This window comes from Citrus clementina, unplaced genomic scaffold, assembly GCF_000493195.1.
Source record: "Citrus clementina cultivar Clemenules unplaced genomic scaffold, Citrus_clementina_v1.0 scaffold_2, whole genome shotgun sequence".
Lineage (NCBI taxonomy): Eukaryota > Viridiplantae > Streptophyta > Magnoliopsida > Sapindales > Rutaceae > Citrus > Citrus x clementina.
In genome coordinates, this window is record NW_006262688.1 from 32,169,587 (window position 1) to 32,294,521 (window position 124,935).

The following is a 124,935-nucleotide window of genomic DNA, read 5'->3' on the forward strand; positions in this document are numbered from 1 at the left end:
TTATTTTTATTATGGATCCCTTGTGCATAATGTGGTGATTATACCAAGTATTAGATGTGGGAACCTGACTATGATTTTTGTTAGAGCATGTGATATCAGATCATGTATCTTGATTTCCAACTACATCTTACACCTTAAAATTTTTATATGTTTTCGCAGTCTGGTCGCGGAACAGGTAAAGTATCTGGGTTTCAATCTGAGCCAAATCAAAATCTAGGTTCTCGTTATCCTCAGGAAAGCTGGAATTTGCCACATCCCTTCTCTCGATCATCACACCCTCCTAATGGCAGGGGACGAGGGAGAGATTCCCATATTCCCTTTCCGGGCAGTGGTGTACCTTCCTTGGGTGTTGATAAAGCGGCTCCTTATATTGACAAGTTTGTGGGTGCTGATGCACTATTTGTTAGGCCTCCAGCAGTTGTGTCTAGAATAGGTTCTTCTGGTCCTGACTTGCTTAGTACTGGGGCTATACAGTCATCAACTGGGGCTTGGGCCCCAATGAACTTGCATAAACCTCACCTGCCTCCTGGACAACCTGTTTATCCACAGCAGAAGCAGACAAGGACTCAGTTTGATTCAATAAATGCCGCTGGTAGCATTTTGAATCAGGGACTAAGTAAATCATTGTATAATTCCGAAAGCAAGGAACTGAGTTTGATGAAGCCACAACTGCACGATCAACATGCTACTCCAAATCAACAAAACCAGGGCCGGGCACAATTTCTTTCTCAGGAGGCTACAAATAAATTTCTCCCCTCCATTGCAGCATCGATGCCACCTCACCTACTGGCACCACCCTTGAGTCATGGGTACACCCAACGAGGGCACAATGCTGTCATGGGTATGGTTCCATCAAATCCAGTGCCTGCTGGACAACAACCTTTACATGTCCAGAGTATTCAGAATAGCTCCTTGCATTTACAGGGGAGGCCGTCGCCACCACTTCCTCCTGGTCCCCCTCCTGCTTCTTCTCAAATGATACCTGGGTCTCAAAGTGCAGGGCTAGTTGTCCCCAGTCAACAACCAGGCCATGCATTTTCTGGTTTGATTAGTTCCCTCATGGCACAAGGTTTGATCTCATTAACAACGCAAACCCCTGTGCAGGTATTTATTTGAATTGTTAGTATCCTGTATAGTTTTTTTTTTTTTTGGGTCATTGGGTCAATGGTGTTACTTATGCAGTGTAAGATTATATTTCAACCTAGTAATTGATTTGTAGGATTCTGTGGGACTTGAGTTTAATGCCGATCTTCATAAGTTGCGCCATGAGTCGGCAATAAGTTCCCTTTATGCTAATCTTCCGCGACAGTGCACCACATGCGGCCTACGTTTTAAGTGTCAAGAAGAGCACAGCAGTCATATGGATTGGCATGTGACTAAGAACCGGATGTCCAAGAACCGTAAGCAGAAGCCTTCTCGTAAATGGTTTGTAAGTGCTAGCATGTGGCTTAGTGGTACAGAGGCATTGGGAACTGATGCAATTCCTGGGTTTTTACCTGCTGAGCCCATTTTGGAAAAGAAAGATGATGAAGAAATGGCTGTCCCTGCTGATGAAGACCAGAATGTATGCGCATTATGTGGAGAACCCTTTGATGATTTTTACAGTGATGAGACCGAGGAATGGATGTATAAAGGAGCTGTCTACATGAATGCACCAAATGGGTCAACAGAAGGCATGGATAGATCTCAGTTAGGTCCTATAGTGCATGCTAAATGCAGGTCTGAGTCTACTGTGATTCCCTCTGACGATTTTAAACGTGATGAAGGGGTATGCTTCTACATTTTATTGCTTTACCATTTTAGCATTTGTTTTCTTTTAGCAACTGCTGTTGTCTTCTATGGAACATGATTATCCTGCTGTATGCTGTTTCCATCTAAAGTTGTCTGAACCAGAAGATGTTATTTTTGACACATCCTCAGTCCAATAGTCTGTACTCTGCTAGCTAATGACATTTGGTTGGTGAATACTTTCTATCGTCTTCATCTTCAGAAGGAAAAATTTTGATTTGGCGCTGAGTTTCAAAGCCCAAAGATCAGATAGACACTTGAATATTAATGAGAATGTTTAAGCCATTTAGTTCAGGATGAGTACTTCTTGCATTGTGTAAATTGATTTTCCATGAAATTGAATTTTAGAACTAGAAGTTTACGGATGCATTCCTGGTTGAGGATAAATAGGGGTGTAGCCTTGGGATCTGCAAGCTTTGTTTGAAAATCTACCCCTGCAAATGGCTAGATCTAGGCATGTCCACAAATATTTACAACGGAGTAAATAGGACCGACTTGCCCTTGTTTGGATTAGACTCTGGTAGGCCACTGATTGTAGTATTAGTACATTTTAATATAATTTCGAGAAAAGAGTGGGGGGGAAAGATAAACTAGGCATTAGCCAAAAACTTTTGCCAGTAAACTTAGATTATTGATTGACAAATCCACACAAACTGAGAGCACTTTGATGAAACAATGGTTCTAACTGGTGTTGGGCCTGTCTTATTTTCAGAAAGGCGGGGGGGTGTAATATCCAATGCATTGATGTTTTAAGGTGTATGTATAGATGGTTGTAGTCGGAGAAACTTACATCTTATTCTGACAATTTTTTTTTTTAATTTCCGACTTGCCCCGGGGGGGGGTTGAATTGGTGTAATATCCAATGCATTGATGTTTGAAGGTGTATGTATAGATGGTTGTACTCGGAGAAACTTACATCTTATTCTGACAATTTTTTTTTTTTAATTTCCGACTTGCAGGGAAGTAGTGAAGAGGGTAATCAAAGAAAAAAATTGCGGAGTTAACTTTAATAGATTGCTTCTTGAGTGTTTTGTAACTTGAGATACTACTTTTAGCGGTACGCCCCTTACTTACTTTTACAGTAGCACTGGAGATTGCAGTTCCTTGGTTTTTTGCCAAAATCATGTACATGTATAGTTCGATTTGTATCATGCCCATTATCTTGCAGTATAAGATTATAATTTCTCTGGCAGACTTTTCTTTTCAAGCATGTTTGTCCCTTATGTCAACTCGTAAAGAAATTATTTAGTTATTTTCAACAACAGTACAATTGTGACAAGTGGAACACTTGTGGTCGGTTCATTTTCATTCTTGTCCCTTTTCTCCTACTGAGTACTGACCTTCTTTGGTGTAAGCAGTGCAGGTGGGCTCTCTAGACTCTCCTACTGTTGTTTTAATGGAATAGAGTTATATCTTATCAGAATAAATGTGGTTGCTCTCTGGGTTAATGAAATTCTACTTTTATGGTAAATTTTGTCCCTATTTTTTTGGTTTGTTTTTTGCAGTTGTGATCCGCCAGTTGCAATGTGTGCTCTTTGTTGACCACCAGTTGCTTATTATAAAGTCATTTTTCCCCCTACTTTCTGCTTTTCTTCTTTCTTACTAAATTGAGATGGTGAAAATTTTGGCGACTCCTACCAGTAAAGCCAATGAACCAGACATTTTCATGATTTTGATGGTTGCTTGTGTTGCTTGACACAGGCTGAGACTGTGGTCTTCATAATCACATGCCAACGTTTGATAAAAAGTTTTACGTCATCTTGTCCATGGGAGAACTGCAAGTGCAGTCGATTTCAAATCCCCTCTTTGTACATTTTTTTTTTTTTTGGTGTTATAATCGTATAATTTTATCATAAAAATGGACTTCGTATTTAATTTTGAAAGGTCGGGAGAAATTTCCCACTGTATAGTTATATAATTTAATAATTTAAGAACAATTTTTAGTACGGACGTCTTTATTTTTAAAGTGTATCGATTTTAATATATATATATATATATGTTCGTTTATTGTAGAAGAGTAATTGTGACTTCAATATACAAATTGATTAGCCAACAATTAATGGGACTTTGGCAGGATAGGAGAACACTTGCTAATATTCTTATTTAATTATAAAATAATTGTAAATTAGTTTTAGTAATTCTCAGTAACAAGCTCATGTATTTTTCTGCTAATCATTAAGTACTAGAGATAAAATGAAGTGTTTTTGTGATAGTTAAATATTGTTACAAAGAAAAAAAAATTGATTATTAAAAAAAAGTTCCTTGAAATAATAAAATAATTTCGTTATGTGAAATTAAAATATTATGAGTACAATTTTAAATCAAGTTAAAATTTAGTTGCAGGAGGTGAAGGATTTTTCTTGAGAAAGAAGAAAACTAGAAGAGGTTACCGTGGAGAAAGGATATTTGTTTTTTAAGGAAACTCGTACGATAATAAAATCCTACGGGAATTCATAAGCGATTGTTATTGGGGAAGTCGTTTCATTGTAGGCAAGGATTGCAAGGGTGTTGCATTAGCATTCTGCAGCGTTAGCCTCCGTATCTAACTCATATTCATATATTCCATTTGACTCCAGAAACGAAATCACGATCAGTTTGTTGACAATCCTCAACCTCAGTCAAGCGTCAGACTCACCGTCAGTTCCTGCCACCGATGACTACAGTTTCAATGCCATTCAGTACTGGTACTACTCCATACTATCAGAATCAGATAAATATTGCTTTTTGTGCAAGACCAACCCAACCAATCAACAAAAGCCCAAACCAATAGCCTCAGTCTGCGTGTTTGATGATTAACAATATCCTTTTGCCTTCACAGGCTACAGGCCAGCCAACAACTAGTACACCTACAGCTGCCGAACCAACAACAAATCCCTGCGGGAGGAATCCGTTTCTATGGGACTTGAGTTTTATCGTGCCAAGCTTAAAGTGCGACATGAATCTGATATAAGGGCAATGTATTCTGATCTCTCAAGACAATGAAAAACCTGTGTGATGAGGTTTGTGTCTCAAGTAATGCAACACCACCTCTAAGACGAAGCGAAATCTCTCTCGACGCCGTAGCTACTTTCCAAGCACAATATTCTTGGGCCAATGGAAACCCTCCAGCACATGCATTTTTTGTTGTGAGAAAAATAAGAACCAGGATTATGAATTATTTGCTGTTCCTGCCCACGAAGATCAGAATGAACGTCCTCTCCGTACGCAGCCTTTTGATGTCTGCATGAGTGATGATACCAACGACTGGATGTGTATAGGAACTGTGTATTAGAGCGAGGCCAAGGCATCATCAAGGAAATTCTACAAGTCTCTGTTATGTCCCGTTGTGAATGCTAAATGCATCAATTCATCGCCTTAATTAATTTTCACAGTACTGTTTTATACTATACCTATGTGTTTTATTTCAATTTCAATTTCCACTTTTGAAATCTTTGTACCTTTATGTATATTAATAAATAATTGAACGAGAACAATCATCTTTGGATATATCAATCGTACCGTTCGTATTTCTATATAGTCTTAACCCTTCTATGGCTGTGAGTGTTCAGTGGGAAACTGTTTGGTTATATTGATCAATTTGGCTGCCCTTAAGACGTGTGATCTCGTAGACTTTAGTTTATGCATGAATTTCACTTCTTTTACGAAGTTTCTTTCAATTTCAATCACTCTCAAGTCTTTACGACTTTTTCAATGTGGTTATTAGCTAAGAATCCAGATCTTCCGATTTTCACTAAGAGCAGATAAGAGGATGCCGGAGATGCCTATGTAACTATTAATAGAGCACTCCAAAGCAAGTTTAGAGCGAAGCTGTCAGCCCAGTCCAGCGGCTGCTCATATCTTTATCCCAAATTTAAAAATACAGATTTTATTAAATTATTAATTTTCCTATCTTTTAGTTTGACCTAATTTTACTACTATTAAGATTCCTGATTGGAAAATTAAGTACACGGAAAATGCTATTTCAACCAAGTAAAATCTTGACACTTTAAAATGCACTGTTTTACCGAAGAAAAATGAAAAAAAAATGTTATTTATCTTTTAGATTGTGATGTTTATAAATAGAACTCTCTTCAAATTGAGTAACTTTTTATAAATGCACATATCTCATACTCTTATCATTTTCCTTTTTACAAGATCTCCGCATTATTGGAAACCTCTCCTATTTACCATTAGTTTTGTAATATTCAAACATTTCATCAGAATTATTAAAACACATTCCAACCTTAGGCACAATAACTTTTTCCTCCAATTTCTCATTATTTTCTTCAAAATCATCATTCTTTAATTCCTCCACTTCATCAACTTAGGGCCAGTTTGGAATTGTGGAGGTTGATGAAATAAGATGCTTGTGTTGTATAGATGAAATAAGCTGCCGATTAAAAAAGAAACTCGATGTTTGGCAAACTGTGTTGTTGCGATTGCTGTGAGTTTGAAAAGTAGAGTATATGCGTTTAGTAAATCTTATTACGAAAGTGTCGTTTTATTATATAATGACCAAAATAGACATACGTTTTAGTTGCTTTTTATTTTATGTTTAATAAATTGTTTAGACATATTTTTTTCTTAAATATATAAAATTACATTAAAAAAACTCAATTAAGAAAAATCTGAAGAATTTCATAATCTATTAGATAAAATATGATAAAAATTTATACTTTTACATAATCTAAATAAAATGAAAAGTAATATGTATTACATTCACAATAAATTTTTTGCAATAAAATTTTTCAAATTTTCCATTTCTTGGGATCCAGAGCCATTAATATTGTGATACTTTTCTTGACTGTTATTGTCTCTTTCTATTCCTTCATCAAAGATTGAAGTAAGATAATTTTCAATGTTATCAAAATGAAGATCACGTTGCGCATGTCTCCTTATATAATTGTGCAATGCCATGGTTGTAATGACTATTTTCACTTGTTTGGCAAATGGAGAGGTGGGCATATCTCTTAGAATCTTCCATCTTTTCGTCCATAGTCTAAATGTGCGTTCAATAACACTTCTAAGCGATGAGTGAGCATGATTAAACAATTCTTGATAACCTGTGAGTTTATCACTTTGATAAAACTTTGGAAGGTGGTATCTTTCGCTTTTATATGGATTAAAAAAACCACTGATTTTGGGGTATCATGCATCCACTAAATAATATTTTATTGTTGAACAAAAAACATGTGAATTTGTATCATAATATTTTAAAAGATTAAGTTATAATTCGACTTAAATACTTTGTAAAGGAAAAAATTAAAGAACATACTTGGTTATGGCAGTAATTAAATTGTGACGGTAAAATAATATCTAATGATTTATATATTAGGGTTTATAAATAAGTAAGATATAATTGTCTTTTTATTAAAATACTACTAGGCATTTTTAAAAAGCGTAGTAGCTTATTAAATAAGTTGCTTATGAAAAGTAATCTTATACCTAATTTTAAAAGTTGTTGACAAAATGAAAAAAATTATAAAATAAATAGTTTATTAAATTTTAACCTCAATCCTAAACGGGACCTTAATCCACTTGTTTCAAATTTTTCATTACTATGCAAAGTAACATATCCAAAAATATTATTAATTAATTATACCAAAATCATTAAATGTACAGTAGGCTATAACCCAGTTAGGTTTGCATACACTGCAAAATCATTTGTAAATGTTTTCATAATCCTATTAGTCTATAATAAATTCAATCATTAAATTCTAAAAAATGGATTTTTGTGGTGCTGAAGGTGAAGGAGCAGCATGGGGATGCGTGGCTTGGCTCGGGTTGTGGCTTGGCTGGTGGCTGGTTGCTCGACACCTGTAAAGGACACATCACAGCGGAGGGCCCGAGGCTGCTTCTACAAACGATCCATGACAACATATGAACATGCTTGAATCATGTTGCCTGGCTGGCGGCTGGTTGCTATGCTTCTGCTTTTGCTTTTTTGTTTTTATCTGAGCTAAATTGCGTAAGCCAAAAGGAAATAAAGGGAGTATGTGGTTGGGAAGAAGGGAGAGGTAAAAAAAAAAAGTTAAAATTAAAAAACTTAGGATTAATCAAGGTGGTATGGTCATTGGTAATGCTTGGCATTTGATTAGAGGTAAACATATATTCCAATTCAGGATCCTGAATTTGTTAAAATTCGGAAAAGTTATTAAATTATATAGTTTAATAATTTTTTCTAAAAGTTATTAAATTATATAGTTTAATAATTTTTTCTAACTTTAATAAAAATCTAAGATTTTAGATAAGATTCTACTATCAATCAATCAATCTATATATGTATATATAATAATTTTTGAGTAAGGACATTCTCATTTTAATAAAGTGAGGATGTCATAAAAAAATATAAATTTTAATATATCAATAGATTAAAAAATATAATTTCTAATACTTTGAAATATGTGTCAATTTTTATTTTAATAATATCATTATTTTATTAAAAGCGAGGATGTCCTCTTTAAAAATGGCTATATATATGAGCCAACCTATTCAGGATTCTCATATTATAATTCAATTTAGCTTTTATAATACTATAAAGAACTAAATCTATATTTTAAAAAATATTGATGCCCGCGTTAGAGGAAAATCTCCATCCCCAGCTTCACTTGACGTCTCTTTGTTATCAAATGGCTTGAAGCATAGCTCTTGGAACAACCACCACCGTTGATCATCGTACCATTCTTAGTACTTGGAGCTATCCTTGACGAATTTGCTGCAGTAGTAGTTTTTATGTGTGTTTGTATATGCAGCCATACTTCAAGTTGCTTGCATATGTATGCGAATTTCTAGTTAATTAAAGAAGGGCAATCAAGACATTTACAATTGAAAGATCAATTGTTTATATGTCATATTGCATATTGTTCACATGGGTTTTTAATTTTGAATAATTGAATGAAACCTAATAGCCTGCATATTATTCACATGGGTTTTTAATGTTGAATAATTGAATGGAACCTAGTAGCCTTTGTTTTCCACCAATATTGATCAGTAGTTAATGGCTTGCTTACATGAGTTTTGCTGATATAAGGAAGTTGAGTGTTGAAAGGGAACTCATAAAGCTCATTGAATCAAAGACCATACAATTAAATTACGTTACGAGTAATGATACAGCCACAAACTCTTGTACAAACTGACGTGACATTAATTCATTGGTTGAATGAAAATATAAATTAATAAAAATAAATCATGTGGGCCAAGTGATATTTAATTCAACCAATCTTATCAAGCCACATCAGTTTGTACAAAATAAGTTTGTACAAGAGTTTGTGGCTGTATCATTACTCATTAAATTACATACTCCTTTGGTTCATATGTCTTTTGAGCTTTTATATATAGATAAGTTGCTTGCATATCTATGGAAATTTCCAATTAATTAAAGAAGGGCAATCAAAGCATTTACAATTGAAAGAACAATTGAATTTTGCTACCTTACGTTTAACGTAAGGTACATCCACTCACACAATTTATCTGTGGGCTCCACTAGTGAGAGGGATGTACCTTACGTTAAACGTAAGGTAGCAGCTCCCTTGTTTATATATCATATTGCATATTGTTCACATGGGTTTTTAATTTTGAATAATTGAATGGAACCTAATAGCCTACATATTGTTCACATGGGTTTTTAATTTTGAATAATTGAATGGAACCTAATAGCCTTTGTTTTCCTCCAATCTTGACCAGTAGTTGATGGCTTGCTTACATGAGTTTTGCTGATATAAGGAAGTTGAGTGTTGAAAGGGCACTCAGAAAGCTCATTGAATCAAAGACCATACAATAAAAATACATCTTTGGTTCATATGTCTTGTAAGCTTTTATATATAGAGATAACAATAATCCAACTTCAATAATCATCTTAAAATTATTTTTATTTAGTTTAATTATGTATTTTCATGCCTCGGGTCACATTCTTTCACTTTCAAATTCAACCACTTGGGGTATCCTTTACTTTTTAAATATGTGAAAGAGACATATTTGAGAGAGACATGCCGTATGCAGCCACTCCATCTTTGCTGGGCTTCCATGAGATTTGGCTAATCATATTTCCAATGTTCAACTTTAATCATTACATGCATTTTAAAACATAGATTTCATTATACTATAAGTAGCGGCGAACTCAAGAATTTATATTACCCGGGTTAAATTAAAAAATTTATATTTTGAAGTGATCATAAAAATTCATAAGTCGGAAGAAGTACATCAAAGAAGAGGAACATAAAAACCCTTATTCTTATAAATACGTATCCGAAATAAAAATATTTATAAAAAAAAGTAGAAAACAAAAGGTAATTCAAATATAAAAAATCCTATTTTTCAATTATGGATCCACATTGCAACCTTTAATAAAATATAATTATATAAGGATTAATAAATCAATTAATGTTTTTAAGCTAAAATTAAATCAATACATGTAATTACAATCAATTAAAACTCGCAAGTAAAACTTTAGTATTTGAAGTCAAGTATTTAACTAATAGGCTTAAATAAATTAAACAACTAAAAACTTTATTCATCTTTTAAAATTATAAATATATTGTTAGTCAAAAGTTTCAATAATAAATTAAACTTATCTAATAAAAATGTATTTGAATGTCGTTGTTTCTTTGGTAGGTGCTCTGACTCTCTTTGAAAAATCATATGCTGATGATTCTTTTATCAAAAGCTCCTCAAAATGCTCAAATTTTATTTTCTAACTTACTATTCAATGAAATCTCAAAATTCACATAAAACATTTATGAAAATGTTGATAATTGCTATTACATGTTGTGTTTTGTAAGTACTTTTAATATTAGTAAAAATTTTATATTAGATTGACATAATTTTTTCAATTAGAATTTTTTAAAATAAAGCAGCAGCAACATTTTAGCCCCTAATGTTTTTAATATATTCAATAAATGTATAATTTAATCATTTTATAAATAAGTAACTAAGGACATATTTGAAAATAAAATAAAAACTCTACTATAATATAAAATTGATGAAAATATAAGGGATATAAATGATTTTTTTCCTAATCTACACCAGGCTATGGCCCGGTGTAGCCCACTTGTAGATCCGCCACTGACTATAAGGTACAATGTATTGCATTAAAATTTTTATATATATTTTTATCTTCTAACTTTTTTATCTTTAATATGATTAGGGACCCTTGATAAAAAAACTATATATATATAAGCTAAAAAATAAAAAAAATATAGATTTCAATATACCACTGGATGTAGTGCGAAAGTGATACTAGATGTCGTTCTAGCATACATTAACTATGAAGAATAGCACTTAAAAATAGAAAATGTTGAGTTAACCACAAAGATAAACCCAACATAAAATAATCTAAAATGTTATTAATGAAATGTATGATAATAAACTAAGATAATAAGTCTATTTATACCAATAACTATTAAATTCTAATCCTTCTCAAATAAGAGAAATAATCAAACATCCTAGCTAAACTAGAATTATAAATGTGACTCAAAAAAACTTAATAAAATAAGATAAATCATAATAAAGTAATAAATACCAAATTGACTTAAAGTTTAAAATTCTTAATTTATTCTACCCTTTATACTTCCTATATCATTTTAGGATAAAATAAATTGCATTGAAATTTGTCATTTTTTATCTTGTAGTTTATCTCCAACTTTAATATGGTTATATATATATAAAGCGTTATGACCAAGCAACTATGAGCAGAAATGTGCTCTCCTCGGTCAAAAACAACCTCTTCTAGAAATTCATCATCGAGGAGCAGTCCATGGTCACTCTGATATAGCTGGTCAGGGGGATATGAGGAGAGACCCTGGTTGAGTTGGATCAAGGACTCAGTCACAATAGTTATCAGTGCGTGGGTCACCTATAGAGAATTCGGGCACGAAACCCACTCAACGATGGTTGTTACACCCATTCATCCACGAAAGTGCAACTGACTCAAGAGTGATCGTGGGGAAGAGGAAGCCGAATATTCAAGCTAGGTATAAAAGGATTGGACATAAAAAATATTGAATTGATCTAAATTTGATTTCTCTTGGCTGACAGTTTCTATTTCTGAATCTTCCTTTTATTTTCAAAAAGCCATTTCTTTAGACTTAAACAAAAATGAAAAATTGTGATAATTAAGCCACAAGATTGGTGGTATAGATTTTTCCAAGTAAGCCTATAGTGCTGAATTGAGCATCAGAAGGTTTACGCCGGAGGTTCTCCGACATCCTCTGACTGGTTGATTGTGAGTGCAGGAGTCTTTAAGGACAGAGTTGCTGGTCTCAAGGTCTTGCTCGTAAGGAAAGGAAGCAGCTTAAAATCGTCCCCTGTCAATTACAAATTTAAGTGTTAAAGTGGTTCCTTGGTCCTTATCTAGCTTGAACAAAATCGTGCATATATATATATATATAGGACAGTGATCCAATCTGGGACTCCTGGATTGAATCATTGTTCGGAAATCCACCAGGGACCGTTGGATTGAAATCCAATGGTCGCTGGTGGCTTCTTTTTTTTTTAATTTGTGGGCTGCACATGGTGGGATCCACTATGTGCAGCCACTAGTTTTTGTCCCAGAAACTGTTCCAATTCGGGAGTCCCGGATTGGAACAGTACCCTATATATATATATATATATATACATATATTAAAATATGTATTTTTTTTGTTTTTTGGTTTGTCCTTCACTATATTAAAGTAAAGAAATCCGTACTAAATAATGAGTGTGTGTGTATATAAAACTATTTTATTTTGATTTATCAAAATAATTAAATAACCGCTAGCAAGCACAATAGGCCACCGTCTACCATTGTTGAAAATTATAGACTTTCTTAGTTGAGGTTAAATTTAATAGTATTGGAAATCCTCTTTGAGCTCTATACAATGGTACTAATAACATCGCTAATGAAGTTGTCGTTTTTCATATATATACGTTTAAAGTTTTGAAATTTAAAATCTCAACTGTAAATTTACTGTGAACTGAAACTTCGTTGCCAATCACATTAGTACCATTGTGTAGAGCTCGAATTCAAATTCTAATGGCGATGAATTTGATGTGAAAAGATGCTGGAAAAATTTTAACGACAGCAGACGATGGTGGTTGGTGGTGCAAATTGTCGGCAGTGACAATTAGTTACTGATAATAATTTAATAAACTTATTAAATAAAAACTGTTAAAATACATGTTGGGGAAAAATTAGGTTTTTGAATTTTTATAAAACCTTTTGAAGATCGCTCTCAAATAATATATAAGAATTTGTATTCTAGAAATCGTACCTTGAAAATCTGAGTTGGCTTTTTCCTCTGAAGTGATTTAGGCTCCTAGATCACGATCCACCACCACCACTCCTGTTAGATCACGATCCGTCACTACCACGCTTGTAGATCACGAACTGTCTCTAATGATCTTATAGGTTATGACTCAGGTTCGATCTGCACTTGACGTGTGGGCGCCTTTATCACTACCAAAGCAACTAGCACGAGAAAATTTTTCTCTCAACAATGAAGAGAAAAATCTTTTTCTCTGATCTGTATAAAGTGGCTTCTCTTTTTCTTTTGCGAAAATAAGCCTTATATATCTCCCTTTAGTGAAAACCCTAGGCTCCAAATAATGCCCTAAATAAAACTCACGTTATTTTCTTTTTCAATAGGGGACCCACCTTGTAAAATAACATAAGGCCCCTTATACAAAAGCTAATTAAATGGAGCCTCCCACTAAATGATATATTTAGGCTTTTGACCCAAATAGCTAGTTATCTTACTTATTAGTCTAGTAGTGGTGCAGTCAATTAAATGAGCTAACCCGGGGATCATTTGGGAACATACAATAGTGGCTACAATAATTAGGCTTGTAATTAAACTAGCCCAATTATTTAATTCCAAATCTACTCCACTAAAAGATTGGAACCGACTTCCATAATTGTACGCTCGAATAATAATTCGTCCCAAGCCACATTGATTTCTTTACTGCACAATCCTTTGTAACACATCGTTAATTAAATTGATATCTCAACTGTTCAATCAATTTAATAATATCTTATTCCTTGATCCTTACTGGTTTTCTCTAATGATCATTTTCAACATACTAAATATGTTGACACACTCTGGCCAGAGAATTCTATGATCAAGTGCTGAAAACCCATCAAGAGATGTGTTGTACAAATTCTATATTGTTAATTCATAACTTCAATACTCATAATTGCTCCCACCAAGATACCGTGTAATCTTGACTACAAGGATGTGTCGTGCCCATTGGTAACTCAAATGGAATAACAATTACAATCATGAAATCATAATTAACTCAAGATTAAGATTACAGTAAAATCAACGCCTATGAAATTTAATAAGTCTAACAGTTATTACAAAGTTAATTAAATTTCATATGTGATCATGTTCAATGTAGTCGCACTACATCAATAAATTCATACATGATTAAGACAAATCATTCAATGAATTTATTACAGTCTATACCTAAATAAAGTGCCCAACTTTATTTATCAACTGCGAACTAAATTTATTTAATCATAAGATAACTTGTATTTATGTCTTCTGTGAATCCACATGGTGATCACATAAATACATATAATATGATTAAATGGACTTTAATACAAATATTAATGCAATTAAGATATTTGAATAAAATACCTCATTTATTTTATTAATCAGAAAAATTGTTTATTACAATTAAATAAACACATATGCTTTTAAAGAGCATATTTTCCCAACAATACATTTAATGAATAGTTTAGAAATTGAAAAAAGAAAGAAGAATACATACCATGTGAGACCCGGAGAGAGCTGGTCCCCTTTTTCGGCTCCAAACCTTTATCAAGACCATTGTGTTCATGTTAAAATAATCCTAATCCAATGTTTGGTGTTAATTAAAAAATAAGTTTGGAAAAAATTATGATCGTTTCATCATTTAGTCTTCAATAGCGTGAAAATTTTATCATAGGGGGACCTTGGGGTTACTTTTTTTAAAGCCAAAAATGTTATCCTAACTATTCAGAGAAAATGAATTATTAATTAGATATTTATTGTTTTAAATTAATTAATTATTTTATTTAACTAAACATTTTTCAAATTAAATTGTGATATTATTTTAAACTTTTATAAATATTAAATAATAATATAATCTTAATTTTCATATATAAATTTATTATTAAGTTAATATTTAAAATATTTTATTAGTTTAATAAAAAAATTAGTTTTTAAATTGTAATTATAATATTAATATTGTAAATCAAAAAAATTTAGGTGCTATATTTATAATTAAATTGATTTTATTTTCCCCATTTTATGAGTTTTTATTTTATAATTGATATTAGTTTAATTAAATTATAATTAATAAATAAATAATTTTTATTTATTGTAATATAATTTTGATAATAAAATTATTGTTCAAATTCAATCAAATCATGAACTACCAAATAAGATACTAAATATAATCCAACACAATCTTATTCTATCATATCTTATCATGGTCCATCGTCCTCTACTATTTGTGTAATATGTGTAACAAATAGATCTTATAATTGCATTTTCTATCAAATCAAATATCAACAAGTGCAATAATAGCTTTGGCGATTGTGGCTCGGATTGGATCGAAAAATTTAGACATTAAATTAAAATATGCACAAAAGTGAGGAAAATAGGTCTTAAATAGATTTCTCGGGTTGGTGCTAAATTGACTGGAACCCGTAAATATTGTGGTCACCACTTCTTCGATCCATTACAATTTCTACGTCGATTATTATTGATTGTATCTGTAATTGACGACCGTGTCGACGTCCTTATCCCCACCTCCACTACAGTTGACAACAACTTTTGCACCATTAGGTAAAGTAGGGCAAAGTTTCTCTAGAAATGCCAATGCATGAGATGCCTCAAGGGCCGGAAATATGCCTTCTAATCTGCACAGCCGTTGATACGCTGCCAAAAGACACCAAATCGAAATAAACCATCAATTTTGATTACTAATTAATGTCTAATTAATAAAAAAGTAGTAACATTTGAATCACAGGCTGGAGTACCTTGGACAGCTTCTTGGTCAGTCGCAGTGTAGAACTCCGCACGCCCAGTGTCCTTAAGAAAGCTTATCTCCGGGCCAACTCCTGGATACTCTAGCCTGTGTGCATTGAATTTCCAATTAGCCTTAAATCATTTATGAATAACAATATAATATTAGCTAAGCATAAATATAATGATTGAAAGATCTTAATTAATGTTATATTTGTTTTGTATTATGGTCGGATAACTATAACTTAAAAGATATATCACGAAAATATTTAGTAAACGTTGTATCTGTTGTGATTTAAAAATAAAATTAATTTTATCTTATGAAAAATTTATAATATCTTTACCATTTTTGTTAAAAATATTATATAAAAGTAATTTTTACCGTCTAATATTAATATTTATTTCATAATTGTAATTTTTTTAAAAGTCATATCATCTTAATACCAAACAAATCCTTAATTATAATGATTAGCTCCCGTCCCCAACTAGTACTGCGAGAAACTTAAAGCATAGAAAATGCAAGACGCTCAAGACACTTACCCCACCCCGACAGAATGAGTCCCCAAGATGTGGCCTTCTTCATCTTGCAACAAGTAGCTCATGGCTCCATGATAAACGCCCACTTCCCCTTTAGCCAGAGTTGCAGCGTGTTTGCCGCTGTCCAAGCCAAATCCAGCAGCCTCCACTCCAATCAATCTCACATCTTTATCGTTTATGAATTCATGAAACAAACCCAACGCATTTGATCCACTGCCCACACAAGCCAGCAATACATCAGGCTTGCCTCCCCATTTTTCCATTGCTTGTTTTCTCGTTTCTTTGCCTATGATTGATTGAAATTCTCGTACCATTATCGGACACGGGTGAGGCCCCACCACCGTACCCGTTAAATAATAGCTTTTTTCTAAGTTCCCCACCCAATTTCTGATAGCCTCTGAGCTTGCTTCTTTGAAACTTCCATCCACAGCTTTAACCTAATTAAGTCAAATTAACATTTAACAAATTTATTGACCAATTAACTTATAATTAATTATAAAGATTAATTAATCAAAAAAGTAATCGAAAGGTACGTACCTGAGCTCCTAGTAGCTTCATTAGGAGCACTTTAGAGGATTGTTTCTCCATATCAGCGGTGCCCATGAACACAGTACAGTCCAAAGACAGTTTTGCGCATGCAGCAGCTGTAGCGACGCCATGCTGTCCAGCACCGGTGGCCGCCACAACACTTTTCCGGCCCATGCGCTTGGCTATCATTGCCTGTGCTATGGCGTTGTTGATCTTGTGTGCACCCACATGGTTGAGATCTTCTCTTTTCAGATAAATCTCTGGCCCTTCTCCCTTTTCGTTCCTGTAATGATCTGTCAGCCTCTCAGCAAAATAAAGAGGCGTCTCCCGTCCTACATAGTCTCTTAATGCAGTCGACAGCTCCTCCTATTTTATAGATATATATCACAAAACAAATTGAAATAATAATTAAAATTAAACAATTAATTTAATTAATGATCTTGCAAGCTAGCAAGCTAGCTAGCTAGCTAGCTATATGTATACAATAATTTAACATGCATATATATTCATGTCAAATTAATCAATCATTAATTATATAGTAAGTAAAACAAAGATGACACTACCTGAAACTTAGTATCCTGCAAAACAAAGTTGAATTCAGCTTCAAGTAGGCTCAAACAAGTGATTAGTGTCTCAGGCACAAACTTTCCTCCAAATCTCCCAAATTTTCCTGGATTGAGTTTCCGGTACTCACGATGATCATGATCAGTTTTAGGTAATAAGCTCTTTATCAAAGGCTTTCTCATAATGAGACTCGAGGTCGAGTACTTTTGTAAAGAGCAGTATGTGAATCGCGTTCGTGTAATAGATAATTTGTGAGGAAGCTGAAAACTTATGTTGTTGCAAACAATATCCATGTTAGTGGGCGCAAAAACACTTCTCTGTATGCAGTATGTGTGGCGATTAAGAGACGATTTTGGCTTGTGATATCTTTAAACACTCACACACCTATACATATACATAAAAACGTTATGCTGTTTTGCTGTGGCTGTTTAATTTAATCACGGAGTCTTTGTGATTTATATATCCTTGAGTGAGATATCGAAAGAGAACGAGAAGGAAAAAAAGAAAAAGAAAAAAAGAAACGTGTTTCACGTGTATATTATGCCACTAATTTAATATAAATAGTAATATAAAAATATCATATTGCAATATAATCCATGCTACAATAAACATATACTATCGAAAGAGAACGAGAAGGAAAAAGAAAAAAAAAAAGAAACGTGTTTCATGTGTATATTATGCCACTAATTTAATATAAATAGTAATATAAAAATATCATATTGCAATATAATCCGTTCTACAATAAACATATACTATCAGTCTAATTCAGCACAAAAGTACCAAATGCCCTAACCCCTTATTTCTCAGCAAAGAATGAAAGAAAAATGACCAGTGTTCCTTGGTTATCTGAGACTTCCCATCTGAAGATGCTAAACTAACACAAGTCTTCTTTAGAAATAAGTAAGATTTGAATTTCAATCTCAATATATTTTGATATTACGGATCTTGTTAATTGAAAAATAAATTAACACTCACATTTCTTTCATTTTAGATATATTAAGTTTGAGTAATTTTATAAAGTAATAGACAAGATAAAAGATAAAAACAATATAAATTTTAATACACTACATGACAAAATACAATATTTGTCTCTTATCTTATTAGAGTAAGAAACTCATTTATTGTAAATTACTATATTAACTTTTACCTTGATTTTTTTTTCCTACTTTAAAGTTTAGTATGGAAAAAATGATAAAAACCCTATGTTATTTTAGTAACTAATTTTCGAAAGCTAAATTTTGATTGTTAGGGTCAGCACGTGAACAATACAAGCCATCATAAGAGAGAACATAATTATCTTTTTCCTGGCTAAGGATAAGGAGCCAATAAAAAGAGAGATTCTCTAGCCATGCAATGAGAAAAGACCACATCAGCTGTCCTTTTCTACTCCCTAAAAACCAATAGGATTACAAGGTTGAAATGATGCCACGTGCCTAGCTATAGAGGCACAAAAAGCTCTTAAAGGAGGCCAATCATTAAATGAATGTCGTGTCTAAAACTACCAAAATATCCTTAGTGCACACTCTATAATAGCTTAAAATTTTCTCTTAAAAGTGGGAGTTCCTTGATTATTCAAGTACGAGGATCATCTTTTTCTTCCCAAGAGCTTGAACACCATTGCAAAAGTTTCAAAGTCCCTTAGACCTTGAGGCCACCACCCTATCATCCAAAATCTTACTTTAAATCTCTAGCTCTATCTAACCTTAGACCTTTTTTTTAAGACTTGATTTCTTGAAATACTATTTTATCTTCTTCTCCCTCCATTTTTATACCTTTATGGAAGATCTTGGCCACCTCATCTCTCAAATAAGCTCATCTATTACTCTTCTTTTAGAAAACTCTCTAATCTTTATAAGACCCACATTTCCCTCATGTTATTGTCTACCATAAACAACCTTTAATAAGTTTTTTTTGATATTGTAAAATAAATCATGTAATACTCCGCATACATAGTGGATTGGAAATTATTACTCCGGTAGATGTAGGCCAAAAGGCCGAATCACATATAATATTGTGTGTTCTTTATTCTTATACTTATGTTCTTCATATTATGATGATTTTGATACCCATAACACATTTCATATATGAGCTCACCTAAGTTATCTTGCAAGCTCTATTAAGGTCCTTGAATAAGCTCTCTATAGCTATCATTGAATTCGTTAGAGCTCTCCATGTCAACTCTCTAAATTAACTCCACAAAACTCTTCATATTACTCCAAAATCAAAACACCTCAGTTCATCACTCAAATCACCTCAGCTCACCTCCCAAATCACTTCAACTATACCTCCCACCCTAAACTCAAAACAATACGTCTAAACTCAAACATAACACAATCTCCCCTCAAATATAAAGTTATTTGTTTAAATTGAATTTGAACTGGATCCGATGAAAACAACCACTTAATGGCTCAAATGGGATCTTAGAAAAAATTTGGTTAAAACAATCTCTTTTTTAAATAAGCAATAAAAAATTGGTAATTCAATAATTGCCTTTAGGTAAAAGATCGTTTATTCCTTATATTATGATATTAGTGTTTGTTTAGCCCTTATATTTTTTAAAATAGCTCAAAACATCCTTCTCATAAAACTATTGTAACCCTTGTCATTGCTTTTAGCTTCTTTTGACTTGCTTTTACAATATTATCCTCTTACAATAATGTTTCTTTTTTTTCTTTGGACATTAATAAAGAAAAAAATAAATTGCCAATTTAACCCCAAAAATAAAATTAAAACAAAAAATATATATTAATTTTTTTGGAAGCTCATGTATGTCCAAAAAATTAATATTGTAAAAAAATTAAATTATTAATCCTCAGCATAGTGTATTACAAAGATTAAAATATATTCTATTTATTTCTATTTTATTTTGGGGGTTAAATTCGTGATTTAATTTTCTCTTTATTAAGTCCAAAAAAATTATTATAAAAATGTAATATTATAAAAGGAAGTAAAAACAAAAAACAAAAAGTAACAGTAGAGTGTCAACAATATTAATGGCAGGGATGTTTGAGCTTTTACTCATCTCCTTCTTACCATAATGTGGTCACGTGATCTAGTCTTTTCAATCTATTAGTAATCAAGATCTTTACTCTGGACACAAACATGATTTGTGTATAGCCTAATCTTCTTCCCTTTTTTTCCCCCTCATTTTGTTGCGAAAGAAATTTGAACTTCAAAGTTTAAACGTCTTGTACCACTTTAAAATCTTATTACTAGTAAAATCAACTAAATAGTAGGAATATTTGCTTTATCTTTTTAAGTCGATGATGATTTCAAAATTTTGCATGCTTATTCATTTTTTTTTTATTTTGCAATTAATTGTTACTCATATTCTCTTGATTATATTAATGGTTCATTTACTAATTGGTAACCAGAATTGACTGAAATCAGAATGTGTTAGATTGAGAATAAGGAATGAAAATCAGAATAAGATGTTTACTTGAGTTGAAGGAATTGGAATTGGAATGGATTCGATTATCATTTATGTGTTTATTTTGTCTTGGTATCAAAATGTATTGTTACAAGTTATTTAAAAAGAAAAAAGAAAAAAAAGAATAATAAAACAATAATGACAACAATAGTATTAATAATAATAGCCATCATCATCAATGATTGGCAACAGCGGCGATGGAATCAATGGGCTTTTGTTGTTCCTGGTTTGTTTGTGACGGCATTGATAATTGCTGCTATTCGTTCGACGTTTTTGGCGCGATCAACAAGCGGTTGAAGATCTATTACTATTGCTAGTGATGGCCAAGGACGGCGATATGATTCTGGTAGGTGCTACATGATATCAACGATTGTTGATGGTGAATCGGTTTGGGAATTTGGGTTTTCTTATTTTTAATTTTTGTTAGATTTAAATTTGATGACAAAATTAACAATTTTCAAAACTGCTTGGGGTATAACAGTTTGTACAAAGAATGAAAAGCTTGATTCCTACCCTCAAATCAAGTTTCTATTTTTTAATCCTGAAAATATTTGAATCTCATATGTTCCATTCTCATTATCATTTCTATTTACTAATATATACCATCCATTATTTTCATTCTAAGTTTGATAAGAGAACATGATTAGGAGCTCCTAATGACAATATAGGTAGTGTTTACACTTTGGATTAGAGTGAGAATCACGAGGAGTGGAAATCCTGAGATTGAGAATGTGGAGTGGGAGTGAGAGTGAGAGTGAGAGTATGTTGTTTACTTACACTAGAAGGAGAGTATGAAATTAGAATAAGAATCAGAATCCAATTTATGTGTTTACTTTGTCTTGAATTTGAAGTAAATGGTTTCAAATTATAATTTTACTTTTATTTAAACAATTGTAGTTTCTAATTACAAAATTAATAAAAAAATTGAAAAATAAAATATTATATTTGTAAATTGATAATAATTATTAATATTCTTAATTATGTAAATCATAATTTTTTATTAGTTTTAGTTTTAATTATGTATATTAAAAACTATTGATAAGAGTAACACAAATGAAACATTATTATTAATAATATAGTACAAAATTAATATTTTCTTAGGATAAATTATTTATTACTATTAATTATTAATATTAAATAAATACAACACTATTATTTTTAAATAAATATAAGAATATTATATCTTCAAATAAAGATAGTATATAATAATATTATTAATTCTCTATCAATATAACAATATAATTTTTAAGTAATTTTAACTTAAAATCATTATTATTTTTAATTAAATATAATAATATTATATTTAAATAATTTAAATATTATTATATTATTATTATTAAAAACAATAATATTACTTAAATAAATATGATATAATTTATTTTATTTTATTAAATATAATTATATTAAATTAAAAAAAAATAATTAAAAAAAAAGAAATAAGAGTGAGACTCCATGAAAATGAGAATTCTATTTTCCTATTTAAAAACATCTACCATCACTATCACATATTATCTTCAGGGAGGGCCTAAGTTACGTTACGTAACTTATCGTCTACCTTATCTTCAACAACAAAACTTTGAACGTTTTAGTTGGAATTCGTACATACATTTAATGTAACATCGTATTCTGTTATCAGCAATGCCTTTCACGTGATTAACTTTTTTGAGAAATTAGATGTCATCAATCAACTTTTTTGTTGTTAAATTCGGAGCTGGCTAAGTTATAGATTCTGTAACATACAGATCCAACTTAGCCAGCTCCTGATTGGTTAGCTAGCTACCAAACAAAAACAATTGCATACTTTTTCTCTATATGGAGGACAGGTGTGGTGCATGCATTGGGTGCGTATTTTACAGAATCTGTAGACAGGTCCGTTAAATTCTCATGGAAGTTTCATTTGTTGCAATGTGACAACAGTACGCACTATAGCTAGATGCTGAATGTCAACGTAGCAAGAACAAAATACAACACGTGTTTGTCAGAAAGACAAAGTAATTTGTAAAGTTTCAACACGTTTTTTCTTTTTCTTTTTTTTGAAATCTCGTACATGTGAATGATATTTTTTCTTCTTCTTATCACTATCATTATCATTTTTTTTGGTCCACAATTTTTGTGGTCTTTATTCACTTTTAGCAAGAATCCGTTTGTTCTGATTTCACGCGGGGTGGAGGGTGTGACCACTCGGCCTATCGGCCGGGTGGGCCGCTGGCGTTGGGTGTTGCTCTCACAGTGTTTCCCCGCCCCTTTGTAATGATCACTCCTAAGGAAGACTTAATATCTCCTGCCCCAATTATATAATTAGGTTTGGGTGTAGTGGAGCAATTTGAAAAGAATATAAAACTATTAAAATCTCAACCGTATATTACTATAAATACACATATGACAGAAGACAACAAAGAGTTGAGCATAACTCAGCTCAACATTAAATCTAAATCCATACATTTACGTTGTATCTTATAAATTTTATTTAAGAAAGTCTTAATAGATGTCTGATTATAAATATTAGGGATTCTTAATTATAATATATCAATATTTAAAAAGAGAGAGAGAGAGAGAAAGCAAGTATCTTTTGACTTGTTAGGTATGTATAAAAATTAAGATCTTTTGTGATCTAGAGAGAAAGCAAGTATCTTTTGGCTTGCTAGGTATGTATAAAAATTAAGATCTTTTGTGATCTAGAGAGAAAGTAAATATCTTTTGGCTTGCTAGGTATGTATAAAAATTAAGATCTTTTGTGATATGAGTTTCTACATGCATTAATTATTCAAATAACAAAGTTTACAATTTTTTTAGCCAATTGAATATGAATATTACATTTTAAAGTAGAATTATTCATCCGTCAAAATTTCAAGTTATGAAATTACTTATCGATAGCATAATGACATCTTAAAAATAAAAATGATAGAATGATATGAAGGAAAAAGTGCCTAATTAATCGAATTTAGCCATCCAGGAGTCAATTCGATGGCAGCGATCTTTGTTACAATAGATTTGAAATTTCCGTGATATTTTATTTGTAAACAACCTTTACAACAATGTGGAAACATATTGGCCTTTGATCATACTCATAGAAGCGTCGGGACCGAGTCTAAAATGTCCAATGACACAAAAGAAGATGAGATTTATTCCCAAAAAATTTCAAAATGTTTAAATATGATAGACTTTTAATTGTCAATATTAAAAAGGAAAAAAGAAAAAGGCTAAAAGTCAGCCTGTTAAGATTCGATGTTGGGCTTTGAGGACCGTGTTTCGACATCAATAGTCTTCGGGCTTCAACCCACTTGTTTGCGATCCCCAACAACAAATAGAATTGTGGATGTTAGAGAAATATTTTCATTAAAATGCTCAATGCCTTAGGATCTATGCAGCAGCAGCTGCTGTGAAATTGTTACGGCTTTTGGTAGACAACCTGTAAAAGCATAAACATAAATATGAATATATATAGGCTCATTACAGTCTTTTTGCTCACCTATTTAGTATACTATAATCAGCAGTATAGAATGGTATTGTACTGTATGCTATCGCTGCCGGACACAAAATTATAACACGTACATTGTTTTTCTTCTTTGCATTTCTTCCCGATATATTTATAAAATTCTGGCTGCTATTTGTTTCAATTATTAATGAGTCATTGCAGTATTGGACCTTCCATTTTAATGGACTTTGTAAATCGTGACTGCTGCAGCTGAGTTACATTATGAGAATTTACTTGGTTGTTTGGTGCAGTGGCATATAATTATGTAAATAAATGTCTCTCTATCGTACTGCAGGTAGCACAGGTCAGTTTTGCATCATCTACATTCTACAATGACGATGAGGCAATGGCCTCAGTCAAACTTTTCGCAAGAGTTGTTGCGGTTAAGAGGATTTGACATCGGCTGGTGTAGCTATGATCGTTTTGGTGGTTCCACTTAACACTACTTGTATAGTTATCAATATGTTGAAATTGATCTGGCAACTGCTTGATTTCAAGTAGTTTGATATTAGAATCCACTGCTACAAACTTCCCATTTTTGTATGCAATGCCTGCAGTTAAAAAGTTGTCTCAATGCATCAAAATCCCTTGAGCAAGAGTGAACAAAAACAATGGCATTGATTACAGATAATGCCGATAGCATGGATGGCAATTTTTGTACCCAATCCTAAAAGATTGCAAATTTATACAAGCGCTAAGCAGAGCTTTGTCATCATGAACTTTTGATCCCTATATTCAAAGTAGTTTTCCAATTATTATAGGTTTTCCACATGTTACATGCTTCAAAATTATAGGTACAGTTCAATCAGATTGGTTATACTAGAAGTAATTGATACTAGCATAAAAACACTGCATAACATTTCTCACAAGATTTGCCTTTATACGCTGAATATTCAATTGCTTGTCATAGAGGATGATTATGGCATTCCGTTGTGTGCTTTTAAGCTTCGTAATCATCGGGGGTCAATGAGGCATGTGTTGCAATCAGAAATTTTAAGTATATACTTAAGCCTAGGGCCTAGGGCTGTAAATGAGCTTCTAAACTGATTTGAAAACCAAATGAAGTCACCAAGTAGGGCACACAACCAGAACTAATCACTGCATATCTACCCAAAAAAACATATTCCAATAATTTTCATTGGTGTGAGCTTCAACATTCAAAGCTCTGTCCAATTACAGCTCACTAAGGACTCATACGCTTGAAACAAAAGAAACGATTAGACAATTAGACGATAGTTCCTACTAGATCATTGGCACTACTCTAATTAGCACTAAACAAAAGAAGAAAAGGTGAAATGTGGAGTTATTCTAACATACATATATATCAAGGTCATAGTTCACTTTCATCTTTGTTTGGCGAAGTCAATGCCCGAACCCTTTACCCTTGCAAGGTGAGGTGCCTTTTGATTGCTGCTCTGGCCGAAAGAAACATCACAAAGCAAGGATTATGTAAGGTGCGTTCTTGACTTCTTCTCTTCCTAACAATTTTGAAGCGAACACCATATTACTGCCAGTTTCTTCTCTTCCTGCTGCAATACACTGGATAGGAAACAAAAAGCTGATCAATTGTCAATTCTAGCAATTAGAGCCTGCCTAATTTATTAAAAATACTTATCAACGATTGTTCATGCCGTTATTAATTAATATTTCCTCAACATATTTAAAGTCAAACATTCTACTAATTAAAAAGACATGCAATGACATATTGATGGATCGGTTTGTGGGATTCACTCACCGCATGTCAGATTATCTGCATGATGCATTATCTGTCATAACTGCAGCCTTGATCCTTTCAACAGTACACTTGATTAGACTGTTCACAGTTGCCACAGATCCAAGAGAGAGTTTTGCCGTTGGAACTGAGTCAACTAGGATCTGAAATGCAACGGTAAGCAGAGAACCACCGGAACCAACCTCAAGAATTCCTCCTCCATTAAGTCCTGGGCCATCAGGAAGTATGGCAAAACCCGACGGCAGAAGTGCAACATAATCTGGGTCACCCCCACTCAAGACCATATTCATTGCCACTATATCAACAGGAGCATAAATCACATATGAGCCAGTGGAATCAGTGCAGCTCTCTTGTAGAACCAGCATGTTGCTCTGGCTTGAATTTGCGCTCTGATGTCATTTTGACAATTCAAAATTTGTGTTAGAATTAGTGAGATAGAGTTCATTTTTTATGTTCATGAGCTATGTCTAAGGAAAAACAATCCGCTGCTACTTACATTAACACGCAACAAAGAAACACAATTTCCTGGATCACGTCCATTTGCAATGTGAGCCATTTCTTGAACTAGGCCACCATTGGATAGGATATCCCACTGGGAATTGGGAACAAAAAGGGGATAGGTGTTAGTCGGACACTCGGACATGATCGAATGAGATCATTTAACCCATTTATTTATTGCAAATTGAATGCTCGTGATTAAACAGTTGAAACTGAGAACAAGTAATTAAGGATTAATGAATTAATATATGTATATACCTCACTTCGAGAGTTCTCATCCCGAAGGAAATCGAAAATCCTCCTGGGTGGAACTGGAATCCAGAAGGAAGTTGCAGCACTTAGCACAATGCCAGGAGGCCTCCCTGGATCATCCATACTCTTTCTGGTCATGACCCTCACATCATCAGAACCAGTTGCTGATAATGTCGTCCAAGCGTGAGCGGTTGAAGCACCAACACCAGTACAAAAGCTAGTCACCATCCTTTCTGCCAACTTCAGCATACTCTTCCTTCCTTCTGGGCTTGTTATCACTGTTTGACAAAATTCAAAACCCCAATGAACTATACTCTTTATTCAGCTTTTTTAAATAAGTTTACTAACACATAGAGAAGAATATATCTGTGTGCTAGCGTGTTTGTGTATTAATTACCACAAAGATCTCCGGCTGGAATGTTATTGGCCATTGAACTTGCCAGTCGTTCACATTGTCTATCTAATGTAGCCACCCAACGCTTTGCACCGAATGCTAGCCCAGAATTAACTAGAGGCTTGTAGATATTGTGGACAGATCTATCATCCACCTCTACATGTTCCACCCATATAACCTGACGAGCCATGAAATTATGGCACAATTAAGATAATTGATCTCCTGTATAATGAGATTTATAATATCCAGAAAATAACTCGGTATTCAAGTAAAAATAGACACCTTGGAGTAGCCATTTGGCAGTTCTTGGATTAAACAACCCGATGGTCTTCTTCTACATTTTGATATCGGGCTAGGGCGTAAGTTGTCTAAGGAAACATCAACAACTGCCCAAGTACCATCAGAGTGTTGTTTACAGTACCTCACAAAATAATTTTCCCGAGTAGGGACAAGAGGAGATGGGACCTGGAACTCAGCTGTCATCTACAAAAGAAATATGAAATGTTAGGTATGACAAGTTAATTGAACCAATCACTGCATAAAATTGAAAACTTTATAAGTACTTAATTGTTACCACTTGCAAGGCTCCATTGTAGTTTCCTGCTACTCCAGTTGATAGGACCTCTATGGTCATAGCTCTTGAAACAATACCGCAAAACACACTTGACCATTGATTCTGAAAGAACATTCAATAAATCATATATATATATATATATATATATATATATATATATAGCTTGATGATCTAATATTTGGGCAAAGTAAAAACAAACTTAAGGAGAAGAGAATTAATAAACTTGCCACATCCATGAGAATCTCAACAAGGTTAACATGATTCATAATGACAACAGTGGATTCCCTTGAAGCTTCAGATCTTAACGCCAAAGGCCCGATTCCCCTAGGGAAAGTTCTCAAGTATTCATCTTCGTTTAGCACCTGATCAGTCCACAAAGGGTCACCAGCTTGAGCCATCCTCAAAAATTCCTCCATTGCTGCGACTGCAAGCTCAACAATCATAGGCTTATCAGCTTCACTAGGTCCAGAAATTGACCTAATAAGATCACAACCTCCATACATCTCTCCCACAAAGCCCGATTGTGTCCCGAGATTGGTAAACCCGAGATCAAGAGAACGGGGAGTTAAATGAGGAAAAGAAGACAAGGGCTTGCCAACATATTTGGCAGCAATTCCTGATATCCTATCAATCTCTTCTCTTAAACGAGCATTCTCGATTCTCAAATGTTGCTCATCAAAGGACATTTCACCAAGAGCTGCTGGGCCTCCGCAGTTGGGGCAAGTGGCATTGCCAAGGGCTTCTTTGTATCTGTTATTCTCGGCTCGAAGTTTTTCATTCTCAGCCTTCAATATTTGATTCTCGTGGCGCTCATGTTGAGCCTGTATTGGGGGACCAAAATAATAATAGTAATAAAAAAATAACCAGATGAAATAATCACATATGTATATGCCAAAAACACTAGCATAATATATATCAATAGTTGAAAGTCAATGGAGAGATGTTTTAGAGTTTTTGAACATGGAAATCTTTTAGGAAATGATTTCTTTCTTGAAAGAGTTATGATAGATGTACAAAATGTTATTAAAGCATTGAATATTTTCACATGAATGCTATTTATATGTGGATAGCCATATAGGAGCGTTACCTTCATCTGGGTGCGCTTGTTTTGGAACCAAAATTTGACCTGTAAAGGCTCTAACCCTAACTCACGGCTCAGCTCCTTTCTTTGCTTATCATCTGGGTGAGGACACTCCTTGAAGAAACTGAGAAAACAAATAAAGCAGCGCATAAGAAATAAAACAAACAATCACAATAACAAGCAAGAGAAACGAATGAAAAGTCAGACGAGACTGCAGCTTACGCTTCCATTTCCTGGATTTGACGCTGAGTGTGGCGGTGGTAACGCTTCCTTTTGGGGTGTTGGCTAGGATCTTGATCATCACCAGAAGGAGCTTCCATTTCAGTGGTTTCAGTGCCGGATTTTGTTTCGTAGTCATCCTCTTTGAGCTTTCCCAAATCACTCTCAGAGCTTCTCCTTGTCATATCGAACATATGATGACTCTCAAACGTGTTTGGCTGAAACATTTTGACTAATCCCTATACTGTATATTTATTGCTGCAAAGTTATTGATCTGCCAACAAAATACAAGAAGACTAAGCATACATAAATATATTTGTTAAGTCCAGTGAATTGAAGGACATATATATATAGAGAGAGAGAGAGAGAGTACAGTAGTAAGGAAGAACAAGGAAAATCTGTGCATTTAAACAAACTATATATATGTAGGGCAAGAGATGATTTTTGTGTTCAAGTACAAAGAAGGCTCATGTACAGCTCTCTTTCTCTCTCCTCTATCGAAATAAATAAATATCGAAGGAATCCTATTTTATCGACAAGGATTTTGCTTGTAGTAACTTTTAGTACATATGCTTAACCCAAGTATACCATTCTAATTGATCCCAATTACATGAAAATAAAGACATTTATGTGGATCCAAAACCAAAAAGAAACAGAAATGTATAAATGTATGCATCCTGTTGTTTATCATTAATTCGCCCAAACTTTTCAACTAAAGATATATAACAATCTAAGGGGCATGATTGCTGAAAGAGTTATTATTTGTTATATGGAGAGGTGCAGCAAAAAAAAAAATATTTTTAAACAAAGGAAAATGAAGAAAACATACCTATTGAGTTGTGGAGAGACCTAATTCTTCACTCTTCGAGCGGCGGTTGGCGAATTTCCAGAAGCATTTTTCATAACTAAACTTGAAGCCCTAACCAGCAGTACTAGTAGCATACATCTCTATCACTTTATCTTCTTGTTAAGATTTTGAGATTGGTTTCTTAAGATTGTCGCTAGTGAGGCGCAGCTCTCTGGTCTTCACTGAGCAAGCTGACGAGATTTTACCAAGTTTCAAAGTAGCGAAAAAGACTGTTGTTTTGGTCTTTATAAAAAAAAAGCCTTCAGTCTTTGCTCATCTACGTGCCAAGAGAAGATACTAGATATAGCCGGAAAAATACAAGAAAGAGTTGACACACTATTAGAAGAATCTCTTTGACACTCCGATATCATACAACCCAAAAAAAAAAAAATGAAGAAGAAGAAGAAGAAAAAGATTTATAACGCTCCACTTTGATATATAATCTCGCTGTATCCCACTTCTCCCTTTCTCTCTCTGCAAATTTATAACGGATACTACACTAGCTAAAATTAATAGATATGAAGGAAATAAATATATCAATGAATCTTATACTATAATACATGTTAACAACAAGATATTACAAAACAAAAAAGGGTTTAAATATATTCTGTTGGTGTAATGACTTACCGGAAGACCACTTATGAGTTAGCTGTAGTGATAGTGAGCTTGTCAAAGAGAAGAGGAATACAAAGAGAAGAGGAAAAAGGGCACACAAGAAGAGAGAAACGGACGAGAAAAAAGAGGAGATTAAAAAAATATTCAAACAAAAGAGTGTGTGTGAACAAGGGAAATGGAAAGGAACAGGTGTAGAGTGGAGGACGTAATGGCAGCAAAGGAGTTATTGCAGAGCGTATAGAGATGGTGTAATAGCATTTATGGCTGGTGAGAAGAGTTATTGCGTTAAGGAGAAGAGAAACCATCTCCTTTCTTTTGTATAAATTTTCATTTCTAGTTGTTGCCTATTGGCAAGGCTAAGATGAGATGAATTTTAAATTACAGTTTCAATATTATATACTACTAATAACTTATTTACGAATATGAATCTAATATTAAGCTGAGTTAGATGTTAAATTTTTTAATTAAGATTTTTACACTTTATGAAAATATAAAAAAATTATTATTCCATCTAATATAATAATGTAATGTTATTATTCTATTAAACCATATCAAAAAAAATATTTATTCCACTGCTATACCTCACCGCCAGCCTGTTCATAATTAATTAATACCTTATGGTTGATATAGAATTTGCGTCGTCTTTGGTGATGCTAGTAGATGCTAGTAGAGTAGAGAAGGTAACAACAAAGGAGTTATTGCAATTCGTGTGGAGGTGTAGCAATTGCATTTATGGCTGGTGAAAGAGGTGTTATTGCAAGAGAGAGACAGAGAGAGAGAGGGTTGAGAGATTAATCGTCCATATATCTTTTCAAATTTGTTCTAAATTGCTTAAAACATAATTTAACAATTCACTGTTACATTGTCAGAATTTTGGTAGTTATTATGATTACATTTATACATGAACCCATTAATACATGTATATACATTTTCGTACGTGATAATTATAAGCCGAATCCATTGCTTCGCCATATAGCATGCATAGGTTATCTTCAAAGGTCGGAGGAGTAATGACGTCTAAAATTTGCAGTCTGGCCACGTAGTCAAGGATTGAAAAGGATTTTTCAGCATTTATATATATTATCACGTTTCTATATAAAAAGATAGCCAAAAAAAAATATATTGGAAGAAGATGCTCAATATTTTAGGCATGGAACGTCAATATTTTTGAGAATTCAATGTCAATCGCTTCTCAATAATTTCATTAATTAATAAGACATGATGTTCTTATTGATTAACAAATTTAAATAGGTCCTTAAGAAAAATAAATGACAAATATTTTGCTCGACTAATTTCCTTTTTTTTATGGACATAAAACTGAAATTTCAGTAACTAAAAACTATCACTAATAGAAAATTATCAATTTTATAATTAAATATAAAATGAAGTGAATTGATGAACGTGGCTATAAAAAATTCAAAACTGTAAGAATTCCTTTTTATTTTTTTATTTTTTTTGTTTCACAATTCAGTGATCTGTGTGTGTATTCTGTAATTGGTTTCTCTTGGACAGGAGATCAAGAAGAAACACCTCTTGATTAAGAGACAAAAACTTTATAGAATAGAGGAAATACAACCAGAATACTACAGTCTATGGCATGTATAATTTTATTTAATATAACTACAACCTAATACATACATGATGCTCCACAAAACTCAGTTGTTTTCCACTTTCTTATAGTTCCAAATAAATTTCAACCAAAAAGCAGGCCATGAGATTGTTACAATTTTCAAGAGTCTGGTTTCAAAAGCCAAACGCTACATTTAATTTCTAGGAAGGTATCCATAATTCTTCATACAAACCAGGGAATGGGTAGTGATTAATGGCCCGAAAGGCTTTTGACTTTTGAGTCATTTTGTTGGACCGACCAATGATTATAGTTTCGTTTTATTTAATTTTGTTCTTTTCTCTAATGGCGCATTTGGTGCTCCGATCACCGTTGGGCACATGGGATTATGGTTTTAATGTATTTTCCAAATTAGTTATTGATCGGAATCAATATCATTTATTTTGTTGGGCTTTTGGTTTGGTTTTAATAAAATTAGTTGAAAGAAACGATGAACGCAATAGTACATTTAGGTAAAGAGTAAATATATCAACTTTAATTTCACAGGAACTTTTGTTTATGAGTACGTACTTTCGGGATATTAATCTTTTGCTCCTTATTTCCATTTTAGCGCGGTCATCAGTAATCACAATGATGCATCCTTATCATTATGTACAATTCTATTACACGCTTTCTTTTAAGAAAGCTTCTAATTCCATCTTTCATTCGTTAGTTAACCCCCCTAAAAGTGCTTGTAGTAAATCCGGGGTTATACTACTTAGAATGGCTTTCTCATATTGTGCAATTTTTTCCAGTGGCATTCGATCACAGAACCCATTAACAGCTGCATAAATGACTAGAATTTGTTTTTCAATTGGAAGCGGCGCATATTGCGGCTGTTTCAGTACTTCTGTAAGCCTTGCACCTCTATTGAGTAATGCCTGAGTCGCAGCATCAAGGTCTGACCCAAATTGAGCAAAGGCGGCCACTTCGCGATATTGTGCCAACTCCAGTTTTAAACTACCGCAGACTTTTTTCCTAGCTTTCAACTGAGCGGCAGCTCATGTAAATAAAAATGAAATTATCTTGCAATGCAGCAGCGTTTATAGCAAGGTCATATGTAAGTAGTACAGTCATTTTCATAATCTTGCATACCAAAGTCCTTGGATTCCCGCCTTAGTCGATTCGAATCATATATATATATATATTTATCACTCGTATCTCCATAAAGTCGATCGCATAATGTGTAAGAGTCTGACTCGTGCATAATTGCCCTGAATTTGCATCTGCAGGCTGTCTTGGACCAGGCACGTGAGGGAATTACCTGTTTGTATACACACTTGCATGCCGGACTGCATATATTACTAAAATTGGGTAGAGGTACAACTGTTCCAAATTTTATTCTTACTTTATATGAACCTCCCAAGCGATAGACTGATAAACCATACAATTTAAAATTAACTTTAGGTGAATTAACACTCTATTAGTGAAATAAAAGTTGATAATATTTAATAAATAAAGTAACAAATTTGAACAAAGTAGTAAGGATATGACTTAGGTTTTTGATCAAATAAATATGAAGCAAACTTACCTTAATTTTTATTTAATTGATATGAGTTCCATATCATTTAATTTATTGGTTCCACTAACAGGATCCATTACACCTACTTAATGCAAGGTTCCTCAATATGCTAAGATGGTATACCCACCCTACACAATTCTTTTTCTATCTAGATGATGAAGATCATAAGGCAATATATACATCAGATGGGACCAAGACAACAAAATAAATGGTCACAGTTTTACACTTCCAGATCGATTACTGTTATCATCATCAAAGATTATGTTGCGTGTATGCAGAGTCAATTGATCTGTCTTATAATGTGAGCATGCAGGGCATTAATTATGAATTTATTAGAAATTTCATAATAAGGAGAAATTATGTACTACATCAGAAATATCATATTAACAATACAACAAGTAAATGATTTTATGACATATGTGTATTTATTTTTAAAAACTTTTATAGCTAATTTTATTAAATTCAATTACAATGTCATAAGGGTCTCCACTTTTAGCTAACTGCATCCGTATGTCCGTAATAGGAAGACTAAGAATCTCAATTTGGTTCCATTTGTTGCTAGTCTGCTTTATTAATGACATTTAAAAACAATTTCAATTTTGTTCATGATTAGGATCGATTTGTCTTCTGTACTGGCTTTGCAATTGCTTGGTTGCACTTAGCCCTTTTTTTTTTTCTTTTTTAATGATAATAAGGAATGTAGATAGAGTACTTAATTTATACATTAATGATATGTGATGCCATGTAATCAGTTATAAGAAAAGCTTATTTTAGTGGACCAAGGGGTATTTTTTAGAGGATATATACAGAATATGATATAAATACTCATTGAGTGATTGAATTTGCAATTGAAAATAAATAGCTCTGCTATATAAGAATATATAGTCTAAATCACATATATAATATAAGTAACCCATTGTGAAGGGAAAAAGAACGCTAATTCTAAATTTATTTTAAAACTGAAATTTATTATAGTGGTGAATAGAGTTGGTGAGAAGATCCTATGGTATTAAAAACAACGTAAGAATGTATTCATGTCTCCCACCCACCGAAATAGTATCAATTATTTATTTTGTGTTGTCATATTGAAGCATAGCTTTTCTTTCTATATTTATATAGAAAATTCTATAATGCCGTAGTGAAAATTACCGCAGTAATACCGTGATAGACATAAATATTGTAAATTACATATAAAATTAGTAAATATAAGATAAACCAGTAAATTCAGACAAGATTATTAATTATTTAAAAAATTAACATTGTTTCTATAGAATTTTAGTGAAAAATATTTTATTCATTTACAAAAAATATTTTCTTTAAGTAAACAAAAAAAATTCTCATTAATTAAACAAAAAAGTTATACTAAAAAAAAGTGGAATAAGTTTTATTGAATTGGTTACCATAAATTCTATATTTATTTTAGGACATTTGTATATTTTTTTCCGATTTTCTATAATGATATCTATTTATTACACATGTTAATTAAGCGCAATTATTTATCTTGATGTGGATCAAGTAAAAACAAAATAAAAAAAATATTCTTATATTACTAGATACATAAATGATATATCAATAAAATTTTTTAGTATTATGCATACTTTATATATATAGTTTCAAAATTTTTACTTCTATTTGGAGACCATTTAAAGTTGTTATTGAGGAAGTACAAAAAGATGAAAAATAACTTCACCTTACAACAATTATGAAAGATATTAAAATAATATTTTTTTAAAATCCAATTTTGAGCATAAATTTCATCATTAATAAAAGCATCACATGTATACATAAATGCAAAACTAACATTATTCAATTTAAAATTCAATAAATATAAAAGGTAATAAATATTATAACGAGTTTTAATTTTACAATTGTGAATTTTTTTTACAGTAACAATTAATTTACTTATTTTATCTTTTATTCATAAGTTTTAGGTATAATCTACAATTTTTTATGTTTTATTTTCCATTTAATGTTGATATACTTACTTTTTGTTATATTTATAAGTTTTTATTTTATTTACCAGTAATACATTAATTTACCAGTTTTATAGTAATTTACTTATTTTATCTTCCTTTTACAAGTCATATGTTTCATTTCCAAAATTTACATTTTATTTTGCAGTTATTGTTGATTTACTAATTTTATGTTATATTTGCAAGTTGTTGTTTTGTTTACTAGTAATACATTAATTTACTAGTTTATATTAATTTATTTGTTTTACATTCCTCTTACAAGTCTTATGTTCCATTTCCAAAATTTATGTTTTATTTTGCACTTAATGTTGATTTACTTGTTTTATGTTATATTTATAAGTTTTCATTTTATTTACCAATAATACATCAGTTTACTAGTTTTATAATAATTTACTTATTTTGCCTTCCTTTTACAAGTCTTATGTTTCATTTCCAAAATTTATATTTTATTTTATAGTTGGTGTTGATTTACTAGTTTTATGTTATATTTGTAAGTTTTTGTTTTGTTTACTAGTAATACATTAATTTACTAGTTTATATTAATGTACTTGTTTTACCTTCCATTTACAAGTCTTATGTTCAATTTCTAAAATTTATGTTGTATTTTGTGTTTAATGTTGTCTAGTTTTATGTTATATTTGTAAATTTTTGTTTTATTTACTAGTAATACATTAATTTATTAGTTTTATAGTAATTTACTTGTTTTACATTCTATTTACAAGTCTTTTGTTTCATTTTCAAAATTTATGTTTTATTTTATAGTTAATGTTAATTTACTAGTTTTAAGTTATATTTGCAAGCTTTAGTAAACAATACATCAATTTACTAGTTTTATATTAATTTTCTTGTTTTATTTCCTATTTACAAATCTTATGTTTAATTTCTAAACTTTATGTTTTATTTTGCACTTAATGTTGATTTATGAGTTTTATGTTATATTTGTAAGTTTTTGTTTTATTTACTAATAATAAATTAATTTACTATTTTTATATTAATTTACTCATTTTTCTTTACATTTACAAGTCTTATGTTTAATTTCTAAAATTTAAGTTTTATTTTACAGTTAATGTGAAGTTTGAGAAGATTTTGATTTATCTATAATGAGCTGTTTTTATTTTATTATATATATATAACTTCATTATATCTTTTGTTCAGCCATTTAGTATGATATCATTTTAATATTAAATTTAATTAGGATAAAAAAAATTGAGATATCTACCATTACTCAATCAAAGTATAAAAGAATGAAAAAAATTAATACCAAAAAAAATAATTATATAACTCTTAATTTTCAATCAATTTACAATTCGAAGAGACCCAAAGTGAATCTAATGTTGTGCTTAAATTCTAAACAGAAGAAAAATTAACTGGGGAATGCGAACATTTGATCATGGATTTAGGTGTAAAATGATTCACACTCCTTGTTAATACTCTCGAACAATTAAAAGTTGTATACAAAAACTTGCCAAAGATATGAAAAATTATTTGGATGGTAATATATATACAACAATTTTCTTATCTTTAAAAATAATCTTGGAATTTGGGACGACAAAAAAATATTATCGAAACGTGATATTTATCGTTACACCCCATACTTGCTAAACGTTTCAATTTATTGTCTGACTCACGGTACCATGAATAACGTAGGAGCCTTGGTTAAAAGCCTTATGTACTTGAAGAAATTTCGTAATAATATTGTTGGATGTTGATGCATCACACTAGCTTTTCAATGTTCAAATTTTAAGGATATTATTATATTGAAGCTGCTGTTACCAATATTTGGTAAAAGAAAATCTAAATGGGCCACTTGATACCTCTTCCGAAGTTGAACGGTTGTTGTTCAAATAAATGTTCACCTTACTTTCTCTGACTCAATAGCTTATATTAATTAAAAAAAAAAATTGAAAGCGAGACACCAACTTCTTTTATTACAAAGACAAATATTTTAATGAACCAACAACTATAAGCTTCTAATAGTAATTCATACGGAATAAATCTACGTAGTATATATGTACCAACTATATAAGAAAATTCAATGTTATAATTATAACTCAACTTTTGATTCGCAAACTGAATCAATAATTTGGCTTTGGATGACGATAGAGATGTCACAGGAACTAGAGCTGGTTGCTTTCTGTTTGAAATATTTTAGCACGATTACTTCTCCATGCAAGGTTGTTGTTGAACTAAAATTCATAACTCCACTTAAAATATCACCCAAAAAGTTGGAATTCGATATCAACTTATCTGCGAAAATAGTAAGTGATGAGCTTATGTTTTGCTTCCCTCGTGCTGGAATTCTGCCATCTTCAACTGGTGCTTCGGCTACCACAACGCCACGGTAGCTAACATAAGCTGTACCGTTTTGATACTTGAAGCCTCCATAGTTTCGATTATCAACTGTGACAACTACCCCCAGTGTCACATTTAGCTGTATCGTAGGAAAAAATAGCAGATTGATTTTTTCTAGGTCTACGGGTTTGGCTGTAATCTTGGGTTCTTTAGGCTTAAAGAGTGTGAAAAACAAGATGGTTAACACAATTAAGACTATGATTAAGAGTATTGAAGTGATTCCACAGCAACACTTTAGGCATTTACTAGACCTTTTTCCGCATACCATGATTTCCTTTTTCCCTCAACTGGGAGTCCGAGAATTTGGAGATTGAAAGCATGTGGGTGTTAGCTTTTTTGTAGTTGAAACAATAATAGAGACACAGAAGTGTTTTAGTTTGGCTGGAATTACATTAGAATCTCAGAAGTCAGAACCTGTCCTTGTCAAATCGTGGCAACAATTAGAAAGCGGTTATTGCTGGCCTTAGATTAGAATATCAGAAATATCTTTATCAGATTGGAGAACAAGTTGAACATGGGGATTATTTCAAGATGGAGATGAAAGCAATGGTAGGGTAGTTTTGAAATGTAGTTGTGGAAATTCAATTTAATTGAGTTGTCAGGCTGTACCAAATTAAAAATTTACTGCCTAGCTAGATAGCTATTTTCTGCTGCTGGAATTTAACTGATTCATCAATTTTACATTTATTTGTTTGTTTGATATATTTTCACTCTAAAATATATATGGTGAAATAACATCTGCATACCTGATTTTCTGAAAAAAAAAAATTAGTACATAGTTTTTATGTTTTCCAATAGGTCATTACAATCATAAAAATAATAATTTTGTTGCTCGAATTGCAAATATATTCTTTAGTTGTCTACTCTTTCTTTCCCACTCATCTACATCACAGTACTGTCTCTAGACTTTTCACCACTCTTTGTTGTAATCCAAAATGTAATAGTAAGAGTATCAATTAAGTCTCCCTTAAATCAATGATATAAAAGAATCACAAACATTTGACTTAAACTTAATAATATCCATCACTAAGATGAACTGATTCAGTATTATTAACAATAGTCCTTTCTAATATCTCTTGAAATGTCTTATAAGCCTATGCACAAGAATAATAAAACATGCAATGAATTTTGACATATGGATATAAATAGATCACTTATGGACTTTTGATGGATTAGAAAGAATCCTTGGATATAGAATCATAGGTTAGTGGATGGTGACAAAATGGAAAAAGAGAAATTTTCCCTTCAACCTTGATTAATATTTTATGACCGAAAGGAGCTATATGAAGTGATTTTGCAAACTATGCACTTTTTTGCTGTTTCGCCAAAATGCAGGCCCGGATGTCGTAATAGCTGAGCCGTGGAAACGGGGAAGTGGGCTGATGCTATTGGCTATTTTGATATTTTATACTGGACTGAAGCCCAAGGGCAGACATCCCCAATAACTTTAGTTCTCAGTCAGAACGGTGGATTGGAAAACTTTAATCACAGGCCAGCTGGATCTTCCTATGCCAAATTTAGTCCATTCCTAACCAAATAGTCCAAAAACTGAAAATGAATTTTCGGCTCCTTTTCCAGAAAGAAAGCAAAAAATCACTATTTTGTACGTTGAAAAGGAAGCCTAAGTTTTTATGTTCAAACATAAAAATTGGACAGCTTGGCAAACTCGGGAGCTTGAATCATTTCCATCTACTAATGCGCATGTACAAAAACCTGACTCAGAGAAAAGGAAAAACCAACCTTATTTGATGAGCAAAAAAATGACATAGTGTGAGGACAAAAACTTGCACCATATTTACATGCAATCGATTTCCTTCTGCAATTGGAAGTCTTTTAGGAAGTGCACATTCTTCCCCATTAAAAAGAACTTTGGAAGGGAACCCATCTCCTCCTGGTACATTGATGTTTGGTGTTTTTGACTTGGTGAAAGTTAAAACAGACTGTTGCTTTCCCGGGACCTTCATAGCTGTTGCTGTTTCATTTGTTTCTCCAAGCAAATAATTTGCCCCCGCTAAGCCCTGAAAGAATATCGTGTTGTTCAATTGACGAAGAAATGTGCCATTGAATGAGTAAAACTTTTCATATCCAAGTGCAGCTTTCTTCAGCTGAATTGCAGTGAACCAATTCTCAAAGTTCATTCTTTCCCAATTGAATAACGTCACTCTAGCTGACCATCCACCTTTGTAGTCTGTTGAAACGTGCCAATTTATGCTAACCCCACAGTTGTCCCCGCACGGCAGTGGTCTCGGAACATGAAATTTTTTCATGCCTGCCCATGCTTTTGCTTTTATCGTTCTATTTTCGAAAGGAACAAGAATCGCTTCTGCTGGCAGAAGCAACGCTGGTGCTTCAGGATTGCATTTTTTCGTGTCAGGACAGCCACAAGCACAGGTGTTGCAAGGGATAACAGATTCGTTGTAGTAAGCAGAGAAGGAAACACAGCATCTTGATTTCCCTTTTGTTGGCTTTGTGATATTGCAAACGATTTGCCAGCTTGCTAGCGCTGATTTTGTAGCTTGAAGTCCACTAGGGTCAGGAGTTTTTGTTGGATCAACCCTTATGGGCTGGCCACATTTATAATCTGGATTAAGAGTACCAACTATTTTCCATTTTTCAGGAGGGTAAAAGGCTGTTCTGTTCAGATCCGGTGGAAGTTTGAACACTTGCACTAGAAACACCGACTTTGATTGACTCGGATCCATGATTGTTGGCAACAGGCTGCCGTTTCTGCAACAATATGGTATCTTTCCAACTTCTGTGTCATTTGCTCTCTCTCGAGGCAAGTCAGAAATTGTTGGCCTCTTTTCGCAGTTCATGACTTTAGAAAAATCCATGTCTGCATAATATGTTCCAGCAGGACCATAGAGGCAACCTGAGTAGTCTATGTTTCTAGTGTAAGCTCCTTTCATTGTGTATATGAATTCGCCTCTCATCCATTCCCAAGTTAAGTTCCAATGATCGAGACGTCCTAGAGGACTTTTGTTCTCTAATGTTACTTGAGCAAGATAATTATTTGCATAGGACTGCGTTACATCATAGGAGATTGAAAGATCACCATTTTGCCGCGGCAAGAACTTTGTTTTAACCTCTTTGGCCTTAAGCTTGGGATTCTTTTTGCAACATATGTGCATTGAGGTCTCTGTGGACGAAATTAAATTAAAACCGATAAACTTGGAGTGCAAGAAAAAGAGCAAATAGAAATTAAAGTACGATTGGTGATCGTATTTCATATGCAAGAAAAGAAAGAAATATGGATAGTTGTGTGTACTCACTCTTACGAGTTGGTGCTGGACATTGGTATCCATCATTAACAAGCTTTATAGTTTTAGGCATTGGAACCGCAGGTGGCTTGACGCCAAACTGAGTGCCACTTAAGTCAATTTTCGCTTGCATTTGAGTAAAATCTCCTGCTGTATCAATAGATGTCCTCAAATCTGCTTGAGGATTGCCAGAGAGGTAAGTCCCATTCCCAACAGCTGCAGGGAAGGATTCACCGTCCAATGAAACTGCTCCACTTGCAGAAACAAGAATCTCTTTGTGCTGAAATCCTATGAATATCTTCCATGCTTTGAGTTCATCTGCACCAGTGTTCACTACAGTTGCCGTAGCATGGAAGGTCCAAGATTGAGCTGTGGTATTCTTCACACGTGGATATCCTTTCGTTCGCGAAAGAAATTCATAGGACACATAGATTCCATTGCATTCCTCTACTTCTGGGGGTGGGGAAGCTGGTTCCTCCTCTTTAGGTTCATCGTAGTCTTGAGCAACACTTGCACGAATTTTTAGATAAATCAAAAGTAAGATGAACCTCAGCACTTTCCGTGACAATTTCATGACTTATTACTGAGATGAATCTGAAGATGTTAATGAATGAAAAAACATGGGGAATTTTCTATTGGTAAAAATTATTGAATTTTGAAGAAACTTGGTTTCGTTGAACAATTTGGATTTTACAGAGACACTGGAGAAAGAGAAAAATGTTTCAGAAAATTGTAATAGAGAAGCAAGTGATGGAGAAAAAGTCAGCTGAAACCTCAACCACTAAGTTGGCGAAGTATTTGGCTAGGGCTTGCAGCAATTAACGGTATTTTAAATATTTGAAAAACAGTTGTGATAAAAAGAATGACAACAATGTCCTCACCTCACTGTTTCAGATACTTCTCTTCAATCCTGGAGAGGCTGAGCCTCTGTTATCTCATTCTGGTCTGCATAAGCAATAGTTTCCTGGTGTTTATTTTTGGGTCCCATTTATTTTGGATCAATCAACTTCATTTTGTGAGGCTGACGATAAACTTGTCACATTTATCTTATCAACCTCAAAAATAAAAATAAATAAAGAAAGAAAAGTTTTGAAACATCGAATTTGAAGGGCAAACGGCCGACCTATAAGTTACTTTATATATGCTGATTTCTATGTGTCCATGGAGATTGAGCTTGAGAATGGATCTATACATGACCGCCAATATGTGGTTTAATCATTCAAGCTCATCTAAAAAGTAAAATCTACAGAATAATGAGTAATGCTATTTGAACCATAAGTTATTTCAAATGATGTGACGTTTCAAAAATTAATAAACAATTCTATTCAAAATCTCAAGTCCTCAAAAATAATAAGTTGACATGTGAAATGTCATTTACCGAACAAATAACAAATGCTTGTAAGTTTCAAATTTTTTATTATATCATCTTACCATCCACATAATGAACGTCAAATTACCTGAAATGAAAATTATGCATAATTTTTGGGGTAAATAATAATACACAAATGATTTTTGAGATGATATACTACAAATGACTTTTAAGATTCACCACAAGGAGATCTTTTAAAAACTATGTGAATTTTAAGCACCATATGTAGTTCTTCTTTATCATGTGCATAATTGTTAAGAATTCCCCTCGAATCAAAGATCATATTTCTTGATTAATCTTAAAATGAAGCTAACAATGGAACAGTTTATAATGTGGTCTGGTCAAGCCTACAACAGCAGGATAAAGTGATCTCAGGCTTCACTATTTCACCGAAGAAAGAGTAATAATTAGACACCAAGTTACAGAGGATAAGTGGCATCAAAATCACCCAGCTGTCACCGAGAAATCACAAGTTACAGGCTGCTAAAAACCCTCTCCAAGTTGCAGCTTAAGAACTCAGCATCTTGAACACGTGGCAGCATGTTAACACCCATTTTAACTGAATTTTGGACAGCGATCGGACTACAGCATATTCATAGATTAAAACACCCATTTTAACTGAATTTTGGACAGCGATCGGACTACAGCATATTCATAGATTAAGATAAACTTCTAAAACTATTTGTAGGGTCTGCACCAGATGATGTATCTGTTCTAGCAACTAAAGTAGAGCTGATAATGCTACCTTATAAAAAACAAGGAAAGAAAATTTCGAGAATTTCATCAGACAACATAGAACCCAAGATGTTGCTCCAGATATGCGATTCGAGAGACGCTAGTATATGTTCAAGAATTTGAAACTGCAAATTATATAGAATCTGCACATTCTAGAATTACAAATAAATTTTGAAGGCTGTCAACAATCATTCTAAATCAGCAATAATTCATAACCGCTGAACACACATTTCCTGGTGTTCTTGTTCAATTCAACAAATTGAATTAGCAAAACTTTCCACCAGCACAACAATCCACATTTCTGGAAGAACAAAAAGTTGCATCTACCTAAATTAGCGTCACTTTGAAACATTGTATCATTCTTTTCCTCCTTGACATCTGCTTGCTTTCCCCAATTTTTCACTTCCTCATCTAAATTTACACAAGTTTTATTCATAATTCAACATCTTATGTACTGAAGGGGGCCTCTTGTGGTTCCTGCTATGCACATTGGTAATTCACTAGATTTCCGTGACGAAAACCTTAAAATCTTACACCAATTCTACATTTGTATGTTTGATTTTTCCATTTCACTGTATGTAGCCTTCGTCTTTGCTGCTCGTGAGGATCTTGAGGATGAAGATGAAGACTTGGGCGAGTTATTTGATGACTTCTTTTTCCGTTTTTGTTTCTTTGGAATTTTTGGAAGATCTGTAGGCAGAATGTCTTTAAACAACTCTGATGCAGGCTGTTGTCCCATTTGTTGTTCGAAATCTGCTAGAACAAAGCAAAAGACTGTCAATATACCACAAAAGAATGAAGTGGACGCTGCTATATTGTCCTCTTTTTATTAGACTTGTTAGCGGCAATCACTAAAACATCCCACCAAGGGTTTCAAAAATTATGGATTCCTTGTCCAGTTCAGAATAAGGACATTTTTTTTAACCACTAAAATGGATGCCATGTTAAGATAAAAAGGATTTAATTCACGCAAACCTTGCATCACTTGGCAATCTGATTATAATTTGATTTAATATGGGTGAAATTTCAATTGATACGCTCAACAACACTCTCAATCACATTCTCCCACACATATTTCTTGAATGGACCACCAAAGATGTCTATAGTTAAAGTCCATAAGCCTCATAGATTCCCTCTTGTGATATTAAAATGTTGTCTCGTGACAGAACAGCCAAACTCTGCCTGTTCTTGGAGAAAAGAATCTTTAGTTCTTTATTCTACATTGCCGGTATAGCTTCATCAAACTATACGAAGACAATAATACAACACCCTCGCTCTCTAACCCATGAAGAAAGTCCCCATTCACGTGGTATCAGACAATTGTTTATGCAAACATAATTAAGATTTGTTTTCAAACCGGCCCTTGGCGTTATCTACCCTATTCATCATCTCATATAGACAACTTCATATGCATAACATATATGTTCCATCAGCTGTGATACTTCATAAAGAAAGAGAGGGAGGGAGAGCAAAACCAAGAACATGCCTTGGGAGGACCATGGGGAGGAATCCACTGGGTTGCCAATCGAAGATGTGAAATCAGGGGCTGCCTTAAATTCATTCATCTGCAATTAGCAGCATTACCAGCCCGAACAAACAATTGATTAAACAACACAAGATCAATTTATGCATAAATGGACATCTGGAGACACATCTATTATATACAAACTAACACACATATTGAAACAAAAATCTGGACTACAAATACATACCCAACTGGGTGCAGAACCAGATTGGCCGTCCCAGCCAATGTGTGCCACGTGTTTGACATCTGTTGGATACCCAATTTCCATCTCTCTCTCCTTCACAACTGCAACAAATATTGACAATTTCGCACGCTAATCAGTCCAAAACAACCAGTCACAATTTGTAGATTAACAGAGTACAGACACAGAGGCAGGCGCTAGGCTTAATTAATTGGTTTGCTTACCAAAGATTTGAGAGATGTATTTGAAACTTTTGTAAATGCCTTTCATTTTGGTCGCCATGCGGGGAGTCCGAATCACAACGCGATGGAGAAAGAAAGAAGCAAAGGCCAAGAAAACAGCAACGAAAATGTACAGAGATGGATCTTGTTTTGCCTGATACAACGTACAAGAGAGAAATAAGACAACTTTGTGCTTGGATGGTATTTTTCACCATCAATGATAACTGGGGGGAAAAAAAAAAGACAAAAGATTTCCTGCGTGTCATATAAGGCTAGTTACACGTGATTCAGGAAATTATTTTACCCGTGAAACAAGATTGGTATCTTTATCTACTCTGGATTAAAAATAAAAACAAAATATATATCGCATTAATGAGAAAAAGATATTTATCCAAAATTCGTTGATCATAATTATGCATGAGAAACCATATGCTGTAGCGTTAAAAGTATTTACACCCGGACCTGGTGATGGTACAAAGATTCAAGCGAGAAGCAACTTCTCTTCCAGCTTATCCCAGCACTACTTTTGCATGGCTCTTTTATCCATCTCTCTTCAACCAAACTTGATGAACAATTTGACATGCAAATCCTTTTTTCTTTTTTTCTTTTTTTTTCCCCTTTTAGCAGAATAAATGATAACCCATTGAAGCTAAAATGGGATAAAGCAAAAAAAAAAAATGGATAAAAGAAAGTGATGAGAAATATGGAGTGATGAATAATGTAATATCTGTCAAGCTTAATAGATTAGAAAAAAGAATAATTGGAGCCAAAAACAAAAAGAGAGTGGGGAGCCATGAAATGGAAATATGAGAGGCTCCCAAACCCAAAGCAGGGGCAATGAGAGAGAAGACAAGGCAATAGACATTATATTGTAATTTTAGCTGTTGACCTGTCGTTGTTACTGATGATGTCGTTGGCTCGGCAAATTGTGACAAAATATGTACACTTTTGAGAGCGAGTAAAGCGCGGGGTTCTGGCCTTTTTATGTGTAATTATCGTTAACGCTTAGGGGCTCCTCTCTAAATAAAAATTCAATCTTTCACTTAAAAAGCGGTAAAAATTTTAAAAATCAGATGAGAGAGAAAAAGGAAATCGAAGAGCGTTATTATGCTAATTATGTTTTTGCAGTAGCTACCTGTGATTAATAAATTATTCCTCGAAGCTTGTTTTTATCCCTTAATTGTGTCTGCTCTTGTAATAATTTTTTTTTTAAGTTTTAACTTAATGATATTAGTACTAAGAATTTACATTTTCATTTTATTCTGTTGGGAGTTGGACATAGAATTTTTAAATATTCAATTTAAAAAGATTGGTTCATTGTATAATGGGTAGAGAGATCTATTCTAAGCACAAATCTAAGTAATTCTCTCTTATTAGTTAATATAAGACACAATTTAACACTGTTTATCGTAATATATTTGGATTACCTTAGAAAAGAACAAAATTTTATAGAATGTCACATAATTTAAAATGAAAATTATGAAATAAAATTTAGATTATGCAATATTACTCAAAACTTTTAGGCAATTCATTGTTCACAATATATTACATTTCATAAATTAAAAATTAAAAATTCTCTATTGCACGTTAGATATTTTATTAATAATAAGAAATCTTTTTTATATTAAATCCTTGAACGGTGAGAGTTAAAAAGTATGTTTTTTACGATCGATGTCTTAAACTGTTTTCGATCCTACATCATTTTATTAATATATGAGTTAGAAAGTATTAAGTTACTCATTGGATTATGATTATTGATACTTAACTTTTTAGCCTTATTATTTATATTTTCTGAGTATAATTTGTTTTTATTTATGTACTCTCTTTCTCATGTAAATATTTAATATATGTGCTTTAAATAGGCTACATCAAACAAGTTACGTCAGGCATATGATACTACTATCTGTAGACTTGTAATGTAATAATAAGAAAATAATAAATCTGATGTTATTTTATTTTAATTCACTGAGTTTGGCTTTGTAGAGATTATGGTTAAATATTAATTTTTTTTAATGGAAACCATGGTCAAATAAAGTTAATTCTTATCACTTGTATGAAAAATGCAATATTAATTGTATAGATAATAAATTTTATGATGGTTAACAATATTTGTTAGTGCAACTTGTTAAGCCATCAGTTTTTTGGTTACTTGGCCAGCGTTAATTTATTGTTTTGCAGGTTGTCCCGTTAATTCTAACATTTTGTTGGCAATTTTAGAAAGTCCTTTAATACCTTTTTAACAATGACAAAAAAAAAAATTAAAACATTTTTTAAGTCAAAACCCAGAAGACAAGTCAGCAAGTTGTTCATTTTATTTGATCAAATAACAGAAAGTATCTTCATATCTAACTGTCAGACATTGTATAGTTGCCATTTTGTCTTCAATCATTTCGTGCCATCCACATGCATGATCATATCTCTGATTATTTCTGATCAGATGATATGAATTAGTAATATTTGTATTTAATTAATTTAGTTCCTTCGGTTAAAAAATCCTTTCAAAACTAATTCATATGCTTCTCACTTCTCAGGCAAGTCTCAAAATATGCTTTTAGATTTTTGTTTGTTGGAGCCACGTCCTTGGGCAGCTGTTTCTTGGAATGAAACACAAAATTATTATTTTTTTTAATTTCTAGCAACAACCAAATTCAGAATTGTGCTGATCTCATTGAGACATTTTAGGATTTCGTAGCCCACTGAACTTTGGATTGCATAGCATTATTATTCGGAAGTTGCAAATGATTAAAATGCAAGGCAACATAGTTATTTGATAGAGATGTCATTGCTGAAGAATGAAAAGAGATTTTTTTTTTTTTTCCAACTCGAAGAAAGTCAATGGTGTGCTGTTTGATATTAAAATATTAAATAAAGCAAATTTTGATCAGCTGTAATCGTTAGACAAAATAGAGAGACTTAATAGGACATCCAATCCAAAAAGTTAGATTTCAACTTACATTACACATTTGGATGTCGTTGCTATGAAGGGGAAAAAAAATGGTTCCAATGTGAATCAGCAGTTTCATGGGACACCGCATGATTAAGTTTAGACATGTATATAACTGTGGACAAGCTAATTAATTGTCCAATCCATGAATTTAATTTCACTAGCAAGTTAATGCTTCTATTTTCACCATTTAGTAATCTTAGCTGAATTGAAGAAAATGATAAACAAGTACCTAAAAAATTGGATAGAACGTAACATAAGCATTATTGCATTAACCTAAAACATTTATGAAACTAGTACAGCACGTTACTCGGATTCATTCATTATTCAACTGATAGAAAGCAGTGGCAAATACAAGCTTAAAAGGTATATGCTGAGCTGACATCACAGCCCCTCAGTATAAGCAACTCCAGTTGATTTCAACCACGACCCTCCTCCGATAAGCTCAGCTACTGTAAATTTTTTTGCTTCTCCTGGGTCTGTAATAACGTGATAGCCAGGCCATTTCACTCTTTTGCTAGTCCCAGCACCTGGCCCTCTATTCAGATACTCCCCATAATACAGTGTCTTCAATGCAAAATCTCCACTCCATTCTGACCATCCAGCTGGATCGATATGACCCCCGATGTGTGACTGCATTACAACTGTTCTCGAGTATTCTTTCCAAGGCCGGCCCAAGTACGAACGGATCGAGCCCTTTACGGGCTCCAGATCTGAGCTTGCTATGACTTCACATTTTTGGATCGACGTCCCTGTGTTTTGATTTGGGTCAGTCCGTCCTTGGGCCGTGACCATGTTGGATTGCTTGCTCATGGGCTTTCTGGCCGCGATTTTGCAGTTCTGTAAGACAACCGCTGCATTGCCAAATATGAAATCAACCGTGCCAGTGATGTAGCAATCTCTGTAGAATTGGCGATTCGTGTGGGCGTAGAGCGTGTCTTGGTAGGCGTCAATGCGGCAGCGGTTGATGACCGACTGATCAGCGCTGACCCGTAGTGCCACGGCTTGATGTTTCTCTGGCCCGGCTGTGTTTTGGATCCACAAATCTTGGGCTATAAATCCATCACCACCAACAGCTGCATTTTTACGCATATATCATAAATTAAATTTCTACTATAGCTTTAGATTAAAATGGCTCTGGAGGTCACAATTAGTGATCTCCCTTGAAATTCTATAGCTGTTCATAGCACTCATGATAAGAAATATGTCTCTATTTCTTTTAAGTCACGCGGATCCGCTAGTTAAGCCTAGCTAATTTACGTGATGAAAGAAATTAATTAAAACACAGGATCTTTAATTACTACGTAAGTACCTATCGTTGCTGATTTGAAGGTTGTAGATCCGTCAACGACGTTAAGGCTGCCGGTGATGATGGTCAAATCCATGCCATCACCAACAATCATAAGATTTTTCTTTTTCTTGCCCACCTCGACATTTTCTTTGTACGTTCCTTTCTTCACATAAATAACGTACCTTGTCTTGCTGTTGTCCGGTGCTGATGCCACGGCCTCTTTCACAGTCTTATAGTTTCCACTTCCATCCTTAGCCACCACAACGTTGGCCTTAGCTGCTTCAGCCTGAGAAGGCCGTAAAAGCAACCGGTCCCTGCTTGTCACCCACGACGGAAATTGAATTTCTTTTCTCAAGTAATATTGCTGGATGACGTTGGTGTTGTATGGGGAAATTGCCACTAAAATGGCTAGAGAATTTGCAGCTCTTGCCATCAACTCAACGAGCCTTGGCTCCATCAACTTCGTAGCTGAGCCATCTAGGCCGTCCAAGCACGTGACGTGGTTAGTAAGAACGCCACTTAGCCATGCATGCGCATCTTCGTTGGAACTGGTCCTCCTTTTTTTAAGAGCCGCCATGGAATCTGTAATTCTATCGACGGATAACTCCAACAACTCCACACAATCAGTCAAAGCCGCTTGTCCTCTAGGGCTGTTGATCCGATGCTTGACGTGATTGGCCACCTCGATAGTTTCTTGTATGTATGATGTGGACTTGTTTAAGAAGATAAGTAACAGATCAACCTCGTTCATTTTTGTGGTTGCATTAATTGAGGTTGTTTCTGAAACCATGGCCATGCACGATGACTGGTCCCGGGCGTTAGCACAAATTTGATGCAGTGACCAATGATTATTTGAGTTGATAGCTTTGATACAGTGTATGGCAACAAATGTAGCCGAGCACATCACGGAAACCACGGAAAGAATTAGAAGGAGAATTTTACGTTTAGAGGCTTTTGGCGTGTGTAACTTTAGCAGCAGAGGCCGGTCGATTGTAGCCATGATTATTGTGAAGTGTTGCTCTCTGATCAGTGCTACCTATGTATTTTGCTCCGGCGCTCTTTTTTTTTTGTTTAAACCACCCGATTTCCGGCGACCGCATTGGGCCCCGACTAATTCGGATTCGGGGTGTAGTCACAGTTAAGGCTCTTTACCCCTCCCAAATGATGTGTTTAGTGGGGATCGAACCCGAGAGCTCTTCCCACTTACCCAGCCTGCGTTGACAACTGAGCCACAACCGTTTGGTCCGGCGCTCTTTAAATAGACTGGCAATGTGGCTTTTGTCAACTATGAAATTGAAGATAATGTGCCATGATGGTTGCTTTAGCTGTGCTGACTTATTATACAGCACGCAGCCACTGGAATACGCTAATGGAAATAATAATTGCCACTGACGGCCATTTCAAACAAATGGCAGTATTTTCAGTGTCAGGGGGACATTTTGAGCTAAAAAGTGATGATACACGACATCTCAATATTTTTATTTCAAATGAAGTGGTATGTGACTTGTCACATGTTGAATAATTGATAAATTTTTAATTATTTTTAAATGAAATGATGGAATTTTGAGATGAATTTTTGAGATTTGTAGTACTGCTCTTTGTCAAACTGGCCATGTGTATTCAAATTAAATTTAAAATATGGAACAAGTCTTCCGGGATGAGGGAACAAACAAAGTAGGTTTGACACTATATTGTCTGATTGGAAAATCGTAATTACACCGAAGGGTAAACTGAACTAGTCCGCCACTTGTTCCAAAAAAGAAAAAAAGAAAAAAAATCATTTTTTAATTTTTTTTTAATTTCTTTCCACTTGGTTGAATCGGGGTCCGTTGAGTGAGTATATCAGCACTCTTTATGATTACATCTTTAAATGAAAAGTAATGCCTACAATATTATTTAATTATCATGAATTATCTGGTATTAGCATAATCTGTGCTTAATTAATTTAAATATACAAAAGGGGTTTCATAAGTCATAATCCTGGGTCTCCTTTTTGATTTGGGACTAAAGTGAGGCATATGTTGTAATTTAAAAATAATAATAATAAAGGTTGTTATATAATGATGCATGGTACTTTCATATATAATGTCAGGGTAAAATTATGATACCACAGTGATATCATATCACAAGTAGATCCAGCCCACAGTAGTCTCCATAATTAGATTAAATAGCTGGATCCAGTTGTAATATGGTACTACTATAATATTATAACTGGACCTATAATGTCATATTATTTATGAATTCAGTTATAGTGTAACTATGATACCACATCACAGTTGTTTTCATCCGTTAAATAAGTGTAGTGTGGTACCACATTTACACTATAATTAAGTCTATTATTTATGAATCCGCTATGGTACAACACAGTTGCTTTCAGCTCCGACCACCGCACATTGTCTTTTGGCCCTGGTGCAACAAAAAAGAGAAAAACGCACTAACTCATGACCTGTCAGTCACTTGATACAATGATTGTACTAAATTCAACTCGAATATCAAGGTTGACGTAATCTGAACAGCCATTTGACGCCAAAAATAAAGTAATGGCTAGATTATATCATTGATAAAATATGAATAGTTTTGTGGGACCTGGGAAGAGATTCAATTTTTATCATTGATAAAATATGGAGTTTTTTTGTTTTGTTTTACTATTATTTATTGGAGTAGAATCTTCAGCGAATTTCCGGACCTCATTCATTGCCGTTGTAAATAATGTTAAAAATTGATCCAACTGGTTATACAGTGCTGATCAAGATTGGCTTGACTGATATTGTAATAGCTGTAGAGCGTGGAAGTGCAATGTAATATTAAAAAATAAATCCTTTATAAAAATACTAAAAATAGATTGCAATTGCATCCATCACAATCGTAGAACCAAGGCCGACTGCTGATCCCAATAGATATTGTAATATCAGTTGAATTTTAACGTAAAATTTCAAACATGAACAGCAGTCGTCGATGTTGTACTGATCAAGATTGGCATTGATCTAGGCAATTCGTCGTGTAATATTGAAAAATAGAATGCACATTATTGGGGTGCTTGTTAGGATGGATCCTGACGGAGATTGCAATGGCAATTAATAGAATTGTAATAAATACTGAAAAAGGGACAACAGACGAAAAATACTATCGAATCCACGTGAAAATAAAAACATATGAACGCTATCTGTCGAGATTAAGATTAAAATAGAAGCCGGGTTAACGTGTTTTTGAAAATGAAGACTTGGTGAATCCACAACAGTTAAAGCTAACATCAAAACTGTTTTTGATAAGACTAGAAAATGATCAAAACCGTGCAGTAAAAATTGACACGACAAAAATGGCGGGCTATGCATACGCTTTTTGTGTTTTTGACCACGGAGACATGATGTTGCTGTGGTAATAAAAGTCCCCAATTCCCGATCCTTTGCATGCTTTTCTTTTCTCCCTAAAATGTGAAAACGTCTCCTGGTGAGGAATTCTTTTAGTGAAAGCGGAGACAAATCCGGGGACTGCGAAATACGATGTAAGGCAGATCCATTATTTAAAAAGGCTTAAATACATTAACCATCTACATGTTTAATCTTGAAATAACGACCACATATGACATGATTGCTGACGATCAGTCCCTCCTTAGTTCCACGGCATTGTCTAATTAAGGGAAGTAAGTTTATTTGATTTCTCAAAGACTTCACGGAATTACAAATAATAAAACTGCAAACTTTTATATAAAATTTTGTTATAAAAAACTAACACAGTATGTTTAAAATAATTGAATTAAATATTTTTTGGCCCACACAATTTATTTTTACGATAAAATCTCTTCATAATCATAATATTTGGACCAAATTATTATTTTTATTTATTATTTATTATGAGAAAGTTATAACTTGATAGAGTTGTGGTTATAAAAATTATTGAAAAAATGTAAAGTTATCTGAAAAGCTAAATGTTTGCATTCTCTCTAATGCTTTTATCTTAATATAACTACTATAAATATTATACAATTTTTTGGTAACAACTTTGAAGAATAAATTGTTATCCCTAACAACTTTAGAAAAATACTTGATGATGTCTTGAACCTTTTATATAACATAATATATGAGTGTGTGTTTTGCAATGTATGAATAACAATTCTTATGTGAAAGCAAGTTTCTAAAAATATGATTTTGAAAAACTATAACTTATTTCAAAACCTAAATTGGGATCATAATTTTTTAATGACAATATAGAGGTTATTCCGATATAAAATATTACTATAGAAAGATTTTATTATATTATTTTATATTTTTATCCAACTAATAAAATTATGCTATGTCAATTTCTCCATGTACATTATGTCAAGTATTGTAATGATGAATTGCATAACATTATTAGCCCAATTATTTTTTAACAAGCAGAGGCAAAGCTAAAGGTGGCCTAACGCAGGTTGGTGAAAAAAAAAAAAGTTAACTACAAACTTACCTCTATAGTATAAAAAAAAAAAGCTAAACCTAATTCGTTTAGGATTAAGTAAATAATATATTCATCCAAATTTCTAAAGTTTCTCTTTCATTATATTTAAACATTAGTAAGCGAATAAAAAAAGGCATGTGGAGAAGAAACACGGAGGATGCAGAGAAATACAAAAGGAGAGAGAGCTGTTTCTTCATTCATTTTTTAAATTCCTAACAGTTTGACTTGTATTATATCTATTTTATCAGCGAGGTGACATAGTTGAAAGAGTAATTGCATTAACAGAACAATGGTCTTCAGAATGTGATACGAATTGACCAGAAACGACCCGGCTGAGAGAAAATGCCGGTTGGGTTGGTTTCGGAAGTGTCAGGATGTCACTTGCTAACATAACAGCCACAGAAGACATAGTAGGTCTGTCTATCGGATCTTCCTGAACGCACAACAATCCAATATGAATATATTTCAATAATTCAGCCTGATCGCATGACTGTTTTACTACTGAATCCATCGACTCTGCTGCATGTCCTTCACACCATAGTTTCCATATCTGAAATTGATGTAAACAAAGATGATATGAGGATGAGAGGGTATCAATCATATGATATGAGAGTAAGAGAGTATCAACCGTTGGCAGTTATTTATTTTTCCAGAAAAAAAGAAAGAAAGAGAAAATTACATACATAAGCAAGGAGACTTGGCCCATGTTCTGAGTGATAAAATCCACTGCTCTTTTTCCCACTGATAATCTCCAGCAGGACAACTCCAAAACTGAAAACATCTGATTTCACTGAAAATATCCCTTCCATAGCGTACTCCGGGGCCATGTATCCACTGTTTTGAAAATAAAATAATAATGATGTCATAATAAATGCCTTAGAGAAAAACTAGTGGCATATATTACGACCCTAGTTTAAAGTCATAATTAGCTAAAACCATACACAATACAATATGGGTTGGCTATGTTAAAGCCTTGAAAACAAAGAAATCACACACAGAAAGGAATGGAGTGTACTTACTATGTTCCAACGACTCTATTGGTATTAGCTTCACTTTGGTTTCCACCAAATATTCTCGCCATTCCAAAATCAGATATCTTTGGGTTCATCTCATGGTCGAGTAAAATATTACTAGTTTTCAGATCCCGATGAATAATTTTGAGTCGAGAATCCTCATGTAAATATAAAAGACCTCGTGCAATTCCCTTAATGATGCTTATGCGTCTTTTCCAGTCCAATTGTAAATTTCTCATTGAATCTAACAATTAGTTGGAAAAATTAAACATTTAGCATGATTAGAAGAATGCCTTGTGGCTTAACGAGAAAAGTAAAACAAACGGAGGAAAAAGAAAGACGCGGTACAGTTGTTGTTATGCTAGTAGTTAATTACGTTCCACAAGCAGAGCAAACAGCACCACTTCCGACTTGGAAGGCCTAGTACAAACCAGAATAAAGCTGAAATATCCCACATTATGCTTCTACTTATACAACTTAAAAATCAGCAATCACCAAGCAATAAATGAAATGCAACTTCTCATGTGTACATTAGCTAATATTAGAAAGGGTCAGTGACAAACCAAAGAGGAAAACATCTAGGCTTTTATTAGGCATATACTCATAGATGAGCAGCGATTCGTTTTCCTCCAAGCAGCATCCCAAGAGCCTCACGAGATTTCTGTGTTGCAATTTGGCAATAACTGTCACTTCATTCTTGAACTCTTGTAAGCCCTGGCCAGATGTTCTTGAGAGCCTCTTCACTGCAATTTCCTTGCCATCCCCTAATACACCCTGCAATTAAATTTTCTTTTCATATGCATGGATTAATGTTGCGATTTATAGCTGCATTGGCATCACTTCATAGTTACCTTGTAGACGGGGCCGAATCCACCTTCTCCAAGCTTATTTTCTTGAGAGAAATCCTGAGTAGCCTTGACTATGTCGATGAGATCCAATGGAAACAGAGGAAACGCTTGAGATTCCTCCTGCTTCTCTCCATGTAGAAGAACATCAAATGAGTAGTCGTTGCTAATTCTGCCATCTCCTGCCCCTAGATTAAGCAATTGAAACTTTTGATGACTCTTTGCTTTCTCTTCTGCAAGACAAATGAATTAACTTTACTTTCTAATTGAAAAAGAAAGGGAGGCGGGTGGAGTTGAAACTGCAGGAGCCGTTACCTCGGACTCTTTTATTTCTTCTCCTGATTATACACCAAAGAAAAGAAGTAGACAGCAAAAATACTATGATTGCTGATGCAGCTTCCGCAATCGTAATCCATCTTTTACGAGTTTTGTTAGGTGCAGTGGCGGTAACTGTTGGGGTGTCGACGAGGAAACGGTACAGCTCGTACCTTATAGAACAACTAGGGCAGAAAATTCTAGCCCCAAGCTTTCCCTTGCTGCAGGTTGGAATTTGAGCGACAGCCGAGTTCAGGCAAACAGTGCAGTCCGATTTTGACAAATCTGGTATGCAATGCGCAGTAGTTTGAAGTGTATCAAAGCTAGAGATATTAACCGTTTGGGCTGCGTTCTTGGAATCACTTGAGGTTGCATTTCGAATTACATCATTGAACGTCTGATTCAAAATCTGAGTAAACTTATCAGGTTCTTTGGTGTAGCTTTCGTTTTGCACGCACAAGAATGGAGATGTCTCCAGAGTAGTGGCGAAAAAATTGTTAGAATATCGGACCATACAAATGTCATACCAAATGGTTGCTTCCTTGGTGCCGTTACAGGATTCCACTAGGATATCGATTGCATCAAATATGCAATTTTGGCAGACCTGGTGAGAAACGTCAAATCGACAAAGAAAAAGACCGTAAACTTTGTCAGGATTATCTTGTTGGGGAAAAATCAGGTTTTTAAAATTTTTATAAAACCTTTTAAGGACCGCTCTCAAATAATATATAGGAATACGTAATTCAGAAATCGTACCTTGAAAATCTGAGTTGGCTTTTTCCGCTAAAGTGATTTAGGCTCCTAGATCACGATCCACCACCACCACTCCTGTTAGATCACGATCCGTCACCACCACGCTTGTTAGATCACGAACTGTCTCCAATGATCTTCCAGGTTATGACTCAGGTTCGATCTGCACTTGACGTGTGGGCGCCTTTATCACTACCAAAGCAACTAGCACGAGAAAATTTTTCTCTCAACAATAGAGAGAAAAATCTTATTCTCTGATCTGTATAAAGTGGCTTCCCTCTCTTTCTTTAGGGAAAAATAAGCCTTATATATCTCCCTTTAGTGAAAACCCTAGGCTCCAAATAATGCCCTAAATAAAACTTACGTTTATTTACTTTTTCAATAGGGGACCCACCTTGTAAAATAACATAAGGCCCCTTATACAAAAGCTAATTAAATGGAACCTCCCACTAAATGATATATTTAGGCTTTTGACCAAAATCGCTAGTTATCTTACTTATTAGTCCAGTAGTGGTGCAGTCAATTAAATGAGCTAACCCGGGGATCATTTGGGAACATACAATAGTGGCTACAATAATTAGGCCTGTAATTAAACTAGCCCAATTATTTAATTCCAAATCTACTCCACTAAAAGATTGGAACTGACTTCCATAATTGTATGCTCGAATAATAATTCGTCCCAAGCCACATTGATTTCTTTACTGCACAATCCTTTGTACCACATCGTTAATTAAATTGATATCTCAACTGTCCAATCAATTTAATAACATCTTATTCCTTGATCCTTACTGGTTTTCTCTAATGATCATTTTCAACATACTAAATATGTTGACACACTCTGGCCAGAGAATTCTATGATCAAGTGCCGAAAACCCATCAAGAGATGTGTTGTACAAATTCTATATTGTTAATCCTTAATTCCAATACTCATAATTGCTCCCACCAAGATACCGGGTAATCTTGACCACAAGAATGTGTCGTGCCCATTGGTAACTCAAATGGAATAACAATTACAATCATGAAATCATAATTAACTCAAGATTAAGATTACAGTAAAATCAACGCCTATGAGATTTAATAAGTCCGACAGTTATTACAAAGTTAATTAAATCTCATATGTGATCATGTTCAATGTAGTCGTACTACATTAATAAATTCATACATGATTAAGACAAATCATTCAATGAATTTATTACAGTCTATACCTAAATAAAGTGCCCAACTTTATTTATCAACTGCGAACTAAATTTATTTAATCATAAGATAACTTGTATTTATGTCTTCTGTGAATCCACATGGTGATCACATAAATACATATAATATGATTAAATGGACTTTAATACAAATATTAATGCAATTAAGATATTTGAATAAAATACCTCATTTATTTTATTAATCAGAAAAATTATTTATTACAATTAAATAAACACATATGCTTTTAAAGAGCATATTTTCCCAACATATCTCCCACGCTTGCATTGCGGTAGAGTGAGTTGCCACCTTCTTCGTGAAGCTTCCGGTTGAAGAGTTTACTGAGATTGTATACGTAGATGATGGAAGCAGTATTATTAGTGCCGCGTGGGCAGAATTTGTACTGATAGTCCGCGGGGTTGGCGACTTCAGCTTCAGCGTCCCATGAGCTCCGTAACATAAGCATAGCTAAGCAAAGAAAGGAAACAAGGTGAAGCAACCGAATTATGATCGGCATATTTATTAGTTATTCAATATATAAAGCAGATTTACTGGAAAAGCAAAGCCTTAGCCAACATTATATATCGATCGATGTCTAGCAAACCAGTGTAGACTATTGATTAAATTAATTAATTCCCTGTAAATTTCCAGGCATTTTCACATTGGAGGTTGTAGTCATATTCTCTAAGTTGAAAGTCCACGCAAATTCAAACGTGTTTATTGAGTGAGCACTGTGAGCGACTAGACTTTTATTATAAAGAAAAAGCAGAAATTTTGAAATTTTGCAAATCTTGTATGATTTGAAATTTTGAAACATCCCTGTAAAATTGAACAGAAAAACATCAATTTAATCTAATAAGTAGCTAGGTTTAATCGAATAAATGTCACTTTTAATAACTTTTGTAAATATATGCTGCTGTTTCGGTTTTAATACGATAATAAATGCAGTAACCATTTTCCCAATTAAATATTACTTGACAATCACAACCATCTCTTACTAAATTTGTGCTTCTCATAATCTTCCAAGACCAGGACGTTCAGATGGTTATTGACTATTGCAGCAAATGCTAATTTTCTTTCACAAAAATTAGCATATGCACCTTGTTCAAATCTGAGAAACAGCCTCGAGGGAAAGTACCACGTGTGGCACGTTCATTCTTGATGTTAATAGAAACCGCGTCAAGAATATCCGATTTGCCTCTGCGGAACCCCACGCGGTGAAAATCTGTGAAACCCCACGAATATTCACTTCTCATTCCTTTATTAGAACACGTGAGCCTTTTTTTTTAATGATTTATTGACACGACCGGCCCCAGCCTATATATCAATCTGAGGCGGATCATGCGGTTTAATAACTAAAATTCACGTTACAAACTTAATACAAGAATATATAAAAATAATTTTTACTATAAACACATAACAACCTCTGTACCTCATACGAAAATATGTATTCAAAGTTTGTATAGTTCTTATCTCACTATACATACTTATATTACAAATATATACATAAAAAACATAGGCAACATAAACATACACAAAATGCAAATCATTTAGCAATGTATCTCGTGGCTCAATCTCAATTAACTAAAATTGATCTACACGAAATCCTGTAGAATTTTGGGAGAAAAAAGATAAATAGGAAAAAAATGAGATTGTGGCTAGTGAGTGGATATAGTATACATATATAAAAATAAAGTAGCCACACCAAGTTGTATTTGATTTAGAACACACGAGTCACAGTAACCTGATTAACTAAAGATTCAAGCCATCAAAATCTGGGATGGAAAAATCTGTGATGCCACACTCTCACACACAAGAAAACTGCAAAAGTCCCAACAAGAAAGACTCAACTACAAATATTAGTATTAATCTTTCAAATACGGACCTTATAGTAAATACAAGCAGGTGACCTGATCAATCCAATTTCCCAGACAGAAAGGGATTGAAGTAAAATTTCTCATGACCAGAAATATTGTATTCATCACCATCATCTAATGTTTGGTTAGAGTTCACAAATATCTGTATGTCAAAACCATTGCATCTAAGACACCATGTAGGTATCAAGGACAACGTAATTTCAAAAGTAGATTGAGTAACCTAGAACAAGCAAACATGTGTGTTCATAGGAAAAAATTTCATCCAAAACAATCAAGGCTGAGGGACACATTGTCGGTCCAGAAAAATATTACGAACCCCTGCCAATACTGAAACCCCCCCCCCCCCGAACCACACCAAAAAAAAATGCATGATATGGAAACAACAGAAATCTCTAAGACTTTAGTCGCAATCCAGTCATAGATAATCTCAGCCAAGTTCCTTAACCTCCTCAAGATTTAGCAATGTCTTCTACTTCTAGCTCAATGGCCGAACTTGGGATAGCAATAGTAGAAGATCACAAGTATAAGCTAAGCATAAAAGTGTGGAAACGGAATTACCAGAATTTTGAAAGATTATCATGGTCAGGTATTAAAAATCTATAGGTGTAGAAGTTAAACAAGACAGCCGAAGCAGAAGTTATAATGGAAAATCATATGCTCAAAATGTGAAAAAAATATATATATATCCTGACTACATTCAATTCTTTATCTGAATTCCAGCTGGAAGGCCAGAAACCATGAACTCCATATCCAGTCTTCCAATTATCCAGGTAAATGGCCTTATTCTCTGCCCAAAAGGAAATTAACAACGAGACAATTATACATAACCCATCTCTGTGTTGACACACTCTTTACCCTAACAAGAACATGCGTCATCAGAGCCAATAAAATCCCCACAATAGTTAATCTTGGAATAACGACCACATATGACATGATTGCTTACGATCAGTCCCTCCATAGTTCCATGGCTTTGTTTGACTTAAGGAAATTAATTTAATTAAGGGAAGTAAGTTTATTTGTTTTTTCAAGACTCACGGAATTAAAAATAATAAAACTACGAATTTTTATATAAATTTTGTTATACAAAACTAACATTGTATATTTAAAATAGTTGAATTAAATATCTTTTAGCTTACACGATTTGTTTTTACAATAAAATCTCTTTATAATCACAATATTTGGACCAAATTATTTTCTTATTTTTTATTTATTATGAGAAGGTTATAACTTGATAGAGTTGTGATTATAAATTTTTTTTGAAAATATGTAAAGTCATCTAAAACGTCTAAGTATTTGCATTCTCTTCAATGTTTTTCTTTTAATGTAACTACTATAAATATTATTTAATGATTTGATAACAACTTTAAATAATAAAACATTATCCCTATCAACTTTAGAAAAATACTTTATGATGTCTTAAACCTTTGATATATGTGTGTGTGTTTTGCAATATACAAATAACTATTATTATGTGAAAGCAAGTTTCTAAAAATATGATTTAGAAAACCTAAAACTTATTTCAATACCTAAATTGGGATCATAATTTTTTTATGACAATATAAAAGTTATTCCGATATAAAATATTACTATAGAAAGATTTTATTATATTATTTTATATTTCTAACCAACTAATAAATTTATGCTAAAATCAATTTCCCTACGTGCATTATGTCAAGTATTATAATGATGAATTGCAAACATTATTAGCCCAATTAGTTTTTAACAAGCAGAGGCAAAGCTAAAGGTGGCCTAACCCAGGTTGGTAAAAAAAAAAAAAAAAAAAAAAAGAGTTAACTACAAACTTACCTCTATGGTAAAAAAAAATTAAAAGAAATAGGTAAAGCTGTTTCGTTTAGTATTAAGTAAATAATATATTTATCCAAGTTCTAAGGGCATGTTTGGTTGACAGGAGAGGAGGTGGGAAAGGAAGTGAATTTAAAATCTTGAATAATTTCTTTTGTTTGGTTGGCATAAACTAATAGGAATTTAATTTCAACAGAAATTTAATATCTGGTATAATAAGGAATTCGAATTCTTCTTTGAAATGTAGGAATTCTAATTCCTTGACTTAAAAATAATTGAATTGTCCTTTGTAACCTTAAAACATTTCCAAATTTTCAATTTTGCCCTTAGTTTAAAATTTAGAAGATCAAACCCTAAAATCACTTTATCTCTCGATTTCTCTCTATCTAGCAGCCCCCTCTATGATTTTCATCCATTTTCCCAGCCACTGCCATCGATTCAAATCAGTTGCTGCCGTCGATTCAAATCAGTTGCTGCCATGGATTCATCTTAAAATAAGAAGAACAAGACGAAAACCGATGTAAATTTTTATGATTTTATAGATTTATTAAGTTGTTTTAATGTTAATTTTTTTGATTTGTTGAGTTTATGATTCTGTTTGGTTGCTGAGAAAATTATGGCTAATTTATTTTTGTTTTGTGTGTTTATTGAACTAGACTTGATTATTTTCTCTTTCATTATATTTAAACATTAGTAAGTGAATAAAAAAATGCATATGGAGCATGAATTAAACAAATAAAGAGAGAAGAAACATAGAGGATGCAGAGAATTACGAAACGAGAGAGAGCTATTTATTCATTTATTTTTTCCACTCCGAACAGTTTTATCAGCGAGGTGACATAGTTGAAAGAGTAATCGCATTAACAGAGCAATGGTCTTCAGAATGTGATACGAATTGACCAGAAGCGACTCGGCTGACGGAAAATGCCGGTTGGGTTGGTTTCGGAAGTGTCAAGATGTCACTTCCTAACATAACAGCCACAGAAGACATAGTAGGTCTGTCTATTGGATCTTCCTGAACGCACAACAATCCAATATGAATATATTTCAATAATTCAGCCTGATCGCATGACTGTTTTACTACTGAATCCATCAACTCTGCTGCATGTCCTTCACACCATAGTTTCCATATCTGAAATTGATGTAAACAAAGATGATATGAGGGTGAGAGGGTATCAATCATATGATATGAGGGTGAGAGGGTATCAATCATATGATATGAGAGTAAGAGAATATCAACCATTGGCAGTTATTTATTTTTCCAGAAAGAAAGAAAGAAAGAAAGAGAAAATTACATACATAAGCAAGGAGACTTGGACCATGTTCTAAATGAAAAAATCCACTGCTCTTTTTCCCACTGATAATCTCCAGCAGAACAACTCCAAAACTGAAAACATCTGATTTCACTGAAAATATCCCTTCCATAGCGTACTCCGGGGCCATGTATCCACTGTTTTGAAAATAAAACAATAATGATATCATAATTAGCTAAAACCATACACAATACAATATGGGTTGGCTATGTTAAAGCCTTGAAAACAAAGAAATCATACACAGAAAGGAATGGAATGTACTTACTATGTTCCAACGACTCTATTGGTATTAGCTTCACTTTGGTTTCCACCAAAAATTCTCGCCATTCCAAAATCAGATATCTTTGGGTTCATCTCATGGTCGAGTAAAACATTACTAGCTTTGAGATCCCGATGAATTATTTTGAGTCGAGAATCCTCATGTAAATACAAAAGACCTCGTGCAATTCCCTTAATGATGTTTATGCGTCTTTTCCAATCCAATTGTAAACTTCTCATTGAATCTAACAATTAGTTGGAAAAATTAAACATTTAGCATGATTAGAAGAATGCCTTGTGGCTTAACGAGAAAAGTAAAACAAACGGAGGAAAAAGAAAGACGCGGTACAGTTGTTGTTATGCTAGTAGTTAATTACGTTCCACAAGCAGAGCAAACAGCACCACTTCCGACTTGGAAGGCCTAGTACAAACCAGAATAAAGCTGAAATATCCCACATTATGCTTCTACTTATACAACTTAAAAATCAGCAATCACCAAGCAATAAATGAAATGCAACTTCTCATGTGTACATTAGCTAATATTAGAAAGGGTCAGTGACAAACCAAAGAGGAAAACATCTAGGCTTTTATTAGGCATATACTCATAGATGAGCAGCGATTCGTTTTCCTCCAAGCAGCATCCCAAGAGCCTCACGAGATTTCTGTGTTGCAATTTGGCAATAACTGTCACTTCATTCTTGAACTCTTGTAAGCCCTGGCCAGATGTTCTTGAGAGCCTCTTCACTGCAATTTCCTTGCCATCCCCTAATACACCCTGCAATTAAATTTTCTTTTCATATGCATGGATTAATGTTGCGATTTATAGCTGCATTGGCATCACTTCATAGTTACCTTGTAGACGGGGCCGAATCCACCTTCTCCAAGCTTATTTTCTTGAGAGAAATCCTGAGTAGCCTTGACTATGTCGATGAGATCCAATGGAAACAGAGGAAACGCTTGAGATTCCTCCTGCTTCTCTCCATGTAGAAGAACATCAAATGAGTAGTCGTTGCTAATTCTGCCATCTCCTGCCCCTAGATTAAGCAATTGAAACTTTTGATGACTCTTTGCTTTCTCTTCTGCAAGACAAATGAATTAACTTTACTTTCTAATTGAAAAAGAAAGGGAGGCGGGTGGAGTTGAAACTGCAGGAGCCGTTACCTCGGACTCTTTTATTTCTTCTCCTGATTATACACCAAAGAAAAGAAGTAGACAGCAAAAATACTATGATTGCTGATGCAGCTTCCGCAATCGTAATCCATCTTTTACGAGTTTTGTTAGGTGCAGTGACGGTAACTGTTGGGGTGTCGACGAGGAAACGGTACAGCTCGTACCTTATAGAACAACTTGGGCAGAAAATTCTAGCCCCAAGCTTTCCCTTGCTGCAGGTTGGAATTTGAGCGACAGCCGAGTTCAGGCAAACATTGCAGTCCGATTTTGACAAATCTGGTATGCAATGCACAGTAGTTTGAAGTGTATCAAAGCTAGAGATATTAATCGTTTGGGCTGCGTACTTGGAATCGCTAGAGGCTGCATTTCGAATTTCATCATTGAACGTCTGATTCAAAATCTGAGCAAGCTTATCAGGTTCGGTGGTGTAGTTTTCGTTTTTCACGCACAAGAATGGAGATGTATCCAGAGTAGTGGCGAAAAATTTGTTAGAATATCGGACCATACAAATGTCATACCAAATGGTTGCTTCCTTGGTGCCGTTACAGGATTCCACTAGGATATCGATTGCATCAAATATGCAATTTTGGCAGACCTGGTGAGAAACGTCAAATCGACAAAGAAAAAGACCGTAAACTTTGTCGGGATTATCTCCCACGCTTGCATTGCGGTAGAGTGAGTTGCCACCTTCTTCGTGAAGCTTCCGGTTGAAGAGTTTACTGAGATTGTATATGTAGATGATGGAAGCAGTATTATTAGTGCCGCGTGGGCAGAATTTGTACTGATAGTCCACGGGGTTGGTGGCTTCAGCTTCAGCGTCCCATGAACTTCGTAACATAAGCATAGCTAAGCAAAGAAAGGAAACAAGGTGAAGCAACCGAATTATGATCCGCATATTTGTTAGTTAATCAATATAGCACATTTACTGGAAAAGCAACACTTAGCCACGACTATATATCGATCGATGTCAAGCAAGCCAGTGTAGACTATTGATTAAATTTATTAGTTACCAGTTAATTTCCAGGGATCTTCACATTGGATATATACTTACAAGTTGAAAGTCCATACAAATCCAAATGAGTTTACTGACTGAGCACTGTTCATGATGCACGAACGACTTGACTTTTATTATTAGGAAAAAGAAGTGTTCTTAGTTTAGCCGGCAGAATTCTAGATTAACATGAATGTTACAAGCCGACGTTAGGTATAGAATGAGATGGCATTAATACATTGGTCGATACGCAGTCATAATGTATTAAATAACTAGGAAAAAAAATTGTATAATATTAAACAACTAGGAAAAAAAAATTGTATAATCTATATTCTCTAATGTTTCAATTGAGTATTAGGTATTAGAAAGTCTTGGATCACATGTGTCATAATTTTCTACAAAAGTTTAGAAAAACATTTATTAGAAGAGGATTCAAAACTAGAGTATGGGAATGTGAGATTGATCTACAATTTAATTTCATCATTTTTTTTAGTAGTTACGAACTACATATATATTATAATCATAGATCCATTGAAATTCTAAATACATATATTTATGGTAAAAAGATTGTATTAGAAAGCATAACACTTTAACTGAGTGCATCAATTTTAATTATAATGATATATACATTTAAATATAACATTCCCTATAACACCATAATTATGGTTTCATTTTACTTTGAAAAGTTTTTGCATGTAAGCGCCATTTGTTGTAATTGTAGGCTAGATTTTATATACAAATCTCAAAACTAGATCGAGTCCTTTATTTTTGACAAGGCAGCTACAAGCCAGAAATTTGTATATTTTTTAATCTAAATTTGTAGCCATGATCGATTGCTAATAAGATGAGAAAGAGAAAGAATAAGAAGAGATGAACAAGAAAGAAAATCGCTCGAGATAGAGAAGAAATTATAGATCATTAAACATTAAACAGAAGACAGAGGACAGAGAAAAAATTTATGATTAATTAGTATCATCAAATCTTGATCCTTCATTGTTCTTTATAATCCAAGGACCTAAATTTTTTGCCAAAATTTGTGTTTAAACTTATGGATATTGAACCTACCCCTTATAATGGAAGATTACTTGTTAATCGATAAGCATTAGGATTGTTATTTCACTTAGAATTTATTCCAACCGTCTTGGATTATCTTATTCTATTTAATTTCTAATTACTTCCGCAAACTAAAGATAGCAAGTATACGATGAGAAAGAACGATCAAGAAATTGTTTTTTGAAAATAAAATGAGCAAATTAATTGGTTCATAATATGGCCCAGCCCGGCCCGGGGGATTACAATAACAGTATGTGTTGATGGAACACATTACGCAGCACCAGGACTGTTGACAATCTGAATTAAGGAGAAGTAAATAAATATTCAACCATAATTAAGGCGAAATATGTCATTCTGAACAGCGAAGCTTCCCCGCGGCGTTGGAATCAGGTGGAACATCTGCAAATTAAACACTTCAATATCAATGTTTAGTTTTATGTCACTGTAAAGTACAGTAAATGTGACTTGACATATACAGGTAATATATATCGAGAACCACAATTGGTGATGTGAAGTGAAGTGAAATTCATAACCTGGCTGAATCTCAAGTGGTGGTCCTCTCCGGCCAACTGAAGGCTGCCGCTGACAAAGATGAGTAAGCCGCCGGTGGATGGACAGGGCTGGGAATCAATGGTGCTGATCATGTGTCGGCATTGATCGAACGGTAGCTGGTTAAACTTGGTAGAGATATCATCAACTCCAAAAATTTTTTGGCCTTCAAATGTGAGCATGGAAGTTGGTTGATAGAGAGAAGAAAGGGAAGCTCTATCGTTGTCAAAGAGGTGGTAGTAATGACCCACAAATGTCTTTCCTACCAATTCAGTCTGATCTTCCATTCTGTCTTTTCTTTCCAACTCCTCTTCTTCGGTAGTCTCCACCAGCCCCTCAAATAACGTAGGGGAAAGGGTGCATGTGACCAATTAATTAATTAAATTAGTGCATTTCAGATGGGTGGGCAGTGGGATAAAGCACTAACAAAATTAAAGTAGTAGTGGACGGTGACATGTGACGTGAGGGTAATTGAAGGGTAATGCTGAGGAGAATCGATATAATGCTGCCTTTGTACGCAAAGTTGGAAAGGGTGATAGAAATAGTATAATGCACTTTTGTTTTGAAAAATCTAATGGCATCAACCTTTGAACCTTGTGTTGGTTTTTTTATAGCCTCTTGACCGTCCAAATGCACTTTTTAAATCAGCTTCTGTGATTGTTAGAATATTTACTCTCAAGGACAGGAGGAGTGAAGAAATGGAAGTGAGATTTACAGAGAGTTACTAAAAGATTACAACTCAGAGCGTGATGGCTACACTGCTCTTTTCAGTGTTTATTGGGTCTTTTGCTCAAAGCCGAAAGTATGGAATAATTACCTTTTCTGAATTGAATGATCATTCATTCTTTCCGAGTCCGATCCGTAACTTCCTCTTGGGAAAAGTCGGCAGGAGTTTCTTTAGGAAAACCCATTTCTTCATTTAGCGGGCTAGAACTAGTCCTACAAGATCAGATCGTTGGAATCAAGATGCGTGCCCAGAAAGTTCCAGACTAATTTCTTCCCTATTGCAGATTTTGCGTGTTATACTCAACATAAATTTATGCTTGTCCATGATAAACATTTCAATATTGTACAACCTAAAACTAAAAGATTGAAAGCAAAATTCCACAAGCGGAATGAAAGAAAGAAACTCTGGAAGGATCGATCATTTGGTGGCTCCCAACAAACTCTCAAACTGGAACAATGGGTCAGAAATGAAGAAGGTTGATTGAATTTGGCATTGCAATCCGTTTTGGCATCAGATGCTAGACTCACACTAAATGTGCAAAGCACATTCTTCAACTGGTTCAATGGGCAATTTTGGGAGCAACAGCAGAGAACCCTTGCTTTTGCCCCTTAAAACGCTAGACCTTGGACGTGGCCCAGCCCAATTTGAGTTAAGATTGTGGGTTGGGGTAAGCAATTAGCGTCATGAAATATCATATTCGCTATGCTGCTTGAAAATCACTTTTTAGTCTCTAATATGGCATAATCTTTGATCACCCAAGGACCAGGACAGCAAGACGGGGCACCTAACTAGCTTCACGTTTAGAATACAGAAAGGGAAGAAGGAAAAACTGAGCATCTGCCTCATCTGCTTAATCCACGATGCCTATGCTAAATAAGCTTTGAGGTTTCCATATGGTATAAAAGCAGCCCTTCACTCTGCTCTGTGGCTGAGCAGAGTGATAAAACAGAGGGAAAAACCTTGGAAAGAGCAAAAGTGTCCTACAGAAACAGAACAAATGGTGTATCATGTATAAGAGCTTCAATTGTGTTCATCAAGGAAAAGCAGGTTCCAAATGAAACAATACATGGAGGACAGTCATGACTATTGATCCTAACACAATATAAAACTTATAATTGCGTTGGTTCAGATCTTAAATAACAATTTAGTGTACTAAGGTATATATAAAAATGTGGTATGCGAATCTCTAGAGGTATTGATATTATCAAAACCATAACTTATCACGATAAACTTCTCAGCCAACCAGTTCAACCAACATAATCTATAAATGTAATTGCAATCAGCAGCTAGAAACAAGAAAGCAGCAACTTAAAACTTCCCTTTGTTTCCTGCGCCATTCATTCAACAAATTATAGGCTGCATCAAAATAAACATGGAAGTTATTCTGCTGTTTCGCATGTAAAAACATGGACGACAGTGATGAGGCTAGACATGGAAAAAGAAAATAAGCAAAAAGTAAATAAAGTCACCACAACATTTCCTCTTGATAGAAAAATGGAAATAGTACCAACTAAGAGATACTCCCTTGTTGGATGAAAGGGTTTTCAGTGTTACCATTTGATAGAACAATAGTATAATCCAATGGACAAATAAATGCTGCCTACAGTAGCATCCAAATGGAAAGCCCAACTCTGACCACTATATGATACCAGACCAAGCTGTATTTGATTTAGAACTCACAAGTTACAACAACCTGATTAACTAAAGTTTCAAGCCATCAAAATCTGGGATGGAAAAATCTGTGATGCCACACTCTCACACACAAGAAAACTGCAAAAGTCCCAACAAGAAAGACTCAACTACAAATATTAGTATTAATCTTTCAAATACGGACCTTATGGTAAATACAAGCAGGTGACCTGATCAATCCAATTTCCCAGACAGAAAGGGATTGAAGTAAAATTTCTCATAACCAGAAATATTGTATTCATCACCATCATCTCATGTTTGGTTAGAGTTCACAACTATCTGTATGTCAAAACCATTGCACCTATGACACCCTACAGGAATCAAGGACAACGTAATTTCAAAGTAGATTGAGTTACCTAGACAGCAACATGTGTGTCACAGAAAAATCATCGAACATCAGAAAAGGGGGGGGGGGCCTTTTATATACGACCCCTGCATACTGAACCCCCGGCAAAATTGGACCCCCCCCCCCCCCCCCCCCCCCCCCCAAAAAAAAAAAGAAAGGCATGATATTGAAACAACAGGAACCTCTAAGACTTTAGTTGCAATCCAGTCATAGATAAATTCAGCCAAGTTCCTTAACCTCCTCAAGATTTAGCAATGTCTTCTACTTCTAGCTCAATGGCTGAACTTGGGATAGCAATAGTAGAAGATCACAAGTATAAGCTAAACATAAAAGTGTGGAAAGGCATTACCAGAATTTTGAAAGATTGTCATGGTCAGGTATTAAAAATATATAGGCGTACAAGTAAAACAAGACAGTCGAAGCAGAAGTTATAATGGAAAATCATATGCTCAAAATGTGAAAAAAAAAAATCCTGACCACATTCAATTCTTTATCTCAGTTCCAGCTGGAAGGCCAGAAACCATGAACTCCATATCCAGTCTTCCAATTGTCCAGGTAAATGACCTTATTCACCGCCCAAAAGGAAATCAGCAACGAGACAATCATAACCCATCTCTGTATTGACACACTCTTCACTCTAACAAGACCATGCGTCATCAGAGCCAATAAAAGCCCCACAATAGTGTACAAAAACCCCACAGCAAAACCCTCCGCTCCCAACTGCATCCCAGACCCCTGGTAAAAGAACACCAGCTTGTTCGGATCGTTTCTGTCAGCTAAAAACATGGGCATTTTACGAATTATATTGTGCATTGCACCGGACACACTAAAAAAGTAAACAAAGACGGAACCAAGCAGCCAAATCTTGCGGTCGTGCAGTAAAGTCTCGCCGGCGAATATCTTCTTAGCCATAAACGGTATCCAGATTAAAATTACGACTACGATGAGTCCGATTTGTTTCTTGGAGAGAAGCGGGGGACGTTGGATGGGTCCCACGGTGAGTTTGGTACGTGATTGGACGAAATCGGCCATTGACTCGGCCATCCGTGCGAAGTCACCCTGCTCCATCTGAACCGAATCGTCTTTGAGGGATTTGGCGTCGGGGCCCACAAGGCGTATGTGAGGGAGAGAGTTGACTGCGAAAAGAGCGAATGAGGATTGGGATTCTTTGAATTCGAGGTAGCAGAAGAAGAGTTTTCCACGAGAAGAAGGATTGTCGACGTTGTTGGCGATGAATGAGGAGGCGACGAGGGAGAACTCGTTGCGGAGTTCTTGGAGGTGGAGCTCCGGCTTGTTGTGGAGCTGATGAGCGTCGAAGAATATTAGGATAGAGTATGACCGTGGGGTTTTTGTGGAGGTTAAGAAACGGGAGACTAGTTGGTCGTTTAGGTGGATGACGCCGGCTTCTGATTGGGATTGCAGGTTTAGCAGCTCCGATACCAAATCCGAGTTCGAATCCGACGTGGATAATGAGACCAATAGTGTCATAATGGCTGCGAAGTAGAGGATCAAATGGTTCATTTTTGGGGAGATCGCCATTGTTCGACACTGGCGTTTGGAGTTCTGTTTTAGCCTTCTAGGTTTTCGATCTGGGAGTCCGAGGAGATGACCAAACGAACTGGAAGACTTTCAGACGACTTTCAGCCTGCGTCAATACGACGACGGTTTTGCGTTGTTTTACTATTATCTAAACTAAACGGTCAAATATTATTTACTTTTACACACGATGGAATACGACATGTCGTTCTATTTAGCTGCTCGTTGAAAATTTTAGGGTCTCTCGACACAGAACGATATCATAAACGCCGCAACAAAAGCAACTACAAAATAATCAGAACGAATACAAGATTGCGGCAACATTTACATGATGGTGGCAGATTATCTCTACTGGGAGAAAAGAGAAAAGTCAAATTGTGAATGTGAAATTGGATCATAAAGCTTCTGTGACTCAATTCAGCTCAATGCCGTTTAAGTTTCAAAACCTTCAGCATAAACATAAATTAATCATCAAAGGGTGGATCCAGTTTGAATTTGATCATGATATACACGTGCAGTTAAGTCTATCACATGAATCCAGAAATCACTTGTTTATATGTTGCTTCATCAGGTTTGTGTCCCATCTTCAACATTTCATCATGAATTTTCATGGCTTTTCTCAGTTCCTTGAGGTGACAAAGCCTGCTAACCACAATCACAAAGCTTGAGCTGCTCACAACTTTAAGTTCCTTCATGTAATCAAATATCTGGACTGCTTCTTCCATTCTTCCATCTTTGAACAGTCCGTCAAGAAGTACATCATATGTTGCTACATCCAAGCTGCCTTTCAATTTCTCTATCTTAATATGCAAGGCAATAGCTTTATCAATCTGTCTGTTGGAGCAGTAGTACTCCATTAAGGATGAACAACAAAAGGAATCAAGCAATAAACCTTGATCTAAAACAGCACTCAACAATTCCTCCACTTCTTTCCATTTACCTTTACCGCATTGTGATGCTACAAATCTAGACAACTCCATTGCACAAGGAATGTATCCTCTTTCTACGACATCCCTTAACAATCCACATACCTCCTCAGGCTGATGTTCTTTGCACAGGACATTTACAAATGCATAATAATCACTATCCTTCACCGTGATACCCCTTTCAGATATCAAGTGGTAAATTTGGATAACTTCCTTTACTCTTCCTTCTTTAGACAATGCCTTTAACATACACCCATATGTATCATCCTGTAATTCAATCTTCTCATCACAAGCTCTCTTGAAAATCATCTCCGCTGCATATGTCTTCCCCATATCAGAAAGCTTTTGAATGACAGAATCATTTCCAGATAGAAAATTTTTTGGAAGCAACTTTTTCTCTACCATTAAACCCACTATCCTATCACTCACTTCAGTTTTTTCATATCTACAACCCCCATCAAGTATCGAACTATAAGTACTAAAACCAGGAGTTAAATTTCTACCATTACACATCTCATTTAATCTATCAAACGCAGCTCCAAAATCCCCTTTTTTGCTATAAAAGTCAATAACAAGATTATACATAACAGAGCTGTAAATTCCCGAATCCAACAGTCCTAAAACAACCTCAAATTTTCCACTTCTACAAAGAATCTGAGCAACCAATGACCAAGTAAACTTATTTGGCGACACTCCATCCCGAATCATGGCACCATATAAACACGAAGCTAGTCTAATCTCATTTTGTCTGTACAAAGCATCAAGCAACGCATTACAGGCACTAACTGCAGGTACAAAACCGTAAACCCTCATCATTCTATACACCTCTAAACCGTCCATAAACAAACCCTTATGTGAATAGCAATCAAGAACTAAACTTAAAGCATCAGACTGAGAATCTCTACCTTCACAAGATTGAATCATGGAATGAGTAAGCACAGTGGCAGTGTGCGTCTGGATTAAAGAATCCAAAATGGGATTGATGCGCTCGGTTTGACCCGACCCGAGAAGTAATCGGATGATGTGGCACTGGGATATGAGGTCAGGTTCGAAGTGTAAACTGGTTTTAATCCAATAGAAGAAGTTGAGAGAGACTTGTGGGTTGTGTTTGGTTTTGTGGAGGATTTGAAGGAAGAGAGAAGGGGTTAGTTTGGAGGAAAGGTGGAGGTTTTGCAGAAGAGAGGGCCAGTTGTGTCTTTGTAAGAGAGTGGATGAGATTTGATGGACTAGCTGGGTTCGTTTGATTTGGGTTCTCCAATTGATAGAAGTTTTTTTCGCTTTTGTTGTTGAAGTTGAGAATACTTTGATGAATTGGCAAATTCTGTTGTTGGGAAGCATTTCACTTTCTTTGAAGACAGAGATCAACTCTGTATTGTTTGCTTGTATGACAATGTAGACAACATAACGGGCATGGCAAAAATATCCGCCCGGCCCGGATTTGGCGATTTCGGGCCGAGTTACATCAGGTCGAAGATGAGGTTGGACCGGTCCTAATCCAAGCTTCTCTTAGGGTCCGTGTGGCATCCCACATATTACATATATTTAAAATTTTAAACATTTTAAATTCATATTTTCAACTCAATTTCATCAAAACAAATTTATAAAATAAATTAAAAATATACATATATAATATTATAAAATATAAAATTCAGATTTTTTAATTTGGTCGAGTGTTCAAAAAACATGTCTAGACTAAATTTGGACATTGCTATAAATTGGCTTGAGTTTTTGTCATTCCTACAAACACACAATTGATAAGGGTAAATTGATGTTGTTTGTTTAGGTAGTTTGAGAATTAATGGACTCTTCTCACTTTAATCATGGTCATTGGATAAACTTTACACAAAGTTTAATTCTTAGTCTAATCCAATATTAAATTTATTAAAAAATCCTCCTTAAGAAGTTACATACCATCAATAAAAATGTTATAACCACAAACTCAAATATAGTTTAATTAATACAATTTTTAAATTATTAAAAACTATTATTGTGTTGATGTAAGTTATGTCATTGTATAACTTAACAATACATTTATGAGAATCACTTAAAAATCTCGTCTAAAACTTAGATTTTTTTTAATGTCATTGTTAAATCAATTTTAGTGAGACAAACTCTTTTTTTCTTCTTTTTTTTTTTTTTTTGTTTCTCTTTTCTTTTGGAACATTCATTCAGTTTGGATTCGTAATCATATCTTGGTTCAATTGGAAGAAATTATAGCAATAATTTTCTTATAGGATCTAAATGCCACCGCCTGTGAGTCGCTGACTTATTCTTCAATAGCTCTCCCGGAGATAGAGCCCTCCCCGAGCTTACAGTTTTATGTACCGAGTATTACGGAACTCGGAAGGCTATGTAAACATTTGCTTTTATTTTTTATTTTCTATTTCAACATAAAAGCAGCATTGCCGTGCTTTTTTTTTTAGCTGTTGAATTCATTAATTTGGAACTCAACAAAAATCGAAGAAAAATTACACCAAATTTAGTGGCCGATCGTAGTTACAATTTTTATTTTTTTTGGGTTTATTGTTGATTTTGAATTCTCATCAAAATGTACATAATTCTCAGATTTTATAATTTTTAAGCATCAACAATCTCGCTGTTCTCAGTGGCAGCAAGGATAAACTCTGGCTGTACTTCCGTAACTTCACTGAATGTCCCATCTATCGCATTCGGCTGCCCCAATGCCTTCAACGCCAAGTGGGCTGCCTTCTGCCCTGAAATCATCATGGCCCCGAATGTAGGTCCCTGCAGGATCATCAGATTTAAATTAAATCAACAAAATCCCCCATTTAATCGTATAATTAAAAACAGAACAGACGTACACAAAATTTAATAAAAATAATTAATTCTCACCATTCTAGGGGCACCGTCGATCTCTGCGACTTCCATGCCCGTGACAATCATGCCAGGCACGATCTCCCTGGTAAGCCTAACGATAGCATCCTCTGCAGTGTTCATATCGAGAGCTTTCATTCCGGGGACGGAGTCAATCATGCCAATACTCTTAAGCCTCTTAACACCGGTAGCCCCAAAAGGGCCGTCATGGCCACACGAGCTGACCACAATCTTGGCCTCCATCACATTGGGGTCCATGCAAGACTGTGTGTCGTGATTCATAGACACCAAGGCCCAGTTTGTGACGACGCCACCTACTCTCCCTCCCTTGACGATCAAATCCTCAGCTGCAACAGCGTTGAACAACTTCACGTTAGGCCTCGCCAACAGCTTGCTCATGATTGTTGAAGTGAACAACGCGGCGTGCTTGATCACGACGTAGTTGTCTTGCTCGTCGTACTCCACGCCGAGCTCGTCTAGGAATATCTGAGCTGGCTTGCGCACGACCATCGCCGAAAAGAGCTGGCCACCGAGCCATGCGCCACCACCAGGGCTTACTGATTGCTCGATTATGGCGACACGGATTGAGGGGTTCTTGCTGATCTCGTAAGCGCAGGAGAGACCGGCGGAGCCAGCACCGACGACGATGACGTCAGTGTCGGCGTAGGTGACCATGTCAGTCATGTAACGGCGGGTCATTTCACGAGAAACGATTGATTCTTTGATGGGGTCGAATGTGAATGAGTTGAAGTCGTACTGTGGAGTCAAGGACATGGAAATGGTGTGGGTTTGTGATTGTGAGGAGGATCTGATGGGAGTGACACGAGAAGTGATGATTGGGCTGCCATGGAAAGATGACTTGTGGTCTAAGAAAGAAGATTTAGGGCTTGAAGAGAGTGAGGAAGTGAGGGTTGTAGACATGGCTGCCATTATGTTAATTTGTTTGGACACTTGCGTAGGGTTGAAGTTTGTAATGGAATTTTTGAGAAGGGTGACCGTGGAAGTGGGTATTTAAGCACTTGTCAGGCGGTGAGAGTGATGAAAAATATCGTGTGAAAATATCTAGAAAGTGCAATTAGAAGGAGAGGAAGATAGAATTTGAACGGTCCGTATCTTATCTGGAAATTTGGCTATCTACTTGGGATTTCTGATATTTTTTCTCATTTTCCTGTGGAAAAGGAAACAACCAGCACGGCTTTCGGTTCTGTCATTTTCATTTTTTCTCTCTAAATGTATTTCACGAGCCTACCAAAATTTCTCCAATCACCTTTTACTAATTAAGGCTCTTTTTTTTTTTCTCATCCAAAAAAAAAAAAAAATTAAAATTTTTTTTCCTTATATATAATCTTAGGGCATCTCTAATATAACACTAAATCTAACACCAAATCACTTTTTACACCATTTTTAGTATAAAATACTTCTCCAATGTAATACTAAAATGGTGTATGTTAATAAAAAATAAGAATATGGAGGCAAAGAACAAAGAATAATTTCTTAGGATTTGAGACGTGTTTGGACACTTTCCTTTAAGGTTTTATTTGCCCTCTCCAATCTTAGTTTGCTATAGAGTATTAATGGCAAATTATCCCCAAGATATATCAAATCCTGAATACAATCTCTAGCAAATAAGATTGTATTTCCAGAATATATATGAAACCTGCAAAATCTGATAATACTTTCCAAAATATGTATATTTCTTTTATGAAGAAGATGTTAATTCAAAAGAATGCAACCATTCGAAATCGTAATTCTTCAAAAAAAACTCTTTTGGTTTGAATGTGCAACGATTAACACTTGAAATTTTCAAGTTTGTCAACCGTTTTTAGTTGACGCCTTTCTGGAAATAAACGGTTAACCGTTTTCTCAATAAACGGTGAGCCGTTTTATTCCAGAATGTCAAATACGTTGCTCTCTGTACATAAACGGTTAACCGTTTTCTCAACCATAAAACATGCTCTCTGGAGTTAAACGGTTAGCCGTTTTCTCCATAAACGGTTAGCCGTTTTCTCCATAAACGGTGAGCCGTTTTCTCTAGACCATAAAACATGCTCTCTGGAGTTAAACGGTTAGCCGTTTTCTCCATAAACGGCGAACCGTTTTTGTCCAGAATATCAAACCAAAGATTAAAAATGTTACAATCTCTCTTACAGTGTAATGAATAGTATTGTATGGTGCAACACTATTTATTACACCAAATTTGATACTAGAGAAAAAAGTCTCAAATATCCTTATTACTTTATCTTATTTACATATATGTCCTATTTATATAATATTTTAAGTTATTATTATTATTTTTGTTACTTTTTTAATTTCATTTTTTTTAATTTTTGAATATTATACTAATATTTTAAATAAAAAATATTCATCACAAAAATTAATAATAAAAATAAAATACCAATAACATTAATTACTAGATTACATATTATAAAATTAAATTAACACAAATTAAAAAAGCTACTACTACTAGCATAAATTAGAACAATTATTTAGTAATGTGGGAGATCATTATTAGATCCTCCAATATTATCAAAATATTGGCCAATATTATTTCGAATAACTAGAGTATTATTGTTATTGTATTGTATTTTTCTATATTATTGTTGTTATTTATTGTTATTGTTATTTCTATATTAATGTGATGTTTAATTTTCATAATGTACTAATTTAGTTAATTAAATGCAAATTTAGTAATTTTCTACATTTTTTTGTTAATTGATATAAAATTACTTATTACTTAATTATCTATATTAATAGTAATATTTATTGTGTTAATTGAATTAATTCTTGAGAATTAAAGGAATAAAAAGAAGGATATTCTTTTTGATGTAAAATTTGGTGTAAATGAGTTAAAGATGAAATAATAATTTGGTGTGAAAAAAATATATTTTTTGTGTTGATATTACACCAAAATAGTATTATGCATTGGAGATGGCCTTACCACTATCTTCCCCTATTAAAAATTATAATATTAATAGTCTGACAGCTGTGGGATTTGAACCCACGCCCTTTCGGACCAGAGCCTAAATCTGGCGCCTTAGACCACTCGGCCAAACTGTCGCGATGGGTGTGATTTAAACTTTTTTTTATATTTAAAGGGTTTTTGTTGTCACTAATTAATGCCAAATTAGCGTTGAGGAGCTTTCAAATTTTGAAGACGGCACTTTCGTTATAGATATCCAGGTCCGACTACGCAATCTTTTTACCGACATTTATAACAGCCCCTGAGAGGTTTATTTTATTTTATTTTTTTATATTTTCTTTTGCTCGCACGTGACTTGTTCACATGCTACACGTGAGTGCTCGATAGACCACAAATTAATTTCCTTTTTTTTTAAGAAAAAAATACACTATCCATACTAAAGTCTAACTTCCTTGTCCGTTTCGAAAATAGATGTACAGTTAAATAAGTCGGCCACCAATCATATATAGTGTTAGCCACTATTTAATATTGGGGTTTTGTAATTTAAAAATTATAACTATTATAAAAAATATATAATTACGAAATAAAAGTTATTAGATATGTGGTAAATTTGATATTTAAAATAAAATTTTGAAAAAAAAATATAAAATTTTCGTTATACAAGTGATGAATTAAATCAATTGATGAATTAAATCAATTTAACTTCTAAAGTATCGCGGTTAGTATTTATCGAATATTTTAGTGCTGTAACTTAAAAATAACAACTGTCTAACCTCAATATCAAATAAAGTTTATAGTTTAGACATTTTAACTTCATTTTTCGTTTGTGCAAATGAAAAATAAAAATAATCTCAAACTATTTTGCTTATCATGATTCTAAAACTTAATTGTAAGACAATGGCGAATGTCAAATGAATGAATAAGTTGGCCTAATCCAATTATTACTTGTCAGAAAAGTCTTTTTGCAAATTCCGATAGTTACAAAATTATTTACTGAAGAATATTGCAAGTATGGTATATGAGAACGTAATATCTGCTGAAGCTAATGGTTTAAAAATTTCGATAATAAAATTCAAACCTCAAAAAATCCAAACGTATAGAACTCTATGCATGTAGAAGTTTGAAAATAATAATTAAAATTATAATAAATTGTGTAGAGAAGACATTTCGAGTTTTCGATAGTGAGGTGGCTCCATTCAAGTTGCAAAAACAGAGCCAGAGTACTCCGAAAGAGACGCTTGAAAAGTGAACAAGCCTACAAATCATCAGCTACCATTCATATGTAATAGAAACAAGCAGATAAACCAAGAGTGAAAAAGCGTACGCGTCTACGCATAAACTAATTAATGGTAAGAGTTCAGTGATGAAATTCTCTGCTCTCCGTGAAGGCGAACTCAAAAGTTTTTATAATGTACGGTCATTAACACCGGAGAAGAACTCTTATGACCTTCCTGGCATGTCACGTGACGTGACACCCTTCTTCAATTCTTAGTCAATCATTCATCATTGACCTTACGAAACGGCTGTGATTCCATCTTACTCTGACAACACTTTAACAAGATTGCTGTACCGCAGCAACACATATATAATATATCCACCATTAACTCTTGGTTACAGGGTTAGCATGTTGGTCATATTTGCCCCCCAGCAAAAGTAAGCTAGCTCTGTTAAAACTTAAAAAGTTTTTGTTAATTAAATACAAATTTAAGAATGATCGATTTTGCTGCGTGCATGAAAAGTGGAGCTACCGCCTAGCATAATCAAACAGAGAAAGCCCGAGTTATTGCAGGAAAGATTGTGTTGTTTTAATCCTTTTGACTAAAGCTAAATGTGATTCTTCTTTAGTTTAAACCCTGTTCAAATTTTATTTAACCGACCGCAAAATCCAGTTGTCAATTCCAAGAACGTTCTGATTATTGAAAAACTAATCAAAATCATTCACGTTCATAGCAGCAACACATGGTCCCTACCTCCATTTTTGTTCTGCTAAAACCCATTGGATGTCAGCCTGGCTCAATCTTTTTTTTATTTATCCAAAATGAATTTATGCACTTCTCCATGCATCATGTTTCCCGCATTCCCAAAATGCCCATCTCGGTTTTGTAGCTGCATTATCGATCTTGATGCAACAATTCAATTTAGTAAAACCAAAAGAATCTTTATTTATATATATAAAGAAGAAAACACACACACACACTAGATTACTATAAATCTACCTTTCATTAAAGTATAGATTCACCGAAAACAAGAAAAATCAACTTGACCCTCGTTCATTTAACTGATGAATTATTGAATCGCTCATGTGGGCAAGACTGTACTTGTGAAATAATAAATCAGACAATAATATAGCAACTTGTCTTCCATGAAGAGTCATTTTTCAAGTATTAATATTTAATGCACATCATCTTCTCAAAGATCCAGCTGGGGAGGCGAAACAAGGCTCATTCTTTGCTTTCCAAAGTCCTTCACTGGGCACTCAAGATTGGAGAGAATGATCTCTTCAATGGTCACTCCTGTCTTCATTGCAGCTCTAATGGCTGCCACTTATTATGCTTCCGAAGCAGCAGCTACATCAAAGGGATCTTTTGAAGATAACTTCAGCATAATGTGGTCCGAGAATCATTTTACAACCTCTGAAGATGGACAGATCTGGTTCCTCTCTCTAGACAAAGAAACAGGTAATAATTAAACTTACACATTCTTCGATATTTGCTTGATGATTTCATTGTTACCAACTCCCCCATTGATGCTGACAGAGTCATTAATGCTTCAGATTCCATTGCATTTATTCCTTTAAAGTTTAATCATCTTGCTTCATATTGAAGATATAATTTCCATTGATTTAGGTTGTGGGTTTCAAACGAAGCAGAGATACAGATTTGGTTGGTTTAGCATGAAACTGAAGCTGGTTGGAGGGGACTCAGCCGGTGTTGTTACGGCTTACTATGTAAAAGCTCTGTCTTGCGGTTGTGCTATCTACATTTCTTGAATTACCTTAAGCATAGCATCGTATTCTAAAAAAAATGAAATTGTTGCAGATGTGTACAGAGAATGGGGCAGGGCCAACAAGAGATGAATTGGATTTTGAGTTCCTGGGGAATAGAACAGGGCAGCCATATCTTATACAAACGAATATTTATAAGAATGGGACTGGTAACAGAGAGATGAGGCACATGCTTTGGTTTGACCCAACTCAAGATTACCATACTTATTCCATTTTATGGAACAACCACCAGATTGTGTAAGTACTTTTTTAAAATCAACATGTGCCTGTGGGTGTGGGTGTATATATGTGTATGCATAACACTGCTCTGCTTGTAGGCATGCACTGACATACAATTGAATTGCAGGTTTTTTGTTGACAGGGTTCCAATAAGAGTGTTCAAAAACAATGGGAAAGCAAACGATTTCTTCCCGAATGAGAAGCCAATGTACTTATTTTCCAGCATATGGAATGCGGATGAATGGGCAACGCGAGGGGGCCTGGAAAAGACTGACTGGAAGAAGGCTCCGTTTGTTTCATCTTACAAGGATTTCAGTGTTGATGGATGCCAATGGGAAGATCCCTACCCTGAATGCGTATCAACAACCACTAAGAATTGGTGGGATCAATACGATGCCTGGCATCTCTCTGATTCTCAGAAACTGGACCATGCTTGGGTTCTGAGAAACCTTGTTATTTATGATTATTGCAAGGATACTGAAAGATTTCCAACCTTGCCCGTCGAGTGTTCATTGAGTCCATGGGATTGACAGATGACCCACCCCTGGCGAAAGGCGATTCATCTTCATTTTATTTTTTTTTAATTTCCTCTTCTTCATTTTAAATTTCGGGATCGCGAGTATGAAAATGTGAATTAATTCTTTTGTCACTGTTATTCTATTTGATTGGTTATTGGATATCTATTTAATTTTATTCCATTATCATCTTCCATATTCCATTTATAAAAAAAGAAAAAATGTGTCTTATAGTTTTACTTGTTACTTCTTCATTGCGACCAAATGTAAAAATTAAAATATATTGTTATACTTTTTTAAATGATATCTTAATTTAAGTAAATATTTTTTACAGATGATTGTAACTTACTCCTCAAGCAAAAATCATATGGAACAGTAACATAACAGTAGGGACCACATAATTTGTGTGAAGAGTAAATTACAATCGGTTGTTTTATATAATTTTTGTGTGAGAAGTAAGTTACAGCTAGCTGTAACTTAGCTCTCATAATTTATAAAAATTCTTGGAATGTGAAATAGATATCATTTGGCTAGCATATTACATAACATATATTTTTTAAATTAAAATAGTTAATATAGTGATCTAACGTTTAAACATAATAACAATAATGATGTTAGAGATTCCTACACTAGAGGTTATTTGGTTTTAAATTACTAATTCAAATAAACCAATAAAAATAAGGTAACTGACAGTCATTCGCGAACGCCGTCTTAGCTCAGTGGTAGAGCGCGTGGCTTTTAACCACGTGGTCGTGGGTTCGATCCCCACAGACGGCGAAATAATTTTAACTTTTTTAAGGGTTCGTCTTCGAACGTCTATTAAACGAATTCCGAATTTTCTTTTTAATCAAATTCAGAATTTTTTTTTAATCATATAAATTTATAATCTCTGGTTGAGGGTATTTGAGTCAATTCGGTAATTACCCCAAGGGTCGGAGAAGAGGATTCAATTCGTTCGAGGTCTATAAACAAATTCAGATTAGGGCTTCGACGAATTTGCAGAAGAGAAAAGCTATAATGGTGTGCGAAAAGTGTAAGTTTCCTAATCTTCTTCCTCAATTCAGTCATATTAATTATCAAAATCGTAGATGAATTAATTAAATTTAGCAGTGGGTGATTAGCTGTTGATTGAATTGTGCAGGTGAAAAGAAGCTATCGAAAGTAATAGTGCCAGATAAGTGGAAGGAAGGTGCCAGCAACACCACTGAAGCGGGCGGCCGTAAAGTCAATGAAAACAAACTCCTCTCCAAGAAGAAACGGTTATTATATTTTCCCATATTTTCATTTTTAACTGTTCAGATTAATTAATTGTTATAATTGAAGCTTTTGGGCATAAATTTCCGTTCTGGAAAGGGCTTAGATTTTGTTATACTGCAGTATCAGAATCTCATTCTTGGGTTGAGTTTGAGATTGCTTTTGTAGAAGGCACTTTAATTTTTGTAGTTCACGTCGTACCTAGCATGTTCTCTTCTGACTCAAAAGCACTCTTCATGGAAGCACACATCAATTGCTTCTTTCATATGCAGCTCAAGTACTTTCTTGATAGCTTAGCACTTTAGAATAAATAGAAAAGGATAAAAAGGCTTTGGGTGGTTTTTAAGCACTCCCAAAAAGATCGTGAATCTGATGATAGTGTGAATTATGAGAAGAACTCAATAGGAATGTGATACTTTTTATTGTATTTAATGGAGTTTTGATGATAATTTTACAATTTCTGATGTGGGTTCATGTCGCATATTACCAGTATACATCAATTCAAAGAATATGAGACGCTCTGGTTGCTGTTCTAGTACTATTTTGTGCAGATATGGGTTTAGGCTTCTTCTCTGCTAGTTTTTGACTTGTGTCATGGTTCAGTTGGTTATTTTTATTTTATTTTAATTTTTTGGTACTTGGTCTATATACACCTGTGGTCCTCGATCTGTGATTTTTGCTAGATATTTACTTTGAATTTTGTTGTTGCAGATGGACTCCTTATGGAAATACCAAGTGCATCATTTGCAAGCAGCAAGTACACCAAGATGCCAAATATTGTCATACTTGTGCATACAGCAAAGGTGCTATTACTTGCCATTTCTTATCATGCTATTTTAATATTTTTTATGATTTTTTTAATTTTTAATTTTTATGTAATTATTCCTGAAGTGGTATTATTGCTATTTACCGTGCAGGAGTCTGTGCGATGTGCGGTAAGCAAGTGTTAGACACCAAGTTCTATAAACAAAGCAATGTATAACACAGACCAGATACTACTTGGTGTTAATTGTTAGATGCCATTATTTTCTCTTTTGCTGAGAACTCAACTCGCACAAGTTTATTTTTGAGGCCTCAATTATGTTATGTGAAAAATATCTCAATTGAGGATGTTATAAACTATTGCATGGTGTCAGTACAGTATGTTGGACTTGAAAGTTGTAATATTCAGTTATACCAGTATTTTTGTGTAGTATTGCCTTCTCTATTTTAAGTTATGACTTTCCGAACATATTTTCTTATATTAAGTCTCCAAAGACTGTTATTTGGTTTCTTACTCTTTTCTGTGTCTTTGTATGGAGGTTTCAAGTGGAAGCCATTTAGTCCAAGTTCATAGTAAGCCTTCAAACAGGACTTGATCCCGAATAAGAGCTCACCTGTAAAGGTTGGCTAAGACTTGCCATTGAGAATAAATTATTGGAAGCTGGAACAAGACTCTCAACAAAGCCAGAGCCCTGAACAAAAGGAAAATAAAGAACAAGAATTAACCTTTCAGCAACTAGATTATACATCCTTCTAATAAGTGTTTCCTCATCTTCTGAGAATTCCAGTTTTGATAGATTACTTGTATCTGCTATTGAAAACAACTAACTGAGCTAGGTCAATATCGGTCTGGAAGATCGATGATTAATGTCTTAGAAAACAAAATGGTCAATATATGCAAGCATGTGAAATGTGTACCTCGAGAATCCATGGCATTATTATCGGTGTCAGCCGTATTGAGGTGGAGGAGACTGAGACTAGGGTCTCAAAATCTCAGCCAATTAATATTGGAGGTTGCTTTTGGCGACTGGATATGCTTAAGTAATGGTTCTATTGGAACACCAGAAAAAAAGGGGCATCCTTCAGAGAGTGAATAAAAATGGTCATGAAGAAGCAAAGAATGATAGTTGAATTTGAATATCAGCATTCAGCAACTTGGATGGTAGTTGAGACTAGCTTTGAGATATTTTGGAAACTCCAACAGACTGTGTGGGTTGGCTTCTTTCTAATCTATATTATTGGATTTACCGAATTTTATAACTAGAGCTTAAATGAATAGCAAAAAAAATTGATTAATAAACATCTTAATTCGTCGTTCTTCGTATTTACAAGGGATGTGCATATTTTGTGTTGTATCCAAATAAGCAGCCAGCCCACAGTTAGCATCCAACCTCTATAAGATGAACTCGAATTAAGCCATCACCTCTTTGCTTCTGGTAATTAATGATATCCTATTCAGCCAACAATAACAATGGGTGATCGGCTGTGTACATCCATCAAGAAAGCAGCATGGAAGGAATGCACATAACCCTATCTTTGATTCTAATTCTAAGCACAGTGAATGTATGTCATAATCACACCCAAAAAAAAAAAAAAAGAAAAAAGAAAAAGAAAAATCTAGCGTTCAAGAACGATGATGAATGTATACAATCTAAGATATTCTAGCGTCTACACACGTACTTAACAGATTAAAATGTCGAGAGGAAAAAGAAGAAATAGGACGTAGCTATTAGGATCCCCCGGTAACACTGCCGTTGAAAATCTCAATGGTATCACCTTGTCCAACATGGTGCCAGCGAAAGGAGCGATCATCGTCCATGACATTCTGTTTGTAAATAAAGAAATAGCCGTCTTGTGGCAGATGAAAATGGTATCTTTGGTGCAACTTTTGCAGCTCTTTCCTCAGCTCGCTCACATTATCCGATGCATTCACCTCCACTGGAATCCTTTTATTCCCGCATTGGGTCAACACCAACAGCTTCAGCTTTCTTGATCCCATTCCCGATGAGGTAGTACTGGTAGCCGTAGGCGACGGTCTGACGTGTACATCAATCTCAGCATTGTCCATCAACTCACAGTCACGTAAAGATCGATGATCTTGCAATTCCGCACCACTTGACTGAACTAACAACCGGTTGACCGGAATGGATTCCATCTCGTGAATCTTTTCTTTTAAACGCAAAACAGTGTCGTTGACGTCCATATCGAGAGGGAGGTGGTGATGATGATGATGAGTCTTGGAATTAGATGGTATGTTGATCTTGAGATGAATCTTTTTGGACGGCGAGGATTGTTCGGTCTTGACTTGAGGCTTGTTATCGGATGCGACGAGCAGCTGAATGCGGGAGTTCTGGAGGATTTCACAATGCTCTACGTCCCGATCGTCTTGTAAAACTTGCCCATTAAACACTAGGGTTTGTTTAGGCACTGGAATCCCTTGGTATTTCTCAATCTTTTCTTTGATTTCCAGCACTGTATCGAAGAAGCCCACTTCTATGGTGAATGCCTTGCCTCTTTGGGGTTCAAAGATGACGTCCATGTCGAAGCAGTCAATCTTGTTAGTATACTATAATTCTTTCAAGAATCTGAGAAGGCTTCTAATTTGTGATTCTCGCTCGATAATATTTGGTGAAAAGACGACTCGTGCACTTGCCACTCTTAAGTGAGCGAGCGAGTGGAGTGACTATTTACACACACGCGCGCGTACTGTACGTGTAATGTGTAAATGTGTAATGTTAGTACCGTGTGTTTTATGGGAAAGGAACGTGTGCCGTTTAACAGTTTCCGGTATCTTCTAACTGCGAAGCGAGACGCATGGTGATGCGCGTCATTACTTTTCACTTGATTTGAGTTTTTGAAGATAAGATATTATTTAATTGGTTGCCTTGCAATTTTCGGATTTTGGCTTCAGAACCAATAACAAATCGTTAGATTGTTTTACACGTAATCCCGCCGTCGGATTTTCGGTTATGCTTATCATTGATTGTTTGTTATAAACTTATAGTCACCGCGTGTTGACCACTTGGACTTGCTTCTTCCTTTCCTATTTGCTTTTGTGGTTTCGTTATTTTTTTCACGATTTATTCAACAATTTCTTGCCCGGGTTCCCATCAAGGACACAATTTTTGTAACTTGAATAATTTCGATTCAGTTTAAAATTTTCTCCCCTTGAATTCCAGTGTAATTAGTTAGAATTTTTATTTTTGATGTGTATTTTTGTTATATTTGATAGAAACTATTCTGAAAATCAATGGATTAGAGTGAATTTGAATCTATCTAAAAGTCTTAGTGGATCAAATTTTCATATTACTGGATTGATTTAAACTTCCCTACAAGACTCAGTTGCATTTATGTAATTGAATTTAATTTAATGTCGCAAGATTCAGTAATTTCTAACCAACAAAAGCCAAGATAAATATTTCACTCCGCAAGGTACGGTTGGTATCTTGCAGATTTCCATTTGATTTTCAGTCAAGAGATTGATAATACCACAAGCTCAGATCAACAGGTCAGAAATCATGCAATAATTCTTCGGGAAGTGGGGTGTCTTCAAACCATGGAATTTAGGCTACTTCAGCATTCAGATGTATTAACAAATGAGAAGAAGAATCTAACTATACAGAATCCTAAACCTAGATATTACAGTTCAATAAATCAGGAATCTTGGAAAGCATACAGTTGAACATGTCGTGGCCAAACTTGACCATAAACATCCTTCTTGGTATATCGCTTATCCCAGGACCAAGGAACATCTGCGAATGCAACAAAAGGAGTCAGATCAATGTCAAAATGTAAGAGATGCAGCAATGTACCAGATAATAGCAGATGACCTTCAGACGAGTATCGTTGAGGAGGCAATTCGTAAGGCACAGGCAGATAAACTACTTCAGAAGAGGCACCCGCATCAGAGCTCCCATGCCAAGTCAAAGTCACTAGCTTAGTTTTCTGTATCTCAGAAGTTTCTGTTGATCCACTTTTAATCTGAAAACCATGCAACAATTAGATTGGCTTTTAGTTTTCTTCTACCAAGAAATTATTCTACTAGTGGGTATGGATGTAATGACCAGGACATAGTCATTACCTCAGATGGAACAATATTGCTGGTACAAGAAAATCCACAACCATGTCGTTTGGCAGATGGCAAAAATAGCACTCCAAGCTGAAATGATTCATGAAGAACCAACATCCAAAATGTTAATGGAAGAAACTGTTAATAATGGAAGAAAACAACTGATGCATTACATCCTCTAGGTTCTCACAGAATGGGGACATGCAATGACTCCACATACAAAGCTCATCATATATATCAATTTAACATAATTCAAACCAGTAAAAGTTTTCAGTAGACATACCTCATAAGAACGGATCATCAACTGAGAATTATTCTTCTGGAGTGCTCCCCAGGCAGCTTTGCTAAGATTTGCTGAAGTTAGCAAGAACCAACTGCATTCACAGTTAAAACTGAAAATGCTGCTGCGGCACAGAAATGAAAGATAGTCAAACCTAAAAGATGTGAAATCTGATAGGAAACTTACGCCAGTTTCTGACCATTGTAGCGTGCAAATGTCTTAATATGCGGCATTGCACGACTGAAACATTGAAAAAGCAAGGTAGTAAATAACCAATCTGAAGGTATCAGCAGAAACATGCAAAATAAAAATAAAATACCGACAGAGTCAGGGGGAAAAAAAATGGAAAGATGCTATGCTATAAGCATGTAGTCAAAAGCTTAAGCAATGGACTCAAAATTAAATTGAACCACTGAAATTCCACTTATACAGAAGGACATGTGTGTTGTTTAAGTATTTAATTAAATTTGAGAAGTTCATTAAAGTGCAACTATAACTTATTTACTCTAAATGGTAACATTTGAAGCATTGGAATAGACAGTTGAAGATAATTCTAAAAAGAAAGGATTGCCCAGTTGGTTTGACTCTTGCAGTGAAAGCAAGAGTTCAGGGGCTCAAGTCCAAGGGGTACATTTAATTATGGTGAGGATAGGTGGGGCGCAATGTAACTAACAAAAGAGGCTGTCAACAGCAGCTCTCTTTTTTGGTATCTCTGTCACTCTTCAGAAGTCTGATGATTGTCATCTCAAATTACTTAATTTCCAAAAGAAATTTCAGTTGCTGAAGGTGTAAGAGATGAGTTTCTGAAGAGAATGAACAGCTAAAAAGTCTTCCCACCCATTGACTCAACAAACTGAATAACAATTTCAACATCTGCTTGTGATAATTAATGCTTCTGACTTTTGTAAGATGGGAACAGAAGTATGACAGAGTCAGTGAGAATGTGAAATACTGTGGTATAAATCAAGAATCTTCTTAGCTGCTTATTATTTACTTGATTATAGGGGCAGTCAGTTGTTGGTACCAAACCACTAATTAGCAATCTCCAGTCCAAACTTTTCAATATGAAGGAGGCAAGTATAAATCAACATTGTACCTGCGGCCTGTGTGGCTTGCCTTCCATTTAGCCCAATACTTCTTCAAGAAATCTTTATCCACATTCTTCTGTGGGCTAGGAATAGCATTCCCAGCTGCATAACCCTAGAGAAAATAGTAGACAAATAAATGCAATGCAAACTTCAATTAATAGGCATAGAAATGGAAGTGCAAATTTGAAGAATCAGAATGGGATGCAAACCGATAAGAGAAATGCAATTAAACTCCATTCTACATTCACTATTACAATCCAGATTTGCCAAAGGATCCAGAAAAAAATCTTTGTAGTAAATAGTATTGCAAAGCGCCATCCAGGCTCTAAGTACAGTGGATGCCATATGATTCACTTGAATGAAAATTTTAAGTGATAAACTAGCGTAGACAAAGATTTCTTGCAATTTGGCAAGATCGGATTATTGTACAATTCCAAGAAGTAATGAATGATCACGAGTAACCTACTTGAGAGTACCTCTAAAGAGCATCTGACATCTTCGACAGTGGGCCATACTATTAGTGGCTCTCCAATACCTAGCGGTGTCTTGTCTTCTGAGAAACCTGATGACATCGAGGATGACAGTTCGGCCATCCACTTCTCATCCAAAGAACCAAGGGAAGAGAACTGCAACAATACATCCAAAAATTAATTAGAAAATGCTCCTTCCAGTGAAACAAAATTTATGCAACCATCATTCCATAAAAAAGCTCAAATGATTGCCTCCATAGTGGTATTGACATATAGCAGATGACTTGACACATAACATCATTAGGTGAAAAGGTCAAATGAAATAACCGGGCCCAAAACCCAACAAAACATAGAGAAATCAAACGTGTGAGAGAATCTCTTTCAAAAAGATATAAAAATAAATAAAGAAGAAAGGAAATAGGAAGAGGAAAATCAATTAATTTGTTGTAGATCATCTAGAAAAGTAGTCAAAGCGCACCTGATAAACAAGAGGAGATTTCTTAAACCCTTTTTCAAAGGTGCACTCCTGGAGAACAGTACGTAGCTTCATATGCCCCCACTTCTTCAAATTGGAACCAGTGTGATACCCAGGGACTGATGCAATCAATCGGACCTGAAAATTTTTACATAGCATTATATGTCCCCATACAGTAACATGCTGCAGTCAATGAATACTCTGTGTGCCATCATATCCTCCACGCAAAGATGAAGTATTATTTGAGGAAGGAACCAAAATTAAAGCAATTGGAAAGAATACCGCTGCACTGCTAAAATCGAACTTCTTAAAAAAGGATGGATTTATTTTGAAGTTTCCATGGGCTGGTAAATTAGCACTGAATTCAGGCCACTGCACATATTCAAGACAAAACGTCAACATTGTTATGCTGCTGAATGATTAACATTGATCTAAGCTATCTATGAAATCTCATGCATAAGAAGTCCCCATAACATGGAACTAATATTAGTACCTTTAGTGTATTGAGATAGTCAATCAAATCATTTTCAAATCCACACTCTTCACTCAGATTATTTTGATCTTTCAAGGGGAAATCTTGCATCCACAAACCTTGACTTTTGTTGTTCCAGTCAACATGTATCAGGTTTGCAGTATGGACAATTATTCTCACACCCCGAGGATAGATAAGAAGCATGGCCTTGGAATGGTGTGTCCCGAATGATATGGGTAAGGGGGGTTTGTGCAAAATCCAATTTGCAGGCTTATTCCTCTGTAGTTTAAACAGAGCAAAAAGAATTAAGGTCCATGTTTTCAAATAACTTTCAAATGCTTAGAAGAAAATAGGAGAGTCAAAACAAACCTTCATATGTTCCAGTGTACCATCACTCTCCCCGTGAATAACCAATACATGGGGAATTTTAGCAAGGACCGGACAGGCTACAATTTGGAAAGCAGTGTAAAATATCCCATGAAAGTGCCACAATGACAAGAATGGTCTAAATGCAGAAATTTAAAACATTGCATATGTGTGCCAGAAACCCATCCAAGCACAAATAAAACTAAACTGGATTATAGTTTTTGCACACATGATATAAAAGAACAACTTCTCAGTGTTAAAACTCACAACAGAAAGGAAAACAGAGTAAAAGCTAAAAGAAATCACCTGGCAACAACCAATCAATGTCCACCATGTAGTTTGATAGAATAGCAACAAGAATATCCCCCTATGAAACAAATAAAAAATCAACTTAAACTTTCTACTTCCTTCTGCACTGAGTTTACATGACTCATCTTCTATGGATAAATTACTATGTCAAATCCGGCTAGATACGCATGTAACACCAAAAGGGAACTTAAAAAATGTTCTCATAACAACTAAAGATAATATCATCACCTGAATTACATCTCTTATAGAAACACAAGAAGTATTTGCCCATGCTGGCAGCCCTTGCACGCGCAACAGCCGAAAAGTTGATGGCAACTTATCATGAGACACATGAAAATTACATAGAGCCTCCTCACTGTTTTTGCCATTTTCATTATCCTGTTCATCCTACGCATTTGTACATAAAAACGCAAATTTGGTAAAACAAATGGAGACAAGCAACAAATTTAACTCATAAAAACTTGTGCATACTTGCTGTCGCATTTTCTTTGAACTAAGTTCTCCATTTGTAGCTCCATCATTGGAAACTCTCTTTTGAGATCGAGACAAAGTTACATACTTGAAAAAGTGATGTCCAGGGATCAACTCTATGATATCACCATCAGCGATTGACACGTGCTCATTAGAACTCAGCTTCTTTCTTTGATCACCGGATTTAACAACTACTGGATTAGTTCCATCCTATAATTTTAACTCAAAAAAAAAAAATAATAGTAATAATAAGACGAGAACATAAATAAATAAATAAATAAATAAAAAGAGAAATAGTATGGTGAAAATTAAGAATTTAGTTGATAATTACCACGACTAAACTTGCAGAGCCATCAGCGGAGGCGGTTAAAGTGATGTGTTTCCGGCTGAGTCGCTTGTCAGAAACAGGAATATTGGTGCGGCCAATCACATTGGGGCCCTGAGAGAGTGGCAATTTTGGGAGTGAATTGTCTTCTCTTAAGTTGTTATCAAGTGGAACCAAGTATCCAATCTTCGTTGCAGACATTTATGAATGTACTCCTATACCGTTGCTTCAAAATGGAAGTGTCTGAGAGATTCTGTTAGCGAAAGGGAGACGCGAAGATTTAACAAGGCGTTAACCTTCGGCACCGGACAAAACGCACCGTTTTTTAGCTCTTTCTTTTGTAGGTCTTTTTAAATTTAGCGTTCTTCTGTTTAATTTTATTTCTTGCAAAACGCACGGCTTCGCTTCGTCATATTAAAAAAATTAAAATATAAGAAAAAAAGGGACGGCAGATCCTTCCCCTGTGACGAAATTATAAGAAGAATCGATCGTACAGGATTACAAGTACAATTTAATTGGATGCAAAAGAAAAGAATCATCACTGGACCAAATGAAATAGCATGTACAAAGGTCTATAAATTTAAAATCTCAGTGTTGTCGACAAGAATATGACCTGCCCTGCAAAACAAACAAATTCCATAACTCGGCCTATTTAGGTATAACATAAGCGTTCTCTTTGTATGTTGATTAACTTCTATGGAAAAAACGAAAGGGGCAAAAAGAAAAAGAAAAAAAAAAAAAAGCCATAGCAACAAACAAAATTTGCTATCTTCTGCGCTTCGATTCTTTACGCATTTCTGCCAAGTAGCTCTCCAAATTTGATTTCTCCCATAAACATCTCTTGACGAGATCTTCCTTCCTCGATTCATCTGACAAATACACACACAGCATTGATCAGTAAAATCCTATAATATGAGTATTATGTATGGATAATGCATAGTAGAAGCAATGTATGCATATGATCTGGACACCTGACTCCAGGCTCCAGCTTTTCCCTTGCCCACAGCAAAAGATTTTTGGTTCACGACATATCATTCAAGAAAAAAAAATGTGCACTTATTATTTTTTTGCTCTGTTCACCGGACAGTACACCCCCCATCGTCCTCAAAATTTTATGATGTTCTATGTGGGTAAAAATAAAAAATGCAGGAATTTTGATGAAGTTACCAATGTTCATCCAAGCGTCATGAGGCACTCTAAGGGATTTTTGTGTCAGGTACGAAGCATCTTCCCAAGCATATGAAGCTTTTTTCACATTGTATCTCCAGTACCAACGGCCCCACCATAGTAGTAGCTGGGTGGAAAAATTTTCAGTAACCCCATTTAGTCAGTTAAGTTAAGATCAGATTCCAAGTAAAGCATCACTTGAATACAACAATAAACACAAATGAAACAATCAACCATAACTATTTTCGCTTCTTTGAATTCATTAACATTGTGGCTACTCTCAACCAAAGAAGTTGGGTTTTCCTAACCTTGCCAATAGTGTAAGGTAGGAGAATTAAACGGACACCAATAAGCTCCCAGACAGAAGGTTTTTCAGCTCCCTTTATCTGAAGATCAAGTTCTTTGCTGAGGTCTTCCCCTGTTTTCCTGCCATAAAGAATGTCTCCTTAGTTCTTTCATAATTTGAAAGTTCCCTATAAGGACTTACCGGTGTTAGAAAAAACTGATGCACCAAAATCAAATCCATTCACAATTTTCCTAATAAAAACTCAGTACATACTTGTCCATTTGCTTGTTACTCTTCTTCTTATTCGGAATTCCCCCACTACGTTCAAGTTCCAATGCCCGGAGTTTGTTTCTATAAGCTGGTGTTTTTTTCACCATCGCTACAGCCTGCATCAATAATCACAGTGATATTATAGAATGAAACAACTTTTCAAGCTTGCTACATGATATAGAATTAGTATGAATTTGAAAAGTTCATAAAGATATTTAACATCTTATAATGTATTCAGCAGTTCAGACAGTGAATTTTCAATGCAGAACCTAATATATGCTCAAGACACTGATTTATTGCATACATGTGCAAGTCAGTGCAAAAGTGATTTCCAAATGGAAAAATGAAAGAATAAGAAAAATAAAGGAGTTGCGTGCAAGTTTCGAAATGGTGAACTAGTGCCAAGAGCCCAAGACTCTCTGATTCTCCATTGTTCTAACAAAAAGTATTATTATTACTGGTAGAAAGTTCTAACCATGCAAGCCTAACATTCAGCCACATCAATGAAACACAAGCACACCAAGATTCAAATGCTGTCATGTACTTGATTTATCTCAGTACCTGATTATACCTAGTCCATTGGTTTAGATACTGAAATCCAGAGAAAATCAGAAGAAGACCAACCAAGACAGCACGAGGATCCTGAAGAGATTAGAAGTTTATGGTTAGAAGTAAATGAAGGAAATACTTAGTCTATTTTCTCTCCCTTCTATAGAATCGCAGCCTAATCTAATTGTTGCAAAATTACCACTTCATTAAACTTGAAATAATACAAAAATCTCACCGTTTTGTGACCATAATATGCATGATAGTAACGTGCAGCATTGTAAAAGACCTAATAAGAAAAAATAGAATCAGCAAATATTAGGCTTTCTTCTTTCTCGAATCTTCAAGCAAGCTGATAAACTCTCAGCATTTGATCGGATCGAACAAGCAAAACTCATGGAAAATAACAGTATTCTTTCCAATACAAAACCACAATCAGTGATATCATGATACAAGACATGAAACTACATATTTTATTATATAATAATCTACAAAGTCTTCGACAATGATCAATATTTTGTCATACAAAGCTCTAATATACCTCCTCTGGATGGGCAATTGCATAATCATACTGCTCCCTTGTGGCTTCATCTTTCAGAATCTGTGACCAGATTTCAATATAAAACAAGTTAAAGAGGATATTAATTTACTATGAACCAATTTTCGATTTAATAATTAGAGGACAAATTATGACATTACCTCATAAGCATTAGCAATTTTCACAAACAGCTTCCTTGAGTCCGGATCCGGGTTTTTATCCGGATGACTAACCACAAAACCAAAATGGAAAATTAATAAACCAACAAATATTTTTTTTTGGACATTTAAACTAACAAACAGATGAGTTTAAAAAGAAAAGGAAGAGACTTACTATTTCAGTGAGAGCTTATAATAAGCTTTCTTGATTTCAGATGAATTTGCAGTTTGAGATACCCTACAAATTCATTCAAACAGACAAATGAAAATGAGATCTTCCAATTGGGAAATATAATGTGAGCCTGGGAACAGAGCAGAGCTGACCCTAGTAGATCGTAGCAATCGTCTTCGTCGCAGTAAATGGCAACTGACGGAGAGATGACGAGGAGGAGCACGATAGCTGATGTGATTGCGTACCACCGAATCACCGTCGGTGGCGCCATAGCCTCCGGTCTGTTTCCTTCTTTTACCTCAGCACTGATGTTTTAGAGGCGACAACTTTTCAATCGGAAAATGGCTTTTGACAACAAAAAGTCAAATGATCGGGAGCGATCAATTATGGATCCCGAATTAGGAGCCAAAAAAAAAGTGGGCTTGACTTAATGGGCTTCTGGGTCTGGGTGTTTCTACATGTCCCCAAGAATAGCCCAAACGTCAGTGGCATGTACTTTTTCAATGAATTGAGGGTGGCGATAGCAATCCGGAACCCCAATTTCTTTTTTTTTTTGGGGGTCTAGTGGCATAACGATTATTGACTACTAGAGATATTTAGCATAAATTCCTCCTAAATTAATGTTTTTTATCAATTCAATTTTTGTTATGTGTATATGAATATTTTTGTAATTGGCTGGTTGAGAAAACACGTTCAATTAAAATCAGTACAAATAGACCAAATGTGTCTGCGAAAGCAAAATCAATAATAAAAACGAAATTTGTACGGGTTGGTTTTATTTCCTATCTCATAATGTTAAGATGGTGCAATCTGTTAATTAAAATTAATCTTCTTTTTTTTTAATTACATGAGACTAATGCTCAGATTATAAATTATATGAAACTTACAACTGATATTTATAATCAGATAATTCCTGGGACTAGTTTATATTAATTCTTATATAACCCTGCCTAGATTTTACCTTCTCAAATATTCGAGAGATATCTACTTCACTCACATTTCGAAAAATAAGATATCTACTCTACTTAAATTTTGAAAAAAAAAATTACATTCACTTAATTATATACCATAATTAAGTATAAAAATAAACCTTTACATACATAGCAAGAGTTCGAACCAGTATTCTAATATTTGTGAGTGGAGAATCCTGACCACTAGGGCAAATGGTTAAAATTAGGGGTAATTTTTAAAAACCTCCCCTGAGGTTTGGGCTTGTTGCAAGTAGATGGCGAGAATTGATTTATTTGTAAAAAATCCCCTACCGTCAGTTAAGTTTAACATTGACCGTTAGTTGACTGTGCAAAGACAATATTACCCTTAACAATAGTTTGTAAACGAAAATAACTAAAAAAAAACCAAAATTATTGGTGCAAAAAGCACAAACCCTATTTTTTGACAATTTTATTCTTGTCAATTCTAAAAATTTACAATATCATAGGTAAAGATTATGACTATTTCATTTTTAAATTTTTAATTTTATCTTTCTTGTAGGAATTTTAAGGAAATATCAATAATTTAAAGAGGATTTTTTAATTTTTTAATTTTAATTTTTTATAAGAACTTTAAGAAAATATCAATAATTTAAAAAGTGTAAAATAGCTAATAATTTTAGTTTTTTTTATAATTATTTTCGTTTATAAACTATTGTTAAGGGTAATATTGTCTTTGCACGGTCAACTAACGGTCAATGTTAAACTTAACTGACGGTAGGGAATTTTTTACAAATAAATCAATTCTCGCCATCTACTTGCAACAAGCTCAAACCTCAACAAGCCCAAACCTCAGGGGAGGTTTTTAAAAATTACCCTTAAAATTAGTCATTTAGATTGATGAGATGGGTCTCACTTTTAACGGGACAGAGTAATCGTTTGAAAGAAATTTAGCGGGTCCAACAACAGAACCCACTTGACCCACTCAGATGCACTATTAAAACCGGAATATTATTTCTTTGTCATCATGCAATCAACAGATATTAATGATTCCCCTAAATTTTTAAAAAATAGATGCACATTAATGATTAATGTAATTGATGATTAGAAAGGATCTTTGAATCTAGCAGCCACCCCCTTGAACTATAAGTCAATAGAGAGACAGAAAGACCAGCAAGTTGCGACTGCGGAACTGCCACTGATAAAAAGATAACTGTAACATGATCCTGTAAATGAATGGACTGATCGCTCATTGTAGTCATTTCACCGTCAATCCTATCAGCCACAAAAGAATTAAATACGTCAGTGATCAGTAGTTAGGTTATGCAATCTGTACTTCTGTAGTACACTTTCAAAAGAAGTGCTGATGCCAGCTAGTGCTAGCTCGTTATTTGTTGCCAGCTTTACCTCGTCATCATGTAGAGCTTGGGGTTAAAAACTTAAAATTTCTAGTGATAACAGATGAAAAACAAGTTGCCGATGGTATGGTTAAATTAACACTTCCAATTTAGGAGTTGTACGTAATAATTCAAGATATTAAATGATCAAACAACACTTATTGAGCATAATTTTTTTATTAATATAAGTTACATATAATATATCTTAATACGACCCGATACTAGTAATCACAAATATACGCAAGACAGAAAATCATTGACTACTATTTCAATCGTTAAATTTTTTTTTATGAACATGACATTAATTTATGCTTATTAGTTACTTTCCAATACGTACATCAACTGACAATATTCGAGATATACACTCTTCTCAGCAAAGGCCGCAAAGTTCTCTGACAACCATCAGGTGGGAATGTGCCCTTCCCAACCACCTTGAGGACGTAAAATTAATTAATTGAAGATCAGCCCATGAGTGGGACAAAATCAAAACTAAAAACTTTATTTATATATATACATATTCACATCACATGATTCCAGCAGATGGGCATGGGCTAACTCGGCCGAGGACCAATTGCAACGTGTCAACGCATCGAACGATTCATAATCGAATTGTTAAGTCCGCATTTTGGGCCTCATAAATCAAAATGATTTAGATTTGAGAGAGCAACACGATAATGAGGTTCTCATTCTCAACAACGACATGACGTGAAAAGCCCATGCCAGCACTCTCTTTTGTAAAAATTGACCAGACAGAGGCAGTGGCAGGCTCATGACTCATTTTTACGCTCTCTGCTGCCTCCACCATCATCGCTGATTGCATTAGCTAGGCGTCCGCATTCGTCGACCTTTCACGTGGCAAGATAAGGAACAGTCAACACATCACATGACGGTCGTTTTAAGGGTGCGAATTGAATTTGAGTTATATGTGCAGGGCTTCGTTGCGTATGGTTCATGTATCTGTTGTCCTCGATTAGGGCTTGTCATAATTCTAAAGCTAGCTAGCTTTTGGTTGTGGTTTTCTAGTAACAGAGATGGTACTAGAAACATCTCTGTTACTAGAAACATAGTGCAGTTGTAGGACTTAAGCAACGTACCTTTACAGCTCAACCTTAGGCCCATTACAGCGAAAAAGTGCTGCTTCTGTTCTGTAGAGATGCATCACATGCTTCTGCAATAAATCTACCGTTCAGATTCTAGATAAGGTAGCTCATTCTACGCTCTCGCTGCTGCCAAAACATAGTCGGGAAAGCTGAGCCTCGTATCTTTAATTTGAATGGATGATTTTCTTTTTCAACGTTCATTTCTTTTTCTTTTTCCTTTTCTTGTCAAAGCAAACCTCGACCCACGAGGCCAAATTAAAATCATTTCATCTTATGTGTGTTTTGTAAAAACTAAAAAGTATTCTTTTAATTTTAGTTAGAATGATTGACCTGTGGCTGCTTGGTGCCCTTTGGCCAAGTAGTGATGTGAGAACATCGTTAAAACACTCTTTATCCCATTTTATGAAGATTTATATGATCAAGAAGAGTTTTAAAATATTCTTTAAATGAGATTCTTTAAATAGGATTGTTATGGTCTCTCTTGAGCATTAAAGAGAGAGAAATGTTATCTCATTTGAAGAATTTTATTTGAAAAGTCTTTTGGAGTTTCTAATTTAGTATTAAGTTATTTTTTATCTACCAACAAAGTGTTGGCTCCACTAGCAATGGAGTCCCCTCAAGTGGTTTGATTGGGTTTACTCCCTAGTTCGAGTGGCAGGAAAGTCGCTTTTGTTGGGAGAACTTGTGCCTTCCAGTTCGAGCGGGGACTTCTAGTATGGGTTGTAGTACGGGCTTAAAGGTGCCTCCCACAGTTGGAGCCCTCCCCAAGATACCTCGTGGTTAAGACAAAAAAAAAATTATCTCATTATTCTTAAAGATAAAGAAGTGTTACAATTGTTCTTATTTTGGTGGAGGAAAAAGTCTATTAAAATAATATAAATTTATTTTTATTTAAAGAGCCTTTTGGGAGAGGGCTTATTTTTTGATTCTTTTATTTATCACATATATGTGTGAGAAAATACATATTTGAAGAGTAAAATTAAAAAATTCTTTTGGTGACGCTCTCCAAGTAATAGTTCAAGTCACCCATTTGAAAATGAGGATTCAAATTTCCTTTCTCAATTAAAAAAAAAAAATTGAGTAGAGGTAACCTTCTCCTCCACAAAATGTGTTAATGTAGACTAGTCTCAGTAATTGTCTAATTGCAAATATCACTAGTCTTCTGATTGTAATATCTTGACACGTTTTTTAGAGAAACAATTTTTTAAAAGAACATTTCAGGAAATTAATATTAAACACCTTTAAAGAATATATTTTTAGTACTTTAAACAAATTATATTGAAACCTTAATCAGTCTTAGAGCATCTCTAAAAGGCTCTTCAAATCAAATTTTATTACTTATTTGAAGAGCCACATCAACATTTAATATTTCAAAAGACACTCGAATTAAAATTCTTCAAATAAGAAATGATTCTCTCTCTTCAATTTTGTAGAGTTGCTTTCTCCCTCTTCAATTCTGTAGAGTTACTTTCTCCCTCTTCAATTCTGTAGAGTTACTTTCTCCCTCTTCAATTTATATTTTATTACTTTTTATTAGAGAGAGAGAGAGAGAAAGAAAAGTGCTTTAATTACCATTTATTTTTCCTTCGAAAAAATATTTATTTGATTAAAATAATATTAACTTATTTCTATTTGAAGAGTCTTTTGGAGAATAACATACTTTTTCACTCTCTTGTTTACCACATAGGTAAGCAAATAGATATTTAAAGAGTAAAATTAATAAAATTTTTTTGGAGATGCTCTTAATAAGCCAACTCAAAAAAACCCTCTACTTTAATTACCTTTTTTTTTTTTAAAGTAAACCAAGAGAAAGCATAATAAACTTGAACATCATACATTTATTTATAGAATTTTATGGGTCTAATTTATATTATCTTAAGCTATAGACTTTGTCAAAGATTTATTCGCTAACAATGATAAAAATCAAAATGAAGATAAGAAGGACAAATTAACATAAAGATTGATCGTCTAAATCCCAGTTTAGCTTAGTTGTGTAGGAACTAGGTTGCCTAAGGCAAGCTGCTTGACGTCTAAACCAAACGGGTCTATTGCGCTTTAAAAAGCTACGATTTTTTAAAATAAATTTAATATTATTTGATTAAAACTGTTACGAATATGAAATTATTGATAAATTTTGATAATTATGCTTTCAAATATCATTAACATTTTATTCTAAAATAAGTGATTTATCAAACACTCTACAATAATCATAGTTTTCTTTTTCATAGTAGCTATAGCTTAAAAGCTATCGATATTAAACAAATATCAATGAACCTAAAAAAAAAAAAAAGAGATTAATCTTCTAAATCTTTATTATTATTTTAAAACCTGGCAGCACCAGGGAATTTCGTTGACCGAAAGAAAAAATTACACCCAGTGTACATACACATATGCAATGTGGCAGTCCGCAGCTGCAATATCTACTACAAAACTTTTTTTAAAAATGATTTAGAAATAGCATTATCGGTGACACAACGGTGACAAGAATAACTGTAAAACTTACAATATTATAATGTTCATTGGAAAATTGTGCTAAATTTTCACCTGATACTATAATACTATATAATTTTACAGTTGTTTTATCCTTATTGTATCAGATTCTTCTGTTCACATATCAGCACTCAATTTTATTTTTATTTTTTTAATGGAGAATTCGATGCGCCGTAGGCGGAACTGTTGCAAAATTTGCCCCGTTATTTTCGCATGGTGTTAGATGAGTGAGCAGTGTCCACTGGCAGCAGGGCACGTTGCCTAATTGAAATGTTTGTAGTTTTCTCAAGAGCAGAGAATCAATATTGTCTAGGAAAAGTGAGAACCTTACCTATATTAAAATACCCTATAATGCTTATGGAGATTTTTCAAATAGCCTCTTGTTCGAAGGACTTTGGGCATGAATCCTACAGTTTTGATCTTCATGTCCTGTGCACCCAAGCAATGCACATGCTTGCCCTTGTTTGTCCTTCCATAGCCCTATTTGAGCGTGTAAAATATTTCGACGTGCATGTGTTTATAGATGCCGCCACGTCTGTGCCGACATGGACTCTCGAGTCGAGAGGTTTGGTTTTACAGTTGGGTCCCATACTAATCATCATGTGCCTTGTTTCTCAGATTTCACTGAAAAGATAGGGAGAGTTTTAGTAGGTTGGATATTCAAATCAAACGACCTTCAATTAATGGTTATTGAAAATAAAACCAGTTATGTAGCTTTCAATTTTTGAGCAAGCAAATTTCATTCACAATATTTTCATTTGGTTCTCATTCATCCAAGTCTCATCCTCCCTTATCACTTTCCTAGCTTTCACTTCCTGTCGACAGTATGAAAGGGAAAAAGAAATTATTTTTGTGGATGCTTAAAAAAATTAATAATAAATAGATGATATATTATTGTACTTGATACACACATATATATACATACTTCATTAACAAATAAAAAAACACAATCTTCAATATATTGAAATTTTTTTTTTTTCATTTTACTGATTCTTTAACAAAATGAAAATATCCTCACTAGAAAAGGAAGAGAATTACTATTTTATTACATACTTCACTATTAACATTAGAAACTAACTCTAGTCTATCCGGATTAAAAATCTTTGATAGCTCTATGAGAAACGTGTACTTCTCTTAAGCATAGGCTGATAATCCTCATTAACTATTGCATTAATCATCACCACAATTATTGGTGTGTTGTTCCCTTCCCCCTATTAAATATCTGCCCCTCCATTCTTATTGGAGTACACGCATTTTAGTCTTAATTTGCTCCCTCTATGTATCTCAGCTCTCAACCCAACTTTTCCCTTGTGAGTATCCTTTTACGCTTGTTTCAGTTTTGTGCATATTTCCTCTGCAAGTTCTATCTTTGCGACTCTTAATTTATAGGTATTTGATGTTCTATAAAACGCAAGTTATAGATTGTATATGCATGTCTTAATCTTCCATTTGGTCTCATGGTTTTTGTTTTCTTTGAACAGTTGTTTTCAATAAGCATACGAATGTGCTACACATATCAGAATTATTAAAATTCATATTAAAAACATATTCTTGCTTGACTGATAACTACTTGTAGACGTAGACATTCCCGTGCATTGTCATGCAAGTAACTCTATATCTTTCTCCTTGCTTATCTTTTATCTTTTATCATTTCAATGTTTGAATTCGTGGCCTTAATTATCGATTACTGTAGAGTAAAGAAATAAATGAAAAGATTATTGAGTTGAGCTCTTTTTTTCTTTTTTTTTGTTGGTGTGGGGGGGAGTCATGAGTGATATTAGGTTGTCATTTTCAGTTTCCCTACAGCTAGACTGCAGAATTGGTTCTTACCAGCAGAAGTCTTGCAGGAAGTGATGCATCCCTCATTCAAGAAAGTACAAATGCTGGAGTCTGACAACTTCATCACAGAATTAAACCAGGTAAGTGAATGAATCTCGCATAACTTTTATTTTTGAGTCAATCGTAATGGACTAAAAATGATCATTAGAAATATTGACTTTTAAGTATTTTCTGGAACTTTACTTTTCTTTTTATGTATGGTATCTAACTTTATTTTCTTTTTATTTTTGTGAAAAAAAAGAGAGAAAAGTGAACAAAATTTGTAGTACTTGTTATGATGATATCATTTAATTATATCCTGGAGAATGATAGCTAGCTTGATCAAAAGGGCCTAGTCTAATTTGTAGTACTTTTATTTTCCTTGAATCCTTATATGAAGTCGCACAATAATTAGAAAGGGCCTAGTCTAATTCAAATCTCGATTCCATGCTAACCAAATCCCACCACACGAGACAACTCCAAGGGGCCACATGTTTTAAGACATAGCTGGACATCGTAAAATTCCAGCTTCAAATGGCCATGCACATACTGAAACTCGAAAGACAACTTTAAAGTTAGATGTCAAAACTGCCTTGTTGTAGACAAGATTTTCCTAGAACCCGTTGAAAAAGGTTATCAGTTTTTATTGTTTTTATACAGCACAAGAGAGTATTTAATGGGATGAAAAAAACTAAAATATCCAGGTAGCTAGTTGTAATGGTGATTAGAATAAATAAAATAAAATAAGTTGATCAGTTATTTTGACAAAAACTTAGGTTACAACATTTTTTAAGAAAAGAAATGAAAATCCAAAATATCTAGATAGTTAGAAGTAACTTATGGTGAAGTAAATGATGTTTTAATTTATAAGAGGTACATGTTATATTAATCTCGCTCAGTCACTCAGTCTTTGGCCGAGTGCTAAACCACACTCCTCACAAGTGTGAGGGCAGTGATTCGAGTTTTCATGAACTCAACATCCCTCAATTAAATATGATTGTGTGGAGTTAGTTTATATTTTTCTCTCTTGCGAAAAGCGAGTGAAGTAGAGACATTCATTCTCTGTGAGGGCTATTTGGTTGGATAAGTACTTCATAAATTTAATGTGATATTATAGTCTCAGTTATATTATATGCTATAATAATAGTTATATATATCTGATATAATTCAGTAGTTTAATTTGTAATCAATATTAAAAAAAAACTCACCCATAGCAATATTTTTAGGAAAAATATATGGCGTGCATGGCCGAAAAAATAATTGATGAGCAGCCTGTGTTTTAGATCAACAAGTTGTTATTAACACAGATATCAATAAATCGATGTGCATTTTTTGGTTAAAAAGTAAAAATAAAAATTCGACGGGGATGACCTCTCAAAACTAGCCAACATATTGAATAAGGTCCAACTCAAAGAGCTAATTAGTAATGTACTTTTTTCTTTTATTTTTAATTGGAGGATCCCATAAAATAATTATGTTCAATTAATTTTTCGGCTGAAGGTCCCATCACACAAAGGTGCCGTCAGGCGGTCTTATCACAAGACTTTGGATACACCCGTCCCTACTTTTCAATGTGTGTCAATTATCGTATCATAATGAAAGCTAATTATTAGAGGCAATATCGCAATAATAAATAACATAATTTATTAAATGGAATCACTGGGGAGAACATGTATTGATCCTCTCCTTCTCTTGGTATTAACATCCATAATAATTTTCCATCGGATCTTATGTTTAGAAAAAATAATTACCGAGAGAAAAGGAAAGCGAAAAGCTAGAGTGCACCATGAAAAACAAAAGCTCAGTTAAAAAAAGGTGTAAAAAGAAAGAAGAAGAAGAAGAAGAATAGACATGCAATCAACTTTTTCTCCAAGGTCCAAAACGTGGAAAAGTAACCGCCATATATGTAACCTTTTCATCTATAGACAAGGAAGGGAAACAGGATCAAACGTAGTGTCCCAGTCCCTACACTCTCTGTCTCTATCTTTTCCCACAATTAATGTGTTGCCCTTTTTTAATTTAATATTATAATTCTCCTCTCACTCGCATCCATCATCTTCTATTAGCCGCTAAACATGGCCACGGACCCACCATTTCACCAAGCTTACAAGTCCCTCATCGAAGATACCTCAAACAATATCTTTGGCAAGAAGCTTGTACTTGTTGAGGAATGTGAGCTTCCGCTGATTGATCTTAGCCGAATACTTCATAATGATAACGTCGTCGACGAATCAGAAAGAGAAGAGTGCAAGGAGGAGATAGCTAGGGCTTCTCAGCAATGGGGTTTTTTCCAAGTTACCAATCATGGGATTTCAAAAGATTTACTGGAGAAGATGAGAGAAGAGCAAGTGAAAGTTTTCAAGCAGCCTTTTGATAAGAAAAGCAAAGAAGACAAGTTCATGAATTTCCCGGCTGGCAGCTACCGTTGGGGAACACCAACGGCCACATGTCTCAACCAGTTATCGTGGTCCGAAGCTTTTCACATTCCTATGGCCGATATCTCTGCTTCTGCTACTGCTTTCACTACTCTCAGGTACCCTTTTTTTTCTTTTTTCTTTTTTATATATATTTCATAACAACCTACCGCTAACGTACCCTGGTTTATTTTATTTATTTTTCCTTTTGTTATTATTATTATTTTCATCATCATTTTATGAGTACGTATCTGCTGTCTCTTTTTCCATTTATTTCCTGAAGACTGGAGAGAGATGAAGGGAGACTAGAGAGCAGTACCACATGACGTAATTATTAAAGTATTCATTCATTCACATATACAACATATATAGGAGAACATTTAGAGTCAATCTGATTCTTAATTGACCAAATTTTTTATTAATGTAATAGCTTAATTGATGACACCTTTATTTTAATGTGGCGAGACATTTTACGGTTAACATTAATTTTCAATGAAACATGTTTCTGGATTCGCTGGGACTATTAGCTAGTAGAGAAATAGTCAAACCCATTTATATAACCCCTATTAGAGCATGTGAGCATGTGATGTCAGTCAATGGGATCCTAGTTAAATTTTTTATATAATTTAACAAGTAAATACTCTAGCCTGAATACAAAATATTATATATGTTGCCTGTACGGCAAGTGCAGCTAGCACCTGCAGTATGCATAGAGCACAGCATGCAGCATGTGATGGAAAAAATTTCATACTAAATAGAAACTATTAATCAATTAATGACTAGGAAAGGTTGTGATTAATTATATTGTAACTAAAAGAGTGTACGCTTTTAATCTACTGAGTATCCCTATTCCTAAATAACCATAATTTCCTTGTTAATTAGCTCAGATTAACGTAACCATATGTTTATATATATTTATTTTTGTTTTCTAATCTAGGATATATATATATATATATATATATATATATATATATATATGATTTAGAAACATGAGCAGAAGAATATGGGAATGTATCCGACCCGCTTAACACATCAATGACATGGCTAGTTTTGTTTCACGTTTGAATGTTACTTGTTGGGAACCACAGCTCATGTGATTAATTAATACACAGTACTCGTCTAGCTAGGCTGAAGCTCATAGAGTCATAGTAGCATGTGCGATGTTTCATCTAATTTGTGGAAGTTCGTACTCAAATTGGCTTTCCAATTAAAGAGAGAGACGATACCCAGAAAGCAACTTACCTTTTTCTTGGTGGCAGTTCGTTTTGCACTTAAACAAAACACTGCAATTCCTAATGATTCTGCAAATTTACCATATAATCAAATCAGGCACACAACTTGCTTGCATGCATGGTTAGGGGCTCGCTCTCACGTGAATATAAAAAAATCGATGCGCTGGAAGTCAGGATACATCAGTCGGACAGCTTAAGAGACCCCGAAGCGGGCCTCTAATGGGTCCACAACTTGCTGATTATTGATAGAGTCGGCCTTTTGACTCTTCACTCTTATTCACCCAACATCCGACCCATAATTCTGATCTTTCCTGGCCCATGTATAGTTATATGCATATACACGCAGCTCCTTTTGCCAGCCATGTGTTCAAGTATAACTATAATGTATTTGACTGTGTTGTTGTTATTTTCTTTTTAACTCAAGTGAGTTTCGTCTGAATGGGCATATGTACAGTTCAACTCTGGAACAGTTTGCTACGACAGTGGCGGGTCTTGCCCGAAAGTTAACTGCAATCCTGGCGGAGAAATTAGGTCGCGAGTCAACGTTTTTCCAAGAAAATTGCTTGCCAAGCACATGCTACCTTAGAATGAACCGATACCCACCATGCCCTGTCCCTTCAGCGATACACGGGCTGATGCCGCACACAGACAGTGACTTCCTCACAATATTGCACCAAGATGAGGTTGGAGGCTTGCAGTTAGTCAAAGATGGCAAATGGATTGCAGTGAAACCTAATCCAGAAGCTCTCATTGTCAACATTGGAGACTTATTCCAGGTGCGTTTTTGTACTTGCTCAGCATACATACCGTACTTACATCATTTCGAGTTGATTGTAAGAGATGTGATAATTAATTTCTAATTAATATTTGGTTGCTACATTATTTCAGGCTTGGAGCAATGACGTTTACAAGAGTGTGGAACACCGCGTCGTTACGAATCCGTCGACGGAGAGGTTTTCGATTGCGTATTTCTTCTGTCCTTCGTACGACACTGTGATTCAGAATTCAGAGCCTTCTAATTACAGGAAGTTTAGCTTCAGAGAATTCAGACTGCAGGTTCAGGAGGACGTTCAAAAGTATGGTCACAAAGTAGGGCTCCCCAGATTCCTTATAAGTCATTAAATGAATGTTTTCTACGATTAGTTTAATATTTGTACCTCATCACCGCACCGCCAAAACAGAAAACCCAAAGGAAAAAAAAAAAAAAAAAACTATTAATTTGCTAGCTCGAAAGTTGAATATAAAATATGATATAGACAGGGTTAGTTCAATTAGAAACGTGAAAGGGCGATGTAGTACTTCGAGTATCTTTATTTAGTTGCTAACTAATTTTGTGTGATTCTCTACAAGCCTACAGTATAAGATCTTTATATCTATTGTTAAGTGGGTATAATAATATATGGGTCGTGCTATTCGCACCCCTCTATTATCCTTATCAAGACACTTCTCTATTTATATATTTTTTTTTAATTTCTAAAATAATCCCCCGAACAATTAGCCTCTGATCAATTAGTAGGGCTCTTTCTCCAATTTCACAGCTAAATTAACCTCTCAAATGTGCAATTATTGGTGTTCTTACAACACAAGTAAGCTTGTATTCCTCAAAATAAATAAAGATGTAGATAACTAAAGTATGTGTATTTTTAATTTATTTCAGTATTCTATTTCAGAAAATAAAAATAAGTATAAAGTTCGTTTGTTCTGTAGCATTCTCAAAATGTTGATATTTTATGTAAACTTCACAATATTACCTTTCCTGCAAGTACAAATTGGGATAAAGTGTAGCTTCTATCAAGTTCTTACTCTTTTACAATTGACTTCTTCTTTATGTTTGTAAATTTAAAGTATTTGAAATAGAGAAAATATTCGAGTGAAAAATTGTAAATGCAAAATAAAACCAATTGCACAAGTCATAATACATGAGAGTATAAGATAATGATTTGGGTTCGTTGGAATGGACAAAGAGTGGGAGCATAATTTGATTTGAGAGTGGTACTATTGGCACCCGTCAATAATTCTCTCACAACCCCTTCTCTAGTTACACCCCATTTAATAATTGCAAAAAACTTTTCCTCTTATAACACCACCTTCAATTCCCATGATACCCTTGTTCACAATGATTGAATAATAATAATAATAATAATAATAATAATAATAATAAGATCTATATAAAGAACGGAGGTCTAATAGTTTGCCTCAATTTACATTAAAAAGAAAATGTAGGGGGGTTTGAGAAATAAGAAGACAATACAAGGAATTTTAGCAAAATATTCCATTTTTATATGCTATAAAATCATATTTTTCTAAGGAGGAGTGGTAAAACTTTAATATAATAATGAACCTTCATCTAGAAGCGAAAATGATAATATCTTTGTCGTGAGAAGATTTCTTCTTCTACTAATTTCTTATTCTAGAACGCTTGAAATAGAAAGGTTCCATGGTTATTACAATTTAATTGCATGCATCAACATCAATGAAGCATCAAATACAAAATAAATAATAATAATAATAATATAGTATACGGGGATTTAGAGAGCTTTTAAAGAGAGAGAGATGTGTTTATAAATATTGAAAATTAACTCATCAAATTTGACTAAACAATTTAGAATCTCGCCATAGGCCAAAAATTAATAGTAAAAATTTGTGAACATATATAGTCAACTGTTTATTAGTTGAGCTTTTTCTCCATTATTTTGAATGGGTGCAGAGAAGAGTAGTTTTGCATCCAAATTCCTACCGGAATTGTGCAAGCTGCATGCAAGAGTTTTGTTCGGTTTTTATTTGTCTTTTAATGTAATTTCTTGCATGGTTAAAATTGTAAAAAGTACAATGGAGTTTTAATAAGATTATTGATGAGTGCCAATAGTGCTACTCTTGGTTTGATTCGTTTCGTTTATTATTTCTCAAGACTCAAAAGCCTATTTATACAAGACTTTTAAAAGGTAAAAGGAAAATAATCAAACATTATAAATGAAATCTTCCACATTGACATGCACATAATGTTCTTGATACACTTTCTATATGCATATGACATAACGGCCTTAACTAGTGCCATATGTGAATGTCATAATGGTCTTGATTCTTACCATTTGTCTATGTCATAATGATTTTGACTGTTGCCATATGTGCTTCACATTATAGTCTTGATTCTTACCATATATTATGACCAAAAAGGAAAAGATAAAGCTTGATAAAAGATATAGAAATACATGTTTTCGAATGTCTGAAATATTATTTATAGAAAATCTAAATGACAAAATTAGGTTTTTAAGACCCTATAGTACAAATCTTAAATAATGCGAATATAACAAAATAAGTAAACCCAAATTATTGTTATAATTATGATTGTACTAATTGAAACAAGAAAAACAAAAAAAAAAACCATATTTGATATCTAAAAAAAAAGATAAAAATCCTTAAAGCAATAGAAAAAAATAAAAAATAACTAAAACTTTCAAAATGACCATGAAAGAAACAAATTCTTGATCCAACCACGTGGTTAATATGACATAACACATGGGATTAGACTTGTTTCGTCTGGAGATTCGAAACAATATATTATCATCACATTTCCTAAACGAACATCTGTAGCTTAAATTATAGTCCTAGTGAAAATACCCTATTAATCCTACATCATATTATATTTGCATCGCATGAATGCGATCTCTATTTGGGAGTGGGCGTTGAAAATATAATTTAATAATATCTTTAATAAATATGTATTTTTTAATATTTATGAAATGTATTTTTATTCTAACACGTCTTCTATAAAAATATCTTTAAATTATGTTCCATGAAAATTTGATAGTTATATAAATCAATTACTGGATGTGAAAAACAATTATTGGTATTAGCCAATTTTAAAGAGAAAAGAGGAAAATTTTGGGTTATCTCCCATAAAGTGAATATCTTTATATAACTCTTAATTTTTAAAAACTTCAGTTACTCTTATTTTAAAAAAAAGATTAAAAAAAAGGAGTGAATCAATGATTTTTTTAATAAAAAATATTAATAAATTAAAATTTTAAAAATGAGAAAATAATTTATAACGAATAATATAAAATTAACCAAAAAAAAAAAAAAACACGTTCATTTTAAAAAAAAAATCCGAAGAATTTTAATATCGCTTCCATCCATTCCTTACCACTTTTGCAGCTCAGCTTCTTTTTCCTAATATCAATGTGTATGTGCGAATGAAATCTCCCTTCAAGAAGATTAGTAATAGTGAAACAAAATGATAGCTTGTCTAAGTTCCAACCTCCCGAACCTCCACTCCACGCCAACCGCCCCCGGCCAAACCACATCCGAGCCTGACTCTAAACCCCAGGCTCAGAAACTGAAGAGCAGCCCTCAGCTGAACCGCTGGTCGAGGGCCCGCGCTGTACGATCAGGTCGTAAATTGGACCGGTTCGGCCACCGGTCCCCCCAGTCGTCTGTTAATTTTCAAGTTAGAGACAGAGATGGTGTTGATTTGGAGCCGGAAAGAATAAGCGGCGGTGAGGATAACGTAGAGGCGATGGAAGGGAAGTCCATTTACATGGTCTCTGACGGCACTGGATGGACGGCGGAGCACTCCGTTAATGCTGCGTTGGGACAGTTCGAACACTGTTTAGTAGATCGAAACTGTGCTGTAAATACCCACCTCTTCTCAGGGGTATGTTCGTCTTTTTATTTTCTCCCCCTATGTCCGATACCTTGATATTTTATTATGTTGAAGTCTGTGGCCTTGTTTGATGGGGCAAGTTTCTTCTAAAAGCACTTTTGCCAAATCACCATATCTGTTGCTTTTTCAGGAAGCACTTTTATTATGTGCTTCTCAAGGTACTTATCAAAACTAAAGGGATACCTGACCCCGCATTCCAAGTGGATGGAATAAAACAAGAGATCATTGAAGGACAAACTGTTTTGAATCAGGCCTTCTCTTTATCTTGAGATGCATAATATGTTAGAAAATGATTCCATACTTATTACTATAATCTGCATTGTTTTGCTTAATGTTGAAATCTCATTTAATTTAATCAGCTAAAATGTGAGCACTGACATATTGTAGTTGCAACAATTCTGTCAGATTGATGATGTAGAGCAGTTGATGGTGATACTAAAGCAAGCGGCCAAGGAAGGGGCAATGCTTGTTTACACCTTAGCCGATCCTTCCATGGCAGAGTCTGCTAAAAAGGCCTGCGAGCTTTGGGGTATTCTGTCCACTGACGTATTGGGACCAATTACGGAGGCAATTGCATCCCATATAGGCGTCTCACCTTCTGGCCTTCCCCGAGGTGCTCCGGGCCGAAATTTTCCTCTTGGTGAGGAGTACTTTCGTCGCATAGAGGCTATTGAATTTACCATTAAGCAAGATGATGGTGCCCTTCCACAAAATTTGCACAAAGCCGACATTATTCTATCAGGTGTTTCTCGTACTGGAAAAACACCGTTATCCATCTATTTAGCTCAGAAGGGATACAAAGTGGCAAATGTCCCAATTGTGATGGGTGTAGAATTGCCTACGAGTCTTTTTCAAGTAGACCCAGAAAAGGTTTTTGGTTTGACAATTAATCCTCTAGTCCTGCAATCTATTAGAAAAGCAAGAGCTAGGAGTTTGGGATTCCGAGATGAAATAAGGAGCAATTATTCTGAGATGGATTACGTTAGAGAGGAATTAGAATTTGCTGGCAGGATATTTGCGCAGAATCCGGTTTGGCCTGTAATTGGTGAGACAAATCAAGTTTCATTTGTTCATTTGTTTATCTACGAGTTATGTGATTACACTTTTACTTATGGTTCTTAAAACATTCAGAATTTAAGCCGTATTGAACCCTATGTTTATAGAAATAAAATTGTTGGTTGTTTGTTACTGCAGAAGTGACTGGCAAAGCTATTGAAGAAACTGCAGCAGTTGTATTGAGACTTTATCACGACCGGAAACACAAATGCTCAATGCCACGAATCTCAAAACGCTACTAGAAGAGGTAAAGTTCTTATTCTTTCATATGAAGGATGACTGATTAGATATTGATGTTCAATAATGGTGAGCCAACATCAGATCCATCATCAATTGCAAATTCTGCAAAAAATATTTGAATACAGGGTATAGCCATCACACTTTTCAGCTTTCTTATCATTGATGCAATAGATTGTTGAGTGAAGCCAGTCTGATGACGTATGGCTTTCTTATGTGTTTATCCAATGAAGAGATAAACTCCAAAGCAAATAGTCATTAATGTCAATACATGGTAACTTTTGGCAATTAAACCATATGAATAAATGAGTTGAAGGTAGATTGCCCCCGTATCATCCATCATGGTTAATTCATGAAGTATCATGATTTGCGTAACCTTTTTCAAGTCTTTTCTAACATTTATCATCCATCATGGTTTCTCTCAGAGAATGTAATCTATAAAACTAACAGGATCACTTGTCCACAGGAATCAATGGTTTAACTGGAGAAACAGAAAACAAGAGAGATTAAACCACTCTTGGAAAAAATTTGTGGTTGTTGAACATTTGTTGACAGTCTGCAGAGTGGGTTTCTATCTTTGTTGGAAGATCGCTTTTAATTATTTTACAAGAAGAAATCTCAGAGTTGTATTCATTTAGATGTAAAACAGTTAGCATACTCATTATGGTCTTGTATGCTCATTATGGTCTTGTACAAAGTTGTATTAATTTAGATGTAAAACAATTAGCATACTCGTTACAGTCTTCTACAGAAAGTCTGAAAATTTAGCCACACAAAAAGCGAATAAACCAAACTTACCCGTTGGGATGTTTATGATTGGTGAATCTATGGGGAAAGTCAATGGAGTAGGTTTGTGATATTATTAGGAGATGTCATCAGGTTCAGTAGTTGGTAATGGTGTTCTAAGAGGAAAATCTCGACATTGTATTTGTTTAGAAGAAAAATAAAACTTGTATTTTATTGTGGACGGACTAGAAGAATCAACTTGAGAAAGACAGTTAACCGATCCTTGCCCCCTTGGAAATGTGTGGTCGGTGAAGCCAAGGTTGAAAGTCCATGGATGGATTTCTACTTTCTAATTGAAGTTGCATCCAAGTTGCCCGAGTAAGTGAATTCCCTGTCTATTCAATGGTCGGCATAATAAGTTAGAAGCATTTATAGGTTTATTCATAGGTATTCCTTTATTCTTCCAGCAATCCGTATCTTACATGCATGTAAGATAGGGGGTCCTATTCTTCCAGGTAACTAGAAAAAGCTTAAAGCTGCGCATGCTTTAGCGCACACACGCGAATACTTTATTACTTGAAAGCTCTGATATGTGCTAATTCCTGGCTCACATGAGAACCACAAACCACAAAAAGAGACCACTAAGGTGATATACCAAAAAGAGCTATCAAAATACAAAATGGAAGGTATGGGAAAGGAAAATAGTTTGCTAAAAAAATGGCAAAAAGTAACTTTGCGATCTTCCATTAAGCTGAGCAGAAAAGCACTAGAAACCACAGAGGTTAAAGACATCACTTTTATTTTTCCCCCTTTTCCTGATCTCTGCAATAACATATAATTAAAGAAGATTCCTCCTCTTTGTCATAATGCAGCATGTCATTGTCTTCATTTCTAAAATCCTTATGGAGTCTTGAAAAAGTAGAGGATTGCCGAGCTTGTAGTCATGCTAATGGAACGTCGGTTAGCTTTTGCTGACGTGTAGTTTTTATCTTCTGCTGCTTTCTTTTTGTTGTGAATTTTGCAGCCTCACTTTGTTTTAAAGAAGACAGTAATTACAAAAAGAACCTCTACCATAAGCTAAGCCTGCTCATGTTTCTTTCTGTGATGCATTCAACTTCATGATGTGGTCACTGATGTACTTAGGTTTTGATACCACAGTACTTACTATCAACTTTTATAATCCAAATTATTTTCTTCAGCACTGTGCTTCAAGGATAGCGTGAAGTATATCAGCAGAATTGTTCCCAGGCTCGACCTGTCGTAAACAAACATAAGAAGATTTATTACGCGTTTCAAATTCCAGAGCTAAAGCATGTTGGTAGAAGTTAGGACTATAAACCCACAAGGTGGCAAAGAAGAGAAGAACCCTTTTAGGATCAATAGCCCATGAATGAGAAGAACGCTTCAAACTATTTCTCTTGAAACCGCTTTTGCTATCTGGGGTTGTGATGATGTTGCCGGTCGTTATAGTAATCTGGTGATGAACTTGAGGGATATCCGTGGACCCTATGGCAGCCCCCGCTGGCTTTTCAGGCGTGCCAGGCCCTGCATGAACAGTTGCACTTAGTAAATTGAGACCAAATTTGCACTTGAGAGTGTACCACTTTGCTAGCTAGCTAACATTTCACCACCAAATTCCCAATCATGTAAAGCAGCACGCAAAACAATGATATTCTTCAACCAAACTTGCACCAAACTAGTTGATAAAACAAAAAGGCCCGAGTCCCAATTTAAGTTTCATGACCCACCTGTAGTTGATCCAGCAGTTTGGTAACATTTCACTTTCTCAACCGTAGGATCACCAACTTCTTTGACCCCATACAACACTTAAATTCAGAAGACTAAGATTACAACAACCAAATTATAACAGTCCGACTAATTCATCCATGGTAGTACTAATAATAACAACAACAACAACAAGCACATGGAGGATCGGGGGACGTGGCATTAGACGATTGGGGTCACCCAGCTCAATGAGAGACCAGTACAGGTTGGAGTCTTGGAGATAAAATATTTGTAATTTAGCATATATACGACAAACATATATCATATTTGGCCAAATCTTAATTTTATTCCAAGTATTGTTTTCTAGCGATTTGCATCTCCCTGGCAAATCGGGGACCAGTAAGAGATCAAACAAACTATTCGGCAACCAGCCAAGCTAAGTTGATCAATGTAATCGAACGGTCTACGGCTAAAGTTTCTTTAACGCTCTCTTTCATACAAATTTGAAATTCCACCTTCCAGCAAAGAGTAACATTCTCTCTCTTTTGGTGAATACTCTGTTAGCCCAAATCCTTCATCGAATTATTTTCTAAGGGTTGACTTTGGTATGTCTAATTAATGAAAATGTTACCTCTGGGAGAGGATGCAGCAAGAGTGGCATCTCTGTCATTAGCATTAGAATTAGACTTCTTCTCAGCGCCGCAGCCGCCACGCTGGGATCCTTTTCTCGAAAGGCTTTTCTGCAACTTTTTCCATAATTAACGTTTACATTAAAACCAAAGCACAGCCGTCAATAATAAAACAAGACAATCAGAAGTTTATGGGGTTTCTTCTATATTTAAACATAAAGAAACGGTTTCTTTAACAAAAATTAAGAATTAAAGTAGAGAAAAAGAGAGAAGATAACAACTATGCTTGAGAAAGAGAAAGCCGTTGAATTGAATTGCCCGCAAAGCCAATAACGTGCTTTCTCGAAAATTAAAAAAAGAAAAAAAAACTTACAGTAATTCTTGAATTTGCGTTATTAGTACTATCTTTATTGATTCCATGAGAGAAGGCATCCATGTCAATAACAAAATTATCAGATTTCTTGAGTGCGTTATAGTGAAAGCCGTTGACATGATCCAAAAGAGAAATTTTTGGTGTGCTTGACGAGCTCTCTTCCATTCCACAGGCTTTGCCAGAAGATGCCATAACCTTGAGATTATTTAAAGGAGTGAGAAGAAACAACAGCAGAGTTACATACAGAACCCAATACAACAGTTATTAAGTGAAACAAACAACAAAGAGATAATAAGAGAAACCCAGAAACCAATGCTCACCAACTTAGGATCGTCCGCCGTTTCTCTGTCGTCGTCAATTTCCCGGAAAAGAAAATATAGATATGTATGTATATATATATATGTACAAAAGCTGAAGAAAGATGGAAGAACGTGTTAAAAAAGATTTGCGTACCCGATGGAGGAAAGGAAACGCTATTCACAGTCCAATTAGTGATTGGAATCAAAAACCAAAAAAATAAAAAAAAAATCTGCGCCGTTAAGTCAAAACTGGAATGTTTAGAATAAATATATATGAGTCCCTATTCCTATACATCTCGTGAATTCCGCAAGCTAAAGAATGTTGTAGAAATGCCTTGCAAGTTTTCAAGATATCGCTTACACAGCTGGAAATTCTGGATTTCCAGAAATTTTCCTTTTTTTTCCTTCCTTCCTTCTGGGTCGAAAAAAACTGTAGTAAAATTTATAATAAGTAGTACCTTATGAATAGTATTCTATCGCTATCAGGCTGGTTTCGACGAAGAGGAGTCGAAAAGAAAATTGGTCAGTCGAAAAAAAGTGTGATGAGATTGTTGGTATCTGGACATAAAAATGGAAATACAGAGGCAACTGAAGTACTCATGAAGCCAAACTGTGTTGAGGATTTTATTTTATACGATGAGTTGTTTAAATGAGCTGTTGTTGCTGTGTACTTCTGATTTATATATACATCTGTTGTGACGTATTAAAATTTAAATACATTATGTACTCCATATTTGTTTATTTATTGTTGATTCGTTTATGAGCTTCGGAGTGGTGATTAGGTAAGATTGAGACTATGGTAAGGCTCTACACCCCCGAGCACATACAATGACAAGTTGTATCTTTTACAGGTAACAAACCGGCTACTAGTTCTATAACATAATTTCTTAAAGGATTTGGATTCATTTGTGATCTGACTTTATCTTTAAAGACTGTTATTGTTGTCTATTGGAAATCTATCACCACTTAATTAAAATTTAATAGTGTATAATACTTTTTTTTTTGGATAGTGTGTATAAATTTTTTAAACGTACAATATATGCACTAAGTTTATTTTTTAAATAATGATTTTTTTTTAACTTAATAGTAACGCCGCCAACAATATTGAATATTAGTTAGTAAACATATCATGAAAATAAGAATACAGATTTAGACTGCGTTAGCCGTTATGGTAGCTATGATTTAGGTGAGTTTTGGTAGATATCTAAGTATTAATAACAATGTAGTTTGGTCCAGACCTGTGATTATAAATATATAATTGATCTATAAGACATATTATATATAAACAAGTTTAACAACAATTCGGTGTAGTAGCTTTTTGGACCCCAGCTATACGTTTTATTGCACCATCGAGGCATTTGACTATGGAGCCGAAACAGACCGGGGAACCGATTCAATGGTCCAAAAATAAGCCAAAGTCAAAAAGTAATAAATATATTTACTTTTCGATCCGAGAAAAGGAAGAACTGTTTTCGTTTCTTTTTAAAACAATAATGAATATCAACCAACAAGTCTACTTCTGTATACTTGAAGCCATCCATATATTAAATTATTTTGGAAAATTCACTGTTTCTATGTTATAGTACCAAGCCCTGCCAAGGAGATGATATAAGATCTATTCAAATACAGAAATGTTTTCAGTTCTAAAGCAAAAGCTTTCTTGCATATTGGCCCCAAAAAAATAAAAAAAGGGGTGAAATTTTAATTAAAAAACGATTCAAGAGATGTGACATTGACAACCATCAAGTCGTGAGTCGTGAATTAGGCATAGGCACCACACCAGCATGAGCTAATGGGTCTAGAATCAGAAAACAAAATGATAAGAATGATGATGGGGTGTTTGATATTAATTTGTGGAGCCAATTTTCTTTATTGATAGCGATAAGATCGCTAATTGCGTGTTCAACCTGAAATCATAGGATAACGCCCACCTGGTAAGTGTGACGATACGGCAATATTGTTGGTGACATTGACTGTGAGATTATCTATATATCCGTTTAAAACTAACATTAATTATTGATTCATTATACTTATATAAATACCATTATTACTTGCTTAATTATAAACGTAAATGGTTCTTTATCGCAATGGGAGAAAGCTGGAAGAATATTAATTAATATGATTAAATTCTAAAATTGAGAAACAAACCATCTCAAATAATCAGCAAATGATTACATTCAATTGATTTTTTTTTTTTCATGTTCTTTTCGTTGGATTCGGTATATACATGTGAAAGAGAATTCTTGGGGGAAAGTCAACGATGGTATGAAGGTAGAAAATGAAATGCTTGTAAGCTCGTAGTTGTTTCGCAATCAAGTAATTATCATCTCTCCGCCTCCTTTTCTTTTTTTTTTTTTTTAATGTTCCCAATTAGTAAATATTTCTTTCTAATGAATCCAAAAACTAAGTCTAATTTTGACCAAGTTAATACTTTCTTGAATATCTCTTAAGATTCGTAAACAAATTTATTAAAAAAAAAAAACAGGGGCTTTTTGTTACCGTAATATATATGTATATGTATATGTATATGTATGTGTGTTTGTGTGTGTGTGTATATATATTTGGTGATTGATTGATGGCATTGACAATGAGATTATATATTTATCCATTTAAAATGAACATTATTGATTCATTGTATATTTCCTTCACAACATACACATATTTGCTTTGGTGATTGATTGCTGGCATTATTATTTTATTTTTTTTTTGGTTTTCTGTGTGGTGCAGTCTAGTTTGTCCATTTGGTAATGAATATTTACAGAATTAATTAAAAATTCATGCGATGGCTTGTGATCTTAAATATAAGTGAAATAAACACGAAGGGCTTGCATTGCATGCACATGATGGGCGACAGCAAGTGCGGCGCATGTCATGGCTTGTTAATTTATTACCTCCAGTTCTTGGGTGGTAATGGCGGACCTCATATATATTTTCCACTGTGAAATAAAATAATAGCTAGGAATTGAAACGCAGCGTTAATTTGTTTAAAATTGCACATGCTTGACACCTTGTACAAAAAATGATGGCGTGAATGGTTCTTAATGTCGGACCTTTAATTACTACGACATTGCATGATCACAGTACAGGAATGGCCAATGGGACAAAGAAGTGTTTCATCTTTATTATGCTGATGTACAATCTAAAACATGCTCCTAGATTATAATTTTCTTTTTCTCCTAGGTTATAAAATAGAAATGTGAAACAATGACTACCAACGAACGAGGATTGATCTCGAAAGGGAAAGTTTAAGGTCTCGTTTGGGATTGAAGTGTGGTAACTTAAAAGTTACAACTACTGTAAAAAAATAATGTAACTATCAAATAAAAATTAATAATATGTAGTAATTATAAATTTTAAATAATAATTTTGATAAAATTATTAAAGATATAATAGATTTTTTATTATACAAGTAAAAAATTATATCAACATAATTTGTAAGTTACAGCAACTAGTGTTTATTAAATGCTTTAATGTTATAACTTTTAAACTACAGCTGTTCAACCTCAATTTCAAAAGTACCTTAAATGGACTTGTATACGTACTGAGGAATGTAAGTTTGATTATCAAACCTTACCCAGATTTAAGTTAACTAACAAGTTCAATCAACTTTTAAATTGAAAATTTATAACAAAACCTCGGGGTCTCTGTCAGTTATGATGAAGCAGCATACCCATTTCATGTTTGTCCCTTAAAAATTAATTTTCTTGGATTTTCTGCAGCAGCTGGCAACTTGAAGAGCTCCAAAGATTCTGAGAACGAAGTATAGCGGTAACATCAGATGATACAAAGAACGATTGTAACCTCCTTTTCTTTTCTTTTTACCCGTTAATTACATTTTCAATTTGGGTCCCCTCTTTTGTTGTTATTTTCATAGTTAGTTTTAAAGAAGGAATAAAGAGAAACAGACTTGTGGGAGTGGAACTGTAAATTTTACGCAAGAAAAAAATTTAATGGGAAGAGAATGTGACCGCAGTTTCCGTACCAATATCTCATTGCAGGGTAATTAAGATAAACCATTGAACTGAGTGGTTCCTGTTGAATAAGAAATATCGCAGCACCTGATCATATTTTGTGCGATCAAAATCTATTCTCTTTATACTTTCTTTTATTGACCATTATAAAAAGAAAAGAAGAGAACTCTAATATTACTAGGCCAAGTGCAGAGGAGGTGGTGTGTGTTGGGATTTCTGAAGGGTCATCAACAAATTCCCCAGTTTCTGGTCTATGTTCGTTGATCTATTGTGATTTGTGAATGATATTGGCTGATCTATTGTGATTTGTGAATGATATAATCAGTATGAGTATTGTGATTTGTGAATGATATAATCACTATGAGCTTTTGTGCCCTCTCTCACCCTTTGGTGATGCGCAATCATTAGGAAATGACCACCTCTCACTCTTGAAAATTCATTTCTATAATAAACTCAATCTTACCAAATTGATAATCATGATCAATTTTTGAAACCTGGCAGCCTAATTGAATGAAATTTGTTTAACTTACAAAGTAACTACTTATGATGGTTATGTTGCCCCACTTTGCGTTATCTGTATAATTTCTGTTGACACGTTATTGTTTCAGTAATGTGTACTTTATAACAAGCTCGACAATCTAATCACATGTAGGCCACAATTTTCTTGGATTTTCTTATAAATTGTGATGGATGAATCGATCATATATATAATTCTTCTATTTCCATTCAGCAAATGGACAATTGTGTGTATCATTCTATTTCAAGCGTGATGAAATGATGTATAGTGGCACCATCGCGGTTTTCCATTATGAAGGATCATTATCAAACTAACACCAATCAAACATACATAGATGATGGAGAAAGAGAAACCGATAGAACGCGTAATCGAGACTATTAATCATTTATGGGTTGCATTCAATTGAAAATTCAATATCTCTTATTACTCGAATTGAAAACTTGCTACATGTTCCAACCTCCACTTTGAATCTTAAATAATAAAATCATGGCCAGATAGACTACCAGGGCATGAACAATTTGATCTCTTGACATATAATTTAAATGTTGAACGCATCAATATTTCTCTCATTATGAGGGTTAAGTTCCAAGTTGAAAGGGTGAAAAAGGGAAACTAAAAGACTATAACAGCATGATTGACCACACTTGAGAGCCAATCCATGGCTAGCTTCAAACAAAACATAATCTTAAATACATCTCATTTGTATGAATTTGCGCCCACCATTCATCTTGGTAACAATTTGAATTCTCGTTTAAGGGAAAACTTGTTTGTGTATAGAACTTCAGAATCTCTGGTTTCCATTTTGGTTAAATCTTGAACCCATATAATCATAGCTTAGTCGCCCCAATAAACATACGGTGGCGGAGTTACCATTGGCGCCGACAAAGATCCTGGTATACTGTAGAGCTGCATGCACGAGAATGAATAGGACAAAGGGACTTGAGAAGCGGACAAAGTTTAACCAACTGTATTTGAATTTTCAAAGAGAGAGCCTTCAATACTGTCAGCTCAGCTGAACGAATTTCTGACGAAATTCTCTTCGAATAATTTGGTACTGATTGGAATGTTTTTGTTTAGCATGCATGTAGTATCATGTGCCCTCGTAATTTGTATCCCTTGATCAATACTATGCTAACGAATAATTGAACATAAAGATATATAGAATAAAATATTGGCATGAAATAATGCAATAGCTCCTCTATATTATACAGTACATATTAACGAATGGAAGAATATGCAGGGGGCCTTACTTATTAGATTAAGTAACTCGTATCAATTGATAATCTCTTGGATATCCCTGAAGAAACACTCTTCTCGTTTGGTAATCTTATGATATATGTGCATGTTCAGTTGTGACCGTGTCATTGATTATGGGTCTCACATAATTAACACGAACATCTACAACCATTATTATGGTGTAATCTTAAAAATTTCTTAGTTTCAATTTGTATTGATGGATAATCGATAAGTTGATAAGAAAGTCACATTTTTATAAAAGAATAAATAAAGCATGCCATGCTTATGACTATAGTATTCTATAAAAGAAAAGAAATAAGTTTGTCTTTCTCTTCCCTTAGCACATATATGTAATGTTAAGGGAGAGAAAACTGAGAGAAATAATAAAGAAAAAGGATAGAGAGAAGGTAATTTTTTTTCACTTTCTCTCATCTTTCTCTCTCCTTAGCACTACTATTTTTTTTGTTTAATCTTTTTCCTTTCTGCCTATTGGCCTATGCCTAGGCATATGGTAGCTTTTACCCAAGCCCGGTGATGCTATTGCTAGATGTGACTTCAGATTTTTCTTTAATTTACTGTATTTTGTTCCTATTCTAGATGGCATAATAATATTATTGAGTTTGAGGACTTTAGAATGTGGAGCACATTTGTGTAATCTGTTATTTTTTTTGGGCCTGGCACTGTGGGGCGTAACTTATGAATAAACCGAGCTTTGGATGTTTGCTAACCTACCCTCCCTGGAATTGCTTTGCTTGTCATTTTTGCTCTTAGGGTTCCTCTTCCTCGTGCAATTAACGATAGCTAATTTCTTGCGAGTGCCCTGTACCCATGCGCACAACTAATATGGGCTATGCTGGTATGTGGGCCTTACACGTATTCTAATGGGCATTTCTTGTGCACCCCATCCATGAATTAGGCCTATCCAAAAATAAATTATTATTTGTTTCCTAAGCAAAATGCTAAAACGAGAGATTTAATAATATTGGATTAGCTCGAAATATTCAAATAGCATGAGGATTGCATGGATATAGCAAGCAGATTGAACAAAACACAGCTTGGCATATATATATATATATAGATAACCTTGACAATACAAAGACAGTTGATATTACATTAGATATTTACACTGCTATTTCAACAGACAATTACAACTACACATACAAAGACTACAACTTTATATATATATTAAATTTTATTTTTTATGAAGCTAGAAGCACTTGCCTAGATCGTTTATTCGCATTAATATTCAAGAGTTGTCTGTTCCACTCACATTTCGCGAGGGAGAAATATTGCAATTGATTCCACTCAATTATTCTTAATTGAAGAAGTGTGTGTCCCTAAGGACTGGAACTGTTCGGTCCACCACGATCCGAGTGGCTGTACCTTGGCATATATTACTAAAAAAGGCCGGTCATATTTATTGACCCACTAATTGGTGTAATCACATCTTCACTTAATAAAAAATAATTACCATAATTTTAAAAAAATTAAATAAGGAAGTAGTTCTAGTGATTTGATAGAATCAAAATCAACTTATATTTTTTATAACCCCACGAAAGACTCAATTTGATTATATATAGACACACTAAATAGATTCTAAACTAGGAGAACCTTGTTATAATACGTTATAATGTATCATAAATTAACCTAATAGTAATATCCAATCGAACAAAATTATGTTTGAGTTCATAAAAATAGATTTTGTATTTGGTGTATCATACATTATAATATAGTTTTGCGATAGCCACTGTAGGAGATTATCGGCAAGACAGGAATAATGCACAAAAACCAAAGAAAGAACGATACTAGTGAGCATGCATGCGGGTGAAGTACAATTAGAAATAGTCAATCACATTGTTGCATCTGTTTCTTACAACCAAACAAGACAATATAAAAATAGTAATATGCAAGTGTGCTATATGAGGTCAATTTCTTACTTATACCTTACTGAAATAGTAAGTTAAACTAAAGTCAATTTTGAATGTAGCATATTTCTTGGTAAACTTTGGCGGAACAACCGTAATTGATGATCGATCAGTTCCTTCATATAATTTTGTAATAGAGGAAGTGAGTGCACTATGCATGATATGGGCTTCATAATCTAAACAACGTGAAATTTGGGACACACACACACAGTAAAGTAGCCAATAAGGTAACACGACTTTATTCTTTTCTTTCAACAAGCAAAAGTCCTAAATTCCCCTTATTTTTTCTGCCACGTATCTTTCTCACGCTACATAAATATAAACACTCCTGTTTAACTCACCATTTATCCTAATTTTCCTCCAGTCGCCATGAGAATGAACGAAACCGCACCAGCTAGGCTAATGTGTGCCATTTTCTTGACTCCAATTATCGCTTTGGGCCTAATTTTTCTCATTTTGTGGCTTGGGTTGCGCCCACATGCCCCCAAATTCCACATCCACGAGTTTTCAGTTCCGGGTTTGAGTTTGGGTCAACCCAATGGGTTCCAGAATGCCAGTGTTTCTTTCAACGTTACAGCTCGGAACCCGAACCGGCGAGTCCGGATCCTCTACGAGTCCTTAGACGGGTCGGTTTACTACAGTGACTATCAAGTCGGGTCAGTACCCCTTCTAAATTCCTTCAAACAAGACCCGAAGAACACAACTACATTGCGATATGAACTGAGTGGGGCCATGATGATGTCAACGGTGAGTAACCAAAGTTGGGCTGAGTTTACAAATGATCGCGCGCGAGGAACGGTGATTTTTCGCTTGCAGTTCAAATCAGTTATCCAGTACAAAAAGTCCATGTGGGATTTAAGGCACCATCGGATGCATGCCAATTGTGATGTTGGTGTAGGATCGGACGGATTGATCTTGCCAAATTTTAGAGGTAAAAAATGTCATACCAGTTTAAGCTGATTTA

General features: G+C 34.4%; 21 protein-coding genes and 2 non-coding genes across 37 annotated transcripts in view; 7 read left to right on the forward strand and 16 right to left on the reverse strand.

Annotated features, from left to right (window-relative positions):
- The window catches only part of LOC18052468 (polyadenylation and cleavage factor homolog 4), an 8,387-nt gene extending 4,176 nt beyond the window's left edge, over positions 1–4,211 (forward strand). For 3 of the 4 annotated variants that reach the window (XR_002907086.1, XR_002907087.1, XR_002907088.1), the window contains 4 exons: positions 160–1,104; positions 1,220–1,768; positions 2,748–3,254; positions 4,126–4,211. Coding sequence is in view for 1 of the 4 variants with exons in the window: in XM_024190458.1 (XP_024046226.1) it covers positions 160–1,104; positions 1,220–1,768; positions 2,748–2,792 (1,539 nt within the window). In the remaining 3 variants the exon portion in view is untranslated. Of the gene's footprint in view, positions 1–159; positions 1,105–1,219; positions 1,769–2,747; positions 3,588–4,125 lie in introns of those variants that run through there. The other variant, XM_024190458.1, reaches the window with a different exon arrangement.
- Positions 4,212–15,379: 11,168 nt separating this feature from the next.
- On the reverse strand, positions 15,380–17,844 carry LOC18052469 (tryptophan synthase beta chain 1). Its single transcript, XM_006449012.2, has 5 exons — positions 17,384–17,844; positions 16,830–17,186; positions 16,296–16,729; positions 15,770–15,864; positions 15,380–15,668 (listed from the first exon to the last, which is right to left on the reverse strand). The coding sequence occupies exons 1-5, from the start codon at positions 17,675–17,677 to the stop codon at positions 15,490–15,492; spliced, it is 1,359 nt and encodes a 452-aa protein (XP_006449075.1). The 5' UTR covers positions 17,678–17,844; the 3' UTR covers positions 15,380–15,489.
- A 7,412-nt stretch (positions 17,845–25,256) lies between these two features.
- Positions 25,257–30,735, reverse strand: LOC18052470 (homeobox-leucine zipper protein MERISTEM L1). Of its 5 annotated transcripts, none has more exons than XM_024191550.1 (12): positions 30,514–30,735; positions 29,869–30,183; positions 29,043–29,283; positions 28,827–28,944; positions 27,967–28,560; positions 27,740–27,841; positions 27,448–27,648; positions 27,169–27,343; positions 26,778–27,049; positions 26,518–26,613; positions 26,025–26,410; positions 25,257–25,828 (listed from the first exon to the last, which is right to left on the reverse strand). In XM_024191550.1, exons 3-11 carry the CDS (start codon positions 29,264–29,266, stop codon positions 26,036–26,038), a joined length of 2,157 nt encoding a protein of 718 aa, XP_024047318.1. In that variant the 5' UTR covers positions 29,267–29,283; positions 29,869–30,183; positions 30,514–30,735; the 3' UTR covers positions 25,257–25,828; positions 26,025–26,035. The 5 variants fall into 5 exon arrangements, with proteins under 5 accessions (XP_024047318.1, XP_006449077.1, XP_006449076.1 ...); XM_006449014.2 differs by having other exon boundaries at positions 25,257–25,818; positions 29,043–29,313; XM_006449013.2 differs by having other exon boundaries at positions 29,043–29,313.
- Positions 30,736–39,672: 8,937 nt separating this feature from the next.
- Positions 39,673–41,788, reverse strand: LOC18052472 (COBRA-like protein 10). Its single transcript, XM_006449016.2, has 2 exons — positions 41,227–41,788; positions 39,673–41,093 (listed from the first exon to the last, which is right to left on the reverse strand). Exons 1-2 carry the CDS (start codon positions 41,786–41,788, stop codon positions 39,673–39,675), a joined length of 1,983 nt encoding a protein of 660 aa, XP_006449079.2.
- Positions 41,789–43,540: 1,752 nt separating this feature from the next.
- Positions 43,541–45,885, reverse strand: LOC18052473 (CRIB domain-containing protein RIC10). The gene is made up of 5 exons (XM_006449017.2): positions 45,708–45,885; positions 45,249–45,399; positions 45,031–45,128; positions 44,805–44,883; positions 43,541–44,071 (listed from the first exon to the last, which is right to left on the reverse strand). Exons 1-5 carry the CDS (start codon positions 45,825–45,827, stop codon positions 43,860–43,862), a joined length of 660 nt encoding a protein of 219 aa, XP_006449080.2. The 5' UTR covers positions 45,828–45,885; the 3' UTR covers positions 43,541–43,859.
- Positions 45,886–48,473: 2,588 nt separating this feature from the next.
- On the reverse strand, positions 48,474–50,665 carry LOC18052474 (pectinesterase). Its single transcript, XM_006449018.2, has 2 exons — positions 49,502–50,665; positions 48,474–49,265 (listed from the first exon to the last, which is right to left on the reverse strand). The coding sequence occupies exons 1-2, from the start codon at positions 50,478–50,480 to the stop codon at positions 48,574–48,576; spliced, it is 1,671 nt and encodes a 556-aa protein (XP_006449081.1). The 5' UTR covers positions 50,481–50,665; the 3' UTR covers positions 48,474–48,573.
- A 3,474-nt stretch (positions 50,666–54,139) lies between these two features.
- Positions 54,140–59,281, reverse strand: LOC18052475 (cysteine-rich receptor-like protein kinase 10). Its single transcript, XM_024190970.1, has 7 exons — positions 59,164–59,281; positions 56,085–56,744; positions 55,776–56,002; positions 55,488–55,698; positions 54,931–55,168; positions 54,595–54,745; positions 54,140–54,461 (listed from the first exon to the last, which is right to left on the reverse strand). Exons 1-7 carry the CDS (start codon positions 59,279–59,281, stop codon positions 54,156–54,158), a joined length of 1,911 nt encoding a protein of 636 aa, XP_024046738.1. The 3' UTR covers positions 54,140–54,155.
- A 3,249-nt stretch (positions 59,282–62,530) lies between these two features.
- LOC18052477 (cysteine-rich receptor-like protein kinase 10) lies at positions 62,531–65,341 on the reverse strand. The gene is made up of 6 exons (XM_006449021.2): positions 64,438–65,341; positions 64,129–64,355; positions 63,841–64,051; positions 63,284–63,521; positions 63,005–63,155; positions 62,531–62,837 (listed from the first exon to the last, which is right to left on the reverse strand). The coding sequence occupies exons 1-6, from the start codon at positions 65,339–65,341 to the stop codon at positions 62,532–62,534; spliced, it is 2,037 nt and encodes a 678-aa protein (XP_006449084.2). The 3' UTR covers position 62,531.
- A 1,352-nt stretch (positions 65,342–66,693) lies between these two features.
- LOC18052478 (nuclear transport factor 2B) lies at positions 66,694–68,727 on the reverse strand. The gene is made up of 2 exons (XM_024191676.1): positions 67,024–68,727; positions 66,694–66,889 (listed from the first exon to the last, which is right to left on the reverse strand). Exons 1-2 carry the CDS (start codon positions 67,324–67,326, stop codon positions 66,815–66,817), a joined length of 378 nt encoding a protein of 125 aa, XP_024047444.1. The 5' UTR covers positions 67,327–68,727; the 3' UTR covers positions 66,694–66,814.
- A 28-nt stretch (positions 68,728–68,755) lies between these two features.
- LOC18052479 (probable dolichyl-diphosphooligosaccharide--protein glycosyltransferase subunit 3B) lies at positions 68,756–71,440 on the reverse strand. Its single transcript, XM_006449024.2, has 2 exons — positions 70,279–71,440; positions 68,756–69,122 (listed from the first exon to the last, which is right to left on the reverse strand). The coding sequence occupies exon 1, from the start codon at positions 71,338–71,340 to the stop codon at positions 70,297–70,299; it is 1,044 nt and encodes a 347-aa protein (XP_006449087.1). The 5' UTR covers positions 71,341–71,440; the 3' UTR covers positions 68,756–69,122; positions 70,279–70,296.
- A 113-nt stretch (positions 71,441–71,553) lies between these two features.
- On the reverse strand, positions 71,554–73,621 carry LOC18052480 (pentatricopeptide repeat-containing protein At4g21170). Of its 2 annotated transcripts, XM_024191546.1 has the most exons (2): positions 73,169–73,621; positions 71,554–73,048 (listed from the first exon to the last, which is right to left on the reverse strand). In XM_024191546.1, exons 1-2 carry the CDS (start codon positions 73,599–73,601, stop codon positions 71,865–71,867), a joined length of 1,617 nt encoding a protein of 538 aa, XP_024047314.1. In that variant the 5' UTR covers positions 73,602–73,621; the 3' UTR covers positions 71,554–71,864. The 2 variants fall into 2 exon arrangements, with proteins under 2 accessions (XP_024047314.1, XP_006449088.1); XM_006449025.2 differs by having other exon boundaries at positions 71,554–73,621.
- A 1,150-nt stretch (positions 73,622–74,771) lies between these two features.
- LOC18052481 (thiamine thiazole synthase 2, chloroplastic) lies at positions 74,772–76,157 on the reverse strand. Its single transcript, XM_006449026.2, has 2 exons — positions 75,117–76,157; positions 74,772–75,008 (listed from the first exon to the last, which is right to left on the reverse strand). The coding sequence occupies exons 1-2, from the start codon at positions 76,026–76,028 to the stop codon at positions 74,841–74,843; spliced, it is 1,080 nt and encodes a 359-aa protein (XP_006449089.1). The 5' UTR covers positions 76,029–76,157; the 3' UTR covers positions 74,772–74,840.
- Positions 76,158–78,075: 1,918 nt separating this feature from the next.
- Positions 78,076–78,155, reverse strand: TRNAL-UAG. Its single transcript has one exon. It is a non-coding gene; the product is annotated as a tRNA-Leu (tRNA).
- Positions 78,156–80,271: 2,116 nt separating this feature from the next.
- Positions 80,272–81,836, forward strand: LOC18052482 (probable xyloglucan endotransglucosylase/hydrolase protein 8). The gene is made up of 4 exons (XM_024191427.1): positions 80,272–80,696; positions 80,865–80,965; positions 81,057–81,259; positions 81,369–81,836. Exons 1-4 carry the CDS (start codon positions 80,510–80,512, stop codon positions 81,769–81,771), a joined length of 894 nt encoding a protein of 297 aa, XP_024047195.1. The 5' UTR covers positions 80,272–80,509; the 3' UTR covers positions 81,772–81,836.
- Positions 81,837–82,461: 625 nt separating this feature from the next.
- Positions 82,462–82,533, forward strand: TRNAK-UUU. The gene has a single exon. It is a non-coding gene; the product is annotated as a tRNA-Lys (tRNA).
- A 68-nt stretch (positions 82,534–82,601) lies between these two features.
- On the forward strand, positions 82,602–84,909 carry LOC18052483 (cysteine-rich PDZ-binding protein). Its single transcript, XM_006449028.2, has 4 exons — positions 82,602–82,789; positions 82,898–83,015; positions 83,722–83,813; positions 83,928–84,909. The coding sequence occupies exons 1-4, from the start codon at positions 82,774–82,776 to the stop codon at positions 83,990–83,992; spliced, it is 291 nt and encodes a 96-aa protein (XP_006449091.1). The 5' UTR covers positions 82,602–82,773; the 3' UTR covers positions 83,993–84,909.
- Positions 84,910–85,334: 425 nt separating this feature from the next.
- LOC18052484 (ubiquitin domain-containing protein 7SL RNA1) lies at positions 85,335–86,381 on the reverse strand. The gene has a single exon (XM_006449029.2). The coding sequence runs from the start codon at positions 86,309–86,311 to the stop codon at positions 85,502–85,504; it is 810 nt and encodes a 269-aa protein (XP_006449092.1). The 5' UTR covers positions 86,312–86,381; the 3' UTR covers positions 85,335–85,501.
- Positions 86,382–87,197: 816 nt separating this feature from the next.
- LOC18052485 (tyrosyl-DNA phosphodiesterase 1) lies at positions 87,198–92,406 on the reverse strand. 2 transcript variants are annotated; one of them, XM_006449030.2, is made up of 15 exons: positions 92,104–92,406; positions 91,773–91,982; positions 91,530–91,688; positions 91,299–91,359; positions 90,996–91,072; positions 90,648–90,905; positions 90,437–90,526; positions 90,158–90,292; positions 89,686–89,835; positions 89,218–89,321; positions 88,308–88,361; positions 88,125–88,215; positions 87,854–87,931; positions 87,603–87,753; positions 87,198–87,524 (listed from the first exon to the last, which is right to left on the reverse strand). In XM_006449030.2, the coding sequence occupies exons 1-15, from the start codon at positions 92,296–92,298 to the stop codon at positions 87,427–87,429; spliced, it is 1,911 nt and encodes a 636-aa protein (XP_006449093.1). In that variant the 5' UTR covers positions 92,299–92,406; the 3' UTR covers positions 87,198–87,426. The 2 variants fall into 2 exon arrangements, with proteins under 2 accessions (XP_006449093.1, XP_024046807.1); XM_024191039.1 differs by lacking the exon at positions 88,308–88,361 and having other exon boundaries at positions 88,125–88,242.
- Positions 92,407–92,545: 139 nt separating this feature from the next.
- Positions 92,546–95,574, reverse strand: LOC18052486 (chaperone protein dnaJ 50). The gene is made up of 10 exons (XM_006449032.2): positions 95,387–95,574; positions 95,238–95,300; positions 95,066–95,132; positions 94,908–94,967; positions 94,605–94,655; positions 94,382–94,462; positions 93,824–93,936; positions 93,573–93,690; positions 93,265–93,391; positions 92,546–92,966 (listed from the first exon to the last, which is right to left on the reverse strand). The coding sequence occupies exons 1-10, from the start codon at positions 95,503–95,505 to the stop codon at positions 92,863–92,865; spliced, it is 903 nt and encodes a 300-aa protein (XP_006449095.1). The 5' UTR covers positions 95,506–95,574; the 3' UTR covers positions 92,546–92,862.
- A 6,720-nt stretch (positions 95,575–102,294) lies between these two features.
- Positions 102,295–107,822, forward strand: LOC18052487 (gibberellin 2-beta-dioxygenase 8). 3 transcript variants are annotated; one of them, XM_024192108.1, is made up of 5 exons: positions 102,295–102,460; positions 102,998–103,069; positions 105,035–105,501; positions 107,069–107,390; positions 107,503–107,822. In XM_024192108.1, exons 1-5 carry the CDS (start codon positions 102,428–102,430, stop codon positions 107,734–107,736), a joined length of 1,128 nt encoding a protein of 375 aa, XP_024047876.1. In that variant the 5' UTR covers positions 102,295–102,427; the 3' UTR covers positions 107,737–107,822. The 3 variants fall into 3 exon arrangements, with proteins under 3 accessions (XP_024047876.1, XP_006449097.1, XP_024047877.1); XM_006449034.2 differs by lacking the exon at positions 102,295–102,460 and adding an exon at positions 102,473–102,539; XM_024192109.1 differs by lacking the exon at positions 102,295–102,460 and adding an exon at positions 102,716–102,756.
- A 2,888-nt stretch (positions 107,823–110,710) lies between these two features.
- Positions 110,711–113,383, forward strand: LOC18052488 (probable pyruvate, phosphate dikinase regulatory protein, chloroplastic). 4 transcript variants are annotated; one of them, XM_006449035.2, is made up of 4 exons: positions 110,711–111,268; positions 111,683–112,322; positions 112,472–112,580; positions 113,037–113,383. In XM_006449035.2, exons 1-3 carry the CDS (start codon positions 110,849–110,851, stop codon positions 112,573–112,575), a joined length of 1,164 nt encoding a protein of 387 aa, XP_006449098.1. In that variant the 5' UTR covers positions 110,711–110,848; the 3' UTR covers positions 112,576–112,580; positions 113,037–113,383. The 4 variants fall into 4 exon arrangements, with proteins under 4 accessions (XP_006449098.1, XP_024046180.1, XP_024046181.1 ...); XM_024190412.1 differs by lacking the exon at positions 113,037–113,383 and adding an exon at positions 112,804–112,905; XM_024190413.1 differs by lacking the exon at positions 113,037–113,383 and adding an exon at positions 112,745–112,760.
- Positions 113,384–113,773: 390 nt separating this feature from the next.
- Positions 113,774–116,829, reverse strand: LOC18052489. Its single transcript, XM_024190415.1, has 6 exons — positions 116,781–116,829; positions 116,344–116,434; positions 116,024–116,218; positions 115,653–115,767; positions 114,640–114,841; positions 113,774–114,551 (listed from the first exon to the last, which is right to left on the reverse strand). The coding sequence occupies exons 3-6, from the start codon at positions 116,213–116,215 to the stop codon at positions 114,464–114,466; spliced, it is 597 nt and encodes a 198-aa protein (XP_024046183.1). The 5' UTR covers positions 116,216–116,218; positions 116,344–116,434; positions 116,781–116,829; the 3' UTR covers positions 113,774–114,463.
- A 7,511-nt stretch (positions 116,830–124,340) lies between these two features.
- Positions 124,341–124,931, forward strand: LOC18052697 (NDR1/HIN1-like protein 10). Its single transcript, XM_024190416.1, has one exon. It carries the CDS (start codon positions 124,341–124,343, stop codon positions 124,929–124,931), a length of 591 nt encoding a protein of 196 aa, XP_024046184.1.
- Positions 124,932–124,935: the final 4 nt, after the last annotated feature.

Coding starts and splice junctions, on each gene's coding strand:
- LOC18052488 (XM_006449035.2), top strand. CDS start 110,849: ATGATAGCTTGTCTAAGTTCCAACCTCCCGAACCTCCACTCCACGCCA. Junction 111,269..111,682: donor ATACCCACCTCTTCTCAGGG/GTATGTTCGTCT, acceptor CAATTCTGTCAG/ATTGATGATGTAGAGCAGTT. Junction 112,323..112,471: donor TCCGGTTTGGCCTGTAATTG/GTGAGACAAATC, acceptor TTGTTACTGCAG/AAGTGACTGGCAAAGCTATT.
- LOC18052474 (XM_006449018.2), bottom strand. CDS start 50,480: ATGGCTACAATCGACCGGCCTCTGCTGCTAAAGTTACACACGCCAAAA. Junction 49,266..49,501: donor CTTCAAATCAGCAACGATAG/GTACTTACGTAG, acceptor GTAAAAATGCAG/CTGTTGGTGGTGATGGATTT.
- LOC18052475 (XM_024190970.1), bottom strand. CDS start 59,281: ATGAGAAGTGAATATTCGTGGGGTTTCACAGATTTTCACCGCGTGGGG. Junction 56,745..59,163: donor GAATGAACGTGCCACACGTG/GTACTTTCCCTC, acceptor TTCCCCAACAAG/ATAATCCTGACAAAGTTTAC. Junction 55,699..55,775: donor GATTCGGCCCCGTCTACAAG/GTAACTATGAAG, acceptor ATTTAATTGCAG/GGTGTATTAGGGGATGGCAA.
- LOC18052486 (XM_006449032.2), bottom strand. CDS start 95,505: ATGGCGCCACCGACGGTGATTCGGTGGTACGCAATCACATCAGCTATC. Junction 95,133..95,237: donor TATAAGCTCTCACTGAAATA/GTAAGTCTCTTC, acceptor TTTTGTGGTTAG/TCATCCGGATAAAAACCCGG. Junction 92,967..93,264: donor TGACGCTTGGATGAACATTG/GTAACTTCATCA, acceptor TGTATTTGTCAG/ATGAATCGAGGAAGGAAGAT.
- LOC18052483 (XM_006449028.2), top strand. Junction 83,016..83,721: donor CTCCTCTCCAAGAAGAAACG/GTTATTATATTT, acceptor TTGTTGTTGCAG/ATGGACTCCTTATGGAAATA. Junction 83,814..83,927: donor TACTTGTGCATACAGCAAAG/GTGCTATTACTT, acceptor TTTACCGTGCAG/GAGTCTGTGCGATGTGCGGT.
- LOC18052473 (XM_006449017.2), bottom strand. CDS start 45,827: ATGTCAAATTGTTCATCAAGTTTGGTTGAAGAGAGATGGATAAAAGAG. Junction 44,884..45,030: donor CTGGTTCTGCACCCAGTTGG/GTATGTATTTGT, acceptor TGCTAATTGCAG/ATGAATGAATTTAAGGCAGC. Junction 44,072..44,804: donor CTCCCCATGGTCCTCCCAAG/GCATGTTCTTGG, acceptor TTGTTCTAGCAG/ATTTCGAACAACAAATGGGA.
- LOC18052478 (XM_024191676.1), bottom strand. CDS start 67,326: ATGGAAGATCAGACTGAATTGGTAGGAAAGACATTTGTGGGTCATTAC. Junction 66,890..67,023: donor ACCACTTGAGATTCAGCCAG/GTTATGAATTTC, acceptor TTTAATTTGCAG/ATGTTCCACCTGATTCCAAC.
- LOC18052469 (XM_006449012.2), bottom strand. CDS start 17,677: ATGGATATTGTTTGCAACAACATAAGTTTTCAGCTTCCTCACAAATTA. Junction 16,730..16,829: donor TGAAGCTACTAGGAGCTCAG/GTACGTACCTTT, acceptor TGACTTAATTAG/GTTAAAGCTGTGGATGGAAG. Junction 15,865..16,295: donor ACTCATTCTGTCGGGGTGGG/GTAAGTGTCTTG, acceptor CAATGCACACAG/GCTAGAGTATCCAGGAGTTG.
- LOC18052487 (XM_024192108.1), top strand. CDS start 102,428: ATGTATCTCAGCTCTCAACCCAACTTTTCCCTT. Junction 103,070..105,034: donor TCATCACAGAATTAAACCAG/GTAAGTGAATGA, acceptor ATCTTCTATTAG/CCGCTAAACATGGCCACGGA. Junction 107,391..107,502: donor ACATTGGAGACTTATTCCAG/GTGCGTTTTTGT, acceptor ACATTATTTCAG/GCTTGGAGCAATGACGTTTA.
- LOC18052479 (XM_006449024.2), bottom strand. CDS start 71,340: ATGGCGATCTCCCCAAAAATGAACCATTTGATCCTCTACTTCGCAGCC.
- LOC18052481 (XM_006449026.2), bottom strand. CDS start 76,028: ATGGCAGCCATGTCTACAACCCTCACTTCCTCACTCTCTTCAAGCCCT. Junction 75,009..75,116: donor TCGACGGTGCCCCTAGAATG/GTGAGAATTAAT, acceptor ATGATCCTGCAG/GGACCTACATTCGGGGCCAT.
- LOC18052482 (XM_024191427.1), top strand. CDS start 80,510: ATGATCTCTTCAATGGTCACTCCTGTCTTCATTGCAGCTCTAATGGCT. Junction 80,697..80,864: donor CTCTCTAGACAAAGAAACAG/GTAATAATTAAA, acceptor CCATTGATTTAG/GTTGTGGGTTTCAAACGAAG. Junction 81,260..81,368: donor TGGAACAACCACCAGATTGT/GTAAGTACTTTT, acceptor ATTGAATTGCAG/GTTTTTTGTTGACAGGGTTC.
- LOC18052485 (XM_006449030.2), bottom strand. CDS start 92,298: ATGTCTGCAACGAAGATTGGATACTTGGTTCCACTTGATAACAACTTA. Junction 90,906..90,995: donor GTACACTGGAACATATGAAG/GTTTGTTTTGAC, acceptor TTTAAACTACAG/AGGAATAAGCCTGCAAATTG. Junction 88,216..88,307: donor TACAATGGTCAGAAACTGGC/GTAAGTTTCCTA, acceptor CTGTGAATGCAG/TTGGTTCTTGCTAACTTCAG.
- LOC18052472 (XM_006449016.2), bottom strand. CDS start 41,788: ATGAAATTGTCACGGAAAGTGCTGAGGTTCATCTTACTTTTGATTTAT. Junction 41,094..41,226: donor TCCAGCACCAACTCGTAAGA/GTGAGTACACAC, acceptor TTTCGTCCACAG/AGACCTCAATGCACATATGT.
- LOC18052697 (XM_024190416.1), top strand. CDS start 124,341: ATGAGAATGAACGAAACCGCACCAGCTAGGCTAATGTGTGCCATTTTC.
- LOC18052477 (XM_006449021.2), bottom strand. CDS start 65,341: ATGCGGATCATAATTCGGTTGCTTCACCTTGTTTCCTTTCTTTGCTTA. Junction 64,052..64,128: donor GATTCGGCCCCGTCTACAAG/GTAACTATGAAG, acceptor ATTTAATTGCAG/GGTGTATTAGGGGATGGCAA. Junction 62,838..63,004: donor GTCCAAGTCTCCTTGCTTAT/GTATGTAATTTT, acceptor CATCAATTTCAG/ATATGGAAACTATGGTGTGA.
- LOC18052489 (XM_024190415.1), bottom strand. CDS start 116,215: ATGGCATCTTCTGGCAAAGCCTGTGGAATGGAAGAGAGCTCGTCAAGC. Junction 114,842..115,652: donor TGCTGCATCCTCTCCCAGAG/GTAACATTTTCA, acceptor CTGTTCATGCAG/GGCCTGGCACGCCTGAAAAG. Junction 114,552..114,639: donor CTTCTCTTCTTTGCCACCTT/GTGGGTTTATAG, acceptor TGTTTACGACAG/GTCGAGCCTGGGAACAATTC.
- LOC18052480 (XM_006449025.2), bottom strand. CDS start 73,601: ATGCTTCCCAACAACAGAATTTGCCAATTCATCAAAGTATTCTCAACT.
- LOC18052484 (XM_006449029.2), bottom strand. CDS start 86,311: ATGGACGTCATCTTTGAACCCCAAAGAGGCAAGGCATTCACCATAGAA.
- LOC18052470 (XM_024191550.1), bottom strand. CDS start 29,266: ATGTTTCAGCCAAACACGTTTGAGAGTCATCATATGTTCGATATGACA. Junction 27,842..27,966: donor TTGAGATTCTCATGGATGTG/GCAAGTTTATTA, acceptor ATGTTCTTTCAG/AATCAATGGTCAAGTGTGTT. Junction 27,050..27,168: donor TCCAGCCGGAGATCTTTGTG/GTAATTAATACA, acceptor TTTGTCAAACAG/TGATAACAAGCCCAGAAGGA.